Source organism: Centroberyx gerrardi, chromosome 17 (genome assembly GCF_048128805.1).
Source record: "Centroberyx gerrardi isolate f3 chromosome 17, fCenGer3.hap1.cur.20231027, whole genome shotgun sequence".
NCBI classification, from domain to species: Eukaryota; Metazoa; Chordata; class Actinopteri; order Beryciformes; family Berycidae; genus Centroberyx; species Centroberyx gerrardi.
The window spans coordinates 24,640,833-24,753,154 of record NC_136013.1 but is presented as its reverse complement, the minus strand read 5'-3'; the positions used below and the strand labels follow the sequence as shown (position 1 = coordinate 24,753,154).

At 39.6% G+C, this 112,322-nt stretch overlaps 2 protein-coding genes across 2 annotated transcripts; one reads left to right on the top strand and one right to left on the bottom strand.

Moving 5' to 3' along the window:
• Nucleotides 1-44,923: 44,923 nt before the first annotated feature.
• rragd (ras-related GTP binding D) lies at nucleotides 44,924-95,555 on the bottom strand. The gene is made up of 7 exons (XM_071917395.1): nucleotides 95,426-95,555; nucleotides 92,817-93,112; nucleotides 90,954-91,153; nucleotides 90,324-90,438; nucleotides 85,782-85,924; nucleotides 68,401-68,549; nucleotides 44,924-45,190 (listed from the first exon to the last, which is right to left on the bottom strand). The coding sequence occupies exons 1-7, from the start codon at nucleotides 95,553-95,555 to the stop codon at nucleotides 45,039-45,041; spliced, it is 1,185 nt and encodes a 394-aa protein (XP_071773496.1). The 3' UTR covers nucleotides 44,924-45,038.
• Nucleotides 95,556-99,153: 3,598 nt separating this feature from the next.
• LOC139925883 (major histocompatibility complex class I-related protein 1-like) lies at nucleotides 99,154-103,721 on the top strand. The gene is made up of 6 exons (XM_071917389.2): nucleotides 99,154-99,355; nucleotides 99,455-99,691; nucleotides 100,088-100,351; nucleotides 101,485-101,739; nucleotides 102,256-102,366; nucleotides 103,408-103,721. Exons 1-6 carry the CDS (start codon nucleotides 99,295-99,297, stop codon nucleotides 103,659-103,661), a joined length of 1,182 nt encoding a protein of 393 aa, XP_071773490.2. The 5' UTR covers nucleotides 99,154-99,294; the 3' UTR covers nucleotides 103,662-103,721.
• Nucleotides 103,722-112,322: the final 8,601 nt, after the last annotated feature.

Sequence of the window (112,322 nt, the reverse complement as noted above, 5' to 3'; positions counted from 1 at the left end):
GAGGAGCAGATGTTCCTCAACTTTGATGAGTCACCCAACACACCCCACTCCCCTCAGCAGCACCCACTCCCTCAGCCAGCACCCACTCACCTACTCTCCCACTCAGCCAGCACCCACTCCGTATAGCCTCAGAGGAAATGCAGCTTATCCTGGATTTCGCTGCAGCTCGCTGGGCGCAGCTCTCCCTCAGCCAGCCGCTGCGTGATCTGGCCTCTTGCCAGTGCCGCCAAGGGATGGGATGTATTATGTAAAAATTTTCTCTCCATATTAAAATGGGATAAACCCTGCTGGTTAATTTAGCTGCAATGCGTCCAGTGCCTAGGCCTTCGCCCACTGTCAAATATAGGCCTGGTCCTTGGCTGGAAAGATGAAGATCTATGAACTTGAATTATCTGCTTTGTATGTGACAGGAGATGCTTCATGGACAGTGAACTGAACTTAAGGGTGCAATAAGTAACATTGTTCCTGTGGAGGGTTGATAGGGTCATTGATCAATACCCCCACCCCACCCCCCATCCTACCTATTGGTATTTTCAACTGCTAAACAATGGAGGATGCTGCTCTGAGCGAGTGACCAGCGTCTCAATACATTTCAGCTCCGAATGCTGAAAAGCCTCATTCTCAAGGCAAACAAGCAAATGACAAAGCAGTATTATTATTCCAGTATTTAGCATGGTAATATATTACCTCTTTACTTGTTTGATGTTTCTGTTGGTTCTCTGCTCTAATTAGCTAACTTACTCATCTCTATTGGGAAAATGTGACTTTATTATTTACATCAATTACAGGCCATTGTAAGCTGTGCCAGAAACCTGTCCATGTTGTTGCAATTCTTTAGTCACCAATGGACCGATCTTGTGCCAAAATGATTTTCTAAAAAATGTGTTTCCCTTGGTGGTGTGTCTTCACTTCACATTTCACGCCAGGGAATTAAGAAATTAACAAAATCATTACAATTTTGTGGATTGTTTTCCTATCGCTGGCTTTTCAAAAACATTTGAAAAACATTTCATGGAATTACAAATAATGAAAGTAGCCCATTGATTCTACAAGGAAATGGTTAGGCTGTAATTTAGTCTATGAGTTATTAATTGCATGTCCCCCATGATAATTTCCTTGTGCAGTGGCAAAACACAAACACACCGGTGAGAAGAGAAACACATTTTTTAGGGGATACAAACACCAGCTGAAACTACATTTCACTTTTTCTGAGATTTGTCATAGTTTTTCCAATTTAAGTATAATGTAAGCGCAATCAATTATGTTCCTTACTGCCTTTTATTGTTTTACCCTCATATACATTCCATTTAGCAAGTTTGACAACTCTTTACGTTGGCATAGCTGACAGCAACTACCACAGCTTAAAATGCTATCACTTATCTTTTGGCTGTGGGACTATTTTGTCTGTCATTTTGCTTTTGTTACTTACAGATAAATAGGCTTAGATAGAGCTACATGTGTTTAGTTTTGCAAGCTATCATGCTTGCTGATCACACTTGCTGAGCTTGGCTAAACTACTACCCAACACTCAGAGCCGATAAAGGCTAACTTTGTGTGTTTGACGTTATCTCAGTGCAAAGCACGTGCTTCCAAGGTCTGCTTCAGGAACGAACAAGCGTCTTCGCTTCTCCTGCCTGATTGAATAACAAATTCTGTCAGCTATAGACTAACGTACAGTGCCAGGTTCACTTTTGTCAAAATAGTGTTCTGCGTGAGTAGAACACTATTTTAGCGAACCCAACTAGTCTTAACATTAAATGTCATTCATAATGTTTATAACAGATGGCTACAGCACCACAACATGCATATTCATGAAGTTGGTCTATACTGTGTGGCTTCAGTCAAGCTTGGCAGAAATGTACAAGAATTATAAGACTATGGGGGAAATTGAATGAATTTTTTTTTTTTTTTTCATAAGAGGTACAGACATTCACTATACAGGAACTTTGCTGGAGCCAGAGATACTTGGGGAAACATGTCTAGTAATAAAAATGTTTTATTTTTTACCTGTGAGGTTATGGAGGTTATCAAAATAGTATTAGTAGCAACTTGTAAACAATGGAATAGTGACGAGTGAAAATTAGAATTGCACCTAAATGCAAAAACAAATGCCTTCTAGCAAACAGTCTCTGGGGAATCATGCAGTGTAAGACAGGCTGATAGTTTCCAATATACTGGAGCGGTTGAAATGGGGAAATGGCACATGGCATCTTAGGAGCACAACACTGGATCATGGATGGATCATGTTTTAAAAGCTTAATCCCTCCACTGAGGGCGGGATATGTCTGTAGGAAAAAAGACACACGATTACACAAAAGAGCCAAGATTTAGTACACGCAAGGAATAAAATTACACTGATGTGCAATAAGTGTGATTATGTTTGATTGACAACCTAAAGTGATGAAAGAAAGAGCTTCATTTATATTTATATAATTTGTTTGGCTCTTTCCTGGTTAAATGGGCTTGTTATGATGATCAAATAAATGATGGGTAAATATAAATGGATACACTGATTTAAGGCTTACTTTTTAACATTTCATACTTCTGGACATGTCATACCTCATCCTTCCTTAATTTTTTACTTGAAGCTTATCAGTTTCATTGTACCTTGAATTCAAGAGTACTCATTCTACATTGCGGGTTTTTTTTTATTTCAGTGTTTGAGAGCATTCAGTTGCCGATTGCATTAACCTCTAAAGGGTTATGCTGCCTCTGCTTCCACTTAAGATGTGGATCAAAAGTGCATTATTGCACAGCTTATTTTTGCAAAAACCTTTTCTTCAGATGAACTAGTAACCGCTGGGTTCAGATGGATTTACTGGAGTAAAAACAAGTATATTCAAGTTTGTCTCACTGCAGACCAGAGAATCAGTGCTGGAATCAGTTGTCAATTTTCTAATTTGGCGAATCGTCATTAAAAGGAAAGAACTTTTTACGGCAACTTGGAGGCTCACAATCATATTCGTTTTTTTGCACTTTATTAATTTTATAAATCTCCCTCAAAATCATCCTACAAAAGTGAAATAGACTATTGTAACAATGCAACTAAAAATTAAAATGAGAAAAGTATTGTTATATTACATTATGGAAGTATTATGTGGAAGTAGGCCTACAGGATCATCTGGCCCCGCCCACTCTCCCACTGACTTTGCATGCTTTTTAAAATGGTGCCGAAAGACAGGGGTTTATAGACGCTGACGCTTCATGGAGCTGTTTTTCAGCCTGGAAGTTACCTGTTGAAGGTTTGAGGGGAAGAGGGTGGTGGGGGACTTCAGCTAGTATTCAACAGTGGAACTGTACGTCCTCCAGATCTACTATAAAACCTCCTTGGTCCCTGCTCTTAGAGGGAGGCCTACACCCTCTATAGGAAGCGCTGTGACCATCAGACCTCTTCGCATTAGACGAGCAAGTAGTGCAAATCTGCATCAGCCTTACAGATTTGTCACCAAATGCTGAACACATTAACTTTGCTCTCTATGGTCGGAAAAAGTCACTTGATTTGTCGCTAGTCATTTTTGAGAAATAAAGTTGGATCTGAAAAGTTGCTATGCTGGCAACAGTGCGTGGCTGGCAGGCATATCTGGCAACACAAAACTTCAGCAGTATTGCATCCTTTCCAGTGTTTAGCAGTGAACTGAGCGTTACATAACCGCATAATGACACTTACAAATTGGGGTTTGGCTAGATGAAAGGAAGGGGAGAGAATGAAGTATGCGCTTATTCTCATATATCACATTACAACTATGGAAATTGCATCCAATCTGCCAACCTAACGGCTCACTTAATGACTAACCCTTAGCTGATTACATACTTTACATACCAATTTGGTGTATGTAGTACATAATGGGCATGTGTAAGGGGGTTGGGGTGGCTGCCAGAGGGACTGGAGCAGTACAATACAGAAACTCCTAAAGCACCGCACTCAGAATGATTAGTAGAACACACAGACCTTAGCTTTCCTCCGCCAAAGAAAATCAATTCAATCTACGTCCGTAATACATATTTGTTGTTTATTTCATTTACAGATAATGCTTAATTTGAGACAAACAAGGGATCATACTGGGAAGCATGGGTAAATGGGCTTAAACGTAAAATGACTGACACTAAGACAGAGAGTAATTGGAATATAAATGAACATACTTGCATCATTTCGCCATAAGGCACATACAATGAAAAGTCAGAGGGGGAAAATAAAATATTAGATTGTATTCCTGCAACTGAGTCACCTGCCCTAGGTCAGTGTGAACTTGGGCTGTGATGTTGCAGAGAAACCTGTTTATAGAGGTCGATGGAAGTCATTACTTAATGCCCCTTAAAACAGGATCCAGCAGATAAAAGGACAATGGTCTCTATTCTGGTCACACTGCTGTACAGACGTATAGGCTTGCCCTGTGACTGTACATGATTTTAGGCTTGTAGCTCTTACTTGATGAAGCCCTTTAAAGGGGTTAGAGAGGAGCAGCTGGTAAGCACTTGGACCCTTTTGGAGGCCTGCCATCGAGCTAAGATCGGGGTGGAGGATGCCATCCTTTGTGTTTATCTATAATGCTGTATGCCCCGCTCGGAGAATGCTGCCAGCTCAGTCATTTTGTTGCATTCAATGCTATCCAGACCGATCTGCTCTCATCCAAACACAGTAGCATCCTTGACAACAGGCTGGACCCACGATTATCTGCGCGAGAGACCACAATATGTGCGGCTGAACAGCACTTCATCCAAAGTGATGAGTCTGTAACCATGCTTATTACATTAGCCTTGTTGAATACTCGGTTATGATTGGCTGATGAACACACTGGTATGTCTGAATAACACACTGCTGTGTCACATCTAATTGTATCACTCCACCATCAACAAGTCTAGTTGATTTGGTTGATTTCTAATCAAATTAACTGGCAAATCCTTATGCCAAAAAGACGTTACTGCTTGGTTACCCCAAGCAGTCCTGCTAGACGAGTTGTGGTGGAACCTCATAAATGACTTTAGCTTGTAAAAAAAAATCATTTCAATTAATAGTTTGTGTCAAATAATGAATGTCTTTGGTAAGCAGCCATGCGATAAGCAATCTCTACTTTGGTTCAAGGTCTTATTTTGCAATAATGACTGTCTCGCTGCACATTATCCCTTACATATGCAGCTCTCTGGAAGTCCACTGATTTCCTATGACCGAGGAAATGTTGGCAGACATAGACCTCAGTTGCCGAGTTAACTTGTTTGTTGTCCATACCCTTTTCAAAAATTGGCTGCAGCGGAACTTATGAGTAACACTGAACATAAGCAGCCAATCCCTAGAGATATGACAGCACTCTTGGCGCCACAGCTAGTAATCAGGTAGCTGGAATTGGCCGTCGTACAGCAGCATGGCGGTGCGGTTGTTGTCTGTGTGAATCCAGTTTAACAACCCTGACTGCCATCTTCAAAAGTTCCCCCATGATTCCTCTGGGCTGTAGGAGTGCAGGTAATGACCACTGCACACAGCGGAGCGAGTGCGGTATTTGTAGCACTGAGTGAGGCCAACTCCCTGCTTTTAAACAAACAAGTGCAGACACTTGAACCTCCGAAATGTTTTAGAAGGTAAAAAGAACAGGTAACCTCCCCATTCAAATGGTGAACCTTTCCAGCAGGGTGTACACTTGGGACTGGAAAGCGAACAACGCTGTTATGGACAAAGCAGGCTATCAAGTCCAGGGATTTTGCGATTTTGTTTGTGTAAGAAGATATTTTGTCAGTGTTGTAGCGAGTATTTTTGTGGGGTATGAACAGAGACTGAGGCAGCAGGAGAAAGAAGCAGAGAGCAGTCTGTATCTGTATCCTCTCCATCTTGTTTTCATGGTGTACCAGTCGTGTTTTAGTGTTGTTTCACTGCCCAGAGACACTCATCTCTACTTGTAGCTAAACACAAGCATAATGGATCCTGGTTCCTTTTGCTCCATATATCGGTATTGTGCTTCTCTGCAATTTTGTGTTTTTTTCCCTTTTCTTACTTGACATGGTCATTTATGTGTTGAGTGAGTTTTTTTGACCCTTTAAAGCAATATTTCACTTCGTTTTAACATGGGGATTTTTTGGCACTTAACCGCCATGAAAACCAGAATATAAACTTGCAGCTGGACGAGTCTGTAGCGTTTGTAGTGTTTGAATGAGGCCAGAAAATATCCTGAAAACTTACATTTAACACGTTTGTGAACAGATTCAACAACACATGAATAAGACAATAATGCAGTCTGCCCTCATTTTGCATTTCTATTCTTGGTTTACTCTAAAATTAGTATCTAAAAATAAAAGTAGATCCGGTCTCCCAAACAGGAACTATCTCTCCTAAATGGTATCCCTCCACTCCTGCTATTTGGCGAAATTATGTTCTAAAACGTTGGACCCACTGTCCATTGAAAATCACAGCAGCAGGATCTTGGTGATTAGTTTATATTCTGGTTTTCTTTACGGTCAAGTGCCGAATAACCCCCATGTTAAAACTAAGTGGAATATTGCTTTAAACCTCTCAAGCGTTTGTGTAATTTCCAAAACACGTGGGTATCAATGAGAAAATAAGCATTATTTTCTTCACTTCTGAAAACATACTTTTTTACATATGTGGTTTTTCACCTGAGTGCAGCAAAACCGATATATATCGGTTTGCGGATATTGTCCTTTTATTAAATATTGGCTATTGTCCAGTCATGTGGTTCACTGCTGATATGATAGAGGCTCCTCCCTGACCATAGATAAAAACAGTCTGTAAAAGGCAGTAATGTATCCCAGAGTTTCCCTACCATTCAACAGGTGTGGTGGGTCACTCTGCCTTAAAGAGCTGCTAACCCTAAAAGAATTCCATTAGTCTGGTTTCAGTGGAGAGTTTTACTGACCCATGACGGTCTAAAATGCTGTTTCAGGGGCTTTTCTACCCGGACAAGAATACAATTCTGGGGGAAACGCTGTATACTAGCCCCAGAACACACACACACACACACACACACACACTCACGCTCACAGACACAAACGCTTTTATCTGTGTCCATGCCCTTTGTTGCACTTGTTTTGTTAAAGCAACTTACCAGAACATTTTACCGGACTTGATGTGAACACATTCTGTGAGGTTGCCTTCACTCCCACCAAGGACAAAAAATGGCCAGCTGCAGAGGGCCACCATGATCTAAATGAAACCGAAGGCTAGCTGCTTCTAGGTGCATTTGATTTGACTTGCTGTGACAACAGGCAGAATCTACCATCAAATCCGGCTTTGACCTCACCTCTGCCAGTGACCAGATACTCAGGTTAAAGTTACGCTCAAAGACTGTTTCTGCCTTTATACATTTGCGAGAAATGAGATCCACACTCACTCTATTTATTGCACAAAAACAGAAAATGGGGTTAGCCGGCTAAAAATGGCAGCATTTTGCCCTGAGGCTTCATCAGATCATGATGTCACTACAAATGCAAAACAAATTTCTCTTCAGCTAGAACTCTCTTCAAAGCCAAATGTATAAAGTGTCATTTTTCATACCAGATGTAAACAGGTTGCATTACTATTATATAATGCAATACCACAGAGAGGCAGCATGAACAGCTGCTACATATGCTTGCGTTCAGCCTTCAACCACTTACACAGATTCAGTTGTTGCAACAAACGCCTTACACGACACATTTAGAGCGATCAAGCCACAGAGATCAGCTTTGCTTTTATTACAAATGGCATATACATGTTCCAATTTAGCTCCATAATACAATGCTTTAGTGCAGTAAATCCCAAGATACAGTTCAACTGAGCTGGCATCATGGATGGCAGGTTGCGTAAAGCCGGTCAAGGCCCTTAAAGCCACACTTCTCAATGTATTATTATGTCATTTAGCAGACGCTTCAATGCCATGTTTTAATATGGAAGCATCATCTTCTTGATTATTGTAAGGGGTTTAGTGCGAGCTGGACATTAGAAATATGTTGTAAGACCTGGTAATGCTCTGTGTCTTTAATGTTTGCTTCGAGCTGCATATTCATTTGCCATTCTGTAATGCCTGTGGTCCTACATGGGTCGGGAGTTATAAACAGATGCCTAGCCTTTTATTTATGGCTCTCCATAATAACTCAAACAGAGATCACCATGGTTGTTTAGCAAGACATGGATTTCCAGAATTGTCTGACTATCTATGTTGATACCTTGAAAAAGACTCTATCTTGGTCTAGACTAGTCTAGATTAGATGAAACTTTGATGGTGCCCATTGGGAAATGAGGTTGTCGCAGCAGCAAAAGTACTAGGATGCAGCAGGGAAAAAAGACAAGTAGAATATGAGCACACAGAGTATAAAATAAGCAAACAGTACAAATAGTAAAATAATAAAACATTAATTTTGAATGTGCTATTGATAAACATGGGTTTGACAGAATATAAGCTGTTATATTGGTCAGCTTCACAGACAAAACAGGTGACAAGCTTGAAAGTAGCTCTAAGATAGTTTTCAGGTTTAGGTTTGTTTTTTTTGTATCACTTTTTGCATCCATTGGCCTCTTTTGGATTTCTGCATTTTTTTGTCAGTGGGCAAGTTCTTATTGGTTTCTTTTTGTCTAGGATTTCTGAATCCAGGCACCTGAGACAAAACTCACTAAATCAGGAGTTTCCCTTGGAGGCAGGCATCTCTCATTTGCTAATTAGCAACTGCTGAATGTAGCTGAAATGATTCCTCTCTTGTGCCTATAGGCTCTTCGACTGTTAGTTAGTGGGATGGATTCCTATCCATCCCACTAACTAACAGTCGTGTTCTCTTTCCTAAGAGAAAACAAAAGTAAAAAAACAATGAGCTACATATTCATTTTTCACTCATCAAATGCATGAATTCAGCCAGGTCAACTGATTGAAAACAAGGTTTTAGCTTGTATTAATGTAAAAGGAGAAACATGAATCAAACTTTTTGAACCTGAATTAACTTGATTAAACAATTGAATTAAACTGAACTTAATTGATTGGAGGGCAATAATACAGGCAGCATTTTGTCTGTATTGTGTTTTGAGGATGGAGGGATGGGAGAAGAAAGAAGAATCAAGGGATCGAGGAAATTATGAGATAGGAATTAATATCACCCCTATGGATTTGACTATGTGCAGTTGCATAATGATTTACTCTGCTAACAGTAGCTCCCATTCAACAATTAGTAAGGCCCACTTTCAGCACTGACAGCAAAAGTTATTTTCATTATGCTCCATTTTCAGTAAAAGAGACACTTAACTGAAAAACAAAGCCGATTTATTATGCGCATAATCTCCCACATATTCCAAAACTGCAGTCTACCACAATTTTTTATGTTTTTTTGAGAGAGTTAATTAGTTTGAGTTTGTCTTCCTGATGATAAGGCCACTTATCTCATGTTGTGTTAAATACAGCTCAGTGAAATGATGAGAACAGAAATAAATTGCATGCCTTGCAGACTGATACTTTTCAAGCTAATAAGTTGATTATTTGCTTAGTCCATTGAAAAGGGCTCTTTGGAATTCATACAAAAGTAAGGAATTACAACCAAATATAAAGAACTAAAGCAAAAATCTTTCTTGAGATATCAAATACACTGGAACAAAATACAATTCAGAGCGTGAGGAATGCAAGATTAATTTTCAACCCCAAGGTGTTTACTCATTTCTTTTCTGATCCATACCTGCTGTGTCAAAGGACTTCTAACTGTGCATATTTATAGGACAATTGGGCTGTGGTTCACAAAGCCAACTAACTGCAAGCATGCCTGTGTCTTAGACTGGTGTGTAAGAAACAGGCATGCTTCTTAATGAGTTGTGTAAGCCTTAAAATACATCAACACTGATAAAAAAAAACAGCAATTGGCCATTTCTTGAGCCTCCATTTTGTACCAAAGTAAAAAACTAAAACATCCTACTTAAGTAGAAGAATTGTTACCTTGCTGACATTTTAGTGGAAGTAGAAGTAAAATTACCAGTGTAAAAATCTACTTAAGTAAAAGTAAAAAGTAGCTCATTTAAAATGTACTCAGAGTAAAAGTTAGAAAATAGAATGTTGTTACATGTGATCTTTTCCATGCAATTCTAAAAATACAAGAGGACAGAGTTCAAAGTAGATTCTTTTAATTGGAAACATGATAAATTACAAAATGAAAAAACAAAGTAAAGCCAGATTAGTCTTTGCTGACTGACGTAGCTAACTACAATACTTAAGAACTCTTTACTTGGAAAAAAAAATAAAATACTCCACGATACACCATGCTTCACCGTTAGGATGAGGTCCTGGTATTATTATTTTTTCCTCCAAACATTGTCCTCCAAAAGTTCAACTTTTGTCCCATCTGTCCAGAGTTCCAGTAGCGTTGTGGAACATCGAGCTGGACTTGCAACAGGCAGCCATGCTTTTTTTTTTCAAGAGCAGTGGTATCCTTCCATGAACACCACTCTTGTTCAATGTTTTTCTTATTGTGGACTCGTGAAAACATAGAGAGAGACATTAGCAGGTGCAAGAAATGCTTGTTGAGACTTGTACGTCACTCTTGCAGTGATCTTCGTAGGACGCCCACTTGTTCCATTTATCTGCCTGAGTGCTGACTGATGGAGACCCAAATCTTTTAGAGATGCTTTTGTAGCTCTTTTCAGCCTCCTGAACTCTATAGTGCTTTGGGCTCAGAGTCTCAAAGAGGTCTCTCTCTGGCTGATTGTCAGATGGAAAGGCCATCCCCCTGGACGGCTGATGAAACCTAGAGAGAACTTTGCTAGAGGGAGGAGATGGGGAGATTGTGATTATCGAAGTCAGATTGCAAAGGGAAGGCGTGTTGGCTAGAGAGGGCTTTATACTCTGGAGGATGATCTGGGTGAATTGGCAGGGAGTAGAGGAGAGAGAGGTAGGGGGAACTCATGCATCCTAGAATTCTCCGCTCCCGACTTTCGGTTAATAAATGAACCCCATTTAAAAAGATGAGTAAGTACAGTTGTTTGTGCGTTTTTTGTTTCTTCAGATTGTATTTATCTATTGTAATGACTGAGATGAAGATTAGACTACATTTTAGGACCAAATAATGCAGAAATCCAGGTAATTCCAAAGGTTTCAGAATTTTTTTCTCACAACTGTATATGCCCGTACGCGCACCTTGGACCCTTCTCTGGGGTTTGTTGAAAGGCATTCTGGGAAACGTAGGAAAAGGAACTGGAGTAGCAGTAGATGAGGCAGGTTGAGGGAAAGTGGGTACACCAGAAACGTAAATTACAACACCTCATCACAAAATAACTGCAAAAATCGATGATATCTAACAAGAACATCTCAAGGTGGGTTTTTCCCTTTAATATCATTTTAAAGATTAAATCCAAATACAGTTTTATAAATGAGGCCCCTGGTCCGCTATCTTTCTGCTGGTCATCTCCTTCTGGGAACACATCCAGAGCTTGGTGGCATCCTCTACAAAGTGTTTTTTCAGTTTCATGCATAATCAATGTGAGGTAATGGCATAGCGGATATCTTATTGCTTACAGCATCTTTTTTTCTGTCTCCAGGTGTTCAAGCGTTCAAGCGATCCAGGGTGGGTTTTACCTGCCAAATTACAGTGTATCACACAGCTACAAGGACTTGTTCAGCACTCTGAGATCAGTGCTCCTATTGTGAGAGCTTTGTTTCAGGCCTCCAGCCCTGTAGCATGGTACATGAGCCAGCCAAACACTGCTCTGCTGAGTATGGACTGAGGTCATGTGGCTATATTTATTTCCAAAGCAGAGAGCTGTGACTAAAACCTCTCCACATATCACAGCTGTAGGTCACCTCTCTGCCACTGTACTCTTTTATCTGGGCTGTGCTCAGTAGAGGCTTAAAGGAAAACTCCACCCTCGGATGCTCTTCCACTGTTGGATCTCATTAATCTGTGATGTTCACTGCACTCCAGGAGTTGTTTTGTGATGAAGCGCTGTAATTTACTTTTCTGATGTACCCGCTTTCCCTCAACCTACCTCGTCTACTTCTACCTCAGTTAGTGGTTTCCTACGTTTCCCAGAATGCCTTTCAACAACCCCCAAAGAAGGGGTAGAGAGAGAGATAGCGTAAGTTTTCCCAGTTGTGAAAAAGTGAGAGAGAACAATGATGCGGTGTGTCGTGCATGGTTGTTCAAATTTCAAATTACGAAAAATCCATCAAAACAGTGTTGTATTTCATATGCTACGGTGAGGAAGACGAGACATCGCCCACACAGTAACATCAGCCTGAAGTGGCTGAACAGTAAAAGGAGGCAACATCGGTGAAACTGCCTTTGTTAAGCGAACCTCATACCTTAACAACAAAAAGTCTGAAATGTTCAACAAATGAGCAAAACTTTATGGCTTGTTTGGCTGCTCGTTAAAATCGCTTGTGCCTGGGCTGGCATATAATAAAGCATCTATCTGAAAAGCATTTTCACTTACCAAGTTATTGTATATGTTAATGTTCTGACTTCATGTTGAAAAAGTTATGCATTTGAAGGTTTGCATTTTATTACTGTTGCAAGCTACTGCATGAGCTTTTACATTTTCTTACTCTTGCGTCATGTTGTTAATCTGTTTAATTAAATGTCACTTTTGGGCTGAAGTCGATTTCACATTTTATAAGCAGTGGCAATAGTGGCAAATAGGCAATGTATCAGTTGTTTGTTTGGATTTATTAGCCTGTGTATTTGCCACTAGGGCTATCTGCTTGTACTCATCATTGCAGAGTAAATAACATGCAGTGATTTCATAAATGTCCATGTTTTCCATGCATATTTTAATAATCCAGGCATTTCAGTCTCCTCGATGATCTCCGTTTTCTATGTTGATATAGTAGACATTTCAATTCACTTTGGCTGTTATGGAGAAATATTCCAGACATTGAGAACCTTGGAGAGGGATAAGACTATTTAATGCACACACACACACACACACACACACACCAAAACAGAAATGAAAGCAACACCCAACATAGTTCTAACAATTCAGTTCAACAACGTATCACATTGTAAAAAATTAAAAATTACAAGCAATTGGGGCTATAACAGTTGTGTCTGTAAATACAGCCATGCTTAGTAAGTTGCTTTGAACAGGACTCAAACCCTACATCAAACTTTAACAAAATAACTGCGATCACTGGAACTGAAGGAGAATGCCATTTTTTTCTATAGTTCAGATAGACATAAATCATTCAATTCCATTGTAAAAATGCAGGAAGATGGCGTGAGTTTGTGAGTTTTTGCACAGTGTCCTCCCACTGTGCAAAAACTCACAAACTCACAAACTCACAAACAACACGTGCCTTTTTCTTTTTGCAAGAGCAGTCACACACACACAGTTGTTGCTGGGCAACGACAATGCTTGGAGTGACAGGAGGGCTAAAAGGACAAGGGGAGAGAAGGTCAGGAAAAGAGTAGAGAATTTTTCTCTGAAGTCAATAATACAACTTCATATTGCTGTATTGTTTTGTTAAGCTAGTCTATCAAATGATACAATACGTACTGGTTCTTCATCACTTTGGTGGAAGCTAAAAAATGTTGTGCTGTATAACATGAAATGATAAAGACATTAGGAGAAGGACATAGAATCCACTCTGATTTACTGATGCATCTTCCATATTACACCTAAACTGGAAATGAGTAGCACCCCAGGGAGATAAAAATGTAATATTCATATTCTGTAAGCATATGTGTTGACACAACAACTCAACAAAAACACAGTGGTCTCAAAATGCACTATAGAGGTGAATTCAAGACTGATGTAGGACTAGGAAAAATGCCCAAAAAATGCATAAATTTATATAGCATTAGAACAGGTTTGACGCTCTGGTAGAGATAACAACCAAAATAAAGTCAGTATCTGGGAAAATTAGGAATGTTTATTACATCAAAACCACATGCATTTTCCTTTCCACTTAACCCACTTAATTCAATTTAAATGTTAATAAATACGAAGCAAGGCTGAGTGATGAGCCAACTAATCACCAATCCTGATCTGAATGCTCTCTTCCAGATAGACACCTCCTGTTAACAATAATCTTTATTCAAAACAGCCGCAAAGTGCTTTACATACAATAAAAACTAAAATAGAAGCCAGTAAGATTAGATAAAAGTTTATTGATTCTCGTGGGGAAATTGGGTTGTTGTAGCAGCAAAAGTAATAAGACAGGATCAGAGAAACAAAATAGAATATAAATAAGAATATAGTAAATGAGGGTTGTACAAGCGTTCACAACCAACAATAAAGCAGCATGAATGAAAAATATGAGAAAATTAGGATGTGCAAACTACTGCACATACTGAGACAAAGAAAGAATGAATGCAGAATATGTATAATATGGAAATATAGGCTAAATATGACTAAACAAAATGAGCTAAACAAAAATATGAACTACATGCAGTAAAAAATAAGTTGAAAAATGTTATAAATATGGAATGGAACACATGGAATTTACAGCATATATGTGTTGTGATGTGATGCACAAATGTGCAAATGTTCGTCTTCACATTAAGAGTACGGAAGGCCATTTTTACAGAAAGTGTTTAGACATGCAAATGTGAGTGTAAACAACAATTCACCTTATCAAATAGATATATATAGATATCACTAGTGGTTCACATTATCAAAACACCAGATGGAGGAACCATACATACAGAAAAACAACAATTTGCAAAATCATGGGAATCTGCGCATCTGCGTATCTGCGCTCACTATGAAACAATAAAAATGCCAGACAAGAATTAAAAACTGGCTTTACAGATGAATAAAACAGACAAATACAACAAAAATAAATATGTTCAATAAAGCTTATTTTATCTGTTACCTTAATGCATAGTTTCAGATCTATGGCCTCCATCCTGTGTTACTATAGGAACATTCCCATTGGTGTTGAATGGATGTGCAGTGCGAGGCTGATCTCTATATCCCCAGGTTATTTCCAGGCATATTTCCATAAGAAACACTGCAGATGGAGAAGTGCAACACCAAATCCAGGCGATGACATGCTGAACACTGAATCTATGTCACAACATACTGTCACACTTAGCTCCTTTTTTCAGTCCTACAATGTATTTAGGAAAAGTATGAAATAAGTGGAAGATTTCTATCAACATATAGCCTACAGTGTATATATACAGTATATATATATATATATATGATATACAACAATTAGAATTATATGAAAGAAAGAAGGAATGCAGAATATGTACGATATGGAAATATAGGCTAACAAAAATATGAATTACATGCAGTACAAAATAAGTTGAAAAATTGTATAACTATGGAATGGAACACATGGAATCTATATAGCAAATATGGGAATTTACAGCATATGTGCTGTGATGCGATGCGCAAATGTTAATATATAATTGATATGCAAAATGTGCATTTATTTTAAAATGTCTTCTAAGTGAATATTGCCAAGGTGTATACAGTTCAGATAAGGAGGCTGGGCTGACTGAAGAAATACATCCCTTCCTCCTTTTTTCACTCCTATCTTAAGGACTTAAGGAGGCCAGACTGCACAATGTCATGAAGACAAACATCCATTTGTAAGTCATAGGAAAATATTGTATTGCAGTTGGTTGTATGTGATTGTGATCTTTTTCCTAACCAGAATGTGGGATAAGAAATAGAGCAATAACCTTGGCACTCCTGACGTTGTAAACCATGATATTGTATCTGCAGGTTTCAGAAAGCTAAATTCCTTTTAATGCTACATGGAATTGAATTTAAGATCATTTTACCAACCAAAATAAAGAAACAAAGCGTGCCAAACCAGCCTATTTCTGTTTGAACATATGTGACAGGTAGAGAGCACAGGTAGATCCCTGTCTGTTTGTGTGACACTCCCCTTTACATAAAGGGTAATCAGGGAAGCCAATGGGCTAAGTATCAGCCAATGGGTAGCATCAGACACACCTGAGTTTCATTTCCTCCTCATCATAGGGAGTATAAGGCTGGAGATCAGTGTGGAGCACGCTGGTCTGTGGTTGTGCTCTTATGTTGTGTTCTCCTCTCTGGTGCGTGTAGCTGAAGGTAAGCCTAGTATGCTAGATGTGTGATATTAATGATAGCAGGTTCCAAACTATTTTACTGACTGGTTCACCTTATTATAGGTTTGATCAGCCTGGACCCTTATGGCTCCTCATTAGATTGGGACTGAATGGGAACCAAGGTAACGTGTTTCTCTTCTTTCTTCTTGGTTTTAATGGTTTTATGTTGGTTGACTAATGGCTATCCTCGAATAGGGATTCCTTCCCTGAATCACTTGCATGCTATAGAGTTAAATTTACTAAACACCACTAAACACCTTTTGCTCACCTTTTGCTGTCTGTGAGACCTGGACACAAACACGTGTGGTGTGGTACGTCGTTGGCCTTGTCCTGTTAGCAAGTCTTCCCCTGTCATCGGCCTCCTCCCTCAATTCTCCACTCCCCTTGGGTACGCAAATCCTCATGGTAGGTAGGTAGGTAGGTAGGTAGGTAGGTAGGTAGGTAGGTAGGTCCTTCTACAGAATGTAGATGCAGAGATTGTCTACTCTGTTGGCTCCCACTGCACCAACTTGTCAACCCAGTAACCGATGCAGAACTACAGCTTTGACCAGTCTGAGGCTGACACCATCCTCTTCTCTGCTTATGCAGTTCTGCGCGAGTCAGGCTACAGTGGCCCTGTTGTCATTGATACAGCTGATACCGATGCCTATGTCGTGGCAGCGGTCCCCTCGCAGCAGCTGCCCGGTATGCTCTGTATCAAGAGAAAGCAGGAGACGGTCTTCTGCTGTGGCCTGGTGACTGAGGAGATGGCAGACTGTATTGTGCAGCTACACTGTATTACAGGCTGTGATGCCAACTCAGGCTTCTACGGCAAGGGTAAGTCGTCGTGTATGACGAGGTGGCGAAGAGCCCTGTGGCATGACGGCAGCTCTCCCAGTGCGGAGATAGCCTTGACCTTGAGGAGGAGGAGGTAGAGGAGCTCTTCGAGTTCACACGACATGCGATCTATGGCGACAAGAAGAGTAGCACCATGGCTGAAGCCCGTGCCGCGAAGTGGAAGAGAATGAAGAACAAATCATTCATCCGTCTCCCTCCAGATGCAGATAGCCTACGCCAACACTGCCTCCGCGCCAACTGCTTGGCGTATCTAGTGCGGCACCCCTCCCTGAAGCGCCACCCCTCGCCACTCGGACATGGCTGGGAGCTGGTGGGTGGTCGCTGGCGCCCTGTCCGCCACACGCGACCTGTTCTCCCGACGCATCTACCTGCACCAGGGCCAGCTGAAGAGAGTGAGGAAGATGAGAGGGAGGAGGATGATGAGGAGGAGGGAGATGATGATGTACAGAGGAGGAGGGGGGATTCATCGGAATCTGATGATCCAGAATCTAGTGAGGCAGAATGCTCTGATTTGGACTGATCATATGACATGTTTTAAGTGGTTTCATTATTCAGCTATTCAAGTTACAGCTATTAAAAAGAGCTCATTTTGAAGTATAATTAGTTCTCTTGTCATACATTCATCAATTATTTTACTGCAAGAGATCCTTATGGAGGTAGTTTGTTTAAAGTACAGCAGTACCAAGGTAAAATGGGTTTTGACATTAACATCTTTTCAGTGAACATAATTATGAAATGATCCCCAAAACATAAATTGCCATTACTAAACCATACATGTTTGGTAGGCATGGATTCGTATTTATAATAGCTATAGTTTACCATTGTTATTCTCCTTCCTTACATACTGTAAAAATGGCAAACCCCAAACACCACATCTTACCTTCCCGTTCAAAAGTTACGTTTTCACTCTACTGGTGGCCATCTTGGATTTCTGGGTCAAAATGATGTCATAACGTCAAACTGATGTCAGAATCGGAATCCTCGTGGTCGACTTACACGAAAAAGTGTCTTCATACATGATTCTAGGTGCTCTGGTTCAAAAGTGAATTTTTCAAGATGGCGCCAGCGGCCATCTTGGATTTGGCCGTCTGGCAAAAAATCCTGGACCTGGGGGCTAAATTTTTTTATAAAAGGTCCATAGAAGTCAAATCAATCATCAAAACATCTTAGCCGGAGAATGGTCACGGAATTGAGGTTCTGGACCCAATTAGCAAGCTCCTGCCATTGTGCCCTCAGGCCTCTCCAGTTTATGGCTGTGTGTTTGTGTATGGGCTGTTTGGATGGATTAAATGCAGAAGATTAATTTCCCCATGGGGATTAATAAAGTAGTATTTTATTCTATTCTAATTTGAAGCAGGGAAATTGGGAGGTAGTGAAGCAGCATTTCTAAGTTTGCTGCTACCCTATGATTTGAGTCAGTGGAGGGCAGATTGATTTACCCTAAAATAACAAAATTCCTTCATCCAGATTTTAACTTAATCAACTCTATAACATTTCTTTTCTTTGGATGAGCTTAGTTCTCAAATAAAATTAAAACCTAATCCAGTGAGACTTCTCACCATAGCCAATATTTACAAAAATAGAAGGTAGTCTTATTCAAACTGAAAAGTAACAACACTATTATTTTCCATTCTGTAGTAATGATTTGGCCAAAAAGAAACTAAAATGGATGTAAATATTTCAATAAAGGTGTTCTATTTCAATTTCAACCTGATTCAATTGTATCTTTGTTTCCATATATGAAATGTATCATAAATATATTAACATTATAGACCAGCACTTTTCCTCAAGTGACTTTTCTTTGCAGTAACATTGAATTTGTCAACATTCTTCTCACCACTGATAATGGGTGTTAGACTGGAGACTTCATTATGTCAATGTTTCATTTTCTTTCGTTTGGGACACCTCACACATTTAGTGATGTAACTCCCTGACTATGCAAGCTACATTTACACATATATTGCTGGATTCAGCACAACCATACCTTTCCAAACCCTCATCTGTGTTTCTATGACAATCCATGGCAGAGTTACTACAAAGTAAATGAGAACATTCTGCATAGATATTCATTTTTTACATTTCCGCTTATTTTAGGTATGTGTTCATAGGTCTATATTTCCTACATGCATCAAGATATTCACATCCAGTTTTTTCTATTAGGTTAAGCAACTTTCTGACTGCTAGCATGTCAAGTCTGAAAGCTCTCGGAGCTTGTATTATTAATCTACATGAGTTTATATGTCTCAACTCCCATACGGCCAGGCTATATTTTGGTTCTTTTTTAGTTTTGGGGTGTATAACAATATCTATCAATTTAACCATTTTTGCAGTAAAATATTTTTATACAAGAATCCATTTCATATATGGGAGACCATAGAGATGAGGAAAAACATTGTTGTGTTTTGTTCTACCTCCGGTAGGGGTATCTCAAAATTTTGGGGGCATTGTCACTAGCCTATGGGGTGCAATTCCCTAGGTGGCGTAGTCGGTAATTCAAGTTATCAAATCCCCTAGTAAGCCTGGTCACACATAGCTAATAAAAGCTATGAAACTATAAATGGGCAGAATAAGAAAAAGGACACAGGAAATTAATTGTTAAGGGACATGAAGTCCAACTGTGTTTAGTAAAGCAGATAGGATGCATATCCTGTCCTGGATTCAGAGTGGACATGCAGCGCTAAGAAAGCTGGTGTCGCATGGTGAAAAAACAAGACCTATAACTTTGACAAGCAGTTTTCTGAAATGAGAAGACGGACAATAGTTAATTTTTGTGCTGTTTCTGACTGAACTGATCATTTCATCACTGATATATATGATTTATTTTGTGTTTGTTAGCTAGTAAACCATAGCATCTGGTCAGCTAACCATCACTGTCCTGTTAACATATCTATCTATTTACACACTAGCTATGTATGTACTAGCTAGTAGTCTCATGCTAACATTAACATTGGTTGCTTTGCTAAATTAGCCTGCTGGCTGGTTAGCTGGTTAGTTGGCTTTGTTAGCTGTTTGGTCAGGTTAACTGAGCTGACTCTTCTCAAGCTACAACAAGTGTTTTAGTAGAGACTAGAGCTAAAGACAAGACTGTATGTGTGTCACAATAACCTAGGCTACATTTGGAAACAAATGTACCTTATCAGACTATTCACTTTTACTTATGACATTACCAAATGGATATACCCACACCACAACAACCTTTTTCAGCTATCGCTCTTTTTGTAGCCTGGATTTTATATATTTAGATGTTATTAGCACACAGCTCATTCTCCAATGAACCTTCATAATGACGCCAGATGTGGTTGATAGATTTGTGACAACTTATTACATTTATAGTACTAGCAGAGCTGAGCACAAATTGGTAGAAATTTTTCTAATCAATTTCTTTGAACTATTTTAGTTGTTAGTCACACAGTATCAATGCCGTTACAGGTTTGTATCAAACCTCAAGTCTAATATCTGTGGTGATACTTGGGACGGTTAGCTGAAGTAAAAGCTATTTTCATTCAGCCTAAAACACACTGTATACCAAATGTCATCACTGTATGAGGCTGTGTGAGCTAAGGGTTAGGTCTTTCTTGTCATAGACTTGGTACTTCAACAGGAATGGGTTATATAGAGTATTTCTTAAATTAAGATGAAGAATAAAGCCATTGTGGAGCCTGATTGACAGAGTGTACCAGCTCCACAGTTCAGCTAATACAAACCTGCAGAGTGTTTGATGGTTTTTCAATCCACATGCAGCTGACAGTGAGCCTGCCAGCATATGATCACTGTGAGGATATTTATAGTGAGAATTTATTGGTGGGTGTGTATGCACGCTAGGAATAATTGTCTGAATGAATTCATCTTCTAGATAATTTTCTTTTTTTTAACAAGTACATGTGGGTTTGTATGTAATGTGATTGTGTTGAGGAAGCAGTGTTTGATTCTCACATTAATACTTCACAGTTAAATGTTAAATACCTACAATAGCTGACTTGAAGGATTACAGTTGTTATTTAGGGAGATATGCAAATCAAGACCAAGTCCAGTTGTGGGCAGAATGGAGTTTTAGTTCTACATTTCTTGGAGGCAGAGCTGCTCTGGAGGCAGAAATAATCTTACTGGTTGAGTTAAACTTGAATGGGCGGAGCCAAAGAACCGCAGTTTTTCTGAATAAGTAATGTTACTCTGAAGCTCAGTCACTGTTGCCAACTTGGTGACTTTGTTACTAGATTTAACGACTTTTGAGGCCACTCTGGTGACTTTATTTCTAAATAGCGACTAGCAGCAATCAACGACTTTTTTCCGACCATTGTAAAAAAAAATGTTTAACTTTCGATACGTTATTATTTGGCAGCAAATTGGTACAGCTGTTGGCGATTTGCACTACTTGCTTGCCTAGACCAACAGGTCACTACACTGCCTAAACCACAGCACTTCCCATATACACAGCATAGCCCCCTCCCTTTGCTAAGCCTGTTAGGCCCTAGCCAAAATTCAGGAAAAAACGCCTAAAATAACATACTCAAAATGAATCAGGAATAGCTCCTCAACCATAAGGCATATGAATCCATTGTAAGTAAACCTATATCTATTACCAGTCCAGAGTAAATGGAGATGCAATAAAGGAAAAAATAAGATTTTCATCCTTGCCTAGTATATAATCTAAATTTCAAAGGCAATATCACCATTATAACCAGGATCCCATGAATAATGATGCAACTGAATGTGTTCTCCTACTCTTTGACTACAACTGTAATTTTGATTAAAATACAACATTTCTGATACAATTTATAAAGATACACTCAGGCGGTCTCCATGCTTTGGCCAAAGTGTCCATCTGTGCTTTTTGTGTTTTCTGACTGTTTACTGGGAATTTTACTTCAAAATACTATTTATTTCCATATAGCCATGTTACAAATAACAGAAATCTCCCCAAAACATTGAAATAGTAAACACAATGAGTATTGATCAATATTCATATATGACTGAATCAGGGCCACAGAGCTCCATTCTATACAGGCAGATTTATGGAGAACGCCGGGGTCCTCCGTGACATGTGACCTACCGTTAGCTTCGTCTCAGTCAGTGGAATCGAATGGTATAAGGCTCATTGATGTCAGTACTTCGATACTGCCAGGTCGCCATTGTAAATAAGAATTTGTTCTTAATGACTTGCCTGGTTAAATAAAGGTTAAATAAAAAATAAAATAAATAAAAAACAGCCACCAGATGGCGATGAAGAGCCTGAGCTCCCACCATAGAGCTCCAGTCTGTCTGGACTAAAATGGCTGGTGAAAAGCCCCCGTTGATCGCAGAGACTCAGAGACTGTCCCAAAGTTACGGTAGAAACGTGAGTAACTAAAATCTGCCGTTTTTGGCGAAAATAAAATAAGCCTTGGTGAAATATTTTGGCAAGAACATAGATTTTTGTCAGTGTGACTGTTAAATGTGAAGTTTGACAGCTACGTTATCCCGGAAATAGCAGAAGTTAGGGTTAGGGCCATTGGAAAGCTCGGAATTTCTAGTTTCCAGTGATACCAAGCATGTTATTGTAGACTGATGAGAAAATTATCCCGGCACTTTTGATCACAACTTGCTCTTATATTTACAAAGTTTATATTTGTACAACTTTATGTCTTATTACAAAGTATTTTAACAATAGTTTGGACAACATACAATTGGTTTACGGATTCTGAAAGCTCAAGACCCCATGTTTCCAAAACAGTATAACATTCATATCTTCTATAAATAGACTTCATCTTCCATCGCGATTTTTCGTAACTAAGCCACGGGTGGGGTCGGTACCGGGTCCGTTGGGCTAAAGAGGCTAAGATTTGGAGGCTGTATCAAATATATTCATGTGGAAATTAACGTGTGGTGTCATGTAGCCACTGTGTCTTGTGTTTTGTTATTTCCTTGTGTTTGTCTTACATCATTCTGTTCCATGATTGATTGTTGATCATTTAGATCTAGTTAGGCTCATTCTCTGTAAAGTCCTTTGAGACATGCTTGTCATAAAGGGCTATATAAATAAATGAACTTGAACTTGACTTGTACTTTCCTTGGAAGAGAGTTAGCAACACTGAGCCCAGTGAAAAATATGGAAGCCCATTCCCGCCACTCAATAAAATATATATAAATATTTGTATCTTGGAATTCTGACTTTTTATCTCGGAATTCTGACTTTTTTATTTTTGTTTTTGCACGAGAAAGAGTCAGAATTGTGAGATATAAAGTCAGAATTGCGAGGAAAAAAAGTCAGAATTGTGAGGTATAAAGTGAGAATTCTCAGAAATTAAGTCACAATTGCGAGAAAAAAACTCACAATTGAGTAGTTTTTTATTTTATTGAGTGGCGGGAATAGGCTTCCAAAGAAAAGGCAAGGGAGAGGAGCTAGTGAAAGTACAAAGTGAAAAAAATGCATCTAGCCATAAGTAACTACTAGTCTAGGTTAGCTAGTTAGACTAACTGACCTTCAGTTCAAACTAGCCATACTAGCCTATAGCTATCTAGGTAAGCTAGTTAGCTAGCTGCGGAACTTCTAAGAAGTTCCAACCAACAAGAATTTGTCTGCTCTGTGAAATTTAGCAATTTGTCTGCTCCGTGAAATATAGCATCAGCAGACAGATGAACCCTTACTTAACAATTTACTTTTTCATTAGTAAACTGAAGCCGTTTGGAGAGACCAAAGAAAACACAGCAGGAAACAAGTCTCTGATCTCTCACTCGCATCAGAAAAATTACAAATAGCACCAAGTCCAGACAAGGTTTATAAAGTTAAATTAAAACGCTACTGGCTGATATTTGTTGATTTGTCTCCCATAACAATTAAAATGATGCTTCAACATTTGTCTCTTATAGATGTTTTCTGAATGTTATTTTAGAGAGGAAAGGAGGACAAAGCACAAGGAAGACGGGAAGCAGAAGAAAGAGAACATGCTGGGGGCCAGGAGAGGCCTTGTCATGACATAAATGTTTTGTGCTTGTTTGTAGGCGTGTTACGGCCTATGCCAGATCCTGGCCATGGTTTGGGGTGTGTTGCTGTCTGTCTCTCTCTATTTCAGACCTGCCCCCTTTGATTCAGTGATTGATTGTGAGGTGGCCTCACCTGGAGCTTGTTGGCAATCAGGACCAGTATAAAAGCCGGAGAGAAGCTCCAGTCACTGCCACTTGGCCACTCGACAGCCATCCTCTCAGTTTGTGTGTGTGTGTGTGTGTGTGTGTGTTGTAGCAGTTGCTATTCACTGTCTTGCCATTTGTAAACTGTTTCTTTGTTGGCTCATATTGTGGAAGCTCTGTAAGGATGTGCTGCCATTTGTTTTACTCCCCCCTTTTTTCCCGTTTTGGTCAGTCAGGGAGTTTAGAACTGTACTTTTTGTTTAACCCAGTTTAGCTATCTTTGTTTCTAGGCAGTGTGGGTTTTTTGTTTATTATTTTGGCCTTGACCACCCTGAAGCCTACAAAAGCTTCCTTGACCTATTGAACGAGCCGTTGGTAAAATAAATGATATTTTGTTCACTTTATACCTGTTTTGCTCTTTCTCCTGGACTTAGTTTGTTACCCCCTTGGCACCCTAGACAGCATTTAGGGGTCGTAACAAGGCGTTTGTACAGCTTGTGATTTCATTGTGAATATTTTGTGTCTAATGGACATAATGACTCCTGCAGTCTCACCATTATCGCTTCAGTTCTTCAGTTCCAGCCTATTGTGCAGTGCTTTTTTTTTTTATTTTACTCAAACATTAGTTCAAGCATTCAAATTCAACTTTGAATGATGCATTTGTATTTCGATGTGTAGAGTATCGATGTCCTGTTTTGCTACATTTTAAACTTTTGTTTGTAATTTTGTTCTTAAAAATTTTACATGCCATGTTGTACTTTTTTGGGCAAGATCAGTATATAGACATTGGTGCAAAAAAAATTCCTTGAATGCCTTCCTCACTTTAGATTAAAATTGCTATTGCCGTTTCCTAGAGCAGGGATTCTTTTTTTTTTTTTTTTTTTTTTCATATCAAGGACCCCAATTTAGTACACATTAGGGCCACAAACCCCCATTTGATGAGATTTTGTCTCAGACCCAAATTTCCCAGTTTAGACAACTGAAGTCGGTGTGGCGTCGCATTGGATTTAGAACCTTATCTCCTGAATGATGTCATGGGCGCAGCGCTTAAGTTCTATTTTGGTGTTGTTGACAAACAGCCGTTGGCAAGCTAACTAGCTTTCCAAGCCACCTTGTCTGTCAAATAGCTGAAGAGCCTCGCCATGGTCTTGAATGAATGAAAATAAGTCATTGCCATTTCTATTTGTTTTAGGTGCTCAGGAGGACCTCAGGGTCTGTGTGTTGGTTGGTTTGTTTGTTAGTGTGTAATGCTTTTTGCATTGTGTAGTGCATAGGAAAATTAAGGTATGTGCATTCACATACCAGACATTAGCCTAGGATTTTCTAACTAAAGTGGCTAAGTCAACGCATGAATTAAATACCTTCTGCGATTCTCTTAATACTGTACTACCACAGCACTTTGGTAGGTAGAGTTCTTTAAGTCAACGTAGTTTCGCTCACTCCAATCATGCAAACCCCCCACCTTTTGTGTTCTGAAAAACGGTGGTTCTTTGACTCCACTTATTGAGGCTTAACTCAACCAGTGAGCAGCTCTGCCTCAGAAAAATGTTTCTAAAGCTAAAATTGCAATCTCTGTGTGTGTGTGTGTGTGTATGTGTTAATGTTCACAATGTGTTCATATTTTGTCAACCAAGGATTTTAGTTTCGCTACTATCCTTCAAAAAGTAGCATCATTGAAAAATAGGTACACTTTTTTCGAATGGTGGGTTGGGTCACGGTCATTTTGAAGGGAAACTCTCAAACAAATTCAGATTTTGCCAATGCCTTAAATAAAAAGCCTTCATGCAAATTCAAAAAGACTCGCAACACTGTGGCAGCTCCCAATATTTTGCTTATTTTATTCTACATTAAAAAGTACAACATTTCGAGCCCTCACAGGCTCTTCATCAGGTAGGTTTTCTGCAATGAATCAATCAAACAGAATCCTGTTTGATTCATTGCAAGAAACGTTGTACTTTTTAATGTAGAATAAAATAAGCAAAATATTGGGAGCTGCCACAGTGTTGCGAGTCTTTTTGAATTTGCATGAAGGAACTATTTCGACTCAGCACCTGGAAAAGAGATGTGCGTGTGTTCACGCTGACTTCTTAAATAAAAAGCCTGACATTTCCTCTACATATCCAGTAAAGCACAGAATACAGTTCTATGACCTGACACTTAAGATTGGTGATGAGTACTCCTATTTTCAGATGTTCTGCCAAGTATTCTAAGTTTATCACAAGTGAAAAAAAACTGATTTTTTTCCCACTGAGGCCCATATTTTTTATTCACATTATATTATGGGTTACGTTTCAAAGGCTCAACGGGTCATGCAGCTCACTCCACACAAAATATTATTCAATTCAAGTAAGAAAAAGAAAAACTGCAGCTGCGGTGCTTCTGCTTTCTGGATCATCTGAGTCAAACCTTCAGAAACCTGCTGCTGCTGTAAATGGAAAATTGCCTCAGTTGCTTGTCAGTTTTGATATCTGTCATGGTTGACCTTGTCCAGTTTGCAGGTTATTTAGTCTGGCAAAGCTCCAAAAAGCTCCTCTTCCCTCTGAACGTAAAAGAAAATTGCCATCTGTTATTGAAATCATCATACCATCCCGACTTTATTCTTTAATTAAATAAAAAAATGAAGAATATGTACTGTTGGCTGGCTCAAAAGAGGCTTACTTACTTGCATGTTGTTCCAATTATCCAAAATGATTTGGAAATTGAAGAAAACCCATCATATTAGTCACAATCTTGAGAGACCTGTTCTTAGATTTCTTGCAAAAGACAACTTTTACAACAGAAGTTAAAAGCACACACATTATATCTGGGTCTCAAGGCACCATAGCAATAATAAAGGCACACAAAAAAGCAATCACACTTAATGCAATAACAATCTATACTTGTCAGCCCCAAAGTTTGGAGGGAAGTTATTTCTCTCTTCTGTTGGCTGACATTTACAGCAAAACAAATATGGATTTAAATCTGATAAGCTTTTCTGTCCATCTATTTCCAACAAAAACACTTAAACTGTTTTTCCCTCTGGAGAAATAATGCGATAAAAAGTAAACTTGTACCAACTTGTTTTTGTATGCAACATAGCTTAGAGCTTCACTGACATGCACGAATGATGACAATGGCTAGAAATAGAAAGTACAGGATATGTGGCAAACAATATACAAGGATCTCATAATTACAGTTCAAAGGTTATCAGTTTTATTTTTTCAGTGAAAGAGTTCTTGGAGGAAGACGCTGTCTAACGTTGCTTTACTCAAATGAGGTCTGAAGTGGATTTGTGCCAAGCAGACACATCAGAAACAATATTCACTTGGTTGACAAATACGTTTTACACTGTCAGATGCATTTAAATCTTTCTAGAATCTGCTTCTATACAGCATATCATAGTTTTTTTTGTTTTTTAGCACACCCCAGCACTTCAACTTTGCCAAGAAATTATTTTACCCAACAGATAGATAGATAGATAGGTAGATGTGCCCTTGAGGGAAAAACACTGAAACACTTAAAGGTATAGAGCATCAAAAAATATAAAATGTTTTCTATGAAGACAACAGCAGTGCTATGTGCAATCAGGTTAATGTGAGCCATAAGCGATCAGTTGTTTAGACAAGAATGTGGTGATCGAGGTGTCAAAGTGCGACAGTTATTTTGAGTTGACAAGTGTTGATTGGAGAGTTGTTTGTCTACTCATACAGCTGATATGGCTCTGGGGTGGCTGTTATGTTAAATTAACTCTGATGGGAGTGGACTGATAGAAACACTGGTATAGTGTTTCTTCACTACTGCAACTTTCTATCACATGGTGATATAATCTTCAACCTATATCCAGTTCATGAAAGCTTGTACATTTGCTGTTCTAAACATCCGGTGTCTGGTAGCTCTTTCCTGGGAAAAATCCTCTGGCGCAGAGGAAGTGATTCGCTTTACATTTCTGGTTTCTGGAATAAACAGAAGAAGAACTGGGTAGTTAGCATGAGCAGTGATAGCCACCATGGCTGAACTCAAACTTCATCAATAGAAATCCAAGCTCACACTGTTTGATTGACAGGTGATCTCTGGGAAGTGCAGTGCAGAAACAGCACACATAATTATGCCTTTCTTGATTCAACCTCTTTTGACCCACCCGCCCACCTCCCCCCTTTTCTTTCATCCACTGAAGGCCCAAACCTTGCACTCCCACTGCGTAAACCCCACTGCCTATTCAATCAAGGGTATTTTTTGCGGTCATATGGTTTTGTATTATGTCATTGCAGATGTGCATATGATATTTTTTTTTTTACAAAGAGAATGAACTACCTTTTCCAAGTAACACTAGTTAAGAAAATTTTCTATTTAGCACTGAAGGTGGCAACAAAATTGAAGAGATGATGCTATGGGAATTACAATAGATGGTACTGAGCTATGCATTACTCAACTGGCACACAATATATACGTTATACATATGTTAAATGTCAGTTTTCAGGCTGTTTTTGTGGCCTCAATTAAATGAATGGGAAGTAAAAATCTGAATGCTACAAACTCATCCAGCTGCATCTGATCTTGGTGAGTAGTTTATATTCTGGTTTTCATGGTGGTCAAGAGCCAAATAACCATGGGGGTTATTTAAAACTAAGTGGAATATTGCTTTAAGGCAATTGTCACTGTCAAAATGTGGACTAAGAAATACACTTGCTGTGACAAAACCATATGTCATCGTATCCTCATGATCAACACATGCTGCCTGTTTTCCACAGCTCAAACGTGTCTTTCAGTCCGTTGACGTATGCTAGACATGATGGACCACACACCAACGTGTTAATCTTGATGTTTGGTTCACACTCCTTGTTTTCTAACATCTGCTGATTTGAACTATTGATGACTTCACCACAGCACAAGCTTTTAATCCGTGGTAAGACGACGTGTTCGCTAGTCGCCCCGGCCACCGTGGCAGAAGGACGGAAAGGCGCTAAAAATGGCAAACTGAGGAGCTTTTTAATCTGAAAGGACAAGGAATGTGAGTCTGTTGTGAAAAGCTGGAAAGCGATGATCAGCACTGCAGATAGTGTATTATCCTCAGATGTAGTGGTAAATAAAATGGTGGGTAAACTATGACCTCCAACTATGACCAGTTGGTGAACATTTTTAGCAGTCTCTTATTATAACAGACTTTTTTATATATATATAAATAATTGCTGTATCTGATCTAATTGTTGTATCTAACAGTTCTATCTGTGGTCACTGGGCAGGAAAACATTAGAACAATACTATTAACAAATCTCAACAATACAATACATCACATAGGACAGCTTCATACAAAATATACATATAAATAACATGCATTGCATGTTGGAAAACAGTTGATTCCATACAAAGGTCAGTGATCACATGATTGATTTGTCTTGAGCCATGTTTTAAGTGTTGCTTTGAAATACTAAAGCTTGTGCATTAAATTTGATTGCCAAAAAAGCAGCAGACTTTGTTGATTGCTGGCCTGAAAGGAATTTCTTGATTTCTGTCTTTAGAGCAAAAAATGGTTCCAGAACACGGTCCTTGCTCAGCCAACAGACGTCGTCGTGCCAGCATCAGTCTCTTGTAACAGTTTCTTTAAGTTTTCTTTAAGTTTCTTGACGAGGCGGTACGTGAGGCTAGACCTGAAACCAACGTGGTTCATAATCTTGATCACCGTTTCCATTGCATTCTTCTAATCTTCTGATAATTTTGCACACAGAACAGTGGATACTTGGCTGTCAATCCCTTACAAAAAAAGTGTTATGTGAATTCAAAGCACATTTGCTTTTTGGACACGTTAGTTTTCATATGTGAAGAATTTTCTTCCACATTGTATTCTGACATCACATGCAAAAGTTTTTACTTCAGATGAGAAAATTGGAAAAAGTGGAGTTTTTTTCGACATGCAAACATTTAAAAAAAAAGAAATAAATCACAATATTCGTTTTACATGTGAAAACAATTTCACATGCGAAGAGGCAATTCACTCGTGAAAACATGTTCACCTGGAAACGTGAGAAATTTCACATGTTCACATGAAAAGCAACAAGTGTCCGAAAAGGGCATGTGCTTTGAATTCACATGTGGGTTTTCACATGTGAGTTAATGGTCCGCAGTCTGTCACATAGGGACTGAATTTCCCAACAGGGCCTGACAGTGGAGTTCTGCAGCCAGACCCCTCTCAAATTTCCCCATATCCAATCCCTTCTCCTTAAAAAAAACCCCTGCATCAACAGCATCGACAATCACCTCGCCAGTTGTATGAGTTTCTAAAGGCAGAATGTAATAAGTCATTTCCTATTTGAAATCTGAGCCATCACACAAAGCCGCGCTGTGGTGGTGAAATCTGTGGATTCATCCTCCGTGATTCATCCATCGACCGCCGAGAAGTGATCCGTGGCCTTGAGATCAGACAGTATTTTGGACATGCAACTGTCGAACAACACCTCCGCATAGCAGTCAGCGGTGCCTGCAGGATTCTGTCTTTTAGTGCGTACAAGAAAGGCCCAGTGCAAACAACCAGCCTTCAAGTCTCTCACACACACACACAAACAGATAGGCACACACTCACACACTGACTGAGAGAAGGAGAGAAGGTGTTTTGTGATACATTACGTGATAACACTATAGAGTTTTCGCATTACATTACTCAACAAAACCCATATATAAATCAAGCGCTGAACAATCATCATGTGCCAACTGAAACAATCAGCCTATCACACTGCAGTCGAGAGACCACTCGCCGGACCACAACAACCACACAGTGAACAGCTATGGGACACAGCATGATGAATACCACATCAAGAGAGCGCACATGCAATAAAACCATTCCAAACAAACATAATAGCGATGATTTTTTCAACCGCATATAAGAGCAATTCAGCCAAACAGAGCAACAATGCAATGACAGAATGCAAAAGCAATAAACAATAAAAAAGACATTTGAGGGAATAAAATTAAATTGTGTTCCTAGCTATTTGATTTATGCTTGATTTGATTTATTCTGCTCAAGTTTGACAGGCGACAATGCATTCAAGTGTTGACAATTCAGTAACTTAGACAGCGCCAAAAAAAGGCAACAACTCCAATCATCGGCCTTCGATTTATTTTTAAAACACCTGTGTTCTCATTGGCTTAGGGTAAGGTACCGTCAACTGAACAAGCGGTGGACTCAACCAATGTATCACATGTGGGGGTGGGGGATTGAGTCCAAATGCAAAGACTATTGCCATCACAACTTTAAGATAGGAATAGGTAGATGGCTGAAAATGAACATACGCACAGTGCGTACTGGCGCACAGCTGCAGGCGCCACTAATAGCAGCAGAGAGAGAGGAACCTGCTTCACACGGTTTATTATTTTATCCTTGTTTTTCTCCCCCAAAAACAATTCAAAGAACATTCTTTTTACCAGCTCAGAATAGGCTCCACATCACTCGTCGGGAGGCTGCGCAGGCTTTCTCAGTGAGTGTAGCTAGGATCCAAGTGGATGAGGTACATGCTGTTTTCACGTGTTCGCTTTTTCACTGCTACTGTCATCGAAATACAGAGGGGTTTAACGTGATACTGATACTGTCTGGTAGGGTGTTTTCTCATTTTCATTTTTTTTCTCATTCACGTGAAATAACTGGTCGTTATTAGCATTAACGTTTTCCCCCAACTCCCACTCCTTTTAATCATTTGCATATTGTGAAAGCGATTCATGAAAGCACACGGCGCAGCAAAAAATACCACCTGATCTAGTCAGATGGTATATTGTAGAAATTAATGTTAACCAATGAAAATAAATGTAAATTATTAAAAATCAATTAAGTTACATTGTGTCCCAGGGCAGTGGCGGACTCAGGCTGTTTGAAGGGCAGGGGCGAAAAAATAAAAAGGGCACCTACTGCACGACATGGGGCCCCACCAGCGCGCAAAAAGCTATGATGCATCATGTATGATGAAATAGTCTTCATCCTTGATTAAGATTAACATTATGTTATTAGGCGATCCAGATTAAAAGTATAACCACACCTCTATGATAAAAACACACAGGGAACTATAAACCTTTAAATTGTTTATTTCACAAACACCTCCAAAGTAAAACACAGTAACTACATCTTAGAAGGTTACTTTACAACTTGAATAGTCTATTATCGCGCAAAAAAATATCATGCCACAGAAAAGCATTAAGTAATAGCCCACTGTAAGAGATTATAGGCTATGCCACAAGGTCACGATAAACTCACCGCTGAGTAGACTATCACAAACACACTGTAAGTGCCAAAAAGAATATAGTGATTTTTCGTTAGGGATGCAAAATTAAATGGTGAATAAAAAGAATATATGAAAATTGCACTCACATAGGCTATAGTCTATCACCACTAACCATTATCACCTTTAAAATAACAAAAAAGATATCAACTCCATAATCCCAAAATGTAAACAGTTAGACTTATAGGCCTACTGTAGTTTAGGGGCTTTGTTTGCTTTGTTTGTAACAGGTTAGGGAAGGATTTTTACACTTCTGCTTGATTTCCAAATTGAGTCCACAGGTTAGCATAGAATCAGCTAAGCAAGGTACCTGTTTAGTTAGCTAGCTCCTTAGGCATCTAGGCTAAAAAATGTGATACAGCTATCTATAAAAGCACTTGCAGTGTACATACATTAGTATTTAGTAATGCATCATTGGTAAAACTCAATCTTTACAACTTCAAAGAAAGCTTGCTGTATTACCTACCTCACACACTGTAGTAGGATGTCAGGGTTACAGCTTAGACTGTATTAAGCCCCCTCTGACATCTGAACATTCTAGAGGCGGTGTGGCTAAAACTGAAAACTTAAATGGATGGAATAGATGTAAGTTTTTAACAATGGGAATGAGTATTTTAAACTTTATTGTGTCACCGTTGGCAACAATTTACTTTGTCTTTTACTATCAAATACAGTTAACCTAACATAATCTAACCTAACCTAAAGGGTACATTGAAAAATAAAAAACAGGGACAGTGCAGATGAGATTACATCAAAATGCTAGCTAGATATTAACCTAACTTATCGGCCCCTTGCAAAAATGCAGAAAAGATTTGTTAGCGGCCATACAATGTGTTTTGAATGTAAGCAGGGTTTGAGAGGTAAATTCAAAATCTTATCAAAGTATTTGGCGGCACCCCTAGACTGTCGTCACGGCACCCACTTTGGGAAAGCCTGCCCTAGAGAGGGCACGTTGTAGGGGAGACTGTAGGGCACTGCATCTCATTTTCTTCACTGGGATTTTTTTCTCTCCATTGCAGGGCACTTCATCGTGTTTTCTCACTTGGAAGGGCATCTAAGAGGGCACTTCATGAGTTTTTCATCAGAAAGGCACCTGTAGGGAACCTCAAGTTTATCCCATTGTAAGGACACCTATATGGCACCACATCACATTTTCTCCACTGGAGGGCCATCCATTAGGAAACTTCCCCACATTCTCACGCATGTAGGGACACCCTTTACAGCACTGCATCACATTTTATCCACTGGAGGGGCACTTCACCATTAGAGGAGCACCTATTTGGGCACTTCATCATGTTTTCTCACCTGTAGGAGTACCCTATACAGCACTGCATCCCATTTTCTCTACTGGAGGGGCACTTTTTGGGACACTGTCATGTAGGGGCGGCATAGAAGGCACTTCATAACGGCACCCTTTTCCATTGGAAGGGCACCCATAGGGAACGTCAAGTTTAGACCATTGTAAGGGCACCTTATAGGGCACTGCATCACGTTTTCTCCACTAGAAGGGCACTCATTAAGACACGTTATCGAATTGCTCTCTTGCTCTAGAGGGCACATCATCATAATTTATTGTATGAAGGGGCACCCTAGAGGGCACTCAATAATTTTTTTTCCATGTGAAGGGCAGCCAATAGGGCACTTCCTCTCGTTTTCGCCACTCTAGAGGGCACTTTAGCGACGGTTTTTCAAGCGGTTGCCCCCCCCCGCCCCCCCCTGAGTCCGCCAGTTTCCCAGGGTATTAATTATCATTGGAAACACGTGAAAAAGTTTAATAAATATGACTCGCTGGCTTTGCAATTATTAATTACTGCCTTGATTTTGGTTACAAAAGCCATTTTCCATTTGATATGATTCGGTTCATCATGACCAACGTTATAATTGCAGCAGTAGGAGTGCATGAGGAGGAAGAGGTTTCCTCTGCCACACTGACACGTCTCTGCCCCACTGTCCACTATACTGACACACAGGTGAGGATGAGGCTAATTAACATGCTGGTTAGGGCAAATTGGCAATTTTTCAAATTGCAATATGTGAGGCACCATTTCAGTTGCAGGAACTTTCAGCAAAATGTTCTATTTTTGAGCTGTAGAACTTTTGCATAATAATGAATCAAGCTTATATTTTCACTGTCAAATCATTTGCCCCATAGGCTTCCCCATAGGATCCTACTTCTATTATCTTTTCTTCCTGCTGTATCCTATTACTTTTGCTGCTGCAATGACCTAATTTTCCCACAGGGCTCAATTAAATTTCATCTAATCTGTCCTCATATAACTCACAATAGTTTGATACAATTTATTACAATGTATACTATGAATTTACAGCATAAATTCTCTGTCAGGCTAAAAAGCTGGTAAACACTGGAGTGGGTGGATTGAGTTTAGGTGGGTTTACACTCCACTAGATCTCTGACTTCACCATGACAGAGACAACAGCGTGGGCAAGGATGTGAACAGCTTGCAGGATTCAAGATGTCTTAAAGGTTCTTGCAGTGTTATTACCGCCGCAGGCTTTGTCCAGATGTGCCCAAATCCTTCTGTGTCTGAATGAAATACATCAGAGGGTTGTTCCCGTCCTAATCCAGACGGCTTGCTTGAGCGGTGTTTGCCCTCGCATGGCTTCGACAAGCAAGCGAACCGACGTGGTTGAAGATTTCAGACACAATTATGGCCTGAAGGATGTACAGCTGTATATATGCTGTAATCTTTCACACATTGTGTTTTATCATGCTGTCCTATTCCTCTCAATGTTGTGTGGTGTAGATATTTTTTTTTACACTTTTTATGATTCTCCACCATTTCATTATGCACATATATGGAAAAAGATTAATGCCAGCAGAGATTATATTTGAATTTTGTACATTTGAATATGCCATGCTCATATTAAACCGCTGAATTAAAAAAATGAATTTGCTGGATAAAAGAATTAAAAAATTGAATTCAATGGCTTGAAACTGAATGTGATTATTATTAAATTTAAGGCAACAAATGGTATACAACCCAAAACTTCCCCAACATCATTGAAAAGCCAATTTCAGGCCAATGGAGGATTTAGGCACACAGCGTCACAGACAGACACAGACTGAAAACGGAGAATATATCCTATTTGTTGTTATTTTACTGTCAAAAAAAGCTGTGTACAAATTTAAATTTAGTTTTCTCCATTCAGACTGAGCTCTTTCAGACACACATCCAGGGACTTACAATAGGAAAATGTGTCAGAGAGCGTACTGCTACTACCACTACTACATTCATGCAATTCAAATGCAACCTCTGCTGGCACTAATCTCTTTCCATACACAAATCTCACATTGTCTGTCAGTTTCAGTAAGTTCGGCTGCTACTGATACTAGTGCTGCTATTTTACATCCTGTTAATGCCGGAATGTTTCTTACATTTTCATTCATACATTTCGACTTAATATGTCTGAGTGTTGGAATTGTCAATTGAGTGTGTTTATATAACCTCCATTTGCTCTATTCTTATCCATATCCTATTCTTCTTTGCTGTTTCTTATTACTACTTGCTGCTGTAACGACCCAGTTTCCCCACTGGGATCATGAAAATTTCATCTAATCTAATGTAATCTAATCTAACGCACTTTGGTTATGTTCAGTGATGTTGCCTGTGGCACAGGTAAAGGAAAGCTGAATATGCTTTCAACAATGAAAAGTGCCATGCTGAGTCCCACTCAGCATGCAAGACTACAGACAGCGTGCGTGTGTGTGTGTGTGTGTGTGTGTGTGCGCGCACGTGTGACAGGCCTCAAAAACACCCTCATCTTCTCTGACAGCCCCCAACACAACCTGGTGCATTCACACTCTATTCTCTCTCTCTCTCTCACTCACACACACACACACACACACACACTGCCTCCTCCTGCCTGTGCAGCAGCCGCCTGGGTGGTTGTCAGAAGTATTCTTCAAACAGTGTCGGTGTATTCATCCTGACATCCCCTTCATCTCCCAGATTGGAAGACGCTCTCCGAGGAGAAGCCTGCGATATGTTTAGGATTTATTTTTGTTTGACTTGTTTTACCTGTTGGGGGGTTCTGGGGTTTGTCAATTAAAGGCCAGGTAACACTAGAGGATTTTAACACCGATTCTAATCCCGACCGGACCATAGCAACCATTGGCTGAGTCGGGGCTGACGGGGGAGCAAGTTATTTGTCTTAAAATGCATATGAAGTGTGAGAGAAATCTGTTTCCCCACCATGAAAGGATTAGGTGGTGGAGACACAACTAGAATGAGGCAGTAGTTTGACATTGAAATAGCGCGGTGGAAAGTAAGGGTGTGGAGGTCGGGGGGGTGGGGGGGTGGCGGGGCGGATACATTCACCTTCAACTCTGATGACCCGGGTTCAATTCCCAACTCATACAACAAGAAGTTTTCTACTGGGAGTGAAGTCTTAATTTTTTGTAAAAGTTTTTCTTATTTAAACATGAACAAAACCTTAAAGACGAGATGAAATGAAAAATGCCTTTTTAACCCTTTTAGATCACATCCCCGGTCATACTGTGCACCTATTTAACAATATATGCCAAAAAAAATACCAAAAATCAATTTCATTGTATTCTTATATCAAAATTCAATCATGTTTTCTTCCTGTAAAACAAAATATGCCGTGTGCTTACGTAAGCATGCCCATAACTAATTTCAACCAATAATATCATGACATCCACCCATCAATCAATCTTCAACTTTTAGCGCACAGAGCTAAGAGGCTAAGATTCATTAGTTAGCTAGCTAGCAACAGCACGGTACTTCGGTGTGTCTTCGGGTGTTATGACACACCCACTTTTCAGCGTTCAAATCAAATTCCTCCCAACGTTATGTCCCGCCTGTCTTTCCTGTTTCACTCGGAAATACGTCACGATACGGAAGTTAGATACTCTCGAAATGCCGTTTCATCTCGACTTTAACCCTAAACTGAACCAAAGTTGTTTTACTTGCCTAAACATAACCGTTAGCTAACCTTTTCACATGACGAACAGGTGAAAGTGGCGTGTCCAATTCAAAGTATTGTCACATAATCCAATTCGTGGTGGAGGAACATAATCTTTACATTATTCGTGTCCGCAAGATGTAATCTGCATTTCAGAGTTTGCACTCATTTCACAAATTTTTGGAGACGGTCTGTTGGATTATCCTGTAGTGTGAATGGGTTCAAGACTCCTGATGACTCCAGACCAGTTGGAACCCGACAAGATTTTTTTCCAATGTTTCTGTCCATGTCTGTACAGTCTGGTCAGGCTCATGTAATGGAGGAAAAAACTTCACATAAAATGGTATAAAATGGCAACAGCCGTGGATCAGTCCACATAATAATAATAATAATAATGCAATTACAAATTAAGTGAAAGAAGTCTCACACAATATTCTTCATTAATGTTAACCTTGTAATAATGTCACTTCAAAATACATTTGTAATGTAATGTAACGTAACAAATGTACCATGGAGCAAGAAACAATAGAAGACCTATTTTGTAACTGTATTTACCGGGGACAGCAAGCAGACCAATCGTTTAGTCTGAACTGCCCTCGTCGGCAAAAGATTCAAACAGTCTTGTAGTGTGACCTAGTCTTTATTTGAGGTCTAGTCACATTCTGTGTGTGAAAAAGCAGCACTGAGTCAAGGCGAGTGGAGAGCTCAGGATGGGGCAAAGCTGGAAATCCCAGATGGAGAGCGTTCAGGCAGAGCGGAGGCCGGATTATAACTCTAAACATCAAATTGTCTTATGTAACACATTGTAGTGCAGACGATAACACACAGTCCAGCCACCAGCAGCTGTTACGCAATCCACATTTGACCTGGCAAGGAAGCATGCCTGCACATGTACACACACACAAACATGCACATGCATATACAGTATGTATACACACACACACACAGACACAAATGAATACAAACACACACAGACATACGCACAATGCAAACATACACACACACAAACAGTTGCCATACAGTAGCAAACATTCATTTGAGGGTCTTAAAAAGGTGTGTGTTATAGGGTGTCCTGTGTGTGTGTGTGTGTGTGTGTGTGTGTGTGTGCCATGGTGACTTCATTTATCCCAATTGGACATCCCTGTCTTTTGTATGTTAATCCAGTGGTGTTGTAATAATGATGACACAATCCAGAGCAGCCACAGTTCCATTTGTTTCCAGCGCCAATGTTAAGTGCTTTGGGCAGTCACACAACTGTTTGGGCTTTGGATTTACCTACATTTAAAATGTAAACGACATGACGTCTCTCATAGTCCTAAACGTTTTAATATAATATCAAGAGCACATCACTGGAATCTGACAAATATGGCTTAAAGCTACAATAAGCAAAATTTTCTGACCACTAGAGGGTGACAGAAACCGCAACAAATATGTAAGTAAACTCACAGCAAAGCCACTTCTCCCTATCTCCCTCCCTGTCTCTCGATCCCAAAAACACATATACGCATTACAAACACATTGCAAAGCACCATGCATAAAGGCTAATAGCTAAGCTAAACGTACCTATGGAGAACTGCCGGTTACCAGTCTCGCTTTGACAGATCTTTCTCCTGCTGAAGGTTACATGTCCCGTGATGACAAGTGAAGAGGTAGGTAGCAAGTTTACTAGTTTATCAAGTTTACTAGTTTAACTAGTTTACTCGCTCACTTCATCGATTCTGCCATTATGCGAACATTTTCAGGAATGGGAGGGGGGGAGCGCCGCTTTGAACCAGCGAGGGAGGAGAAAAAAATGAAAAGCTACTGAATGGAGCGGGAGCAGCTTCATTCCGGAGCGGAATTTGACAACAAGCTTTAGAAAAGAGGTGAAAACAGCAACACAGCTGCTGCTGTGTGGATATTGGTTTATATCATTATGTCTGAAATCTCCACATAGCATACATTAGTTTCAGGATTGGTTATAAGGTCTGATATTGTTTATTGCAGGTTTAATTTCTGCTGGATGACAACTATGGAAAAATTTTGAAGCTCATCACTAGGTGGAGAGCTTTTACTGGAAATCGTGAATGTACAATTGATACACTTGGGTTTGATACTTGAAGCTGTTAGCTAAACTTCTTGGTCAGCTTCACAGACAAAACAGGTGGTGAGCTTGTTTTGAGTCCTAGCCTCAAGTCTTGGAGGCATCAGTTAAAGGTTAGAGAAGCAGGTTGTTGGTTAGAATCCCCTGATTTCCCATCTGGGAAAATGTGTGTGGGGAAAGTGAATGAGTAACACTCAACTCCCTCAACAACTACAGCCGAGGTGCCCTTGAGCAAGACACTGAACTCCCAACTGCTTCCAGTGGAGCTGCCCAATGGCTAACAGCAGAAGACTGAATGTGTGGAACTGTATGAATGTGAAGCTTGAAAAGAGCAAACCTTCAACCTTCCCTGGATAAATAAAGGTTAAAAGGGTTGTTATTAAAAGGTTCCCTGGATAAATAAAGGTTGAAAAAAACAACAATGCCCTCCTTTGACTCCTGCCAAGTTCATGCAAATATTTCGAACATCTGAAGCCAGTACATACCGGTACAAAACATTTCACACTGACCCATCTGTCAAAAATGAGTGGCCGAATCACCTCTCTAACTCCCTCTCTCAGATAAAAACCCTTCTTCCATTCTGCTGCTCAACAAGCTAATAGCCTGCTGTCATACGCCTGACACTGTAAATGGTCCGGGCTATTTTATTTTTTCCATGCTGATTTCACAAGTCCATACTCCCCATCTTTTATCCCCCTCCCCATTTCAATCCTTGTTTCAACAGCCTCGGCTCAGTGTGACAGAGGGCTTTCAGTGAAAAAAGTATTGCTTCCAGTTGAAGCTGTCATGTTAGAAAAACTCTCTTTGTGCTTTGGCCAGTGGCCTCTAATGGCCTTAAAGTTTCAGGTCCAAAAGACACAGAGCTTCGGCAGATTGTGCCTGATTGTGCTCGTACAAACAGGCTGAAGATATTTTACATTTTTTTGGCTGAGAACTGCTCACACCACAAGACTCTACCTTTCACACAAATGGATGTAAGATTGTAGCCTTTTTCTCAGGAAAATTCCACCATAAGATACTCTTACATTGCTAAATATTATCAATCTGTGATGTTTAATGCATCTGTTATTTTGTAATGAAGTGTTGTCATTTACCTTTTTGTTGTATCCATTTTCCCTCAACATGCCCGTCTACTTCTGCTTCAATTAGTGACGCCTGCTTCAGTTAGGATGCCTTTCAGCAATCCCCAAATAACTCGCCTGGTGTTGTTGCATCCAACCATGTTTTAGATGTAGATGGAGAGAGCAGTAACAATAGTGATTGCCATAGTAATGGCAAAAGAGCAAGTTTTTCCAGTCGAGAAAAAGTGAGTCGCACCCCTTACTCAGAACATAACATTTCTTGTGGCTGCATTGCATTCTGGTCTATTGAGGCTACTGTAGGTGGAGAAATTGGTCTCTCTCCTCTTCTACGATGGATTTCTCCCTGTATGATTGTTGAATGTCTCTTGGTACAAAATGGCGGCTCTAGAAAGAAGCCCTCGCTCTTTGATTCTGAGGGACTGACACCAAAACCTAACGTTTACCACTGATGTTTTAGATCGCTGAAACATTTTCTATTAAACTGCATTGTAGCTGCACTATATTTGGCCAGTTATCCACAGGAATAAGAAAAATACACCATCAAACAAAAAAATTGACCCAAAAATGCAAGGTACATCATCAGTAGCTTTTGACAAACCCCATTTGGACTCATTGTTAGCAGCAAGAGGCAACAGAACTCGCCGTTTCAACCAACAGCTGACTCTGGAGACAATATTCTCTGTGGGTCCAAGTACTACAGGTATGTAAGAGACAAATTATATATAGGTCCAAAATTGCGGGAAAATAGGATAGAAGTGATAATACCAAAACTTTCTTGCTCAATAAGGACAAAACTAAGGTAATTATCTTTGGTACTAAGGAAAAGAGGCAGAAAATTAGGGCTCACCTTGATTCCTTGTCTCTCAAGAGTAAAGACCAAGCTAGGAATCTTGGTGTTATTGTGGATTTCGATCTTAATTTTAACAACCAGATCAATAGCATTACAAGATCAGCTTTTTATCATCTTAAAAATATAGCCAAAATAACAGGTCTTATATCAAAACCTGACTTCATTACCAGCAGGTTAGACTACTGCAATGGTCTTTTCTCTGGTCTCCCAAAACAAAAAAAAACAAAAAACCTCTCTGCAGTGATCTAAGAACACCAGTTCTTAGATCACTGCAGATGCTCTGAGATGTGCTCCCACTGTCACCTGTTTTAAAAGTAGGCTCAAAACATTCCTTTTCTCTGTGGCCTTTTACTTAATTATGTGTCTGCAGCCATGGTTTAGAGTTGGGTGTAGTGACAAGATAAATTATAGTATGAGTAACAGGTATTATTATTTGTATTATTATTTACTTCTTTCATTTTTTTTTATTATTGTCCTTTCCAATTTTTATCTTTCTTTTTAATGTCATTTTACATACAATATGTATTTTTTTGTGTTTTATGTGATGCACATTGCATTTGCCCTGTGTATGAAATGTGCTATATAAATAAAGTTTGCCTTGCCTTTGCCTTGCCTAATAGAGCAAATGGGTATTATGTAAGGGTCAAGCTGGTCATTATTGCGAAGTACTGTATGTCCAACTAGGTGATTCTTGCTTCTTTTGTGATTACGGCCAGCTCACTGTACATTATCCTGCTTATTACTCAGCTACTTACCAAAGGTATTATTTGGCACAAAATATTGATTTTAAATCATTTTATTACAAGCTAGGACTGTCTGCGGTAACCAAGGAGTAGGCTAGCATGTTTTTGGCACAAGGTGTCGCCAGTTAATTTGACTTCTTGATTGTGGAGTGATATGATTAAATGTGAAACAGCAGTCTGTTACTATGTAATGTGTTCAATGGCCAATCAGAATTGAGTATTCAACAAACCAATGTAATAAATAAACATATTTAACTGACAATTACTCAGACATATTTAGTGGAAATGTATGAATGATAATGAAAAATGTCCAGCAAATAGCAGCAATAGTATCAGTGGAAGCAGAATTTACTGAAACATGCGGAAATGTGACAACATGACTAGTTTGCTGCTATTTTTCAGAAAGCAGCCTTCTATACATTTGTCTAGCTTAAGAAACAGGACAGTGCGATGTTAACATAGTTTTAATGATGAACATAAATAAATAAATAAAACTAATTTTAGGAAATTAGTAGGCTAATAAAATGTTGGTTTGAAATGTCTTTGTTGTTACAGCAGACCAGACAATGTTCAAAATCAATGAGGCATGCAGCATTGGTGCTGCTAACATCAAACTAAATGGTGGTTTTGTAAAATACAGTAATTGGGGAAACATCACCATGATGAAATAGTTGGCAGGGCTGAAAAGCATGACGACTATATCACCATGTGCGCTAACTGAACATCCTTTATGGTAATTTTAAGATTTATATTTCCAATTCAGAAAACAAGATCTCTCTATCATTTGAAAAGTTCTTGACCAATACAAACACAAAGTTCAACACACTTTGGTTTTACAGTGCAAATGTCATTGAAGATGACACAAGTAACTGTATCTGTCAAAATATAGCACTTTATATTCAAATGGATTCGACAAAAACAGTAGAACGAATGATAAATTATAAATAAAATACACTTGTTCTTTGGCTTTTTGTTTTCAATTTTCTTATGCTGACTGGGTTTATCAGCACCTTAATCTGATATAGCATTGACTCACAACAACCCATCAATAATACTGTCACGTCATACAGCACATGCCAGTACAGTGTCATTAACAAATTGATTGGCAAAAACCTTTAACGGCAACATTCTTCCACAAGCCATAGCTGCATTTTAGACTGAAAACTGAAACTGAAAAACCCAAAGCAAATTTGAATGCAGCCGTATTACCACTGAAGTCACACAGTCATTTCATTTTGCCGTTAGACTATTAATCATTCCCCAAACTTTAAAATGTAGACTTGCCAAGTCATATGCACTGAAGCAGTGATTACAAGTAACAGCTACTGTGTGCAAGGGAGAAATATAAGGAGTGTTGCCATTGCACAAATACCTTGCTAGGGGTTTGGTACAATATCAGCACCCTTGGGTTTTCCATTGGAACCATTGGTCATACCTGTTACTCTCCATCATGGTTATTTTACCATTAGTTGGTGCATTACAAAATCACATGTGTTGTTTCTAACATGTGCAAGGTTATTTGACCATTAGTTGCTACTAATGGTGGTTTTGTCTGTATATTAAAGCATGAATTATGGTCAACATTAGCAAACATGAAAGAAAAATAACAACTTGCCCGTTAATAATCAATACTAATCAATCCTTGGAAGACTCTTTAATTTATTTTTGTGGATGAGGGGTGTTTTTGATGTTCAGGAAGCCAATTTAATCGCTTCAACCCAGATGGTAGAAATACACCTAGTTCTCATTTTATTTTTTGTAACATTTCAAAAGCTTCTATAAAATTCACATTACAGTTTGATGGAAACATACTGTAGCTATAGATTGCGTGTCACCGACGTAATGAAGACATCCTCCCCAGCTCCCTTTGAAATGTTTGGATGCCTACAGGCTTCTTGCATACCTGAACTGAAAGCACATTGGAACTAGGCAACAGTGAACATGTCGTTCCCCACAAATGATGCAAGAACCCCTTGGGCCAATCAGTAACAAGATGCATCATCCCTCCAAAAATTGGACTGGTAGTTTAGCAGTTATGGTCTTTCAGAGTTAGAAATTAAATTTTGGCCTTTAATAACGTCCCCATCAGGCCAAGCAGTGTAATGTTTTTAAACACCAGAACAAAGTGCAAACACGCATCAGCCCTCCAAATTCCATCAAAATCAGACAAGTGATGTAGCAGTTATGGCCTTTCAAAGTTTTAAATTTTGACCTTAAATTATAGCCTCCCCATTAGGCCAATCAGTGGATTTTTTAAATGCTGGAACACTGTGCAACATTGCATCATCCCTCAAAGTTTCAAAATCAGACCAGTGGTGTATGAGATATCACCTGAGATATCACGTTGATGGACGGATGGACATACAAAGCCCTATCCACTGCCCACACCCCCTTTGCATTGCATACCGCATGATGCCAGCATGAGTACAGCACAGTGGACCTGTGCAGTGGAAAAACCAAAAACCATGATAGTGCCAGAGTGCTCTCCAACTGTGAAAATAGTTCCATCCATCACTTTTTCCCCCAAGTCTCTGAGTCTAATAACAGGGGAAAAGCAGGACATGAGGATTTTAAACAAATACACCAAGTTTTTTTTAAGATTGTCCCATTGGTCAGCTTTACCATTAAGTGAAGAGAAAATGGCCACCAAAATAATCCATTGTCTCCAGCAGATCGCTGGCTCTGGTCCTCCATGCTAACACTTTAGCACTATGTTGAGTGATAGCTGGCTCTATGCTAACAATTACTACTATTAACTACTATCACTCAACATAGTAAAGTGTTAGCATGGAGCCTACTATCACTCAACATAGTGTATGCTAAAGTGTTAGCATGGAGCCTACTATCACTCAACATAGTGTATGCTAAAGTGTTAGCATGGAGCCTACTATCACTCAACATAGTGTATGCTAAAGTGTTAGTATGGAGCAACTATCACTCAACATAGTGTAAGCTAAAGCTAAAATTAGCATGGAGCACCGGAGTCAATGATGTACACATGGATGATTTTGGTGTCTATGTTCTCATCACTTAACAGCTAAGTTGAATGGGACAATCTCTCACAAGTTTGATGTATTTCTCTGAATGAGGATGGTATCTCTTTGACTTGTCAGGGTAAAGTTCAGTTACATTTGGGTGACTGATATGTGATGTCACCAGCTCTCAGTGTGGGTTGTTGAGGACTCCATTAGTCATAGTCTGTTTGCTCCACCTCCTCTGACTGAGGAGTTTGCGATTCTGTTGAACCTTCACTCGAACATCGAAGACTTCCTGGATGGCTTTCTTGAAACAGTGGAAGTTGTAGTCGATGAGTCCTGTAAGGCACAAAGACAGAGGCAGAGTTAATGTATATGAGTATACATTCAAAATAGTGTTTTAACCACGGCACAGCCGAGGGCATCACGAGCCAAATTCATGTCAGGCAGTCAGTCAGTCAGGTAACGCTTAATGAGATGATGCGCTACGTCAGATGACCTCTAGAGGTTACTGTATTCTCCATAGAAAAGATGAAGGCAGCTGATCAACTAGGGAGCTGAGATCTAATTCGAATAAACACATAATTAATTAATAATCTGATCATTAATTAGATTTATTATGTTTTCGCCATGAGTGCACTTGTTATTGAGCTTACAAAGCGTGGTAGAGTATGTAGATAACGTATCTTTTAAATGATTTCTGTTATCTTAAATTGAAAGAAATTATGTAATTTTCCCCCCCCATTTGATTTATCAGTTTCATAATCTAATGCTCACTATCTCTAATTATTGTGTATTGTATTGTATTGTATTATGAGTGTACTGGACCAAATGTGTGCACTGTTCAATCCTCATGATATTTTTTGCAATTAAATGGGAAGAAGTTGTAAAATACGTCAATTCTTTGGTCATTTTCTAGAGACTTCAAAGTGTCTGTATATTGTAATAAGAAATAAGGAAATGAAAATCTCAGGGAATTTTATGTTAATGTTGGGTAGGCTCACTAATAATTTGAAACTCAATATGGTGAATACAAATATTCCATATATGTTACCTGGAAATACAGGCAGATGTCACTTTATGAAGGTGCCTGATTAAGAGATGATAATTATACTATCTCAATTTTCAAGCTCAAATCGAGCTCAAATTTAATGCTCATGACAGTCAAAACACAATTTACAGCAATACAACAACAGATCCAACTCAAAAAATAAAGTGAATAAAAATTGGACAGGGCATAAACAATTGTATGACAAAGGACACATTTATTAAAAGTAAAGTTTATTTTGAAGTGCTGCAAGGCAAGGTTCAAAGCAGCATATGGTCTGTGCTTTCCTGACAGTGGCAGGCACTTTTTTGCTTAGAAGTGAGGCACCGTGGGAGATGATCTCTGTGAGGACATTTAATCTCAAACAAAAACTTTCATTGTCAGTCACTGAGAATTACTTTCCTCTGTTCACAAAGACAGTGTGAGAAGTTAGGGGACTGAAGAACAAAAGAGACTGAAGAGGAGACGTTAGAGCAAAAGTGCATGTATGAGTAAAGGAACGGCTGACAGACAGAAATTCAATTTAATGTACAAAAATTGCCTCTTAAGCCTCAAAATTGTTTTATATTAAATGAGAGTTGATGGTAGGGAACACTTTGAGGACATACTGAAAAATAATAAGCGTAGCAAAATTCTCCTGCAACACTAGATTAGACAGGGAGATACAGATGCATAATACATATTTCTTTAGATAGACATACATTAGTTGCTTCTACAGTCATGAAATAGGCTTACATGATGAGATTTAATTGTCAGGAATGCTGAAAAAGCACATATTAAACTGTAGTAGCTGTATATATTGTCATATGGAGAATTCAGGCATAACAGACCGAGTGATTGAGATGAAGATAATCTCTTTATGTATTTACATAACACCAGCATTTAACTAATTTGTTTCAATTGTGTACAGTATCTGAACTTCAGGTGGACCTCAAGAAGTAAGTGAGCACAAAAGTGTTAGCATGGAGCACCTGAGCCAAGGATCTACCAGGGACACATGAATGATTTTGGTGTCTATGTTCTCATCACTTACCGGGTAAGCTGATCGATGGGACAATCTACTAAAAGCTTGGTGCATTCCTTTAAAGGAAAATTACCCCGTCTGTCAGATATCATCAATCTGAGATGTTCAATGCATTCCAGGCGCTATTTTGTGATGAAGTGTTGTAATCTATTTTTTTGGTGCACCCACTTTCCCTCAACCTGCCTTAACTACTTCTACTTAGGTTTGTGAGTTCCTCCGTTTCCCAGAATGCCTTTCAACAACCTCCAAAGAAGGGGGATCTCTGTGCTGTACATGTAGGTGGACAAAGAGACAGCGAAATAAGTTTTCCAGTCAAAAAAAACTAAGAGTGGAGAGAGGATAAAACGGTGGTGTATCACGTGTTGTTCAAATTACATTCTGTCCTATTGAGGCTAGTCGGTGGAGAAATTGGTATCTCAGCCTCTTCTATGATGGATTTCTCCCCGAATTAATGTCAGTTTAAAATGGTGGGTCTAGAAAGAAGCCCTTGCTCTTTGATTCAGAGGGACTGACACTGGTGTTTTAGGTAGTTGAAAAATTTTCTGCTGTCAAACTCCATTATAGCTGCACAGGAAATATCTGCATGTGACGTAACGTCTTCTACATTTGGCCAGTTATCCATGGGAATAAGACAAATACACAACCAAACAACAAAATGGATCCAGAAATGCTAGGTACATTGTTTAACTGTTTTAGAGTGGATTTTTCCTTTAAAGAGCAACAAAACCCCAAACCCAAATTTGTGGTGAAGCCTGACATCAAATGGTGTAAAGTAGGGAACTGAATTGGCCATCTGCTATTGGCTGGTCTTTGGTGCCAGGTGATGTCACCACCTATTGTACTCTATAGAGGGTGACATCACCTGGCACCAAAAATCAGTTCAGTACCCTTCTTTTCACCATTAGGTGTCAGGCTTCACCAAAGATTTGGGTGTGATTTAGTTACTCTTTAAGCTCAATAATCATCTCTAATTACGTTCAAGGGTCATCCATCCCCCATCATTGAGCTGTTGACTGAGACTGGTGATGCCATTGTACCTAACAGAATACCGCAGAACAGAACCTCTTCAGTTTCCATGCAGAATTAAAGGTGATGAACCATCCTTAGCAGAACATTTATCAGAATTATCCACAATGTGACAGTGGAAAATAGCTGCTTTGGAATGTGCTCCTTTCAAACGTGGCCTTGTCCTCTTGATATTAGCGAGGTGCTGCCACTATCCAGGTTCAGTCCCAGCAGCAGAGATACTGACAGGTTTTGGGGCAAGAAAAATAAAGAGAGAGTGTTTGATCACAAATACCAAGGTAAATATGATTTCACAGAGAGAAAATTAGCAGGAAAGAAAGATGGTACCATCGGAAGAAATGTCTTTAATGGGCAAATCTGATGAAGCAGGGATGCCAAACATGTCGTTCGCTCAGACACAGACCTCCACCATGTGTGACAACCACCTTTTTGGTGATATGCCACACCCAAAACCACGCCCCCTTTTGGCCAATTGACATGAAAGGTTAATCATTTCTTCCTTGGCCCATAACCAACCTTCGTAACAAGTTTTGTGCAATTCCATGCCCAACTTTTTGAGATATCCTGCTAACAGACGGACGGACGGACGGAGAGACACACAGACGCAGGCGAAAACATTACCTCCTTGGCGGAGGTCTATGAGTCTATGAGTTTCAGTGTGCGGCAAATCTAATCTGTCTTGACTGTACAATTTGTGCCACTGTGTACGCATATTCATATTAAATTAGCGGGCTGTGAGTTAATTAACACAGTCAATATAGAGATTCAACTACAAATCTTGTTTAATCGAATTGTGAGAATTAATTTCCAATCCTTAATGTATCAACAGATTGTGTTACGAGGTTTGTTTAAATTTTGTCCAAATATGCCTCTACTGGCAATCGATTTAATGAATTGACTGGCTTGAAGTTGAGGTGAAAAAGTGCATCATGGCTTATGTTCGACACCAAGAAACAGACTGTTACATGAATGCTGATATGAACTAGAGAGAGACATACATTAGAATTCAAAGTGACTCCTCAACCAGATTGCTGAACTAAAAATGCATTCATGCAAAAATAATTGTTAACACTGCAATAATGGTAAACAGTAATGTTGGGGGTCTGGGGCTGGGAAGGATATAATATGGATATTAAAGGTCCCATATTCTACACTTTCCAGCGTTTTATTTTATGTCTTGAGGTCCATTAAAAGCTGTGTGTGTGGTGTCATGTACCAAAAACAATCTCAATCCATTTTTACACATTCATTTTCCCAGCATCTCTCTGAGCCTTACAAAGAACAGGTTGTTTTTCTTGCTGTGTCTTTAAGGCTCATTAATATTAAAGACCCTCTGTTCTGATTGGCTAACCGTTTCAAGAGTGAAATGTGAGACACCACAGAACTGGCAGCTACAGGTAGGGAAAATTCTGGTCAACTGCTTTGAAAAAACACTTTGTTATCCTATTATTTCTTATAAAAATGATAATGAGCGTGCCTTTGTGACGCCACAAAGTTATGGAAGTCCAAATGGCTCGTTTAGAGGCTCGGTTTTCTAATATGGATTGTGTGGATTTAGTTGTCGACCGTGTGTTTTGATACTTTCACAATGTTTAGAGGGCATATCCAACTCCTTTATAATCAAAGAGGCAAGGGAAATCCCGTTTTACACAATATGGGACCTTCAATATATATTTTTCATTTTATACAACAATCTTTTTGTCTTGGTTTTCATTTTTACTTTTTGGTGACATCAAACCTACATAGGAATAACATTAAGTGTCAACTAACGTTAGGCTAATTCACCATCCAGGCAGTGGAGAAACAGAAGTTTCGACGCTAACGCTTTGTGTAGAGCAGAGTAACAGGCAACCTGTTTTGTGCTGTTTGAGCCTGTTTGATACAGAGCCATTGCTTTGCTTTGATTTGATTGGCTCAAGGTCAGCGAGAGTGTACAGTGGCCCACAGGGACAAAATTTGAGAACAGGCAAAGACCAAAGACTGTGGTTAGAAGATTGTGATTGTACTGGGCAGCTCCCAGTGTGAATGTGTGGAACTGTATGAATGTGAAGCAGAGTGTTGCTGGAAAAGAGCATGAAGCTCTGTTGGCATTCCCTGGATACATAAAAGTAAAAAAACTATTCAAAAATATTGATTTTATCCCTTATTAAAAGCCAGCTAGTAAAAACTAAAATATGGCAGTGTTTTTATCCTTTAAAAGCATAACATCAGCAGCAACATACAGTAGGTTCTCTATCGTATAGAGAATATCTCTCCACCCAGTTACATATTCCATATGTACGGAGACTGACCCACGGGGTCAGGTGACGTGGATAATTTCTTTAAGACAAACCACCTGTGTGAAGAGAGTGAGAAGACAGTCTTTGCCACTTGCCGTGTGTAAGAGAGAGTTGCCAGAGTTGCCTCTTGGGGTGGCTGTTTCTCCATAGATTAGGCTGAGTTTGGGGCACTGGACTGGCGTATTACTCTCTCAAGGGGTTCACGCGTCATAGGTGCTTCTGTGGAAACTGGAGCAGTGGAAGCAGATGCCCACTGTTTGCCATGCTTTGTCGGCATTTGCTTTAGCTAGGGAGAACCCTTCCTCCTGTTTAATTGCTTTATTTTGCCAGCACGGTCTCTCAAGGCCTGTTACCACACTGTAAACCCGAATGCTCAAATTAATTAATTGGATTAAGTAGTGAAAACTTAAAATATGTTAAAAAATTCTACTAACTTAAACATTTTGAGTGCCTGTAGCATTTTCTTACTTTTGAGTTCATTAAACCAATAATTTTCGATTCATTTGAACTATTTTTGCGGATTAAGTAACCAGAATTTACAATTATAGATTCAATTGTACTTAGAATTCTACAGTTTCAACATTAGTGCGTCTGACGTCAGCAACGTCAGTGCGGGTGCGGGAACGTGCCAGAAATGGTGGATCTGCAGCCTCGTGTGCTTCTGTGTTCTTCGTTTCGCCCGGTATCAGCGCTGTTGGATTAATTGTAAGTATTAAACACGAAATTAGATTTTGTTTTAATGATTTGTTGATATTTGGAAGTTGAACGTGCTGAGCTAGCATTCAGGTTAGCCACGTAACGTTAAGCTAGCGGAACTGTAGCCTACCTGAATTGGATACAGTGATGCTAGTTAGCCAAGCAGGCTAGTCAGAGGCTAGCTCCATTGGGACTGGCGCTACACTGCGTGGGCGCCAATCTGTTACACGTGTGAAACATATTGTGTGAAAATATTTGCAATATAGTATAAAATCGGGGCTAACGCTTTACAGCTCACAGGGGAAATGCGTAGAAGAGTAGCGGCCATTTTTCAGACCTTAATATGAAAACAGTTGGGAGAAGCCAGACAAAAGTGAGATTTTATACTTAATTGCAAGTATATTCAAAATATGTTTTACTCGTCTAAAAGAAAAGGGTTCAAGGCTTTCAGAAATCTTATCATATTGGCAAATTTTGTTCTGGAAACGTTGCCTACATTAAGGGTTAATGGCGCAAAGATTTTGTCCGGGTGATTTTTAATGGAAGGCGGGACTGGCGCCCACACAGTGTCAGGAGTTTAACAGAAATGCCTGCATTGTTTGCATTACTTGCACGTACAGTTAAAGATGTGGTTGTGGAAACTGTTTATGTCAAACCTGCAATGGTGCATAGCAGAATGTAATTTATGACACTGTGTTCATAATCCAGGGAAACCAATCAGTGTTTGAGTTGCAGTGCTGAGTGAACAGCCAACGTCACACCTTCACCATGTGTCATTAGGTAAGTTAAATGAGTTGGTTAAACTAAAGAGAAGTTATATTAATTCAAAATAAAGTTGGCATTACAGGTTTTAGCAAATACTTTCATGGATATTGGACCAATTTTGAAATTCTCACACCGGCCCAAGCCTACATTCTGTATAGTTTCACCAAATTTGACTAATGTTGAACTGACTAACTGATGTCACTGTACTGTCCTTTTCCTCTTTATTTAAATGTAGGTGTATGCAGAGTTCCAGCGGATCACAAACCAGAACCTGCCCAACACATTCTATGCTGAGCTTGATCGCCACACTCCTCGTTTGATGACCTTATTCAGACAGAAGGCATCCAAAACTGGGAAGACAGCAGATGCTTTGGCTGAAATTTTTAAAATCCATGATGAACAGGTGAAGAGATTACACATTTCACATGTTAAATCTGTGTAATATTGGTGTTATTTTTAATGATTCAAGTGAGCTTTTGAATTACACAATTAGTCCTCTCTATGTCTTTGCCATTTCTCTGATTGCCCCAGATAAGTCGGCAGGTTATTTGTGGATTTATGTCCAGATATCAATGTGGTGGCCAATTGCTTGGGACTCTTTGGCATCAGGTTTGATTAGTTAATTGATTAGTTATTTACACGTCTGTTGTAATCTTCATAGGAGTTACATGATATCCACACAAGGCGTACCACTGTTCTACATGCCCTTCCTGTGTATCTTCGTGAGGAAATCTCTGGATTTTTCAGAGCATGCATGATAAGTCCCTTTGAAGAATTATCAGGCCCATTACCTTCTCTTTTGTGCCCATGGTGTTTTAGATGAAGTGGATGTGATTAATGTGATCTCTCTTTCATTCTTTCAGGATGATACTGATGAGCCAGAGATTGGGGATGCACCAGTGGCCCTCCTTACAGTCGTCAGCGACAGTGCCATGAGTCCAGTTCACTACCATCCTGTGAGAATCTCCGTCGTCCTAGAAAGTGATGTCGTGGTCAACCTCCCCAGACTTGCCGATGCCTTCCTGGTAATGTTTGGCCTGATCTATGCACTACATCTCAGCTATCCCAAAGGACTGACCAACACTTTTGAATTCACTCAGAAAATTTTACTTGGTATGGAAGGTGGTAAACTGTCACCCAGGCTGCAGACTCTCAAGAATGACTTGATGATACATGTGTAGTAGGGATGGCAAGATCTGCATATCTCATGTTACGATTCGATACGTGATGTGGGGTTCACGATGCGATACAAGACATTCTGAGACACAAATCTTTCCACGATGGCACCAGCTCGCTAGAATGTAAACCAAAAAAAATGTCATTACAAAGTGCAAACAATGTCATTTGGATGGAGAGTTTGTGAAATTTTAATGGGCAAGCCGGGGCAATTTTCATTACTACAGCAGAATAAAATGTAGCTAATATCACATTTTTGTATTGTGATATATTGAATTTTGATGTATTGTCCCATCCATTCCATGTGTAAAAATTGGTCTGAAAAGCGGAAAAAAGGCTATTTTATGGTTGGACATGTACCCTCTAGTTCAAAGTTATTTACTTACTACTACGATTTTCAACCAGGTGTCCCAAAGTACACACTGTGCCTTTGGACTTGTTAATGTAACAGTTTTACCTTTTAACATTTCTTGTTATATGTAGAGTTGTACGAGGAGTTTGTAAGCTATTCATGACATTTATGAAGGTTTGTTTACAAAGTTGCTGCACTAGGTTATCAACCCGATGGCCCAGATGTACACACTGTGCCTTTATACTTGTTAATGTAATAATTAGACATTTTAACAGTTTTAGTGAAGAGTGAGAGAATTACATGCAAAGTTTATAAGCTATTGGTGACATTTATGTAATTTTGTTCTTAAAAGTTGCTGCCCTACTGCCCTAAACAGGTTTTCAGCCAGATGGCCCAACGTACACACTGTGCCTTTGCAATTGTTAAATAGCTTTTTATATATATATATATATATTATTTTTTTTTTGTGTATATTTTTTAGATAAATATAGTTTATATATTTCTCTGTTTTTTCTTTTTTTATAGTTATTTATTTGTCTTTCAAATATTTATTTCACTGTGTGTGTTAAAAGGGAGAGGGTGGCACGAAAAGTTTACTCTTGGAACAATTTTTGAGTTCTCTGCACTTTGAATATGGTGTATATGTATATTTTTTAAGTTAGTGGTACTCATTGTAATTAAGGCAATCAGTTGCCACAATTTTTTTAAGTTTCGAGGTAAATGATTTTAAGTTTCAAGAAGTCAATGTTTTTGAGTTGTGAGTATGCAAAAGATTTAAAAAGAGACTAATAAATATTGAGTTTATTGAACATGAAATGCTCAGTTTGTGTACTTAAAATTATTCAGTTATGTTAACTTATTGTATTGAGAGAGATGAATGAATATTCTAAGTTGCATTAACTGAAAATATTTGAGCTGACTTAATCAGTAATTTGATTTAACGCTAATCAAATGGTACATGTAACACTAACTCCAAATATTTAAGCTCTGAAAACGTGTGACTTTTGAGTTCATAAACTTAAAAAATCTAAGGCAATTAGTTGCCTTAATTTTTTTGAGTTCTGCTAACTTATTTGGGTTTACAGTGCATGTATTTGGGGGAAAGCGTAAGCAATTTGCTCCACCCACTGGGCCTGGGCAGGCTGAACGCCTTAGGGGGGGCAGAGTTTGGGTGTAGTTCAATTAGCCCCCTTACTGTTCCCCCACTCAGGTCCTTTTTGGGTGATACAAGGATCACTGAGGCTTCGGTTGAGGAGCAGGAGGAAGTTGAAGAGGTGGATGTGGTAGGGTTTCACTCTTCGGATAGTGAGCTCCCTCCAGGGCAAGGGGAGGCTGCCCCTGAATCGGAGGAGGTGGAGCGGGGCAGCAAGCTCCGCCAATTCAGAGGGCTGATTAAAAGAGCGGCCCAGGCTTTGGGGGTTGCCATGTTTGGCACCATTACAGACGAGCGGCGGTCGACCTGGTCGCATCACAGGAATCCACCCACTGTCCCCTGTTCTTCTCCCTAGGGAGAGACAATCCTCTCCTCGGGGCAGACGCCATGGCCCATCCATGGCCACGCGGTCTGCTCTATGCTTTTCCCCCCTTCACCCTTCTTCCATCCCTCCTGCAGAGAGTGCGAATGGAGGAGGTGAGGCTTGTCCTGGTGGCCCCGTATTGGCCTCACATGACATAGTTCTCAAACATCCTGCCGCTGTTGGACGGAATCCCATCAGAGCTCCCAGCGCAACGGAACTTGCTGTCGCAGGCGCAGGGAACTCTGGTCCATTCCTTTCCCCGGGGACTCAGGCTCTGGGCCTGGCCCCTGAGACAACCGAGCTGTTAGCTATGGGACTGTCACAGTCAGTGGTCCAGACACTGCAGGGAGCTCGGGCACCATCGACGAGGACTATCTATGCACACAGATGGAGGGCCTTTGTGACATGGTGCAGGGAACACCAGGCAGACCCTCTCACATGCTCAGCCCCTGATATTCCGCAGTTCTTGCAAGAGCTCTTGGACTCAGGGAAGTCACCCTCCACCCTCAGGGGAATGGTGGCTGCGATCAAGGCAGCTCGAGTAGGGAGATGCGAGTTGTCTGAGAAGGTGTGCAACCTTGTATCCCAATTCCTCAAGGGTGCTAGAAGATGCATTGGCCGTCGTTGTAGGCCGTCTCTCCCACCCTGGGATTTGGAGCTAGTCCTACGATCCCTGGAAAGAGCCCCATGCGAGCCCCTGGAGTCAGTAGACCTGAAGTGGCTGTCCTTCAAGAGCGCCCTAAGAGCTTCAGGCTCTCTCAGTGCATGAGGACCTGTGCAGATCCCTGCCAGAGGGGGCAGGGGTGGTCCTGCGGCCGAATCCCGCATTTCTCCCTAAGGTCCTTTCTGACTTGCTTGGTGTTAGGGTCACTGCCTCCAGACTGTCCAGTTTGAGTCCAACAACAGAGCTGGCCTTCTTCACCAGCTTATTCAGTCTGTTGGCTTCCCCTGGGACTTGGTCTGTCCCTTCCACTTTTGTCCGGGTCTACCAAATTAATGTGGCTACGAGCACGTCCTTCAGTGAGCGGGTGCTTGGCGTAGCCCAGCGGTAGCAGTTGTTGGGCCAGGCCATGTGGTCAAACAAAGGAAAGGCCTACATGTAAGATTGAAAGCCTAAAACACCGGCCTAGCAAGGGAATCAGAAACCTGAACTCTAGCCCACCCGCTGGGCTGGGACCTTAAACAAAGGAAAGCAGCGCCAAAATTCCAACAGGCCCTGAAGTTCACACCTAGGTGCGAACTGGCTGAAAGCCAACCTCTGGTCTCTCATTGGACGAGACTCGGGAGAACCCCGGGATGTCCCCATGACGTCACCAAGAGTATAAATTCCAGAGATACCTTTCCTCATCGCCCCTTATTGCGACCCTGTTGCTGAACAAGGTGGTACCTGAAACGTTCGAACTATTCTTTTGTTTAGCCGAGGCGCAGTCTTCAACTCGCGGGACGAGACCAGACTGTTTAGTGTTAACCATAACACTGTTGGATCCAGAAGGATTAGATTAGCTGTTTGTGCATCCGGCATTCTAACTCCTTACACGCACTGCCGTGGGTAGCAGACCTGCAGAAGTGGACTGGAAGAGAATACAGCTAAGGACACTCCTTCCCTCCAAGAAGACAACGTAAGGATACGTTTCTTTAACCAAGTCGACTCCTGGCCGACATCTTCGCTGCCTACGAGGAAAGCCAGCTGGCCGTTGTTCCGTGCACGGAGGGATAACGGTCCCGCAGATATCCTGGGAAAACCCCGGATCGATAAGACGGACTCAACCACACACCAATCACTCGAGAGTGATTCCCAAGTAAGAGGCTTTGGTTCTGGGCAGAGACTAGAATAGGTGTGTTAATTAAGCTTACTGATCAGAAGCTGTATTTGTGCGTATTGGGAAGCGCATCGGACTGCCGCGTCCATATTATGCTGTATGAATAATACCTCAATCATTATGCTTGCTGCTTAATTTGATTGTGTTAATGTGAAGCTGATTTGTGTTCAATTGCATGCCGCTGAGCTTGCATCCATGTTAGTAGCCACTGTATAAAGCCAATATACTGCCTTTTACCAGTTCAAAGACCAGTAACCCAGCGTACTATTTCCAAGTCGTACCCCGAGTTCCTGTGTGGTAAAAGGCTATTGTTGTGTCTCTAGATGGCGAGTAGAACCTCTAGGTTTACCCTGAGTGTTTCCCCCTTTCTCTCTCTCTCTCTCTCTCTCTCTCCCTTACTAACCCACACACACACACACACACACACACACACACATCTCACTACACATTCATTGCTACCTAAGAATTAGATGGTGTTGGTTTAGCTGCCTAACTCCAACTCCATCTTGGTTCCAAAACCCCCTTTGTTCAAACTGCGCGGTCACAGCCGCCATCTTGAACTCTCGCGAGACGTCCCACTCACGTGGTCACGTCCGCCATCTTGCTCTCTCTCTCTCTCTCTCTCTCTCTCTCTCTCTCTCTCACACACACACACACACACACATACACACACACACACACGCACGCATCCATACGTGCCATATGCTGTTTGTGCCTTTATGCTTGTTAGTTAGACTGATAGTTATAGTTGTATAATAAGTTGTTGATTAACTGCAGTGTTATTGATTATTGATTGATATTGCTAAAGTTAAATAAAACTCCATTATACTTTTAAAGAGAAGTTGTCTGTGATTCCTTGTGCATATGTGTTGCAATAACTGCTGGTTGTGAGGGCCTGTGTACGAAGTCACCCTTCACTGTTCACTCATAAATGTACAGTGGTCCTTAAACACTGTCATTTGGGGGTGAACAGCCATTCTGAGACTGTATTGAAGGTTCGGTTATTGGTCCCTGATTCCAGGGTGGTGCCCCGTTAATATTGACTCCCGTCAATAAATTTTATGAATATTAATAATTTCACAATTATTAATTATTAATTGCTAATAACCAAACCTGCCCCTATCAAAGCCCAACACAGTGTTTTATCCTTACCCTGTCAGTCAGCCTGCCGTGGGCTGGTCTGAGTGGCCTCTCAACCCCTCCTTAGCCTTAGCGCCTTGCGAGGCTGGCAAGCCCTTGGTAGCGTCTTGAGGCAACAGTATTCTGCGTCTGGTGGTACTTGTTAGCCTAGGGGTGTGCATATAGTGTACATTTGTATATAGTTTGTTTGCCATGGGCAGCAGCCCCACTGGCATTCACGCTGGTGTACGTTTCTTTTGAATGCACACCATTATGTGTATTTTTGTTTAGAGCATTCCTGGTGGCAGCAACATCTCATCAGTCTGGTCAGCCTATGTTGTGGAGCTGATACTGCTCAATCCTGTCACGGTGTGTCTACAGAATCCCCGTACATATGGAATATGTAACTAGGTGGAGAGATAGTCTCGATACGATAGAGAATGGAAGGTTACAGATGTAACCAAGGTTCTCTGAGTGAAGAGACTATCTCTCCAGCTCGAGGCTACTCTGGGATCTGTTCCATCAAAATTATAACCAATGATAGTATGGGGCACAGGTGCTCTTATACTGTGCGCAGCCACCTCACAGGTGGTTTGTCTTAAAGAAATTATCACCTGACCCCGTGGGTCAGTCCCCGTACACATGGAATATGTAACTGGGTGGAGAGATAGTCTCTTCCCTCAGAGACCATTGTTACATATGTAACCTTCCAATATCTACACACTGTACTGTTGACTAGCAGGCAAATACTTGTCAGAAAACATGATTTTGTTTCGCCTGTATACATCATCCAAGAGTCTTGCTTCATGCTGCTGGCAGCTGCCAACCCCTTCTGCTTTTCTCCTCTCCTGGCCAGCAAACACTGAGGCAACAATGAAGCCTGCAGGTAGAGTGGAATGTTTATAAGGTCACTAGCACTCAGAGCTGCTGCTTAGCCCAAAAAAACTGTCAAACTGGGCAAAATAGATGCGGTTAGTCTGCACTCACAAGCCAGGATGTGTGTTCCTTTAGAGAGTTTTGATTTTTTTGGAGGGAAGAGCACAGCTGTTTGGGGAGGCTAGCTAGGCTGCTATCACTTCACTCACTGGTGCAACAGAACTTTACCAAGCATGTTCAGGATTTCTGGAGTGCTTAGTATTGCAATAAAGTTGGGTTATCAAGTTAAATGGGTATATTTCTGGCTTTTGATTCATTTTCAGTTTATTTATTCATGTACCATTTATGACCATGTACAATGTTAAACATGTTACCATTTGATGTATTGTACCAGATTTAGCTTAGAGCTCATTTTCATCTGCAGTCCCTTGGCAATTGAAAACATACGTACATACAGTCTGCACAATTACAAACACTCAACGCTAACACATAATACACAAAACACTGAAGTGTACAAAATTAAAAAAAACAGTGCAAAGTGCATGCACTTTAAAGATTACGTCAGTTACAGTCTGCAAAAGAGTGGTTGCATATTTGGTTAGCTTTAAGCCAGATTTTTAATTTGGCTTTAAGACTGCTAAAGTAACTTAATATCAACCGCATGTGTGTTCCATTGTTTAGTGCCTTTAACAGAAAAAGAGGACTGTCCAAAAGCAGTTGCAACTGGAACAAGTGTAGCTGAGTTGACTTGAAATTGTCCAATCTGCCCTCATTTGCCCTCAAATTGCTCAAACAGTAGAATATATATTTTTACATGTCACTGTGTAATGAGTTTCAATGTTCATTGGTTCATTTTCTCCATCCGCTTAATCCTTTTCAGAGTCATGGGGGGCTGGAGTCTATCCCAGCATGCAGTGGGTGGAAGACAGGCAGACACCCTGGACAGGTTTCCAGTCCATCACAGGACTAACACAGATAGACACTCACATTCATACCTGAGGACAATTTACAGCGACAGTCATTATCCTACACCAACATTCTTCCTACCTTTCCTGTCACTCTCTTATAAAGCAGAAATGCCAAATAATTTTGAAAAAACGGCTAATCCTCTCTTCTCTTCTTTCAAAGGTGCAGCCTGTAGTTTGACAGTGGTCACATCACTTATGCAAATACTCCATGAAACATTCTTATCAGAGAAGGATTAGCCATTTGGAATAATAAACCTGCCAAAAATCTAAATGTACTTGTTGATAGGAAAGCGCAAATATAATTTATTACAGCCCAGAATGATGAATGTTGAGCAAAAAGGCAAGTTCTGCAAACCTAATTTAATCTATATTGGAGCAATATTATAACATTGTAAAACACATGTAATCAGGAATACAGGAGATGCATCATTGCATTATTCTTTCATATACACACACTGCACACAAGCATTTCAACAGACAAAGTCACTTTTGCAGGGATGGACAGATTGTTATAAGGGACTGAATCTGTGACCTTATGGTTACAAGGTCAACCTCATCTCCCCACCTAGCCATGCCTCTACAGCAGTGGGTCTAAAACTGGGTTCTGGGGACTTCTATGAGTCCTAGATGGGGTTCTAAAATGTCCCCAACTAAATGAGAAGTAGTTTCATTTTAATTTCTAGAATTGAATTCTATTTAAATTATTCAAGTTATTAATAACCCTAACCCATTCAATACTAGTTCCAGGGACCCATATGGGTCAAGTCAAAAGTCAAATTTGGTGGTCATATCTACAAAAAAGTGTTTGCATGCAGGGAAAATTTTCATTTTGAGCTAATTTTGTGCTTGGTGTACTGCTCAGTTGGTATAAAAATGTCCAGTATTTCAGTCTGCCAACTCACGTAAACAGATTATTGAGAATGAATGCAAATATACTGTATATATACCGAGTTCAGTATGGCGTCTAGGCTCTGATCCTGTCACTCCGTGCGAGCATACACCCAGCTAGCCTAAGAGAGCAGGGAGTGACAATAGGGAACTTCCCTCCCGAGGGAGACCCAGAATCAGAGCCTACAGGTGGTTGCTGGGGTGGAGGTGGGGATGATGAAATGATGTATGGTTAGCAGCGGCAATAACTGAGCAGCAGTCTGAGCAGCGTAGCAGCAGCATGGCAATGCAAAAGTGTGTTAGCAGGTGCCGAAAGCTTAAATAGACCGCCTTATTGAGAGGGGGGTGCTTGACGAGAGTTGTATGAGTAGTGTGTGCATCGCGTGACTGCAGTGCGACTCGAGTTGTCTGCCTGAACTAGCTTCGCAGGCTTCGCTTCATAAATCAACTACTCATAGTTGTTTTTGATAATTGTTTTGTATATTTAATACAACTACAGATGTAAAATACAACATCCAATCCAGTCAAAATGGGTATTTTCACTAGTGGTCTCGCCTTAAAGGAACATTCCACCAAGGACTTTTCCTGTGTTAACACAATAGAGTTTGACCCATAGAGTTTGACCCATAGAGTAGAATGAGCTGAGAACCTGTGGGCTGTTTCACGGAGTTAGATTACCGGTTAAGCTAGGCTTATTTCAGTAAGTCTGTCTTATTTTCAGGAAATTTGGTTCCACAAAGCAGGTTTAAATAAGTCTGAGTTAAGTTACCATGGAAATGTATCCTTCCAGACTAGCCTGGTCCCGGTCAGGCAAGATTTCAGGCTTAGCCTCAACTCCAGCTGAACCAATCTAAAGTCTTTTTACAGCTCTTTGTATTCTATTTTCTATTGGTCACCAATAGTCTAATTTAGATTACAAAACAGTATAGCTCTTTTCAGGAGATTTTGTTAAATTGTACATGTAACTGATCATTTTCACCATTTGCTCTTGTTTTAAATGCTATATGAAAAGAATTAAAGGAATGAAACAGACACTAATAAGAAAGTTTAAAATTTTACTGAAACTGTAAACTAAAAGAGGCACGAGTATGAAGAGCATTTAAAACACAGTATTTGAACATCACAGCTCTCTCTCGAAGTGCCTCTCTTTTCCATTGAAAATTAGCAAGAGCAGATGGGGGCGGATTTCTAACCAGATGATAAAGACTCTGTTGATTTGTTTATTGTATTTTATTCAGGCAAGCAACAAAATGTTAAATCGTTATGTGCCAGACTGGGGTCAAACATTTTTTCACCATCTCCCTGGAAACAATAAACTTCGACAACAATGGCTGACAGCAACTGTGAACAGCAACAGCCTCAGGCACAGCTACAGAGAAGCTGAAAAATGTGCGATTGTGGAGCAAGCACTTTCCTTGGGAGGATTTTGTATTTCTGAGATCAGTGGGTTACCCTAACCCTAACAACACACAATTTTCTTCAATAAAACAAAGACTGGAATTCTGGTAACTGGGACCAAGGCTTCACAAGAGAACATGATTACACAACTGAAGCCACTGACAGAGAACATAATCTCCCATATCACTAGCAGGCGTCACTACTGTAATGCACTTCTCTCTGTAATGCTACTGCAAGAGTTTTAACTGGAACCAGAAAGAGAGCATGCATTACTCCTGTTTTAAAGTCCCCACACTGGTTACCAGTTAATTTTAGAATTTAATTTTAATTTTTAACTTTCAAACAGTAGACATTAAATGCAAGCTTAAGACGTACTTGTTTAGCCTTGCTTTTTCTTATAACTATTATTTGACTTCTCTTATTTCATTTTATTGCAAGTCTCTCACACTTAATTTTTATCTGTATTTTATTATTTTATGTATTGTAGCTTTATTTTTTTATTGTATTCTTAATTGTATTTTAACTGTATTTGACTTTATTTTCTTAATTTTAATCTGAACACATTGCATTTGTTTGCACAAAAATGTGCTATATATTAAGAAAAGTTGATTGATTGATTTTACGTTTATTTATATAGCATTATTCATACAGAATACATAGAACTACAACTAAATACAACTAAAAGTGCTTTACATAAAATACATTGATTAAAAGAATAAATTGATTAAAAACAGTAAATGGATTAAAACCATTACATTACATTAAAATAGATTAAAACCATTGAATGAATGAATGAATGAATGAATTTATTTGATGATTAAAAAAAAAACACATATAGGCTAACACTGCATTGCAGTCATTACATACATTAAAAATCACCAAGGATGAAAACACAATAAAGCCCAAAGGCTTATTTCCATTGCGGTCCTCCAGTATAACACTTAACACAACACAAGATAAAAGCAAAACAAGAAGACAGCAAGCGAAGACAATACAATCAACATATAAATAGCAGGCGGCGGGGTAGCTATGTCAACATACTCATGTTTTCTTGGTCATAAAAAGTTAGAATTAAAATTGAATATGCTACATGGTATTTTGTAACCATTTCTTTAAGGCCACTTTAAAAGTGCTCTGTGAAACACTCAATTTCAGATTTGTGGGCAGATTATTCCACTGTACTGCTGCACTGTAGAGAAATGTGTTTTTGCCCATTAGGCTTACATTACAGTCCAGCATATGAATGACCCTGTATGCCAATGACAACAGCAATTCTAAAATACATACATACATATTGGTGATTCTATTATAGAGTTTTATGGTATTGGTAAGCCTATGTTGTGTTACCTTTGAAAATCTCAGGGTGTGATCAAGGTACTGTTGTCAATTCTACCCTCAACCCAAAAAGACCCCACTGGTTCACCACCACCATCAGAAAGTTTGATGGCAAGCACGGACGCAGAGGCCCCATATGCAAGTTCACCTATGGCATTTTCCATGTCAAAAGTAAGTGCACACACAATTCAATATATTTGCATTTAAGATGAGTCAACACTGTGCAATTATTAGGCTGTGTTCACACATTGCGTTTTTTGATATGGAAAAAGCGCTGCCTGGAGCGCTTTTTGTGAGGAGAAATATGAAGCGGATCACGGCAACGTCACCTGACGTTAGCTGAGCAGCTGCTAGCTCACTAACCAGCTGGTTAGCACTTCTAGCAGACAAAACAGTGTTGTGCAACAAGCAAAGGCTTACCAGATATTTCCAATACATGTCCAGTATAATCCATACCGCCTGTTGCGGTAACGGAAATTCACTTATTACAACGTCTGATTTCTCCACCGGCACTTTCACTTTCTCCATATTTGTTGTTGCTATGGGAAACGGCCAGCATCTCTGTCATCGCGATTGGTCGGCTGGGAAAAAGCGGTTCACGTCACCCGGCGCTTTTCTGAAAAGTTGAACATTTCTCAACTTTTGAAAGCGCTCCGCTCTGACAAAAAAAACGCCGCTGCAGCGCTTTTCAGGAGCGGCCGCCTTTTGTGTGCCTTGCGGCCACTTCCCATTACTTTTAATGAGGAAAGGCCGTTGGCAGTTGGGGAAAGGGCGCTATGTGTGAACGCAGCCTTACATTGTTCAAACAGACAGTGCTGGAACCAAGATCAGGAGTAAACAATGTGCAATTATGACATTGTTCAAACAGACAGTGCGGCAACCAAGACCAGGACCTTCAACAGTGTCTAAGGATGTTTTGAATGAGAGCTTCTCCATCAGCATTGAACCTTAGATGAAAATTACCATCCAGATCACACATTTGTATCAAGTAGCCTATTGAGTCAAGTACGGAGTCTGGAGTTTTGCCATACCTGTGTAAATGTAATAGAGAAGAAGGAGCCAAAAAAACACATCTGCGACCAGTGTTGGGGGTAATGCGTTAGAGTAATCAGATTACTTTTTCGTGGTAACGAGTAACTTAACGCGTTAGTTTTTCAATTTATGTAATCAGTTATTAGTTACTTCCTCAAAGTTACATTTCGCTACTTTTATTTTTCTTTCAACTGGTTAAATGTTTAGTTAGTGCAAATAAAAAAAAACGTAAGGTATTGTACGCTACATATGTTATTAAAAGCAGACTGTGCAGCAGGCTGCGGTGCGGTGGAGCCTTGTATACGACTCGCTTTCAGAATCAACACAACAAACTGCAGAACTTGGAGATATTCACATTACTTTGAACTGATTGAAGAGAAGGATAAGAACATTATTGTTAACTGTACGTTTAGCTTTCACTATCTAACATGAAGTTGAAAGCGCTTGTGAGCGCAGTCTGCAGTTTACTGAGACCAGACCGGATCGGTTAAGGCTCCGTTGATCACCGGGGTGAAGTTAGTTTGAAGTTTGATATTCACCGTTGATGTGCCTTTTAACGTCAATAGCTCCATGTCGATAGCATATTTTTTCTCAAATTAGGCTTTTTTATAGAGAGGAACACAGAGCCAATGTTTCACAGTGTTGAACTGTGAAGTGTTAAAGTCAAAATCACCTGCGGTTGTGATGCAGTGACGGCAGAAAGGCATCCAGTCAGTCCAAGCCCCCACTGAGTATTTACTGTGGAACCAGGTAACTGAAAGCTCCTTGATGTTTTCTTTAGACAACAGTAGGTTGTTACTTAAGGCTGTGTCCCAAACGTGATGACAATGTACAATAAGAGTGATGACATCAGCAGAAGACGCATTTTAAAGGCAGGATTTTACGTGGGTAATGTGAAAGTACTCTAATGCGTTACTTTTAATAAAGACTAACTTAGTAACGTAACTAGTTACTATTTAGAGCAAGTAACTAGTTAGTTTTAAAAGTAATTTTCCCCAACACTGTCTGCGACCCAACATTGCAAGCCATCAAGCAACACAAGACTATGTTCTTCAACAACTAGATGAATAATGCAAAGCAATGAACTGAAGGAAAATTGATTTAATGGGATTTTATTTCACTCTTTCACTCAATGAAACTGGCCGGCAGATTATTTTTAGAAGCATCACAGTTATTGACAGTTTACACAGCGGCTAGGCTGTGGACAGACAGTCTGCACTTTGACCCATCTGTATAGATTATGGTATTACACATTGAAAATTGTGTCCAGTGAAAGCGTCTTCCCCACCTTCACATAGCCACGATACTGATACTCTGGTGGCAGTGAGGAGGCAAAACGAAACTTGAGGCAGGGTGGGAGTCTATCTGGAGGCAAGCAATGATCTTTTCACATTCAATTCTGGCAGAATGGAACTACTTTTAACAGGGCTGCAACTGCAATAATTGTGGCGTTATAAAGTCATGTTAGGAAAAAATACAATAATCGTGTAATTTTAAAATGATGGATCACGTCAAGTCAGCAGTATGTCACTGCGAGCTGTTTTTAATCGGCGTTTGGTAGGGATGAACCTGCAGTAGAACAGATAGTAGTTATTTCTGATTGTGGCAAATACATTGGTGGGTTTAGACTTTTCATAGTCATTAATGGCTGGTACTATCATTTAACATTAGCGACAACAACAAAAGGTTTTTTGTATCCTAGTGTGAAAATATTTATTTGTACTTACTCGGTAGTGGTTGTTATGGTCGTCTATACCAGTTTAGCCTGGGGATCCTGAAAAATGTCTCAACTTTGTTCATATGGGGTTCAAAACTTTGATGTGATATGAGACAGACTCTCCCTCTTCATCCTTTTCTTCATCTGCCATTGATGCCAGCAGAAACTGTGCAACAGACTTACAACAGACACCGTCTATGTCTGTTAGCATTGTAGAGCAAACACACCAGTCGCTGTTTACTGGAGTAGGCCCTGCAGCAGCAGTGAAGGCTCTTCTTCTTCTCCTCCCGTCTTCCCCTCAGCTCCTCTGTGGTGTACTCAGGCTCAAACCTTTATCCCTCTATGTCCGATTCAAAAAGCGGCTCACCAAATGTAGTGTCGTCCAGTGTATCATCCTCTGTCACACTGGAAGCCATACTTAGAATATTAGCTAAAGTTAGCTAGCTGTAGAGTTTGAATCTCTCTGTTCCAGCTACCAGTTGTTAGTGCTCAACATCCCCACTGAGAATGCTTCCCTTAGGGCAGGGCGTAGAAAATTCAAATTCCAAGCCTGTTGTAGTTTTTCCAACAGCCAGTTTTTCCAACATCATTTTGACGTCAACCACTTAAAAATCCGGACACCGCAATTAAGATAATTCAACACACTCAAAAGAGTTCTTTGCAGAGGGGTAAGGATCTACCGAGAACCATTTGCCCCTGAAGAACCCTTTTTTGTTGAAAAAGTGCCTCAAGGGTTCTTTCTTAGACAAATAGTTATATTAAGATCCCTTTTGGATGAAATAGTTCTTCAGGAATCCTTTGGAGGGTGAAAGAAGACGAGGTCGACAGCAAAAAATTCAATCTGTCTGGCATTATTCAGTAATCCAAGAAAGCAGTTAGTTATTGAAGGAAATGTGTACCTTCTGACACTTATCTCATGTGAATTTCTACCACTTAATGGAAAATATAATGGGTTTTTATACAAAACAACATTTATAACATCATTTATATGGAGCATTAAAAATACTGACTTTCAGCAGGTATTAAACTCTGACCCTTAATGGTGTGCTCTTGCCAATTTAAGGTCATGTAGCGGGTGCAGTGTTTTGGGCATGTTAGCAAGGATTCAGCAAGGACTATGGGCAGCACATAAACCGGTTCCCGAAATAGAAAATCACTCACTTTATTTGTCACACTTATATTAAATGAGTTACTAGCATTACGTTTTCAAGTTTTATCCATAAAGAAAGTCACATTTTGGATTGGATTCTAGTTTTACAACACAGTGCACTACCATGTGCGGCTGACACATATCAAGCTAACCTATCATGTTGAGTATACAGCCAGATACTAGATCTCCAAAAGAAGGAAATCAATGAAATAAGGTGAGCTCAATCTAACATCATGCTTAAAGCTTGAGTGCATTGAAAGGACAACTATTTACTTATTTAAAGTACTATTCGTCTCTTGTTTTATTTTTGGTAGAAATGAGCTACGTCAGGATTTTTTGGTCTATTCTGTTGTTACTGTGCAGCATAATGTGCACATTCTTTTACTATTCACATTAAGCCCCTTTTATTTCTTTGTGCCATTTATATACATAGTAGGAGCTTAGACAACTTCACCTGGTGTGCTAAGGAGACCTCAAAGTGCAGCCACTATCTTTTTCTCTCCCTCTTTGCCATTGCAGAAGACTATATGAAATCCCTCTGCAGATGAGGAGAATCTGAAGTTTTGAGCTTGTGTGGACAGTTAGCTTGCTGCTTTAGCTCCTCCTGTGCTTATATATGAAATAATGATGAGTGTCAGAAGTTTCCAAAAGATCTACAGAGCCACTCTGATCTAATTGGATCATCTTCAGTGAATCTCTTCACATTCTTTGTCATTGCTCAGAGTTCATAATGAAACAGATGTCTCAATAAAAGTGATTTTGATTGTATTATTACTTCATAGATTATGTAAAAATAATAAATTATGAAAGGGATCTTGATAGAACCCCATATAAAGGCTTGCAGAGGAACCTGTAAAAAAACATAAAAGGATATAGGCAGAACTCCCTGGAAGGGTTCCAAGAGGAACTTTGAAAATATAAAAGGGATTTTACTGAAATCTTTGTGAAAGGTTCCAAGTGGAACTCCAGAATAAAGGTATAACCCCATAATAGGCAAGGGTTCTGTAATGAGGTATGGTTCATGTTAGAACCTCAAGAACTTGTGAGGGTTCTTTGCTGAACCCTTCTTAGAGGGTTCCAGATGTAACCACTTACTGTGAGTTCTAAGTAGAACCATTTAGTACAGGTTCTACATGAATCCTTCTGAGACGGTTCTAAGTCTGGGGTTCCACCTACAGCTAAAAAGGGTTCTTCTATGAGGACAAGTCAAAGAACTCTGTATGGTTCTAGTTAGCCCTTCTATTTCTAAGAGTGGAGAGATTGCATTGCCAGCCTCCAAGACATATTCACATAGTCATATAATCTGTTAAATGAGCTAAATGTTATTTTGCGCCGGAGTGTCCCTTTAATTAAGCTGACTGACCTTTCCTCTCGAAGCCTTCCTCGCGTAAGAAGCAGACCATTGCCAGGAACTTGGTGACCTCCTTCAGGTACATGACTGTAGTGTTGTTCAGATGGATGATGGCCATAGACTCCTTGTCATAGGGTGAGCCAGCTTCACCTTCAGTCAGACTTGAGGAAGAGGAAGAAGAACAGATGAATTATAATAAGCAAGGGACAATGTAGAACAAGCTGATCAGTACTGAAAAATAATCTCTGACAGGGTGAATTCAGACCATGATGCAAAGCAGAGGTTAGCAGTACATTATATTGTGTTTTACACAGCTATTTACCAAATTAATATGATTTTATTACAAGCTACAGTAATTTACAAGATCCCACCAAAAAAAGTTCAACTGCACTGTAACCATAAACATCTGTAGCTAGAAACCATGGCTACACTGTAGCAGAACTGTAACCATAGAAACATCTGTAGCTAACACACATGGCTATACTGTAGCAGAGCTGTAACCATAGAAACATCTGTAGCTAACACACATGGCTATACTGTAGCAGAGCTGTAACCATAGAAACATCTAGCTAACACACATGGCTCTACTGTAGCAGAACTGTAACCATAGAAACATCTGCAACTAGTATCAATGCACTACACTGTAGCAGGACTGCAACCATAGAAACGTGAACGAAATCGGTAAAATTGGTTACTTTTGATCAGTAGAACAGTAGAAAAAGAATTAAAAGTAACACTGGAAAAATGTGCCATGCTCCTAACCTTGGTTAACCAAGTGTTTGTCTGCAGTAACCAAGGAATAATGTAATTTTGCCACAAGATGGAACTAGTTAACCTCATTGGAAATCAACAAAAACTGCCAGAATTCTTGACTGCAGAGTGATATGATTAAATGTGAAACAGTGGTCTATCATATGAAACAGCAGTCTCATTCAGAAATAACAGACCTCAGAATGCCTTCATGGGTCAGTAAGACTTGAGTATTCACCAAAGCCGTGTACTAATAGGAATTATAGGAAGTAGTAGAAGTAAAAGTAGACAAAGATGAAGAAGGACCAAAAGAGAGCAATGTGGAAAGGGGAGAGAGAGAATAGAAAGGGCATAGGAGTCAGTGACAGGAGAGGGTTTAAGGCAGAAATAGGAGTCTGAATATGAGAGTAAATTACAGGCCATGAGTGTGAATTTAAAAGAAGAGAGAAAAGGAGAAGGACAGACCAAGCTGAATGTCCGAGTCTAAATTCAGCAGGGAAATAGGTGGAGTGGACAGAGTGTGAGTTGTTTTGCTTGGCCTTCGGTTCTAATTTATGCTGTTTTCACATAAAGTCAACAAACAAAAAGGAAAATTTCCATCTGATGAATATTCTACAAGTTTTCTCTCCCTGGTTCAAATACTTGGCTTCTCTCTCTTTTTGATAGACATGGGACTTTTCATTCTGTATATATATATATATATATATATATATATATGTATATATATATGTATATATGCAGGCTCACTGTAGCATCAATTCATGCTACAAGCAGAATCACAAAAAGCCTCTAATAAATTGTCAAGTCTATTTGTATAGCCCTTAATCCCTATTACAGTCTCAAAGGGCTTCACAATGCCCCCATTATGAAACAATAAATGAAAGTGACACCCCCCAACCTTAGACCTTCAACTGAGGACGAGTAAAACTCCCACAAAATAGGTTTTCAAAACTTCTGAAACTGGGTCACCCTTGTAAGGCGATGCAATTTGCAAGTGTGAAGCCATTTTCTGTTACGGAGAGAAACAAAGCAAAGAGGAAATTATATCAACCGAACTGTTCAGGAGTTTGCATTTTAAAAACTGCATTCTACTAAGATCTACCTTCAGTTGGGATTTTGAAATACATGTGCCAGTCAAAACTGAAAATAAATTACAAGGGACACCCGCTTGGTGTATGAAAAAAACATCCTAAACCATTACATTAGCTACAAAAAAAAGTCTCTTTCAACAATTTAGAGGCATTATTCATCTGTTGAGCCTTTTTGTGCACAAATCTCACCATAAAGCACAGGTAAACTCATGTTTTCATGTAGAAAGCACTGTCTTTCAAAATACGATTTTTTGTCTTTACAACTCAACATAATTAACACACAGTCCTAAAGGTGCAAACACTAACATGCTTAATGGTTCAAAAAGCAAAACAAACTTCAGGATGAATAAAAAGGGCCACAGATGAGTTCATATGTTTTAGAACAATGCATGCTAAAAATGGATATATGTATATTTAATTAATTTTACTTTGATTTTTACTGCATTTACTTGTTTCTGGCAAAATGGCAAATTCATTTGAAATTCAGAAAATAATATTTTGAATTTTGATATTGGATCTTGTTTCCACACTTGCACCCTTACATAATTTATGTAGATCACAGCAGCATGCTGCTGCAAAGTGCAAATGTCTAGAGGTTGGTTGTTATGAAAACACATATGGTAAGTGATTCATTAACAATTTTTAAAAGGAGTGCTGTAAATTTGTCTCCCCAGTGTGTATTGTGTATTCAGTATTAATGTATTTGCTGGTTTCTGTGAGCCATCTGAAGTAAAGGTTTTAATTTAGATGGAACATATCAGGTTTTTGTTGAATGTTTCATTTTGTCTTCGCAATCTGAGGTTTGGCCAAAGCTTCTAGTTTAGGAAATGGAGTATAATGTCAGGAATTGTGAATAAGTAGTTGTAAGTGTGATAAGCCTACCTTAAAATGCTCTATTGCTTTAGCTAACATTCGTGCCCGGGTTTAGAAGTCATGGGCGCTTGAATTTAGTTCGTAACACAATCTTCTCTTCAGGGACTATTTTCTGTCTGTTCTGAAGTGCCATATGTCAGAGCTTCTCACCAGCATGTGAACGCACCATTAGACGGGTAGACTTTTCAAATCAATGAGGGCATTAAACTAAATTACCACACAATGATAAAGAAACTTTGACAAAAATAAAAATGCGGAAAAACGCATTCAAACATCTGAAAAAGTATGGTATGCTTTGGATATGGTCGGTAGTGATATACTTGAATTGTATGGGCTAAAATGGGCTAAAACATGCAAAAACACAGGTGCGGTCCGATATCTCAAAAAGTTGGGTACGGATTTGCACAAAACTTGGTATGAAGGTTGGTTATGGGCCAAGGAAGAACTGATTAACTTTTCATGTCGATTGGCCAAAAGGTGGGGGCGTGGCATATCACCAAAGGTGCATAACTTCCTTGCGGGGTGTTGTCAGACATGGCGGAGGTCTGTGCTCTACTGAGCACATTTTATAGTTTTCAAATAAATTAATACAGTCAAAGAAAATTATGTTTTATGTGTAGGAGGCTTCAGGCTGGCTAGCTAGATAGCCAAATATGCTTCAGCATTCTTGTTGGCAAGACTTAAGTTCACCAAGATAACCGCTTGTTAGCTAGCTTGTAGCCAGTCTGTTTCTAGTACACAAAAATGATAGTTTGGATGACATAAGTATGTATGACATGATTTGGGGTCACAGAAATGTACAGTTTAATGAAATTGTGAGGGAAGTTGTGACTTTTATAGATAGTTGCAAAAATAATAGCGATCTCTGCTGAGCCTCTGGGGATCATGCACAACGCGCAGTGAGCGGTTGCCATGGTAACGAGGGACTCAACTGCAGTGTTATGGGTGAAACTACTGTAAAATGCTGAATACAATCCCTAAACTGAGGAGGCTGACACCAGGCTGAGTGTGACAGTGTGAACTACTATTAATATCAAATTGCTGAGGACATTTATTATATATGCACCTGCAGCTACAAACGCATCATACAGTTGAAATATGATAAAAAGGCATTTCTATTGTTGGGCCAGGCCATGTGGTTAAACAAAGGAAAGGCCTGCTTGTAAAATTAAAAGCCTAAATCTGCGGCCTACCTGGAAACTTAAAAGCCTCAAACAATAGATTCCAGCAGGCCCTGGAATTCACACTTAGGTGTGAACTGGTTTGAATCTAAACTCCGGTCTCTCATTGGACGAGACTCGGACGAACCCCGGGATGTCCCCATGACGTCACTAAGAGTATAAATTCCAGAGCTACCTTTCGGCAGCGCCCGTTCCTTGCGACTTCGTTGCTAACAAGGTGGTATCTGAAACGTTCAAACTGTTCTTTTGTTTAGCCGAGGCGCAGTCTTCAACTCGCTGGACGAGACCAGACTGTTTAGTGTTAGCTGTAACACTGTTGGATCCAGAAGGATTAGATTAGCTGTTCGTGTATCCGGCATTCTAATTCCTTACACGCACTGCCGTGTAGCAGACCAGCAGAAGTGGACTGGAAGAGAATACAGCTAAGGACACTCCTTCCCTCCAAGAAGACGACGTAAGGATACGTTTCTTCAATCAAGTCGGCTCCTGGCTGATATCTTTCGCTGCCTACGAGGAAAGCCAGCTGGCCGTTGTTCCGTGCACGGAGAGATAACGGTCCCGCCGACCGACAAACTGCGCGGTCACGGCCGCCATTTTGAACTCTCGCGAGATGTCCCACTCACGTGGTCACACCCGCCATCTTGCTCTCTCCCCCCCCCCCACACGCTGTTTGTGCCTTTATGCTTGCTAGTTTAGACCTATAGTTATAGTTGTGTAATAGTTGTTGATTAACTGAAGTGTTATTGATTATTGATTGATATTGCTAAAGTTAAATAAACTCTGTTATACTTTTAAAGAGAAGTTGTCTGTGATTTCTTGTGCATATGTGCTGTAATAACGGCTGGTTGTGAGGGCCTGTGTACGAATTCACCCTTCACTGTTCACTCATAAATGTACAGCGGTACTTAAACACTGTCATTTGGGGGTGAACAGCCATTTTGAGACTGTATTGAAGGTTCGGTTATTGGTCCCTGATTCCAGTGTGGAGCCCCGTTAATATTGACTCACGTCAATAATTTTATGAATATTAATAATTTCACGATTATTAATTATTGATTGCTAATAACCAAACCTGCCCCTATCAAAGCCCAACACTATGCAACAGATGCTGGATTAAATGGTAATTATCAAAATGAATAAAAGCTCTCTCTCATATTTAATCCATGCTTTCACGGCCATTGGCCCTGACGCAATGACATATGCAAGCAAAGAGGAGTTCCTGTGCTTCACAGATTGGAATCAGGGAAAATTAAAGAAACATGCAGGGCTCGTGCATGGTCAGTGGGTTGTGAATTCATTATTTTTGTCAAAAGGAACAAGAAATAATTACATTTCACTGAGTGAAGATTTTTCAGTTTTGTGGCCAAGGGATATTTTTGTGCCATTTGAGCATGCCAAGTGATTTGCATGCCAAGTTGCTCACACCAGAGCAGCTCATTAACTAAATGAGGTGAAAAAAAGACTCCATTTACTAAAGCCTCTAATTAACAATAATATCCCAGCTGTTTTGTCATGATAATGATGCCAGCCTTCTGTAAAATAATCTGCTGATTTGGGTGAGCAGGGCCAACTGGTACTACATTCGCTTCCACTCTTGTTGATGGCGGACACTTCATGGACACACACACACACCCACACAATACAGGTGCATTCACAAGTGTGTAAGCAAACAAGTGCATGCAAACGTGTCTGTGCACACATTATTTAGAGGGATGTCTTCTCTAAAGCAAACCATTACGGTAGATTGAGTGACATGAACCCATTTTGTGCTTACAAAGGTTTACATGAGAACATTATCGACGCACATATGGCATCCACCTTTATCCATGGCCAAAACGTGAGATTAGCAGGAGTCCAGTTTGTGCCCTTGGCCACACATTTCCCAACACAGCTGTCCCGGGTTAAATATTCACTCTCCTCAGGCCAAGTGTGGCCTAGTTCAGTTGGAACCCCCAGCTGTGACGCCCAGGGTGAAGCAGGCAGACAGACACACACACATGCACATGTACACACGCAAACACACTCCTCTACTATCACGTCAACAAGCCTGGGTCAAACCAGGATCATCTGGCCCAGAGGGAGGCATCGTGACCATACGATTTCACCATCTCTCAAAGCAATGTGGATGGTTGTGTTTGAGTTACATGAGAGCTCCAGACCAACAACGTCAGCAAATTTTTTTTAAAGCAAGCCTTGCAGTCAGCGTCCAAAACTCCTAACGTTTTGAGACATTAACAGTTGAATGCGTCGGTTATATACAGTCTTTGGTCTCTGCCAATCAAATCAAAGCAAAACAATCGCTCCGTATGGAACAGACTCCTGATTGGCTGTTTAGTTAAAACTTAAAGGAATAGTTCACCCTAAAATGAAAATTCACTCATTACGTTCTCACCCTCATGTCAGTCTATACACCAGTGAAGTTTGTATGTCCACATAACATACAGCGAGTTAGGTAGCGCACCTCTATGTCAGCCTTCTCCAAAAGATCTGAAGTGGCTGGGACCTGGTTCTTTCGAGTTCCAAAAAGTAAATAAAATGACTCAAAACAGCTTGTGCAGCATAATCCAAGTGTTCTGAAGCCAAACAATTACACTGTGGGTCCAAAAGTCCAATATTTACCTCATTATCTCCTAGATTTTCCGCACTCACAAAGCTCTGGTTACCCTACATCGATCTGGTTGAAGAGTCACACTGCCTTCATGTGCTCCTCATCAGCTCTTACTTCTGAGTTCAACAGTCATAAATGCAAGTCGTCGCTTATTCAAGTGCTTCAGAAATAAAAAAATAAATAAATAAAAGAAAAAAGTAGCTTCTTTGGTGACTTTTTGAAACCAAGTGGAGCAGAGCTACTTTGTGCTACAATGGCAAAATGAAGAGAATATTCGCATCAGTTCTATGTAATTGATATTTTAAGGCGTTTATCGGATTAAAGTTGTTGTGTATGCATGACACCTAATAGTTAAACAAAGAGTAAGAATGTCACATCTTGGCTGCTTGTGTATCATGTAAAATTCAAGTTTTCCATTTGTATTTACCATGTTATTGGGCTGCTTAAGCGTGCTCTACCACTGTCAATGAGGGAAATCTAGGTGATAATGAGGGAAATATTGGACTTTTGGACCCAATCGTTAGGCTTCAGAACACTTGGATTATGCTGCACTAGCTGTTTGGAATAATTTATGATAATTTTTTGCCATTTTTGGAACTCTAAAGAACATGTTCCTGGCTACTTCTGTTGTTTTGGAGAAGGCTGACATACAACAGCGCTTGCTAATTCGCTGTGTGTTGTGTGGACATACAAGCTTCACCGGTGTTTCAACCGACATGAGGGTTAGTAGATAATGACAAAATTTTTATTTTTGGGTAAACTATTCCTTTAACGTTATTCCCATGTGGCAACATATTGCTGGTGTGAGGCACCAAAAAGGAGAGAGAGAGAGAGAGAGAGAGAGAGAGAGAGAGAGAGATTTTTTAAATTAAAGCTCTAAATCTGTTCTCTTTATTGAATGCTGTTCACAATACATGATAACACAAAATGGCATTGAAAACAGGTTGGGTGACATATTTCCATGAAAAATATGAATAATTTTGGCTGGTAAAGGTATTCTTGGCAGGTAATGCATTCTATTCTTACCAGCCCTTGGCAGGTGAGCTAGGAACAAATCACTGCTAGCAAGTAAATCATGGTTTTACAAGGCAAAATAGGAGAAACAATTTATTTAGGCCAATTGAAACAGATATAGCTGTGCATCCCTGCTTTGATTTCCCTGCTGCATACCTGATCCTCATTCTGAGTGGGACTGGAGGAGATAATCAGACATCTCTTTTTGAGGTGGAATGTTTTCAGAAGAGTTTATAATTATGAATGAGGTGATTATGAATGAGGTGTCCCAGCATGTAGGCCTCCATGACTACCAGGCACGGCGCTACACCGGGGCTAGGGGGTGCTATAGCCACGTCACAAATCTGCGTAGCCCCAGTTAAGCCCCCTCAAGCATTTTAGTATTTTTTTATTTTTAAATAAAGAAATATGTAAAAGTTAATAACCAGCCATTCTGTTCCCAATCCGATCCCTGGCTGTGTGCTCGTGCCGCGCATGTACCCTATGACGTGTGTGTGTGTGTGTGTGTGTGTGTGTGTGGGGGGGGTGTTTCTGGTGTGTGTGCTCGCGCACGTTAGGCTACGTTATGTGAGATAACTTCTAGCTAGCTAGTCGCCCATCTTGCCCCGTTGCGATGGACCGTTTTCTGATCAAGAGAAGAGTGCGGGTAGAAAATGAAAATCCAGACCCAGACCCTGTCTCCGAGGTGGCCAAAGAAGAAGAGGGAGATAAGAAAGATGAGTCGGAGAGAGAAATTCGTGAGCCACGACGTGAGGGAGCACCAGAGCAGTTCGTCGCTGCTAGCTGCTCCACAGCCACCGTTAGCTGCACTGTTAGCACAGCCACCGCTCCCTCTGATTTAAGCCAGTCACCTGTTGAAGAACCAAGGCGCCCTCTTCTTCGGCGTTATCCAGCCACAAAAGTTGGACAGCAGGATCGCTACTTCAATCGTAGATGGTATGAGGATTACAAATGGCTGGAATATTCTATTTCAAAGGGCCGTGCTTTCTGCTTTGCCTGCCGCCACTTTCAACGTCCAGGAAACCATGGAGAGAAGACGGCATTTACCCACGATGGCTACCAGAACTGGAAGAAGGTGACAAGTTCGTTCAAGACACACAATGCTAGTGTGGAGCATAAATATGCAATGACAGCGTGGAATGAGTGGACTATTCAGAAAGGGTCTGGCTCAACAATATGCAATGCTCTGAGTGATGGACATTCGAAAATAGTCAGAGAGAACAGAGAGTATATGAGAGCAGTTGTGGAGTCATTGCGTTACACTGCATACCAGGGACTTTCACAGAGAGGAGACATAGAAAACGACATGGCTGTCAACCAGGGAAACTTCCTTGAACTTTTACAGGTCATAGGCAAATTCGACAAAACAGTTGCACAGAAAATCTCAAATAGTCCTAGAAATGCTAAGTACACGCATCATGATATACAGAATGAAATACTAGACATTATGGCAAATATGATTAGGGATCAGATAAGTGGTGAAATACAAGATGCTGAACTATTTGCATTGATGGTAGATGAGAGTAAGGACCTCAGTAAAACGGAACAAGTGTCTGTGGTGGTGCGCTACGTAAAAAATGATGTTGTGGAGGAATTTCTTCATTTCACTCCATCTGACGGATTAGATGCCAAGTCGCCAGAGATTAGATTAGATTAGATTAGATTAGATTGCCACGCACACCGTCTCAATCTTGTTTTGGTGGACTGTGTCAGAAACGTGAAGCCAGCGGGGGATTTTTTTGTTATTGTGCAAGACATGTACAAGTTTTTCTCAGGCTCATTTGTCCATGCCCATTTCATTAAGAAGCAAAGGGAACTTGAGCCTTCACAGCAGCCCATTGAACTCAAGAAACTGTCTGATACGCGATGGTCCTGCCAGTACTACTCGCTGTGGGCAGTGCAAAAAACCCTCCCAGCCATCATTGCAACCTTAAAGGACATTAAGTCGCAGCCAAATTCACGCAGATCGACTGACGCGCGGTCACTACTCACACTCATTGATGCCGAATTCATCCTCCACCTTATCCTGTTTGAGGATCTGTTCCGCACAGCAAAGTTCATGTCTGACACTCTACAGTCCCCTGATCTTTTGCTCGAGACTGCCACTGACCTTGCACACTCGGTCATCACGAGCATAAAAGAAAAGCGCACGGAGGACTCTTGGAGAGCCATATGGAGCAAGGCAGCGGCCCTGTGCGCAAAGGTCGGTGTCGCCGTACAACCGCCGCCGCCCCCACAAGAGAAGAGACAATCCCAACAGCCTCGCCATCTACAGGACTTTATAGTTGAAGCTCCAATTCAAACCGAACATCCATCCATGTCCTCTCCGGATGAATTCCGAACGTCCTCGTTCTACCCTGTCATTGACCGACTGGTGAAGGAAATGACCCGACGCTTTTCCACAGAAGCAGGTGCAGTTCTCATGGGAACGTCAGCCCTCAACCCCAAGCATGCCACATTCCTTCAAAAGGAAAGCCTTGTGCCCATGGCACAGCACTATGGAATCAGAGAGGACAATCTGCTGGCCGAGGTGCATCAAGTGCGCCGGCTCTTGGAAAGAAAAAAAGAAGAGGGCGAAACATTTAGCAGCACCCTGGAGTTCCTGTCCATGCTTAAAGCTTACAAAGACTCCTTCGTGGACATCTATAAACTTTTACGCATATCTGTCACACTGCCAGTAACCTCCGCGTCATGTGAGCGCAGTTTTTCCTGCATGCGGCGTGTAAAAACCTACCTGAGAAACAGAATGGCAAACCCTCGACTCAGCAACCTTGCCTGCCTGTCCATACAGGCAGAAAGAACCAAGGCCCTGGATGTCCAGAAGATTATAGACTCATTTGCACTGAACCACAACAACAGACGCATCGTCCTTCTATAAAACAACACGGTATTTTTGCAATAGAAATTTATTGTGATTGCTAAGATTGTGATGATAGCCAGCTCGTTTTACACCATGTGTGCACAGTTGACAGGCATAGGGTAAATGCACTTCTCGTTGTGGCTGCACTGTAGATATTATTCCTTTAATTTCTGACGTTGTGATAGACATTTAATCCGTAACATTATAACTAATGCACAGCAGGACGCATGTATATCGTTGGCCTACAAGTTATTTTTGTTTGCAATATAAATATAATCACTAAGATTATGATGATAGCCAGTTCATTTTACAAGTGTGTGCACAGTTAACGGGCATAGGCTAAATGCATTGCACTTCTCATTGTGGCTCCTTTGCACGTGAAAGACGTTTTTGTTATTGCCTTGTGGTCACTTGTATTAGGCTTATAGCTATTTTGTTGAATATTCTTTGGCCAAATTCAATTAAAAACTACATTTATATCGAATGTGCTGTGTGCCATATCTGCTTTTATTGAAAAAACGATAACTTCCTTATAAAGTAACTCTGAAGTCATGAAAATCGACTATTTTCTTAGCACCCCCACGTACTGGTCAAGCTCCCCCTTAGCACCGGGAGAGAAAAAATCCTGGCGCCGTGCCTGATGACTACATCTGTTGTGCATACCCCCAAAACGTTTACTTTCCCTATAAAAGCAGTGTTGGGAATTCTTATTCATAAAATTCATGTCATAAAAGTAGTATTGTATTAATGCTGCAAAATGCAACTTTTTTTCACATTAAAATAATAATAAATAAATAGGATTTTCTCTACAATATCAGGCTATGTCTGCCTGGGTGTTCATGCCTAAATCCCCTGTTTGCCTGAATGTAGCTTTTTAATGATGTTGGGGATGTTTTGGGGTGTATACCAATTGCTGTGGGTGTGATCAGTGGTGAGCTAGATTGTGGTTGTCAGGGTGAGGCTAGTGGCCACATAGCAGGGAAGTCATAGCAACAACAACAATGGAGGAAAGTAGCAAAAAAAGAAAGAACAGCCAAGCTAAATGTTCAAAAACATGGTGAACATCAGAGTTGCTTTTTCTATTGCAGATTGACTGCATTGTCCGTCTGCATCATCAACACCTATGGAGGCTTTACAGATGCCGGTTACCTCAGACTCAGGCTACATGCTGTTTCAAGGTAGACAGCTCATCAACATGAATGACAAGTGTTGGGGCATGAACTTGACCAACTCGGGGGGAAGGCAGGACTAACAATACACTTCCTGCCTCAAAGCAAAAAGTTGCACATTGTAGCTTTAACTGTACGTAAATATACTACAAACAAAATGCTATCCTCCTGTCCTGCAGTCAGTGGTCACATACAGTGGTCATACAGTTTGTTGCTAGACAAAAGAATCAGACAGACCAGCTACTTTGAAAGTTTAGTTTTATAAGCTACCACTTACTTCACATTGGAAGAAGCTGAACTACAGCAAAGCTACCCACAAGAGAAATCTAGTTTTGTTAACCAGAGTTACTGAGAAAAAGCAGTTCATAGTTCATTTTAAAAAATATGCACATCTGCAGTGACGTAATACTGTACCCTTGATTAAATAGGCAGTGAGCTTTATGCAGTGGGAGTGCAATGTGAATGAAAGAAAAGGGGGGAGGTGGGCAGGTTGGTCGAAAGAGGTTGAATTGAGCCATAATTATTTACATAAATGGATGAGAAAATATAATTCCCTTCTTTTCTTTTATAGCCAAAATAGTTAGTACCTGCAGTAGTTACATAAAATGGTAATCCATGAGTTCCTCATTTATTAAACATTGTTTCTCCATCTTTGGTGCTCAGCACTCATTGCTGTGGTGTTTCTGCACTGCACTTCTCAGAGATCACCTGTCAATCAAACAACATGTCCAGTACTGTGACCACTAGCATAGCGCTGGGTTAAGGGTCCCCCCCCCCGCAAGATCGGAAACTACCATCACCACTATCGGAAACTCTCCATTTAATTTCATTTATGGCAGATGTGATGTATTGATTTATAATTATTATGTTTACGGAATAGCTTGATAGTAGCGTACCTTTCCTTGTCTGTCAGAACCACATTCTTTACAGCAAAGGACAATAAACATGTCCCATTTATTCTCAGTCTCCTTGTAACTTCATTAACACAGGATTCCTATGGACAATATTAAATCAAATTCAAGGACTTCAATGACTTTTTCCAGCAGTATTCTTCTGTTCATAAGGACTCCACACAAAAGCAAGAAACATTTCCCTAAACCTTACTGCTCTTTAACAACCATCAATGCTTTAAATCAGAGCATCACATGCTTTTAAGTAATCCAGAATATGTCCGTCTTCTTTTCTATGTTTTGACTTACATTCTGTCAAACATTGCAAACATTTTATTTATTTATTTCAAGGTCTTTTTAAGCACTATCACAAATAATAGATAGATTGTCCAGGTATTCCAGTACTAAAAGTTAAATTCAAGGACTTTAAGCACTTTAAGGACTTTGTGCGAACCCTGTTAACACTACACTTGATCATACAGACACAGTTTAATGAATCGGTGACACAATCTAACTTAATTAAAAAGGCCCACTACAACGGGCAGATCCGCGGCAAACTCCACTCCGGTGATCTATTGCAAACTACATCAGCATGAATTAAGACCTTGAAGTAAGTCAAAATTCTCCTAACAATTTGGTACGAGCATAAAACCCACACTGTGTCACGCTTATCTCATAATGTACACACAATTTGATATCTGTGCTAGCCTATACAGTTTTTATTTGCACCAGCAAAAATAACAGTAGGTTTAGACAGTCTATAGCTCTCTCACTCTCTCAACTTTATTGAAATGCATCCTTGGTCTTCATTAAGATGTAATATAGCCTATTTTAAATAGCCAAGAAGAAGGGAAAATAAATAAGGACAACCTGTGGGTTTGTGTAATATTGCCAGTATGTTTTGATTATCAATCTTAATCTTCCTAAGATAAGAAAAAAATATATTGAGTGTGTTTTCCATAAGGCATTTGAAGACTACATTAGCAGTCTTGAATTTGCTTGTAAATGCGCTATGACATTTACCCATATGTTTTATTCTTTTACAAGCCAGTCATCTTTTTCCTTGGATTTTCTGTTGAAGTTTGAGTTTCTGTAGGTGGCACTCTTTTCCTTGTCTGTTCAACTATCGCTGCTCACGCTAAGTACCCAGTTCTTCTATTTATTCCAAACAAACTGGAAATGTAATATGCATCACTTCCTGTGCGGCAGGGGATTTTCCAGGTGTTTAGGAGTGTAGCAAAATGGACATTTATTTATATGAAAATGTCAAAGATTATTACTCTAATTATGCCTCAAAATGACAAAAAGCTACTGCAAAATGTTGTTGAATGAGTTTAATTACATGTAGTGAAACTGCTTCCCAACACTGTATTAGCTCATTAGCTCTTTCTAGTTTGTCACCAGTCATTTCATTCTGGCCTCCTCCTGGTCTTCAGGCAGCGTCCAGCTGCATTACAAGTGTTTGCAGAGTTGATGACACACACTGCCACTCTTCAATTGGCTGCTAGTGTTAAGTCCATTCAGGTGATTGCAACTATTCAGTTGGGTTAGAGATTTTAATTATTTACTAAATGTAAAGGGTGGAAAACAGAGGACAAGGATAGGACAAGGAAAGTCTGATTGTGCCAGTCGCCACATTTTTGCAAATCTGAAACCTCTAGAGACAGTTTCTTTTATTGCATCAGCTAGAAAACAGATCTCTCTCTCTCTCTCTCAACTTGCCAAATCTAATAAAAGCCAACCAATGGGACTGGTGTGCCCTGTGCACAGCTCTCTACATTGTTCCCCTGTTGCTGCCTTTGATGTTGGAAAAAAAAATGAAATAATGACAGGTGATAGGTGAAAGCAAGATTTTTGTTGCTTGATCAAGGCTAATTCATCCAATACTGCTCTCTTCTGCAGACAGGGTTGCAGAGAGATGAGCTTGGCAAGCGAGTAAAAGTGACACTGGAGGAAGGCCAGGGTAAAGGAGAAAGGGAGTCAGTGCTATATTCCAAGAATTTAGAATTGCTGAGCGTCAATTTTGACTCTTTTGATCCCTGGGTGGAAAATAAATGCCACAGCAAAATGAAAACACCACAGCAATGACCGCTTAGCACCAACGATGGAGACAAAATTAAACAAGGACACAGCTTCTCAGTATCCTGTGTGCCATTCCTCCTAACGGCCACTAGGGGCAGACAGGCTAACCATGAATGAGTGAATGAATATGTGAGCGAGTTATTTTCTGGATACATACATACTCTTTAGATTTTGTTGAGCGATTCAGAGAGTCTGGTGTTGCTGTGGTCAACGGCTTGTTCTCGCTCTGAGAAACAATCAAGCCAATCAGTGCCTTTGCGGGCGGGACTAAAGTTTAAACCGTTCATGCAACGGTTTTTCATTGACACACACAGAGAGCAGCTACCATGGAGGCAACCACAGGCTGAATAATGGAGTGGTAACGAAATGGCCATTCAGTCTGAATATCAGGCTAGTTTAGCACCAAAGATGGAGAAAAAAGCAACATTGATTACTTCCCTTCCCTTCAGGGTTAACAGAGGTCAAACCGGCATTCACGCATTCTTTTTTTTTCAGGCTTTGGTCAAATCCTATCCTATGGAGAACTATAGAGATCTAGATTAGGGCCTAATTACATTCCCAGCTGGAGTGATAATTGAACTGAGAATATAGCGCAGGTCAACGAAGATGGAGGATCAGCAGTAGAGGGAGTTTACCTTGGGCTTTACTTTCGGCTCAAGCTCCCATTATATCCCATATGCCACTTCACTCTGGTTATGTTCCTGAGACATAAAGCCAGCCAGCATACTTCACCTTGTGAAGGGTAGTGACTTCAGAAACTTGAATAACTGCTACCTCATCGTAAGGCTGTGATCAATTCCGAGTCATGACCATGAGTTAAATCAGTTTTATTTTTGATAATGTGAACAGCTAGTAATGCACATTTGTAAAATCACAGTCTGTACAGGTTATCTACATCTGTAAATTGAATATATTTGATAAAGTGAATAGTGTTTTTTCCAACACACGTTTACACACCTTAACACTTTCTGTACATACGCATTGCCTTCTTGTTAATGTGAATATGAACACATTTTTGCACATCCTGTATATATGCTGATTTCACATGTTTTTCTTCATACCGTATTTCCTCTAATAGTGGCCAGTAGTCAATTAAAAGCCGGGTCTCCGATAATGGCCGAGGCCGTGGTCGACACAAACAAATAAAGGCCGGCCTCAAATACAGGCCGGGGAAAAAAACAAAGGAAAAAACAACGGTGGATACCGGTAAACTCCTGGTGCCTGTTATATAATGTAACTGTAGTTTGTAGTAACGTACAAGTGCCACAAGATGGCAGTATGCCACAAGATGGCTCGACCGGCGGAAGTCTCTGGAGCATGCCGTCGTTGATTACCGTAATTATCGTAATGCATTGTAGTAACAAAAAAACGGCTACCTAACGAACCCCAATAGAAGCAGATCAGAAAACAAGGAGGCTTCGTACTAAAATATGAGCAAATATACTTATCAAACAGAGGGAATTAGAAATAAAGGCCTGTCTCTAATATAAGCCTGCTTCCAATAAAGGCCTGGTACCCTCTGCAGTTGAGGTAAATAAAGGCCCGGGCCAATATTAGAGGATTTACGGTATTCTATTTTCTCATAATGTATAGCCTTTATTCCTATTAATACTGTAATCCATACCTTTTTGTGCGTTCTTTCATACATTCATTCTACTTAACGCATTCTAGTGTTCAAATCATTGGTTGTGTATGTTTATGTAACCATATTTTGCTCTATTCTTATTTCTGTTCTGATCTGTATCATATTATTTTGCTGCTGAAATTGCACAATTTCCCCACAGAGATCAGTAACGTTTCATCTTATCAGGTCTGTCCTCAGCATCATCTCTCATACATCCCCTGTGATAAATTACATTGTACAACTGCTACAGTATGTGATAAACAGTACTGTGTTGCACGCCTCTCCAAGGCTTTCGGCCCTGCCAATCATCTCCTACTACGACAAAGGCTATTGCAATTGTAATGCAATGTTTTCTCAAATTGAAAATCCAGCCTTCAACAGCCCAAAAACAGAATTCACATACATTATTCCAATATTGTGACCTTACCCAGGCTGATTTACCAGGAATGGGATGGGCAGGTCATATTTTATGATTGAAAACTACTAGCACTGCTACTAAATACAACTCAAAACAATATTAAAGGGGTATTGAGCCATAGCACAAAATGACCATAATATATCTGTGGGGGTTGATTGGGTTGTTGATCAAAACCAATGACTCAATGATTACCCGGCTAGGTGCTGAGATTTCTAGCTTTCAAAACTCACTTTCCGGCCCACACTCTGTTTAGGAACAAAAACTCCCCCACATTGGAATTTAGTGGCTTCTCATAAAAAGCCATGTAACTTCTGAACGGATTCACACAACACCATGAAACTTTATGGAAATGTTGGTCATGGGGCAAGGAACAACCGATTGACTTTTCATGCTGATTGGCCAAAGAGGGTTCTCATAAAAAGGCATATAACTTCCGAACGGATTCACCTAACACCATCAGACTTTGTGGCCAATTAATCAGCAGACAGAAGAAGAGGCAAACCCTCCATTATTGGCCCAATCAAACAACATGGGGGCACTGGAGAGCTAATTTCTGGTTTAGACATAACCACCCTGCTAATTTTTCCAAAAAGGTAGTTAGAAGGCCACCCCTAATGGCCACTGAACAGATATAGTGCTGATTGGTGATGTGGTTTTGTGTCCTAATGTGAAACAAGTTGGTAATGAGGCATGGAAGAAATTAGTAACTTTTGGTGAAAATGTGGAACTGGCATATCTTGACAATTGCATAGCACTGTGTAAAATTCGTTTGGCAGTTGGATGGAAACATAGCTAGTGTTACTGCGATTTGCCGTGAGTGTCCATCATCTTACCCATAGATGCAGGAGATGTCAATGACCACGTCAATCATGTCGCAACACAGCTCGTACGTCTGCATGTCCACTGGACTGCTGTCTGTGGCGATGTAGATCTTACTGACCACATCGAATAGGAAGGCCTTCTCGATACCCGAGTTCTGACAACAGGGACAGAGGCAAGAAAGAGGGAAACTAAGTGGAGGCCTTTGATATGAACCCCACCTGAGTCCTGGTGGGTTTGAAGAGCTTTCAATGGCTATGTTTACATGCAGGGAGTAACCCGACTATTGTCCATAGTCCGGTTAAAAGAAGAATCCACCCTAAAACACTTGAACACTGTTTAAAAAACAGTTTTTGGCATTGTACCTTGCATTACTGGGCCCATTTAAAGCTAAAATGGAGTTTGATATCAGAAAACAACTAAAACATCCACAGTTTTGATGTCAATAGCTCAGAATCAAAGACCAAGGGCTTCTTTCTAGAGCCGCCATTTTGCACCAAAATTCAACAATCCTACAGGGAGAAATCCATCATACTAGAGGAAGAGATGCCAATTTCGCCACCAACAGTAGCCCCAATAGACCAGAATACAAAGTAGCCACAAGACATGTTGCGTTTTGAGTAAGGGGCACAACTCTCGCTTTTTCTCAACTGGAAAATCTCGTTTGCTTTCTAAGTAATTGAAGGTGGAAAAACAAGTATCCATTGAATATCCAATATTCAATATCAAGCTACCTTTACTCTGGTCATGTAAAAACTCAGAGCTGAATGCGACAAGTTCACAGCCAGTCGCTGGGAGTTGACAAAAGGTATTCTGGTAAATGCAAGAAATCACTAACTTCATCACAAAATAACTCCTGCAATGCACTGAACATCACAGATTGATGAAATATAATGAGAGTATCCAAGGGTGGATTCTTCCTTTAAGGTCTTATTCAGGTTAATCTTTTTACATGTACCTTTCATACCCTGTGACTGAGTCTCCCTGTTGCCATGAATAAACCAGTTAACAGAATATTCCCCTTCTCTCTTTGACTGAGCAATAGCAGTTTATTGCTAATACAGGGGGAAGAAATGACGATCCCAATAGTAATCTGTCATCTTCTTGTTGCTCCTGACAAATAACCTGATGTTAAAGGCAATTACATTTTTCATCAACAGTATCCATCAAAATGTACCAATAATGCTTTGCAAATATGAGCTTTGACAGACGGTGAAAACCAAAAGTGAAAGCAGTAAGATATTTCCACACCACAGTAACTGGTTTAATATGGGAGTAAACCAGACATCATAACCAGGTTTCTCATAATCAGAGTATGAGCTTAACCACATTATTGAACTAACCAGGATAGCAGAGTTACCAGGTTAATAGATTAGTAGATTAGTTTAATGGTAATAACATCTGAAGGGAAAAAAAACTTTCAATTAAATGCTATTAGACACAGAAAAATATAAAATAATGTACTACCTGTCACCAATTAAAAAACAATGACATCTTAAGAGACGGTAATGTGTGAATAATTAGTATAGTCTAAAAATACTGCCAATGCAAGTAGATTTCTTATGACCTGTTTTCTTTGTAAGCATGTTATTCAATTAACAAGAACAAATCACTCATTCCACGGCTTGTCAAAACACCACACAGAGAAAAACTTAAAACATGAAGGCTACAGCCAACACTCAACGCTCAAACTCAGAATGCGAGATGAATATTTAATTGGATGGTGGAAGTGAATCACTGTATATTAAGTCACAGTCAGCAGTTATTTTCTTAACTGAAACTGAAACCGTCTTTGCTTTCTGACCTCAGACAATGAATGGTAGAATGGAAGTCTTTTTAATCAAAGAAACAATGACAGGTTTCAGAGGAATTGTTCCCATTGATTTAGACAGTTAGTGGAGGGAGAAATGGTTCCCACAGACTGAAACAACAAATGACGGGAACATCTTGCTTATAGGCTAGGCCAGTGGTTTTCAATTATGTGCTACAGAGGCCCAAGATTCTAGTGATTTTCATCCCAAAAATCCAACCAAACAGTACACCAGGTGATTTCACTATTTAGTTCCTCCTCTCTGGTTGATGGTACGCTAATCACTGAAATTAGCAGCTGAAGCGTTTGGATGAAATGAACACCTGCAGACTAAAACCACTGGGCTAGGCCTATATGAATACCTGGAAGCTGACATTGTTTAAGAGGCAAAATACATCTGGAAACATCTCAAACATGGCACAAACCAATTTGACTTTAAGGGATAATAAAGATACTACTACAGACAGACAGACAGACAGACAGACAGACAGACAGATAGAATGATGGAGATAGAATAATAGATAGATCTATCGTTTTGATTTAATAGTAGGTATAAAGCACTAGCAGAAAAGAGTCAGATTGCTGTATGCAGCACTAACATGCACACAATGCGTAGTAGAGGAGTCAATACAGTAGCGTAAACTGCCTCAGATGCATATTTTGGGCGTGGTCACAGTGAGGTCGCTTTGGGGCGCACCCAGTGAGTCTATTTTCCAGTCCATATGCTGCAGTGACACAGGCTTTGGAGCGACAGTGAGCACTCAATATGCCTCTATATGTTAAATCACTTCATCAACATGTGAAGGAATGACCTGACAGATGCTCACTATCTACCTTGATTGACGAACACCCTGGACCTGAGAAGAATTTCAGTTATACTTTCTCCCTCCCCCTGCCCCAGAGACTTATTAATAAATCATTTTTGTTCATTGTCAAACTGCTTGTCTTATTTCACGGTGAAACCGACCTCTCACACCCCCCGGGTTGCCACAGACTACAAAGTAGGATTCGTCCGATATGGGGTTTTGATGGCTGATATAGATCATTTTTTGGATTGAAGCCAATATTTTTTATATATTCAATATATCACAAATATATTCAATATCATGTGGCCATTTACATGCAACTAGTAAATGTTTCTCCCAGAATTTTTTTCTTGTCAGTAGGGCTGGGCAATAATTCAATTTTATGATCATTGCCTTTCAATAGAATCTGTGAAATAATGATATCCAGTTATCGTGATAAACAACTCTGTTGTCTACATCAATGGTAAAAAGTAAATACTAATTAAAATCTCTCACAAAATGAGATTAGAGACAAATTTGGGAATATTTGAAATTTGAGTTTTATCATATTGTTATCATACAAATTACTGTGCAGTTCAATGTGATGAAAATCACTTGATTATTTAATGTGATTTTGCATGTTAACAGATATCGTTATATACTGATATTGAAATAATTTCTTATGATTATCATGATGTACATTTTGTCCATATTGCCCAGCCCTACTTGTCAGGGTGGAAAAAACTTGAAAACTAAACACTAAAACTAAGCCCCATATATCAGCAAACCGATATATCAAACTGCACTACAAGGCACCAGTGACAATATCAACAGCATGTGGGATCATGTCAAGATGACACAATGTCGTTGGGAGGATAAGGGCAACTAAAAGCATCATTAACAAATTGTGAGCAACATTACATAATAAATTCTATTAGGCAATGTTTACTTTAATAGTAGTTGACGAGTGGCCTATCAGCAAAGACATTATGACCATCAAAGCAGAGTGTGCTGCCATCCAGACACTGCAATACCATATTATCATTTCAGGTAGGTTGCATGGCAAGCAACAAACACTGAGCCATGTTCAACTTGCAAAAGGTCATATAGGAGCTTAGGTCAATTTGCATGGGTCAGTGACAACATAGCACTAACAGTAACACAATCTGAATTACAACTATTTCGTAGACACGTTTGCAATGATTGCTATTCAGTACGATCACATAAATGTGGGTCCTTGGGCACTTATTCCTATTGAAATTGAGATATTGCAATTTTATCTAAAAGGATACCCAGGGCTTTCGGGGACCTTGGTGGTCCAGTGGCCCAAGGCATGTGGCCTGCAAACCCGGTCGGTAATCCAGGCATGTCAGTGGGAAAATTCAGTTTAACAAATTTGTTTTTGTCCTTGAAGGACAATTAATGTGCAGGGTAGACCAGTAACATGCATACCAATGGTTGTTTAGCATTAATATTCCATGCAATGTCTGATTGATGCAACACTTCCAGTCTATTTGTTAGATATCATTGCCACCTACTGACTGCTATGCAAAGTGCAGAAGGACATACATATGCATTATACAGAGTCCAATTTATTATTAGGATTTGGGGAACATGGAGAAGCACACTGATGTACAGCTTCTGTAGAGATTTCACTAAAGGATGGAGTCACTTTGTTTAAGATCATTTCTATGGCATTTCTGCTTCATTGGATAGTTTACAGTAGAGACAGACAGGAAAGATGGGGTGAGAAAGGGGGGGATGATATGTGACAAAGGTCCCAGGCGGGATTTGAATCTAGGATGTTGTAGACAAGACACCCCAAACAAAGGAGTTTCTTAAGCTTCAGAAACCCAGCCAATAGGGAGATCCAGGCTCACCAACTAGCCAATCGGCAAACCTAACTCCCTTCTAGTTGTTCTGTGGGTGGTGTGTTGACCTAATGCAGCAGGATTACTCACAGATATGAAGATGTTGAGCAGATTCTCCAACGTGGGCAGCTGTGGGATCAGCTTCTGGACCACTTTACTGAAAGCCTCAAATATTGAGTGGTCATAAATACTAGTTAGGTAGAAGCTGTGGAGGTCAAGAAGAGAATTTACAATCATCAGTTAAAACATTCATCAATCAATTAAAACATTCTCCAAACATCAATTAAAAGATTCACATTTCAAGCTTAACATTTCTGAATTGTTCCATTATTGTCCCAATACTGCCTCTTCTGTAAAATGTTTAAGGAAACCAGGGGGTCCCAATCAAAATAAGGAATATTTCACTATAATTTAACTAGAAATTATCCCAGTTAGAGATGTTGTATAATAACGACTACTGTAATCATAGATTTCACTCTCAACATTATCTCCCCACATAAAGTATAGACAGTTCTACAACTGCCCCATATAGGTCCCTGGGACTGAATTTTACCTAACGCCGGTCTGTGGCATGAAAACGTTTGATAACCCCTGCTTGAACAGACTTAAAGATAGGGGACCCATTATATAATTTCGAAATTTGGTTTGAACCATCTCTTTAATCAATAAAAATTCCCCTTGAAACCAAACCAAACACCAAAACCCTCACATAACACCCACCTCAGATGTATTCGCTCCAAGCTTGCATCTGCTAGGTCATCATTGGCACGTTTGTGAATGTCCCTCTGCTTCTCGATCTTGTGGTCGTCCGACAGGCCGTCCACTTTATGGATGAACACCTCGAAGTTAATGTCTGGATTGACCTTGTAGGCTCTGGTCACCGTGAGATGCAGTCTACTCAAAGCCTCCACATAGTCATCCTAGCATCAGAGGGGGGTGAGAAAAGAATCCCAATACTTAGGGTGCAATCGCATCTACAGTTCATTTTCTTTGGTCTGAACCAGAAAAGTTTATTTGGTGCCACTTGAGTTTGAATGACATTGATCTCACCTCGGGAGAAACACTCCAATAAAGTGCTCCAAAAATGCTTGGTGTCAATGTGCCATTAGTACATCAGCACCACAGAGAACGCTTGCTCCGACTAGTCTGGATGTTAACAGCTTGGAGTCCAACTCAAAGCTGCAACACTTTGTGTGAATCCACAACTGTAACTGAAACTGCACTTTTCTTAAACAACTCAAGACATTTAAGGGGTCCAGAGGGATGCAGCACTGTGCCCTCCTGGTGTGAACTGAGGGAATTTCTGAGTGAAATTCACAGCAAGGGTCTTTATCAAAATAATGAGAAATACATTAAATTGGGGGGGGGGGGGGGGGGCGCACCAAGGTTTTCTACTGAAAATCAGTATTTTATCATTCAAGTCCATTTGAAGAGAGTGTGTGCATCGACACTACCACTAATGAAATCAACCAAGGAGCGTTTTAATGAGTTAGAGTAAATCTGAGCATTATTTTTTAAATCAAATACTCTACTCAAATCAGCTAGACACCCTGGTATGTGAGGTTTTATGACACAACAATACCTGTATGTGTCCTATTAGAGCTATCAAGACCTGACAATCTGCTGCAATTTAAGATTTTAATTAAGATTTAAACAACAAAATCTATCACAACTTGCCTGGCATTTGTTTTTCTCACCATAGAGCAGCAAGGTATTAATCAGAAGCAACAATTTCATGAAAATAAGATGACATGTTGTTATAAATACCTGCAAGCAATGTTGACAAAATGCTGTCTGTGTAATTATGATGAGGGCTGCATTTTGATTTAAAAGAAAAACTAGCAATAATATGCTACTGGTAACATGTTTTCCTTCATCACATTCACCACATGCAAGTGCTGCGAGCGCCAATAAATATGATAACTAGTGTGAATAAATATTCATCAGGAGGATTTACTCTCATTTCACACGCTGGATTTAAAATCCAGGCAAACGTGACACTCATTTGGGAGAGATGTCTTAACTTTTAAACTACAAATGTAATAATTAAACCTTCTTTGTGTAGAATATTTACCTCAATATATCATTCTCAAATTCCTTTTGATAGCATAGTATAATGGCTGTAGAAAAATGAGACCAATTGGTTTATTCTATGTGTTTATTCTATGTGTCCCCGGGTAGGAGTTTGTGCAAGATTGACTCTATCTAGATGTAGAAAAGAGAACATGGATATAACGTCAAGAAATATTAGTTACAGTTACTAGCTAGCTACCAATGGTTTTGACACAGTGGTTATAAAGAGCTACACTTTCCTGTTTAGTTTAGTTTAGTTTCCTGCAGTTCACCTTGTTTTCATTCTCTCCCACACTGCCAAGCCACCAATATTCAGCTTCCTGGCTCTAGTTTTTGCTATCAAATTTGCTCTGCAGTCACGCTTTATAATGAAAATGGTTTCATTCACACTTTAATTTCTAGTAGGGAAATGTGGAACAAACTCGCATATTGCCTCATTAAGGAACGCAACATCTTGCTGTTCATTAAGGGACGATTCCATATTATATATGGCAACCCTAGTGCCCTCACCTGTGAGTCAATGACAAAGATTAGCGCTCCGGTGCCTCTGAAGATCATCTCGTAGTCGAAGGTGGGGTCGAAGAAGTCGATCTGGCCGGGGAAGTCCCAGATCTGGAAGCTGACGAAGGAGCTGCTGGAGACGTCCTCGCGGCAGATCTTGTTGGTGCTCTCCAGGAAGAGGGTCTCATTGGGGGACATCTTGTGGAAAACCACCTTCTGGATGGAGGACTTGCCACTTCGCCGCAGGCCCATCAGCAGGATGCGGGGTTTCACTTCCCCACTGAGAGAATCACTGAAGCCCAACACTTGACAGCAACAAAGGGAGAGAAGTGTTACATAATGTATGCACTACTCCCATATGGGTACAGTGCAGTATATAGGCTGTATGTGTTTCCAAAATGATTTTTAAAAATCAAAGCTGAAGAGTTTGGGGGGGAAACTTTTTATTGTGCTGCTCTATGGGAACTGTAGGCTCTAAGGGAAACATAAAAAATGGATCAAGGGCAAGGATGCAGTGGAAGGTAAACCCACGGAAACTCCATCAGCCCACCAATTTACTTACCGTTGTTTGAGACTGGCATAAATCTTAATCAGGTAAATAATTAATAGTACAGTAAGGAAAATCAATCTGATGTAAGCCATGAGGGTAGGACAGAGGATAGACTGGACGTCATACTGTCTTTCCTTTCCATACTGTCTCTTAGAATACTGTTGTCAAATGAGTTGTGCTGATCACCATTGTGTTCTATAGCCTTATCGCTGGGAGCTGCTTTCTTTCCAGTAGTACTAGTAGTAGTTCTACTAGATTTCACAGGGAATCAAGCCTGTGCAAAAAGGCACAAAACAAAGGAAAACACAGAAAATCATTTTACTAAATAACCACAAAACTAATCTTCAAAACAATCCCTGTGAGTGAAGTGTTTATAACACGAACTGAAAGTATGCTTAAATGGAGATCAAATTTAAAAATAAAATAGAAATAATTGAAAACCCAGTGTAAGGCATGAAACCACAGTAACCCTGATAGTGAGACAGAGAGAGCAGCAACTCCATATTTGTCTAATGGTCTGATGATAAACAGCCACATAACTCTATGATTTGTAACACATGGCATCGATCATCACACCACACTGGCATGCTGGGACTACTGTGTGTGTGTGTGTGTGTGTGTGTTCCAGTATTTCTGTCCTTGTGCGAATCAGCTTGAATTTCAGACCTTCAGTGTAAGGTCATTTTGCCGGTCCTCACTTCTTCCAGGGGCTAGTTTAGGGTTGGGGCAAATGTAGTCAATGGAAGGTCGTCACAAGCATGGCAAGACACAAGTGTATGAGTGTGTGTGTGGGTGTGTGTCCCAGCTTGGCACACTGCTTGGCCAATCACATGCTTCCTTTGACACTGGCACTGTGACCTTGATCGCTCCCTACTGAGGAATGTGAAGTCAATTCTAAGAGAGAGTTGCAGGAAAATCCTTATGCTGTAAAAGACTGAAAGAGGCCACATAGTTTACTAAGCTATCAAATGATGAATAAGTAGTCAACAAACAGTAAATAAGTGGTCAACACACTCTCTGATAACAACAATACCTCCCATTGTATCTCTAAGTCTGGCTGACTCCCACTGTTTACCAATGCAGTATGCTCATTTTATATTCTGGTTTGGACACAAAGAATTTCAGAGCCGAATACCATTGAGTTCAGAATGATGACCGTGCTCAGTTTAACTTCTGCTACTGAATGATAAGTGAGTTCAATTGCAAGTCGTGATCAGCGCTGGTAGTTGGAAGTTATTTGTTGTTTTTTGCATGCATAAAAACCATAGCCACTACTTCAACTTCAATTTAAAAACTAAAAATAGTCTCCAATCATCTGAAATGTATTTGATTATCTTCCATTTGAACAGAATTTCTCTCATCGGATTCACATTTTGGCAAGGACAACATAGTGTGTGAACACCCTCACATCTGTACAAATGTGAGTTGACATTTATGGGATGAAACATGAGTCTATGTGCCTCTTTAGGCATTTGGGAAGGTGCAACAATGCACTTTGGCAGCTGGTTCATTAGGAGGGATGGGGAGCAGCAGGTTTCTAGGCAAAGACTACAGCAGGGGGATCATCATTACAGAATGTACACAGTTACATCTAGGGCTCCCATCGTGGCCCTGATGTCAAATTCCAGGACTCTTCCATGACTTTCCATAACTAAGTCGGAGCACTTCCATAACCTAACAAATATTGTTTGTTAGCTCGAATTTCTCTCAGCTTTGTTTTTGACTGGCAAATTGAGTGGTAACTTTTATGCTCATTAGCGAATTCACGGTGTCAATGTGATCAATAATTCCAATTATGGTAACTAAGATGACGCCCACTACCAGTTTAGCGAGAAAGAAAACTATTGCACCTTTTTTTCTAAGTCGGCAGCAATGCGCCAGGCAGCTGGAATTAAGTGCAGCGTCAGGAGTGCAAAACAGAAGACAAGCTAGCTGTAGTTAGCAGCAACATTTCAGCAACGGAGACAGAAGACAGAGTGAACCTGGACCGTTCCACCGTGGTCTCTGCCGCTTCTGACCTTTCCGAGGCAGGGACAGTATTAGACCTCACAGCAGAATGTTCGCCTACCTCCGTCCTCACAGCCCAGACCTCCGTCTGAAAACGCCTCCAGGTCGTCTTCGTCCTCGTCGTAATATCCCAAGGCTTTGTCGTCGTCCTCATCCTCCCCGCTAAACTTTGACACCCGTTCACTTGTCATGGTGATTTCTTTCGTTGTTTGTGTTTTTTTAAGCTGCATATGCAGTCCAACTTTTCCACATTGTCACCTGATATGTGAGAGCCATGCTTGTGAACTTTCACCCCCTCTGCCTCCAGTCCGACACAATGCAGCCACACAGGGGGGGACAAAATAACGGAAACACCGCATGAACTTTAAAGTGATAAAACTTTTCATATAAATAAATGTCCGTTTTGACACTCTAGGTCGATTCTGTAGTTATTCAACCTATAGCCAGTTCATGAAAGCTTTGCACCTGTGAGGGGTCCATCTTTGTTTACAAGGCAACAGCAGCAGTTTGTTTGGAATGCTGAAGAAATTGGCTGTAAGAAGTCGCAGTCTACATTGATTATTTATTACAGGATCTTAGGTCAGTGCAAAACACCAAAGCAGTGACCGTTTATCACCATAAGCGGTCGCCAAAATCAAGAGAAACAAGAATTTGCAGATTATCACAAAAAGGCTTTGAAGTCAAATCAGCATTACAAAGGCAATATACATATAAGTTGAATGCCATCTTTTCTCTCATTACATTCCTCAGACTCTACAAGTCAATTACCAATCTGTATAAGCAAAATTCAGCATCAATACATATTCAACAACAAATGTGACAAATGGACATTTTACAATACCCAGAGCAAACAATATGAAAGGAACAGTTATGTATTCATAGTATTCACACAACCATCTTGGTAGGAAAATAGAAGGTGATTGTAAGGTGATTATAATCAAATGACAGCCACAGCCAATGAGTTGTGTAGACTATATAGTAAAGCACCATGTGATGTTTGAATGGAACTCCCATGTAGTATGATGTATAATAGTATGTATATGATGTGTGTATAGTATGTATGTGTATAGCCTATATATTATGTAGTATGGTATATGACATGTATATGATGGCATGTTAAGCCCTGCTTGTGATAAAGGACTATATAAATGAACACTTCATCATGGCAAAAACAAAGGAAATCTCCAAAAATCAACTCAGGTGCCATCTTAGAGCTTGACACCCTTAGTCTAGGCAAAATACAGTAATTAGAAAAAAATAAAATGCCTGAAATGTGTTTTGTGTTTCCCATTGTGTAAACATATCAATCAAGCACTGGAATCGGCTGTGTACCAAACTCTATTCAAGCACAAAATATTATCAATAATAGCCATTTCTAGAAATTAATAAGATATAGAACAACAAATCAATAATCTCAAGATTAATCAATAGACCCAATACTCACTTTAGACGCACTTGAAACAAGAACAAAAGTAAGGCTGGACAGGTAGACAGAGCAAACAGAACAATGACTAGTATGTATTTTCTGCCACTTATTTGATTTTCATGTTCTCTTCTATTTTTATACGGACCCCAGGCAGCGTAACTGCTGATTTAGCAACAGCTAATAGGGATCCAAATAAACAAATGCCAATTAGCAGTAGGTGTCAGCTTGAAAAGAGCAAATAGTTGATGCCTGAATTGTAGGAGAATAAGCCATTCAGAAACCACTCGTATCCAAGGCCAATACACAAACATGCATAACCTGGTGTAAGGAGAAAAAAACCTGGAGCCCTGAGCAAAGGGGAAAAGTAATCTGGTCTGATGAGTCGTCATTCAATGTCTTCTTTCCGTAATTCAACGTATTTGTAGTTGAAAAAGATGTTAAAAAATCTGTGATGGTATTATTGGTTTGAATTTTTATGTAAGCCTACTGGTATGTACGGTGGCCCTGAGGGTCAAAACACAACATTTCACAAAACACAACAACATTTCAGAAAACACAACATTTCACAAAACACAACATTTCACAAAACAAATGAACATTTCACAAAACACAACATTTCAAAAAACAAATTAACATTTCACAAAACAAATTAACATTTCACAAAACACATTTCAAAAAACAAATTAACATTTCACAAAACAAATTAACATTTCACAAAACACAACAACATTTCACAAAACAAATTAACATTTCACAAAACACAACATTTCAAAAAACAAATTAACATTTCACAAAACACAACATTTCACAAAACACAATGGCAAAAGAGAAAACATTTCAACTTTTCACAGAAAACAGAAAAGGTAGGTCCTTTCTTTGTTGTTACTGATTGGATGTATTTGTTGTCACTCAAGGTAACAGGAAGTGGGACCAGAGCAATGGCTCTGAGAGATGTGTTCCGCTGGTTCAAATTAACAGAAAATAACGCTTCAGGCGTTTAGCCTTCAAAATAAAAGCACGATATTTTAAACATATAGAAATACTGTTTTAAACCAATTACTTTGTATTTAATCATCAAATTCAATAAGTGAACACCCATATTAATGTTTGATGTCAAAATAATAATGAAAAATGCTATAATATGTGCCATTTTTAACTATAAACGCTGCATATATTACACTTTCTGACATTTTTGACTAAATTGGACACTGTACAGTTTACCTTTTAGTGTAACTGCACAAGTTCTATGTCAAAACACTCCTGCAGATGTGTACTTTCACTACACATCAACATTTAGGCCCAAATGGTTTAAGAAAAGTCATGACAGGCCCTCAAAGTCAGCACCCTATGAATATTGTTGTGTTTTCTGAAATGTCATTGTGTTTTGTGAAATGTTGTTGTGTTTTCTGAAATGTCGTTGTGTTTTCTGAAATATTGTTGTGTTCTGTGAAATGTTGTTGTGTTTTGACCCTCAGGGCCACCGTAGTTATGCCATGAAGTAACCACACCATTTTCCGTAATGGTAGACAACTCAACACACCCAACTCGTCCATGTTTTGTTTGGCTGCTAGTTCAACAATGGGTGTGGATCATGCACCACTGCATTCCCAGACTCTGTCTTAATGTTAGCTGGCTAGGATGTAATATCCAAACTACTTGATACTGTGTTTTCTCTCTCATACCATCATAATTTGATTTATATTTGACATTCTTGGTCTTTGTCTTTCTGCAGAAACAATGTAAAGAGGATACAGGCTTACATTTAGCAGAAAGAAAAAGATGATCTGTGTTGAAATTTCGACTGATCAAAAAAGTCCATGACGTGTAGGCTTACAGTTTTGTCTTGAACGCCTGCTTGAAAAGCTTGCTTGACAAGGTGCATTGGTCTTGGCACAGGTACATTTCCACTGATTGAAGCAACTCAGCTTCATTCATAGTTGTTGAGGGAGTGAAGAGTGTTACTCATTCACTTTCCCCACACATTTCCCAGCTCGTCTAGCGATTTGAACTGAATACCTTCTGGTCACAAGCCTTCACTCTATTTCAATAAATCAAATCAACCTTTCTTACATAACACATTTCATTCAAACAAATGCAATGCAATGTGCTTTCCTATAAAATAAAGTACAGATAAAACAATAAAATACAGAAAAATAATAGTGCAAGCAATAAAATAAAGTGTATGAGAGATTAAGAGTAAAAGCAGGGAATGATAAGATTAAATAAAAAGAAATCAAATAACAGTTCCTATGAAAACGTGTGGCTGAACAGGTACGTCTTAAGGTTGTTTTTAAAGATCTACTGAAACCTGAGCTGTTGACTTGTCACATATCTGCATTTCAATCACAGTCAGGTGAGCTCGTTCAGCCACTCCCATTTCAAAAGGATACTTAAGTCCAATTGCTCATACAGTAAACACTGCTTTTTTTTTTTTAGTTCTCTCTCTCTGAAATGATTGATAACTTTTTCACTCTTTTTGAAAATTCAGAACAAGACGCTACAGAATGCACATGCAGTGGATTGTACTTTTCATTCTAAGTTTTCTAGTGTCAACAGCTGAATGTAGTAAGCAAAATTGAATGCCTTGTCACTCTGTTTTATCAGAAGAAAAAATTGGTATCAATATCTGCCATCAATACAACTGTACAAAACTCTTCTTTTCAGATTCCCACTCTCTTGAGTTCTTGTCTATAGGACTCGTACAGCCTGAAGATTGGCCATCGTTTGAGCAGCTAACTATATTTGATAGAGTGACAATCTCTTATTGTAGCAGCGTCACAGAGGAAGAAGAGCCTAAACACAGCCTAGAGTCAAAAAACATGTTTAAAGACTGTAAATCTGCACATGGTGATATCTTAGAATCTCTCCATACGATTCCAGCATTTATTAACAGCACACTGTGTAAGTAATAATGCATTTTTACACGAAAACATCTATTTAAATATGAGTTTGGAGAAATGTGATTTTACAACTATTCCAGTAAGATTAACATTTTAAGTATTTATTTAATTCATGAGAAAGTTTCTCACCCTGTGATGATGCTAAAAAGGAAATGTTTAACAGCAGCAATATATGTAATTTATGAGTGAATTTTAGTATTGAAGTAATGTTAGAGTACCAAAATGATTCTATTACCATGCATTAGTTTTCTGTGCCCTATTGATTAAATTCTAACAAGGATTGTGTGTTAATATGTACTAAAAACAAATGTATTATTCCATCACTCCATTTGGGTTGGGTTACTGCGTTTTAAATGAAAGTGAAAGTGAAATCAAAATTCCTGCCTTTGTTTTCTAGATGTTGTCCAACGAAGGCGTGGCTGCATCCAGTCAGCAAATGGGACAGTCTATGCTTTTGACGCATGGGCAGTGAATGGGAAGGACTTCTTGAACTTTGACCCGTACTCCCTGAAATGGATGTCCCAGTCTCCCACAGCAACAACATTAGAACATCGCTGGAACAACTGGGAAGCAAGGAATCATGCATTTAGCCACTTCATCAAGACTCAATGCCCCCTAATGCTCATGAATGTAAAATTGAGATCAATAAACCAACACACAGGTGAGATTGGGACACTTGTTCCAGTTGTATATGGAGGACCGTAACTGCCAAAATCAAAAATAAATAAATAAATAAATAAATGACTCAATAAATAAAGAAATATGCCATTAAATGCACCAAAAATAATATTAAAAATAAATATAGGCATTAATTAATTGATAAAATGTGACATACATTTATATTTCTGTTTTAATTTGCTTCTGTATTTATTTACCTTTGTATTAATTCCCCTATTTATTTATATTTCTGTTTTAATTTGCTTCTGTATTTATTTACCTTTGTATCAATTCCCCTATTTATTTATATTTCTGTTTTAATTTGCTTCTGTATTTATTTACGTTTGTATTCATTCCCCTATTTATTTACTTTCCCATTTAATTTTCCATTTTATTTATTAATTCTTTTCATTTTATTTATTTCTGTATTTATTTCTGTATTATTTTCCCTTTGCGTTTTCCCCATATTTATTTCCCCAAACTTATTTATTCCTGTGTTTTCTTTTTACATTTACATTTTTTTATGCATTTCTGCTTCATTATGCAAATGAGGGGGCTGTGTGTCATGGGGTCAACTTTTCGCCTATTGGTTGATCGACATCAGATCGACTATACATGCCTTGCTCCCACAAAGCACTCTGATGTCACTCTGATCTCTGAATATAAATAAATAGGGGAATTAATACAAAGGTAAATAAATACAGAAGCAAATTAAAACAGATATATAAATAAATAGGGGAATTAATACAAAGGTAAATAAATACAGAAGCAAATTAAAACAGAAATATAAATAAATAGGGGAATTAATACAAAGGTATTTAAATACAGAAGCAAATTAAAACAGAAATATAAATAAATAGGGGAATTAATACAAAGGTAAATAAATACAGAAGCAAATTAAAACAGAAATATAAATTTATGTCACATTTTATCAATTAATTAATGCCTACATTTATTTTTAATATTATTTTTGATGCATTTAATGGCATATTTATTTATTTATTGAGTCATTTATTCATTTATTTATTTATTTATTTTTGATTTTGGCAGTTACGGTCCTCCACAGCTGCAGTGTGAACTGAGCGTAAATGTATTTTATTATTTTCCAGATGCTGATGTTATCTTGTTTCTCTCCAGATGTGCGCATTCTTGCCAAGCCGATTCCTAACACAGCAAAGGTGTCGCTAAGATGTCATGTGACAAGCACTGACAAGTCAGTGAGAGCAGTGTATCTGATTGGAGAGGGGGCCACTCAGGTTACAGTCACTGGGCCGCTGCCCTCTGGAGATGGATCTGTGATACTGAGGCTAACAGCTGAGATCTCAAGCCAAAACATGACCAAATATGGCTGCAAAGTACAAACAAGCAGTCACAACATCTCTGTGTTGTGGGGTGAGACCTTTTGATCTTTAAATACATCTCGCCATCTGTTGGATAAATAATGCAACAACATGTTGTTAGGCCAAAAGATAGCAGTGAGCTAAATCAGAACTTTACATTTAGAGTTTCATTGGATGGCAAAAATAAATAAAAACAAAACTTTTAAAAATAAAGGAGCAGCTGATTGTTTACAGAAACAGGACGGACAAACCTGTCTTTATTTGTCACAAGCAACCATTTTTTCACATATTGCATGCACACAAACACATGCATGGTGGCTTGCATACACACACACGCGCTTCTAATGGCGGCGTGAAATATATCCTCCGCATTTATCCCATCCTGGCTCGTCCTCCTCCACGGGCAGGCCAGGAGCGGTGGGCAGCTTGCAGCGCAGCGCCCGTTTTGAAGGTTTTGTTAATTTCATAAAATGTAAACATAAAGTACTATTTTTAATCTATATTCAAAATGTAGGCTGTATTTTGGATGAATCACTGCTTGGGTTTTCAGGATGTATTTTCATTGCAGATGGGGACACTCATGATGGCAGACACCAGTGGCAAATTCTGATGATAATCCTTTGTTTCTTGGTTATAATCACCATCATATTTGGTGTTATAAATCTTCTGCTCAAGTTTGGTAAGATTCATTTCTTTGTTATCAGACTTACAATATAAACTCAACAAAACATAATATTTGTAAAAGCATGCAAGTCATTGACAAAATTGGCAGTAATTTACTTAAATTGGCCTTATTCCTATGTAGTACTGTAAATACACAATAACACTGTAATTGCTCAATGAAAATGTCTTTAATACATAATATACTTTCAAGGCAGGGCGTAATAACAAAATGTAAGTACAAAGTGTACATGTGACGTACTAAAATAAGTTTGTAACTCAGAAAATGATATAGAAACAGATTGACTGATATCTTTTCTACTGGCAAATAATATAACGTAATATAATAATATATAATATAATCTGTGACACAACATTTCAGTAAAGAAAACAGTGGTGGTGTTGGTACTAGGCGACAAGAGTTTTTGAAGACCGATACCGATAATGTTGTACTAAAGTTGCCGATAGCTGATATTTTGTCATTGTTTTGTCATTTTGTCTTTACATTTTTCCATTTTCATGCCAAAAATTACAAGTATTCAGTGTTTCCCACAGAACTGTATTCTTGTCAGGATGGAAAAACCTCTGAAACAGCATTTAGACCCTAAATTTAGACACTAAAACTCTCCACTGAAACCCACACTAATGGAATGCTTTAGTGTTAGCAGCTCTTTAAGGCAGGGTCACCCACCACACCTATTCAATGGTAGAGAAACTCTGGGATACATTACTGCCTAAATGAAAAATTATTTATAAAAAAAAAACATTATTGAACCATTAAATGAATTAAATGTGCAAAGAAATTAAAATGTCATGTCAGTTTTTCGAGGGAGGAACCTCCATCATATCAGAGGTGGAGACACTGATTAGCTGATATCTGATATTTGTATACTTTGTACTTACATTGCAGAGCCCTTGTATCGTATCGTGGAGATTTTCATTCTGTACTTACAGTAGTGGGTACTTACAGTATTTTCCCCTTGGTTAATTCTCTACACAGGAATGAAGCCATTGTAAAGTGAAATGCTCCTGTCCTAATTTTGATTACTACATTTTGTAGAAAAACAAAAATCCCATCGTCCTCCGAGTGTTGATCCACAGAGAGTTCAGCAGTTCGCCAGGTTCATGGAGTATGAAGGCTCTGCTGAAACAAGGATGGTTGTTATTTCGCACATATTTGGTGTGCATATTCCACAAAAGTACCAAGAGTCTCAAACGCACTGGGAGGAGATGACTACATTATGGGAGGAAATTTATTATGATCCAGAATTCCATGGCCCTGCATTTCATGGGGTGAAAGAATCATGTGTCTAATTCCAGATTTGTTTTTTAATTACCCTTTTAAGTTTTGTGTTACAATTTCATCAGTCCATCAGAATCAAAGAGCGAGGGCTTATTTCTAGACTGACTATTTTGCACCGATGTTCAACAATCATACAGGGAAAAATCCATCAGAAGAGAAGAGGCAGAGAGACCAATTTCTCCACCGACAGTAGCCTAAATAGACCAGAATGCAATGCAGCAAAGGGATGTAGCCACGATCATAGACATGCCCCAATTTCACAAACCAGTTCGCTAGCCAACTACACTAGATGGTCAAAAGTATGTTCGTTGAACATCTCATTCCAAAATCATGGGCATTAATATGGAGTTGGTCCCCCCTTTGCTGCTGTAACAGTCTCCACTCTTCTGGAAGGTTTTCCACTAGATGTCGGAAGATTGCTGCTGGATTTGCTTCCATTCAGCCACAAGAGCATTAGTGAGGTCAAGCACTGATGTTGGGTGATTAGGTCTGGCTCGCAGTCTACATTCCAGTTCATCCCAAAGGTGTTAGATGGCGTTGAGGTTCTTCCACACTGATCTCGACAAACCATTTCTGTATGGATCTCGCTTTGTGCACGGGGGCGTCATGCGGAAACAAGAAAGGGTCTTCCCCAAACTGTTGCCACAAAGTTGGAAGCAAACAATAGTCTAGAATGTCATTGTATGTTGTAGCGTTAAGTTTCCCTTCAGTAGAACTAAGAGGCCGAGCCCGAACCATGAGAAACAGACCAGACTATTATTCCTCCACCAAACTTTACAGTTGGCACTATGTGTTCAGGCAGGTAGCGTTCTCCTGGCATCCACCAAACCCAGATTCGTCCGTCGGACTGCCAGATGGTGTGATTCATCACTCCAGAGAACATGTTTCCACTGCTGCAGAGTCTAATGGCGGCGAGCTTTACACCACTCCAGATGATGCTTGGCATTGTGCATGGTGATCTTAGGCTTGTGTGCGGCTGCTTGGCCATGGAAACCCATTTTATAAAGCTCCCGACAAACAGTTCTTGTGCTGACGTTGCTTCCAGAGGCAGTTTGGAACTCAGTAGATCATTTTCCAACGGAGGATGGACGATTTTTATGCACTTCAGCACTTGGCGGTCCTGTTCTGTGAGCTTGTGTGGCCTACCATTTCGCACTTGAGCTGTTGTTGCTCCACTTCAGATTAATAGCACTTACAGTTGACCTGGAAGCTCTAGCAGGGCAGAAATTTGACAAACTGACTTGTTGGAAAGGTGGCATCCTATGACAGTTCCACGCTGAAAGTCACTCAGCTCAGTACGGCTCATTCTACTGCCAATGTTTGTCTATGGAGATTGCATGACTGTGTGCTTGATTTTATATTACCTATCAGCAATGGGTGTGGCTGAAATAACCAAATCCACTTATTCAAAGGGGAGTCTGCATACCTTTGGCCATGTACTGTATATTTATATGCCCATACACAGACCTTTGATTTAAAGCAACAAATTCACACCCCTTCTCTGGAGGTTGGTGAAAGGCATGCTGGGAAACATCGAAAATCACTATCTGAAGTAGAGGTACACAAGTCAGTTTGAAAGTGGGCACGCCAAAAAAGTAAATGACAACACTTCATCACAACATAACTTCTGGAATGTATTGGACATTACAGATTAATGAGATCCAACAGTGGAAGAGAATCCAAGGGTGGATTGTTTTTTTTGTTAAATGCATAAACCTTGTAAAATAGCCCAACATGTTTTTTGAGAGTATGTAGACATATGTAGAAGTTCATTGCTTGCTGCCCTGTTTTTGTTTTTAGACTTTGCTTTTAATCTGCAACATTTTGAAGTTGTAATGTATTCCCCAGCCAAATAAGCTAGCAACATTCTATATAAGTTGAACCAAGACAGAAATCATGGAATTTCAGCCAATGTTGTCTAGCAGTGAAAAAAGTATGCTTGCCTAAACCAAGTCTACTAAAAAAATGTAGCAAAAACCCAAACATAACATTGGTACTGTAAATAGTTTTTACAAAAGCCTATATAGGTATGTACAGAGGACACAGCTCACATCACAGTATTCACAACTTATAGAATATTGTTATTATTGTTGCTGTTTTTGATGTTGCTACAAGAAAATAAAAGCATGATGTTGAATGCTATCTATCTTTTTAGCCTATTTTATTCCTATAGTATTTGCCTATTTTACTCATTTTCAACCCGGTTTTTAATTGTTTTTTTAATTTTTGGATTTTATTGGATTTGGATTTTATTGTCTGCCAAGTAGCTATGTAATAATAAAGAATGTACACAACACTTAATTACACTTAATTTCCCCCCCTGCTAATATCTTCCATTCATATACTTATGGTGTATAATATTGGGAACCTTTTGCCAGATGTCTACTGTGGCTTCATAACATGCACTATGAATTCATCCATCCAAAACGTAATGTAGTACATAGTTGTAAAAATCATAATTTCTTGTTATTGCCTCAAATTTTGCAGCCATGGTAATAATGGAGGTTGGATGAATGAAAGATAATATTTATATAATATTGCCTCTGAATTACACACTTCCATGTTTGCTATCATGCTGTTTGATGAATATGTAATTTTAAAAAGAATATTTGATTCAATATTTGATTGATTTCCCCATTCCATGAGCTGTGCTTCCCACAGCTGCCACAAGATGGAAGCACAAAACACAGGATCAATGTCAATTCCATAATCCAAATATTTAATTTAACACTAAAAAGCCTATTGGATTTTGGGGGTCTAAGAAAGGGCCAACAAGCCGTCAATTGAAGGAGATAAATATAATTACTATTTTTGATGTGTTTTTGAGAAAGTAATATATGGCAATATGGGGAGAGTCAGATAAGGGTATTCTCATAGCTATGTAGCTATTTGAGGATTGACCCATCTCATCATATGTGCCCTGTGCCTTTATTAAAGAACAAATTTATACATTGTACATTTGAAGTGGAGATTAACAATTGAACGTAAGGAGCAATATGTAAGTAATTTTAGAACCAAGAATTCTAAAATTAAATAACTATATGCAAGGTCCGGTGATGAGCATAACTTTTTTGAACACCAGGCCAGAATCTTCAATCCATTCATTTTTGTCATTGAGGCCTCTTGGATACTTTGTTCCAAGGCGGTGTATCCACAGGTATTCTGCGTGTCTTCTGTTTCGAGTGGTGCAGTTTGGGTTGTACTCCCGACATCGTAGTCGGAAGTTATGGATGCCACATCTTTCAAAATATCGTACCAGGTAGGTGTCCTTAGATCCTTTGTGGATACTGTGTACATGGGAGCTTTGTCGTCCCCCCAGGGAATTTTTGGTTTAACCCACATATTGCATGGAGCATTGTCTGCATTTTATCAGGTAGATACAGGTTTTGTGGCTTCTAGTAATTCCTCGTGCTAATTCATATGTGACTCCTGTGGTCCTGTTTTTGACTGCGGATAGGGTTGTAGGTCTTGCAGTCTGTTCCCCGAGTGGGGGGAGTTTTGCTCGAACCAGTAGGTCCTTGAGGTTTGGGTTCTTCTTGTAGGCCGAGATGATTTTGAAGTGTTGGCCAGTTTCAGTGCCTGAAAGGATTCTTTCAAAGTTTTGTTTGAGGTTCCTGTTGGTACGTGTTGTATATTTCGAGTTGTTTAGTTTATTAAGATCCCCATTAGCTACAGCATTGCAGCAGCTATTCTTTCTGGGGTCCACAAAACAGACTTTACATAGTGACAATGCAACCATTACACTTACATCATAACACATAACATTACAAAATAGACAGGACAAAGACTAAAACACACACACACAGACAAGACAAGCTCCTGACAATTTCACTCCAGTGTCCCCAACACATTTCAAATCATAATACAGTCCATTTCACGCTAGTATTCAATACAATAATCAAAATACATGAAATTAGTCCGTTTCACTCCAGTTTCTCGGTCCACTCAGACCCTCCACGGCCACAAGACACATCAACACAATCAAACTCATATTTGTATTTTATTCAAACTTAGCCAAACTAGTTTCTACATCTTTTCAACATCTCTAGTCAAAAGATGCTGTTTTAGTAAAATTTTAAATCGAATTTTACTGTTTTCTTGTGTGATATGTCTAGGGAGTAAATTCCATTCATGCATAGCTCGGTACATGACCGTTCGTTTGATTGCGTTTGTCCTTGCTTTCGGTAATGTCAAATTTCCACCTATAGCATGTCTGGTAGAGTAGTCATGTCTATCTAAACTGAGAGATAATTTCTTATATAAAATAAACTGAGTTTTTGTAACAGAGATATTTCTGATAAATACAAGTAATGAATAGAGTAATATGTTATTAACAAATAACCAAGCTAGACAATTATGCATTGCAACAACATTTGTTCTGTATTCACAACGGAGCGCTATACGCGGTGCTCTGTTTTGTACCATTTGTAATTTCTTTATCTTATCCATTGTTGCATTATACCATAGTACTGGGCAATAGTCAAGATTGAAATATATATATTAAAGCCTGAATCACCTGTTTAGTTGAGTTTTGTGTCAAAAAACTTGTACATCTTTTAATAACAGAAACAGCAACTATCTTATTTATGTGTTTTGTCCATGATAATTTACTATCTAAGATCATTCTCAGGAGCTTGGTCTCCTGGACTTGGTCAATAGACACATCATTTATGCAAAGATTTAAATCTGGTTTTGTACTAAGAGCGTGGTTTGAACCAAATACAATGCTGTAAAGCACTTTGTAAACTCTGTTTTTTGAAAAGTGCTATATAAATAAAGCACATATAAATAAAGTGTATTATTATTATTATGATTTGTCTTAGAAACATTCAGGACCAATTTGTTTTTCCTTATCCATTCAACCACTGATCGCAACTCTAAATTTAAAACCGTATTTAACTCATTGGCTGTGAATGCCGACATATATATAGTTGAATCATCTGCATACATCGAAATTTTGGCCTTATGTAAAACAAGTGGTAAGTCATTTGTGAAAATGGTGTACAGCAATGGCCCAAGACAGCTTCCTTGGGCCGCTCCACACCTTACAGTTTTAACATCTGAATAGCTCCCATTAAAAAAAACCGATTTGTGTCCTGTTAGTTAAATAACTCTCCATCCATGATAATGCAGACTGAGAAAAGCCATAACATTCTAGTTTTTTCAGTAAAAATTCATGATCAATAATATCAAATGCTGCTGTAAAATCCAGTAGGACAGCACCCACTATTTTCTTTCTCTTCATTTTCTCCCAGCCAATCATCAGTCATTTGAGTCAGAGCAGTAGCTGTTGAATGCCCTTCTCTGTATGCATGTTGAAAATCAGTGGTTAAATTATTCATAGAAAAATAGCATTTAATTTGTTCACACACTATTCTTTCCATCATTTTACTTAAAACAGGCAATAAACTTATAGGACGACTATTTAATCCAGAGAATGGTAATTTCCCGTTTTTAGGCAGTGGTATTATTTTGGCAGTTTTCCATTCTTGTGGACATAAACTTTCAATGAAACTCTGGTTAATAATATGACAAATAGCAGGGGCAATTAAATCAGCAACCAGTTTAAGAAGTTTCCCGTCAAGGCCGTCAACACCTGGTGGTTTATTAAGCATATTAAGTTATTAGCATATTTTTCTACCTTACTTATACTTACTCTGTCAAATTTAAAATTACAATTTTTACTTTTCATGATTTGATTTTTTATTAATAAATAAGATATTTCGTTATCTATTTTTGGCATGTTATTCCTTAAATTATCTACTTTACCTATGAGATAGTTATTAAAGTGGTTAGCGATATCTGCTCGTTTGGTAAGGAAGTTTCCTTCTGTCTCTAAGAAAGATGGAGTGGGTTTGGTGTTCTTGCCCATTAGATCATTCAGTGTATGTAATTTTTTACTATCGTTTTTAATATCATTAATCCTATTTTCATAATACAATTTCTTTTTCTTTTTATTTAACTTCGTAACAAAATTCCTTAATTTACAATATATTTGCCAGTCTGATTTATAACCAGATATGTTTGCTATTCATTTTGCTTGATCACGTTCCACAATATACTCCTTCAGCTCCTTGTCTAACCATGGTGTTCTGACATTTCTGACGGTAAACTTCTTCAGTGGTGCATGTTTTTCAACCAGGGGCATAAAGATTTCATCAAATTTCACCAGTGCCTCTTTTTCCAAACACACATTTTTAACATCTTCAACAAATTTGTCTTGATTAAACATTTTATAAGATCTCTTAAAGATTACTTTAGGTCCAGGCTTGGGCACTTTCGTTTTCCTCACAATTGCAACTAAATTATGGTCGCTACAACCTATAGGTACAGATGCTGCTTTAGAGCATAGCTCTGCTGCATTAGTAAAAATATGATCTATACAAGTGGAAATTTGGGTGCCAGTAGACCGTGGCCAGGGGGATTAGTGGTTTAGGATGTTCCTGTTCAGGGTTTGGGTTGGTGTGGTGGTCCTTGGGTCTGAAGACCTCACAATGTGCCTTTCTTAATTGGCTTCTGGAGTAACCTCTTTTTCGGAGTGCTCTGAAGGGCATCTGCACTGCTTGGTCCCTTTCTTCTTTTCTGGTGCAAATTCTGTCAAATCTTAATAGTTGTGATTTGAGTATACCTTGAAATGTGTCGGGGGTGGAAACTTTTCCGGTGTACGAGGGCATGAATGTCCGTGGGTTTGAAGTAAACTTTTATGTCAAGGGTGGAAGTTTCCAGGAAGGTTGGTCCCTTGAATGTAATGGTGTCCAGGAAGTTTAGTTCTCCGCCCCAGGTGCTGGTCCTATGCCCGGTGGACTGGTCTTGACCCAGTTAGGACCTCATTACACTGATGAAGAATTATTTATCTAATTATATATTTTTTATGATTATTACAACCATTATAACTATTGATATTATTATTTATCTATTTATTTTTTTCTTTTGTTTACTTGTTTTGGCCTATTCACCTACCTCTGTACATATTCTGATTTCATGCAACTACATTGGTGTATGTGTGTGGGTGTGTGTGTATGTAAGCATGAGTGTGTGTATTATTATGTATTACATTATCTGTGTGGACGTATGTGGGTGTGCGTATGTATTGTATGTGTGTATATGTTATGGTATTTGTTTGGGGGAATTAGATCGGTTCTTCTGGTCATGACATGTCAATCCCATGGTGTGTCTAGATTGGTGGCCAGGGGGAGCTTTGGCCATATTACGTGATCCCCAGATATGTATGTATGTACCGTATATGTTATATGTCATATGTTGTTATATGTTATATATAATAAAAAAAAAATTTTTTTTTTTTTTAAAAAGTTTCTTTCTCATGAACAACAGATTTTAATTTGATTGATGGATGGTGGCTGTTTAGGGTGTCAAGGAAGTCCAGGAATTCTTGTGGGGAATGGGGCCAGATCCCCCAGATGTCTACCAGATATCGGTAGTAGTGGGACAGTAGGTGTGTGCATTTGGGGAAAACTGTTTTTTCCCAATCTGCCATGTATATGTCCGCATATGAGGGCCCGAAACGTTTTCCCATGGCCATTCCCTTTGTTTGTAGATAGGTTGTTCCGTTGAATTTGAAGTCATACTGGGTGAGACTAATACAGAGTAGTTCAAGGAGTTCAGGGTCAGGACATTTCTCGTCAGGGTATTTTTCCAGACATCTGGCTACTGCAGCTAGGCCTGCTGGGGGATTGATATTGGTGTAGAGGCTATCTATATCCAGGGAAAACAGGAAACATGGTTCCTGCAGATGGATGGCTTTAACTTTGGAGACAAAGTCATTGGTATCCTTGATGTAGCTTTCATGTCAGGTGAATAAGGGGTTAAGGTGAAAGTCAATAAATTCAGCCAATTCATAGCTTTCACTGCTACATTCGGATAGTATTGGTCTCCTTGGTGGGATCCAGAAAGGTACTGTCCAGGTTTCAGGAGGTTTATGGATTTTGGGAAGTAGGTAGAAGCATCTTGGTTGGGGTGTATCCTGGCCTTTGAGGTAGCGTACTTGCTTCTTGGACAGGTAGCATTAGGGTTAGAATCAAGAATGTTGGCAATTTGCTTAGCTGTTTTGGGATAGATGGGGGCATCCATTTTTTTGTAGTAGGTGGGGTCATTTAATTGTCGGGGGGCCTCCTGTATGTAGTCGCTTCTATCCATTATAACCGCTGCACTCCCTTTGTCTGCAGGTTTGATCACAGTGGTGGTATTTTTGCATAATTCTTGCAAGGCTTTTTCTTCTTCTTTAGGAAGGTTTGGTGTTTCCTGTATCATTGCGAGGTGACGGATATCCCAGCAGTCTTTGTTAATTAAGGTAAGTATCTCTTTTGGTAGATCATTAGGGTTAGGGTTAGGGTTGGAGTTGTGTTAGGTAAGCTACATAATCACCCAAGAAGCTATGACGGCCATAATTGTCATCATGAAACCACGGTACAAACAGTTCAAACCTCCTTCTACAGCAGAGTTCAGAGTGATAGTGCAAGGTTTTCAAGAGAAATGTAGATGGAGCCAATCATGGGAGACATGAATCAAGGTTTCACCCAACACCCCTGCAGACTATTACAATCAGGGAGTGCAACATTCAGTCATATTGCAAGGTGTGGGTGACCACAAAATTAAGTTTTGGTATGCAAATACTGGACGGGCAGATAAAATCTATGATGGCTGTGTCATTGCCA

What these genes read in the sequence shown, in the direction of transcription:
- rragd (XM_071917395.1), bottom strand. Translation starts at nt 95,555, where the DNA reads ATGACAAGTGAACGGGTGTCAAAGTTTAGCGGGGAGGATGAGGACGAC. An exon ending in GACATCTCCTGCATCTATGG is followed by an intron (nt 68,550 to 85,781) that starts GTAAGATGATGG and finishes CTCTTCCTCAAG; the next exon opens with TCTGACTGAAGGTGAAGCTG. An exon ending in GGAAGGCTTCGAGAGGAAAG is followed by an intron (nt 45,191 to 68,400) that starts GTCAGTCAGCTT and finishes TGTGCCTTACAG; the next exon opens with GACTCATCGACTACAACTTC.
- LOC139925883 (XM_071917389.2), top strand. Translation starts at nt 99,295, where the DNA reads ATGCACATGCAGTGGATTGTACTTTTCATTCTAAGTTTTCTAGTGTCA. An exon ending in ATTTATTAACAGCACACTGT is followed by an intron (nt 99,692 to 100,087) that starts GTAAGTAATAAT and finishes TTTGTTTTCTAG; the next exon opens with ATGTTGTCCAACGAAGGCGT. An exon ending in ATCAATAAACCAACACACAG is followed by an intron (nt 100,352 to 101,484) that starts GTGAGATTGGGA and finishes GTTTCTCTCCAG; the next exon opens with ATGTGCGCATTCTTGCCAAG.